At 36.7% G+C, this 144,179-nt stretch overlaps 2 long non-coding RNA genes across 2 annotated transcripts; one reads left to right on the forward strand and one right to left on the reverse strand.

The window, feature by feature from the left end:
- Positions 1–54,905: 54,905 nt before the first annotated feature.
- LOC126955660 (uncharacterized) lies at positions 54,906–75,068 on the reverse strand. Its single transcript, XR_007726025.1, has 5 exons — positions 75,058–75,068; positions 73,142–73,149; positions 56,589–56,599; positions 55,810–55,957; positions 54,906–55,225 (listed from the first exon to the last, which is right to left on the reverse strand). It is a non-coding gene; the product is annotated as an uncharacterized LOC126955660 (long non-coding RNA).
- LOC126955661 (uncharacterized) lies at positions 72,088–89,010 on the forward strand. The gene is made up of 5 exons (XR_007726026.1): positions 72,088–72,268; positions 73,442–73,581; positions 81,883–81,955; positions 84,668–84,942; positions 88,669–89,010. It is a non-coding gene; the product is annotated as an uncharacterized LOC126955661 (long non-coding RNA).
- The last annotated feature ends 55,169 nt before the right edge of the window (positions 89,011–144,179 follow it).

Raw genomic sequence — 144,179 nt, forward strand, 5'->3', positions numbered from 1 at the left:
TAAACAATTTTTTAAATTGTACCTTAGTGCCAACATTGAAGTATTTTTAAATTTCATTTTATTATAATTGTAATTAATAAAGCCTGCTATAATAATATTCTACATGTTTCTGTAGGTAGCTACCTCATGGGGCTTTTATGAAGATTTAATGCAATAACTTATATGAAAATACTTAACTACATACAGAAAGTTTCTAGTTACTATTACTGTAATTATTTTACTAAACATATTCAAGGCATCTTTGAGGTTCAGCACAACCTTAGGGTTAGAATCTGAAACATAAAACAGAAAAAGACTGTTTTATACAAAGGACCCAGATGAACTTCTTGAAATTAGTAAATCCCATGATATTCCTGTTTTAATAAATGTTGTAAACTTAAGAATAAATATATGCAACCACTTTCAGATATGGCATTGTCTTTTTCACATCTTTAGGCTTCCAAATACCTCTGAAGTACATATTTACGCTTTACTTAGCTGAGAAAACTGAGACCAAAGAGAGGAAGCTAATTGTTAAATTTCATTAATAGGTTAGTCTCAAAATGGCAATTAAATTTAAATCTTCCAGTTTCAAGTCTGAGATTTCTTCCATAGTTCATTCATAGTTCCTGGTCTTATAGATTCACGTTAATTATTATTATCAGATTGTTTCCTTAATTTCCAGGTATTTATACCAAGATCCTGCTTTAAATGGAAACTCAGATGGCTGAGGTTTACTGACACATTTACTTTGTCTATAATTTCCTCAAATATATTTATTGAGCAACTACTGTGGGGTCAGACACTATACAAGATGCTAAGAACAAAACAGACAAAAACATCTACCATCTTGGAGTGAACCTGCTGGGGCTGGGGAGTAAAGTGGCAGTGGCAGGGGAGACGAAACAAGATAAATAACTAAAATATACAGTATGACAGAAGGAGCTGAGGAGATAAATAAAACAGGCAAGGGAGCTAAAGACTATCAAGTGTTGGAAGAGCTGCAATTTTAAATAGGGTGTCCCGGCAAGGCCTTGCCAGGAAGGAGCCATTTGAATGAGGACCTGAAGCTGAGGAGTGAGCCTGGGGAAGAGCTGGAAGAAGAGGATGTTAGGTTGCATGGCTGCCAGTTCTGGGAGGAAGAAGCATACAGGACATGTTGGAACCAACAAGCAGCCCCCAGTATGAGTAGAAGTTCAGGTCAAGAAGTAGCAGAGGCCAGACTATGAGCTTTTACTCATAATGAGACGAGAAGTTATTGCAGGACTAAGGGCAGAAAAAAAAGTCAAGGTCAGATGTGTTTTAACATCATCATAGGCAGTTGCAAATAAATTTAGGGAAGCAAGAACAGAAGCAGAAACAACAGTTAGGAGGATATTGCAATGATGAACAATCGGGGCTTCTAGTAGTGTGATGACGGAGGTGATGAGCTGATTAGTAATTACAGACTAGATATATTTTGGAAATACAAACCTGTGGCAGAGATCATAGGCTGTCCTCCATAATCTGTTCACCCCTTCCTCTTGGTCATATGGGTGCCCAGCTAGAGACTACATTTCCAAGCATCCTTTGTAGCAAAGATTGTCCATATGACTAGGGTTTCACCAGTGAGATGTAAGTAGAAGGGATGTGTGCAGACTCCAGGCTATCTTCCTAATGATAATTGCCCTGCATTTGCTTCTCCTTTTTCCTTCTTTCTTTCTAGAAACCAGGGCACTTGGAATGTGGAATGTATTGAGGGAAGCAGATCTGTCCTCCTGTCATGGAGTCCTGACTACCTCTTCCCTGAACTCTTACATGAGAAAGAACAAACTTCTAAGGTTGTTAGCCTCTATTTTGTGGTCTCCTTATTAGAGCAACTGAGCCTATACCCTAACAAATAGACGTTCATAAGATTTGCTGATGGATCAGATGTGAATGGGAGACAAGAAGAAGAGGTAAGGATGGTTCTAAGGCTTTTGGCCTGAGCAAAATGTGTCATTTACTAAGATACAGAAGACTATGGGAAGAACATATTTGGCAAGATAATCAAGAATACAGTCTTGGGCATGGCACATTGGAGATGTCTAGTAGACATATCTTTTCAAAATAATTTTTCACTAGCCTTACTAGTACTTGCTTAAAAAAAAAAAAAACCCCCACTAAGCTCTCTAGGTGCACTAAGCATTGCACAAAACTAAAAGGAGATACTCTCCTATTTTCTAGGGGTTCACAATTTAATGTAAGTCATACAGTTGGCTCAGTGTCAGATCAAAATTATACCCCACATTTAGAAATTTCTACAGAGGAAGCCATTCAAGTTTTAATTAAAATGTCTTTATTACTTAAGCTACTTCATACAAATTATTCTACTAGAATACCTTTATAATTGTAATGATCTCAAAACATAGGTATTTAATATATGCAAATATTATAAGCAATCTCTTCTTTATGCATAAGCAAATTGTATGTGAACATATGATTGCACCTTTTAAAACTGAGCAGAGAGGGTTTTATTAAAAACCATTTTGAACGGTTTCAATCTAGTCCAAAGGAGTGATGCTGCTCTTAGCTACTTTTCCCATTGTTGTCTTCTCTATAATCCACTCTATCCAGTTAATAACAAAGTCAAGGCCAGATATTAAGAGGCAATATAGGGACAGTGAAGGAAAATGTTTCTGACCACTAGAGGATCACTTACTTTATGCATTTATCTATCTTCTTCATGTACGTTCTTTGCATTCCGTCTCTGCACAGAGTTCTCTTAAAGTCCAAGACGGGCAGGGCGCGGTGGCTCAAGCCTGTAATCCCAGCACTTTGAGAGGCCGAGACGGGCGGATCACGAGGTCAGGAGATCCAGACCATCCTGGCTAACACGATGAAACCCCGTCTCTACTAAAAAAAAATACAAAAAACTAGCCGGGCGAGGTGGCGGGTGCCTGTAGTCCCAGCTACTCGGGAGGCTGAGGCAGGAGAATGGCGGGAACTCAGGAGGAGGAGCTTGCAGTGAGCTGAGATCTGGCCACTGCACTCCAGCCTGGGCGACAGAGCGAGACTCCGTCTCAAAAAAAAAAAAAAAAAAAAAAAAAGTCCAAGACTGCCACCCTTTTAATCTCACCATAAATTTTATGTATGAGAGAAGATATTATTTCCATTTTGCTACCGAGGAAACAGACATCAAGAGAATGTTGAGTGATTTGCAAGAAGAAACCAGTGTTAAATGGAGATTTAAGCTAAAGGGAGTTCAAGTTCTTCCCATTTCATCAACACCAACAGGTAGAGGGATGTTATTCTATGGTGTCCCCCAAAACACAGTTAGCAGGTAGAAGCCAGTTCATCTCATCCTTCAAGCAATCTTTTATCATATGCATTTTTTTCAGGTTATGTATTTTATTGGTGGGATTGAAAACTTTTTAGGGACAGGGACCACATATTCTAGCTTTGCATTATTTTGTAATCTTTAAAACAGGGTTAGATACAGTCAATGCTTGGTAAATATGTTGGTGAATATTTGTCAAATGACTATTGAATCTGTAAATACTTTTCCTGAGCTCACCCCCAACTTCTGTTTTTTTAAAATTTCTCCTAATGAGCTGAATGGGAAAAAAGAAATACTTTATGAAATCAGGTAATACACAAAGTAATGTATTTTTTCCTATGTACACAGCATTTAGGGTAAAACCTAAAATAACTGCTAAAATAAAATTAAATGAGCTTGAGACTATGGTCAACCCAGTTAATATCATTTATCCAGGGTGACTATTGGAAACTGAGAACCCTACGGTTATATTCCAGCAACACCCAATTCACCTTTTGAACTGTTTTAATGTTCAGCTTTCCATTGGCACTTTTCTTCCTTGGCTGGTGAATTTTTACAGAATGTAATCTCCATTGCATCGTGGGTACTTTTTTCCTGTGCCTTGATGCAGAGGGATGTTTAATTTGTTATGGGCTGGGAACAAAATTGTTTTGGATCAGAAATCTGCATGGTCTGGAAGCATGGTACGGTTAAACTCAAGTTTAGCCAGGCAGAAGGTTCTCCTTAGGAAGAATTTAATGGGCTCTGCATAATGGTTCTCAATGAAAAGAACACAGTGCCAGCATTCCACTCTATTCTTTCCATAGCCCATTCAGCTGCCTCCTAGGATTTGTTGTCGTTGTTTTTAACACAAGAAGGAGATAAATTTATTTCGCATGGGGAGCTCTTGGTAAAAGTTTCTCTTTCTCCAGTCTATCTTGTTGAACTCAGTGACACTGCCAGAAACATTTTATATCCATTTGTCTAATGACCTTAAAGATGTAAAATATTGCTATTTTCCGTGAACTGCCATTGTGATTTGGCCATACATATGCATTAATGAAAAAGTGTATTATACTTACAATTCTCTGGAAGTTTTTGTTCCCTTCCCTTCCCTTCCCTCCCCTTCCCTTCCCTTCCCTTCCCTCCCCTTCCCTTCCCTTCCCTTCCCTTCCCTTCCCTTCCCTTCCATCTTTCTTTCTTCCTTTCTTTATTCCTTTGATGGAGTTTGTCTCTTGAGCCATCACGCCCAGCCTCTTTCTTTATTATTGCTATACAGTTTACTCAAGTTAACAGAAATAATGTATTCTGAGACAGCAGGAAATACTAAATCTGAGCAAATTTTAAAAAATAAGCTTCACATTTTAGTAAATATTATACTAGAAGGAAAAATCTTGGTGTAAAATAACAGATTGTAAAACCATTATAATAAAATGGGAAACCAGAATTCAAAAGTGAGGTCTCTAGACTGTTGAGTGGGGGAGAAAGATGTGGAATCCATGAAAGCAGCCATGAATACTTTTCTGCTGAATCATTTCATCCCCTACTTCTCTCCCCCTTCTGTTTGTTATCCTCTCTCCAGTCCCTAGGTTCCACACCTGTCTTATGCCCAAAAGTGGTGTGCAAAATGTTGGGAATCGGTCTCACTCCTCCTCACCATTAACATTTCCAGGAGTCTGGTTTAAATAGCCCAAAAGTTTGACAAGTATAATATAAGTAAAGTAAATTATTCTTATTCAGAACGGCTTTGGGTAGTGGGGAGGTACAGTTAACCCTTGAACAATGTGGATCTGAGTTCTCTGGTTCCATTTATATGTGGATTTTATTTTGCCTCTGCCACACTGAAGAAAGCAAGACTAGTCCCTTCTCTTCCTCCTCCACCTCAGCCTTCTCAATGTGAAGATGAAAAGGATGAAGATCTTTATGATGATTCACTTTCACATAATAAACAGTAAATATATTTTCTCTTCCTTATGATTTTCTTAATGACATTTTCTCTTCCAGCTTATTTTATGGTAGGAATACAGTATATAATGCACGTACCATACCAAGTATGTGTTAATCAACTATTTATATTATCAGTGAGACTTCCAGTCAACAGTAGATTCCATTTGTGTTGCTATGAATATGTGAGACTGGGCGATTTATACAGAAAAGAAGTTTATCTGGCTCATGGTTTTGCAGGTTGTACAAGAAGCATGGTACCAGCACCTGCTTCTGGTGAGGCCTCAGGCTGCTATGAAGCAGAGTCAGCATGTGCAGAGATTGCATGGCAAGAGAAGAAGCAAGTAGGTGAGGAGAAGTGCCAGGCTCTTTTTAACAACCAGCTCCTGAGGGAACTGAAGAGTGAGAACTCACTCACCTACACCCCATGGTGTTAATCTATTAATGAGGCATCCATCCCCATGACCCAAATTAGGCCCCACCTCTAACATTGGGAGTCAAATTTTAGCATGAGATTCAGGTGGGTCAAATATCCAAATTATAGCAGAGAGTCAAAAGTTATATGCAAGTTTTCCTTGCATTGTGTGGGGCCTTGGCTTCCCTAACCCCCTTGTGTTCAAGGGTCAAGGGTATTATTACTAAAATGTTTGGGAACATGCTTGTGAAGAGTAGTTTCTTAATGTTTTTTGTCAATAAGATACTCAACACCACAATAGACCAAACACAAGACTAGGCTGATGTGGTAAAATGTACAAATGTATATATAGCATACATGGATGCATATATGTACATTTTCTAACTGCAAGAAAAAAATTATACAATCCACTACCTGAAATCATGGTGTAGTCAAGATAAAATCATGTGAATAAATCACTAAGAATGTATGCAAAAATGGAAATATATGTCAACAAATATTTGATATCTGTATTAAATTCTGAATGTGGTCTGAGAAAACAAAGTGATTGAAGCTGGGTGGAACTACTTGGGGGATATTTTGAATTTTGCAAATGGAAGTTAAGTTTGGAAGAGTCAGTTCAATATGAGTGAGTCCCATTTAGAAAATAATTAAGAGAGCTACAGATATATTTACATAAGATTTTGTAACTATCTTATGCTTAGATAGTGTGGAGTAGTGTTTGCAAACCTGATTGTACTTCAGAATTATCAGGAGAGGTTTAAAAAAATACATTCTCAGTTTTTACGCCCCAAAAGTGTTCAACCGGCAGGTCCAGGAAATACTAATTTCAGTTAGTTTTTATAAAGATTTTCCTAGGTGTTTCTCATGTGTGGCCTGGCCTGGGAATCACTGGTCTGAGGGATACTTTCAGAAGTTATCTTTTTTATTGTTCTCTTAGCACTTTTTAAAAAAGCATTTTCACACTGTGCCTTCTTGTGTAGGGTATTTCTATGGTTTATCTTCTCACTTCTTGTCTGTTCCCTAAGGATGGAGTGACTATTTGCAACTATTGTATCCTGTAGAGTGCCTAGCAATTTTTAGTGTACAAAAATATTTTTTAAATAAGTGGAATTGAATTCCTACCACTATTCATTTTGGTGCATCTTGGTATTCCCTGCTCACTTATCACTCGATCTCAATCCCTAAATTCAGAAGAATATTCAGTTGTTGAAAAGAGACATCAAATCAAGATGAAGTTTAAGAGTAAAGTGAGTTCTCCACACCACTACTTAGAGAACCGATACGGAAGAAACAACAAAGCCTCACTTGAAGATTTTTTTTTTTTTTTTTTTTTTTTGAGACGGAGTCTCGCTCTGTCACCCAGGCTGGAGTGCAGTGGTCTGATCTCAGCTCATTTCAAGCTCCGCCTCCCGGGTTCACGCCATTCTCCTGCCTCAGCCTCCCGAGTAGCTGGTACTACAGGTGCCCGCCACCACGCCCGGCTAATTTTTTGTATTTTTTTTTTTTTAGTAGAGACGGGGTTTCACCGTGTTAGCCAGGAAGGTCTCGATCTCCTGACTTCGTGATCCGCCCGTCTCGGCCTCTCAAAGTGCTGGGATTACAGGCTTGAGCCACCGCGCCCGGCCGAAGATGTTTTAATATGATGATGATTTATTTCCTTTTCTAAACAAAACAAGGTTCGGTAAATTTGAATGTACCTATGGAAATGGAGTACTTGACAATGTGGGTCTTGGAAGGTGTTAGGTATGTGGTTACCAAGCTCAAAGCATGTGAAGGCAAGTTCTTCTTTCTGTCCTGTACACACGCATGCAGAGAGAAAGTCTAAGTCTCAATGATTTTCTGAAATATAATTAGTGCAACCTTTCTTGAACAACGGTTAAAAATCTGTTACTATTTTATGACACAAACGTTCTGTAGCCAAAAGCATTTTGATAATTTTTTATTATCTTCATAAGTCATCTAAATGTAGGAAAGGAATATTATAATTTCAAAATTATTGACAAAGTGTTTTTATTTCAGAGCCTACTGAAGTGCAATTCCATCAATTTTTATGAGTTTTAAAAAATCTCCTAGTTATGATATTAAGAAAAATTATCTATAAATGCACCCTGCTTTTCACATGTAAACTATATCATCCATTACATGTGTAAATATAACCAAATTTGATTAACATCTTTGAGGAAAATGTAAAATATAGTGGAATTACAGTTCCAAATTTATTTCAGTAATTTGTGCAATTTTTGTAAAACAGAAAAATATGAAAAAATAAGCATGTCAAATTAACTGGTGTTTTCAAAGTTTAAATACTTGAATTATATTGCAATGGTACCATGGTCTACTTTAGTGTTACAAAACACAGACTAAAGATATTTGGATTTTCTAATCACTAATCATGATTCAAACAAACATTGCTGGGTTCTTTTTTCAACTTTAAAGCACAATATAAAACTTGTAGGGGAGGGAGGAAAAACAATAATTTTAAACCTGCTTACTTCAACTAAGTCTGCTTTAGAAAATGTAGCATTTCTTAGATTTTTTAATTGTTTCTGCATTACTTGTGAATGTGACCACATGACTATAGTTTATGCTATTATGTTGTCAGGCTTCTGATAATGGGAAGGAATGTTTGTTTAGACTGTGTAGCTCTTCAGTTTAATTCACTCTGGCTCCAGTGTGACATGTTAAAACTGCTATCAATGGAAAATCCAATTTTCCCAGAAACACTTAAAACAACAGCAACCCCTGTGAACCGAAATTATCTCCTGTTGAGGCTAATTACCTTAGTACTCTTAGGAAAAGACTGCTATAGGAAATCTGTTGCCTTGGAGTCTCTTCGCTTTTGTAAAGTACCTTTAGTTGACATGAAGTTGTATATTTGCTGATGACTCTGTTGCATCCTTTCAGTACCAGTACAGGTGTGAGGAGAAACACAAAAACTGAAATGACATATTGAGCCCTAAAGAAACATATTACATAATGTATGTAGCTTTTCTGTGATTATGAAGTCTATGCTTAGAGAATTTATGCCAGTACACTGTGATTTTAAGGCAAAAAAAGAGGAAGACTTCAGATACAAAGAAAAAATTAGAATAACTAAGTTAAAAAACTTATTAATCTGAAAATTTACATATGGCAAATAACTTACATGATGTAACAAATAAACAACTATGTTTCATATTGTGTTTCTACAGTGTTTGGCGTACCACTACTCAATCTTCTAAAGAAGCTAGTTTTATAGGCACATTATTTCCTGTATAAAATGATGGTTATTCTATTAGTCGTTTATAAATGAAAAGAACGGCTATAAAGGGAGATGTAAAGACTCAATATTATTCTACATGTCATTTTAACAAGGTAGTTCTTGATAGCTCTGTTCAACTATATTGTTTACTTGAGGTTGGGGTGAAATTGAGTGTTATTGAAACCAACATTAAATGGATGTCTAAATCAATTATTTCGGTAACCTAAATGGAAATGTTTTCACTCTTCATTTACCACTATCCTTACTGCAAATGAATGTTTGCAAATTAAGCAAACAGGGTCTTCCCTATAAGCCAGTTTATAACTCAAATGTGACACCTAATGCCGCTATATAGGATTATTATTTTTATTTTTAAAGGTTTGACTTGTCTATTTTTCGCTCTATAATTATAATTAATAATAATAATTCTATAAGTATCTAATAATAATTATCCTCCAATTATCTAATCCTCCCATCACATTTCTACATTCAAAATATTGTTATTTTTAAAAATTTATATGGCAAACTGTAACATTATTTGGCTTTCAGTTATTGTCAATGGAACTGTAGACACATGTACAAACATGGGAATTGAACTTGAGTGGCCACACTCAGGTTAACATGGTCAGCTATATGATTCAATGTATGCATATATTAATTTTCTAGATTATCATTGTGATAGAAACACAAAATTAAATTTTCTTTCAGAGAATTAAATGATGCTAGTTTAAAGGAAAAAAATCTAACACAGGAGCTCCAGGAATGGTTGCCATTAAAGTCTTTGGTTTATAATAACTTCTCTTGAAAGTTCTATGATGTGATTTTTAAATTCTTTTATTATTTTTATTACTAGAATTTATATTCTATTCTAATGACATATCAACTGCTATGTGCTTTTGGCACTAAGTTTATCCAATCAAAGTAAAAACTAATTAAAGCAAGTATCTGTTATAGTAAGAGGAAGCAAAATTGTGACAATGTTTCTCAAGCATTTCTAACATTAAACGTTTTGAGTAAATTAATGAAATTAATGAAAATAATATGTCTTTAACTGATACTCTGGTTAGAAATATAAAATATGATTAAAGCAAATACATGAGCAGAAGTCAAAAAGATAATAAGCTTATAATCCAAAGTTCTTGAAATGTCTGCCACACTTCTTACACATTCTTTGCTTGAATATGAAAAAGGAAACTCAACAGAAACTCCATTGCAAAAACTCTCTCTGTCTAAGTGTAGTTTTTATCCAAAGTCATCTTAGACTCATTGCTCTGTCTTATGTTCTATAACCGGTCACTGATGTTTAGGAAGTTGTTCTCGTGCTTCTATAAGAGATTTCTCTTAGAATATACTAGCGAAACTTCATACCTAAGGCCTTTATGAGAGGAGGGCTGACTTATTGCAGCAGTATGAGTAGTGAGACTTTAATGTTCACTGGTCCACATATCTTGACTGTATGGAATGAATACTGTCGAAAGTCATGTAGATGTCTGTCTTGTTTCCCTACATCCTTGGATGAAGGATTAGCTGTCTGAGAAGCAACTCCCTACATCTATTGGTGCAAAAAAGTTAACCCACAACGTAGCAATTTAAAACAATAAACATTTATAATATTACACAGTTTCTGTGGGGTCAGAATTATAGGGATAGCTTAACTAGGTGTCTTGGCTCATATTTTGTTTCAGTGTTTCTCATAAGATTACAGTCAAGGTATCAGCCAGGGCTGCAGTCATCTGAAGGCTTGGCTGGGGCTAGGGAATCTGTTTCGAACTCCTTGGAGTTCACACAGGCTGGTTAAGTTCATAGTTATTGCTGGTGGGGGCCTTCTTGCCATGTCAATTTCTCCTTAGGGCTGAGTGGCCTTGCCAATGGCTGGCTTCCACAAGAGTGATTGATCCAAGAGGGAGAAAAATGGATACTTTAACGTCCATTCTGACTTAGCCAGATTAGAATTTACACAGTTATTTCCATGACATTTTACTGGTTACACAGGTCAGCTCTACTCAGAGAGGAAGAGGGCTAAGCAAGTGTGGATACCATAAAGGAAGGATCACTGGGGACCATCATGGAGGTTACCTACCACACTCCCCTAGATTTGCAATTATTTTTTTTGTTGCAGCTTCAAAAATATAGAACTAGAATAAAGTTATTAAAAATATGATTGTGACACCAGAATAAAGCCAAATTTCCCAATTCCCATATTTTAGTAATTTAGCAAATATTTTGTTCTGAAGCTTGTATCTGTTTCTTAAATAGGTACTCTTAAAGAGGATGGGCATATGAATTAAATTTCACTATCAACCCCCAATCACCTTTAATTTATAACTTGAGTTTGCCTCTGTCTACTCAATTTCTATTCCTATTACCACTCCTCCTATAGCAGGGCTTCATTATCTTTTGGGGAGACTGTGAAAATAGTCACCCCTTAATTAGTTTTATTCCCTCTAATGCCTGATGCCACTGGTCCATTTTCTACATATGCACTGTTTAATAGAACTTCCTACAGTGACAAAAATGCTCTATATCTGCCCTGAGCACTTGAATTGTGGCTACTGCAACTCAAAAACTGAATTTTTGATTTTATTTAAATTTAATTAACTTAAATTTAGGTTTAATTTAGCCACAAGCAGCTCATCACTACCATATTGGAGAGTGCAGTTGATTCTTCCCCAAACACAGATCTCATTATGCCACGACTTTGCTTAAAATACTTCTATTACTTTCCATTGCCCATCGGATAAAAGTCCAAACTCATTATTAACATGGTGTTTAGGATACTTATCAATTGCTTTCAAAGGTTATGACCATTGTTTACTGTAGCCATATCAAAATATGAGACTGCTCATAATTCCTTGAATCCATCATGTATTTCCACACTTTTATTTTATTTTATTTTATTTTTTGCTTATGTTGCTCCCACATTATCTTTCTTCTCAAATTACTATGTGCTTTTTTTTTTTAATACTTTAAATTCTAGGGTACATGTGCATAACGTGCAGGTTTGTTACATATGTATACTTGTGCCATGTTGGCGTGCTGCACCCATCAACTCGTCAGCACCCATCAACTCGTCATTTACATCAGATATAACTCCCAATGCAGCCCCTTCCCCCTCCCCCCTCCCCATGATAGGACCCTGTGTATGATGTTCCCCTTCCCGAGTCCAAGTGATCTCATTGTTCAGTTCCCACCTATGAGTGAGAACATGCGGTGTTTGGTTTTCTGTTCTTGCGATAGTTTGCTAAGAATGATGGTTTCCAGCTGCATCCATGTCCCTACAAAGGACACAAACTCATCCTTTTTTATGGCTGCATAGTATTCCATGGTGTATATGTGCCACATTTTCTTAATCCAGTCTGTCACTGATGGACATTTGGGTTGATTCCAAGTCTTTGCTATTGTGAATAGTGCCACAATAAACATACGCATGCATGTGTTTTTATCGCAGCATGATTTATAATCCTTTGGGTATATCCCCAGTAATGGGATGGCTGGGTCATATGGTACATCTAGTTCTAGATCCTTGAGGAATCACCATACTGTTTTCCATAATGGTTGAACTAGTTTACAATCCCACCAACAGTGTAAAAGTGTTCCTGTTTCTCCACATCCTCTCTAGCACCTGTTGTTTCCTGACTTTTTAATGATTGCCATTCTAACTGGTGTGAGATGGTATCTCATTGTGGTTTTGATTTGCATTTCTCTGATGGCCAGTGATGATGAGCATTTTTTCATGTGTCTGTTGGCTGTATGAATGTCTTCTTTTGAGAAATGTCTGTTCATATCCTTTGCCCACTTTTTGATGGGGTTGTTTGTTTTTTTCTTGTAAATTTGTTTGAGTTCTTTGTAGGTTCTGGATATTAGCCCTTTGTCAGATGAGTAGATTGCAAAAATACTATTGCAATCAATAGAAAAAGAGGGAATCCTCCCTAACTCATTTTATGAGGCCAACATCATCCTGATACCAAAGCCTGGTAGAGACACAACAAAAAAAGAGAATTTTAGACCAATATCCCTGATGAACATCGATGCAAAAATCCTCAGTAAAATACTGGCAAACCGGATCCAGCAGCACATCAAAAAGCTTATCCACCATGGTCAAGTGGGCTTCATCCCTGGGATGCAAGGCTGGTTCAACATACGCAAATCAATAAATGTAATCCAGCATATAAACAGAACCAAAGACAAAAACCACATGATTATCTCAATAGATGCAGAAAAGGCCTTTGACAAAATTCAACAGCCCTTCATGCTAAAAACGCTCAATAAATTCGATATTGATGGAACGTATCTCAAAATAATAAGAGCTATTTATGACAAACCCACAGCCAATATCATACTGAATGGGCAAAAACTGGAAAAATTCCTTTGAAAACTGGCACAAGACAGGGATGCCCTCTCTCACCACTCCTATTCAACATAGTGTTGGAAGTTCTGGCTAGGGCAATCAGGCAACAGAAAGAAATCAAGGGTATTCAGTTAGGAAAAGAAGAAGTCAAATTGTCCCTGTTTGCAGATGATATGATTGTATATTTAGAAAACCCCATTATCTCAGCCCAAAATCTCCTTAAGCTGATAAGAAACTTCAGCAAAGTCTCAGGATACAAAATTAATGTGCAAAAATTACAAGCATTCTTATACACCAGTAACAGACAAACAGAGAGCCAAATCATGAATGAACTTCCATTCACAATTGCTTCAAAGAGAATGAAATACCTAGGAATCCAACTTACAAGGGATGTAAAGGACCTCTTCAAGGAGAACTAAAAACCACTGCTCAGTGAAATAAAAGAGGACACAAACAAATGGAAGAACATACCATGCTCATGGATAGGAAGAATCAGTATCGTGAAAATGGCCATACTGCCCAAGGTAATTTATAGTTTCAATGCCATCCCCATCAAGCTACCAATGAGTTTCTTCACAGAATTGGAAAAAACTGCTTTAAAGTTCATATGGAACCAAAAAAGAGCCCGCATTGGCAAGACAATCCTAAGTCAAAAGAACAAAGCTGGAGGCATCACGCTACCTGACTTCAAACTATACTACAAGGCTACAGTAAGCAAAACAGCATGGTACTGGTACCAAAAAAGAGATATAGACCAATAGAACAGAACAGAGTCCTCAGAAATAATACCACACATCTACAGCCATCTGATCTTTGACAAACCTGAGAGAAACAAGAAATGGGGAAAGGATTCCCTATTTAATAAATGGTGCTGGGAAAATTGGCTAGCCATAAGTAGAGAGCTGAAACTGGATCCTTTCCTTACTCCTTATATGAAAATTAATTCACGATGGATTAGAGACTTAAATTGTAGACCTAATACCATAAAAACCCTAGAAGAAAACCTAGGTAATACCATTCAGGACATAGGCATGAGCAAGGACTTCATGTCTAAAACACCAAAAGCAATGGCAACAGAAGCCAAAATTGACAAATGGGATCTAATTAAACTAAAGAGCTTCTGCACAGCAAAAGAAACTACCACAGAGTGAACAGGCAACCTACTATGTGCTTTTTAAAACCACTCAAATACCACCTTCTCATTTCAGCTTTCTCTGAAACTCCAAATGCCCATGCCTTCAAGTAGAATGGCTTTTCAATGTTCTTGTGCCATGTTTATATTCTTATGTGATATATATTTATGTTTTAATAGTATACTATCATAGGCTGACTTGTATTGGAGTTGTGCAAAGTCTACCTGTGAGCATCTTGAAGGCAGAAACTGAGACTTTTTCAAATTTTTGTTTTCCTCACTGTCTACCACTTAGTAGGTTCTGACTGACTATTGAATCAGAAATAAATTTGGGCCAAATTTTATTACTCCATTCATTACTGTATAAAATAATTCCAGGCTGAAGAATCAGTTTGCACATTCGATGTTACTGGCTTCTGGATCTTGAACATTTCCGTTTAAACATGCAGTTGTGTAATGCCTCCAGGTTGGCTTCCCTCTTCCCAGACTGAGCTCCTGTAAAGGAGGAGGGAGTCGCGGGGTGCTGTCTTTAGGGTCATCTTGGATTTGGAAGCAAAGTAATAACATCCAGGTTTTAAAAGACTCCACGTTTTTGCCTTCATTCCTAGGTCATAGCAAAGATTTTCCCTAGCTGTTGTAGTATGCCTAAGCTGGCTGCTTAACCTTTTCTTGCTCAGTGCATGTGGGCTATCTTTTCCTTCTTGTTTGATTTAGCAATCAAACATGTCATCAGAATGCAAAATAGTGTTAACAAATGTTTTTGGTAAATTTAATATAATATTGATTACCTAAAGTAGTCCTGTCATGATTAGTGATATAGCTGGAGTTTAAACGTTTTACCTCTAAAGATTCCAAATATTGAAGAAAAAAAAAGCATATTAGGATTATTACATATATACCTTTTTAAACGTATTTTTTAAAGTAGTTGTAGCCTATGATACATATAAAGAACCGAGAACTGTCCCAACTTGCACATTATCCGTCAGAACTCCTGATGCCACACCAATCATCCAAAAAGAGCCATTCTGTTTTATCTACATCTTGCCTGGGCTCAGTGACTCGTCTGATTATTTTCCAACTTTCAGACCTTCATTACACATACATCATCATTCATCATGATGGTGTACTGAGAAAAATGAGTTAATATTTTCCAATCTTTTAGAGCAATTCTCTTGTTGGATGCTTGTGGTATTTAAGTTCCTGGATAAATATGTTCGAAATAATGTTTACAAGGGATAGCTCAATTCAAAACCATTTCAAATGGAGTATTACTTCCATTCTGAGCCATTGTTTCCTATTCTGATATTTTAGCAGCAGTCTTTTGTATTACTTACCTTTCTCCTCTCACATTTTATCATAGACAGAGAGGCTGGAAGGCACCTTCACCACACTACCTGGAAATCTCCCTTGATAGATCTAAAAATTCATTGAGAACATTTTCTATCGTCCAAGTTACTGCGGGTGATAGTGCTGCCAAACATTCTGGCACTACCTACATAACTAAGTTCTCCTTTCCTCCAGCATCCAGTGACATTTTTCTTGCTTTCCTGAACACTCTCACTAACAGTTTGCTCAAAGCCCAAATGCTCTCCTTGAAGACGCTGAGCTTCACTAACAGTCCCTGTGATGTCATTTGGCTTCCACCTGCTACTTTGTCCCAAAGGCGATTCTGCTCTAGGATTTTGTGAGACTAGCATCCCTCTCTTCTACCGTATTTTCTGAATCATCTAAACAGCTACATATATAAATTGTGAGATGGTGAGATGTTAATGAATAGATTACTAGAGAATAATTTTTAATAGAAAGTGTAATTTGTTTAAATGTGATTTGTTATTAATTATGAAAGGTCATATTCGTTTCTTCTTTTCTGATTACAATGAAGAAGTAAACAACTTTACTTCTCTCTTCCCTACTTTCATGCTGAAAAATGTGTTTGCATCTATGTTTTCAAGCATTTCTTGGTGCCAAACCCATAAATTCTTACTTCTTTGACTCTACTGTCTTCCAATTAGTATTTAAACCATATAAAAAAGAAAGTGTTAATTTACCTTTCTGACACCTGCCTGCAGAAATATTTTTTCACTTATTTTTTATGAAACAAAGCAAAATAATCAATAAACAGTTAGTCAGAAAATACGTAAGAAAAAAAAATTAATGCTGTTAAATGTTTACAAATTCCTCAGGAAAACATTCACTAAAATTATAGTTTATTTCTCTCAAGAGTATTACCTCTTCTCTCATTTTTAATGGTGAGAGAAGTTAAATCATTTTCCCTATTTTCAGGCATATGATAAGAATAGGAAATAAACTATTTTCACTTGCTTTAAACTGATGATCCACAAGAAATTGTTAGAAAAACTTATACCCAAAAATGTAGTGATTAACTATGTTTCTAAGAAGACAGGAACTCATAAGTAAGATATTAAATGAGCATATCGAATCTATTTGACATCAAGTAAATTGAACAAATTCAAATTTTAAATAATCTCATACTGAGTGATATCAGTAAAATGGTAGACTAGGAGGCCATGATGCCTGTCTCCCTCCCACAAAAAATAAATAAATAAACAACTGTACACCAATGAAAATTTCTCTAAGAAAGTTCTAGATATAAGGAAGGAGCAGTAGAAACTCAGGGGTGCAAAAAAAACTGAGGCCGGCTGCATATTAGAGTCCAGGAAGCACTTTACCTGCATCAGTCCATCCCCTAGCTTGGTGGAGCAGCTCAACAGCAAGAGGGACCCCCCTCAGAGGATTTGCACCTTGTGACAAAAAAGAGGAGCAGAAGGACCTCAGCAATCCACATCACTACCATTGAAACCTGCAACCTTTGCCACTGAGGATTCCCACAGTCTTCACTGAGGCTGAGCCCAGCTCACAGAGCTTCCCAGAGTCTATACTGTATTGCGGTCCCAGAGAAGGAGCCACTGCTGCATCCCTTGCTGCCGCGCTGAGCATTAACTCAGGGGGCCTGAGTCACTAGCTGATATACTTTGCCCTTTGGGATCAAGATAACATAACTCCTTGCCATCTACAGTGTCAGAGCTGCCACCGTTCTGTTCTCTGCCCCCTGGGTCCTAAGTCACTACTTTGACTTGGTGAAACAGGGGCTGTGCTTCTGCTGTTCTGTACCTCAGTCTATGGGGTCTGAGTCTTGGCTGTGACAAAACATTACTCAGGTTGCCCTGCCAACCTGAGTTCTAATTTATGGCTTTGGCTCACCATCACTAGGGCTGCACTGCCACTGCTGTCTGCCCCAAATCCTGGGGCCTGACTTGTGGTGGTAACCTGCCATCTACTTAGCTGTATGGCCACTGTATACTGCCCCTGAGGCCCAGGCTGTGTCCTATCATCACTGGGTTTGTGCTGCTGCTGAGTCCTGACCCCTGGAGCCAAGTCACCCTGTAACTCAAGACCCCAAACCCTAGCTTCATGAATAATCTGCATAGCACTCTACCTCAGACACCAGCATCACCACTGCAGCAAGTGCACCTGCACCCCAGGCCCTAGGTGACACAATAGTTCCTCATGCCTACCTCTGTTGCCACTCTGAGCATCTATACCCTAAACACAGATGCCATTATCACCATGAGTGCCTCTGAGCCTAGGACCTTGGTTATGATGACTACAGCCTACACACACAGGCACTGTTGTTGCCACAGTATGTCTATGCCCTGGATTCTAGCAACACCACAGATGCATGCATATCAGCATGCCAGATCCAACACCAAGAGAGACTCCCTCAGCTAGAATGATTTCCCATAAGTGAGAGGAGAACAGAAAAATCCCAGCAGACTTTGCCAAGGACCACAATAACTCTTGCTGCTGCAACCACCACAGACATCAGCAACCTTGGTTGCCAAGGACCCTCACAGCCTTTGCTGACATTGACATTGATGGAATTGCAAGGCAGCTACACTGCTGTCCCCAACCCAGAAATGGAAGTGGTGCACCTCATTTAGTTGACACTCTTGTGGCCATCCAAAGACGACAGTCTTTTTCCACTGAAGCCAGCCCAAAAGGACTTGAAGAGGGGACTGCTGCCTCAAACGTGAAGATATCAATGCAAAGCCACTAGAAGCATGGAAAAGAATGAAAACATGACATTATCAAAGGAACACAATAATTTTTCAGTAACTGACCCCAAAGAAATGGAGATATATGAAATGTTATTCCTTTATTATTAATTGAAAAATAATTCAAAAGGATTATTTTAACCAAGCTCAGCAAGATAAAAGAGAACACAGACAACTCAATAACCTCAGGGGAAAAAATCTATAGCAGATACACAGAAGATACAGAGAAAGGAATCAAAACATACCACTACAAAAAATAATCGACTCACGAAAGAAGACAGCAAGAGATGAAGAAAGGGACAAAGGAAATACTAAATAATTAGAAAATAATTAACAAAATTGCAGAAATAAGTTCTTACCTATGAATAATTACTTAAAATGTATATGGAATAAATTAATCAAAATACAAGAGTAGCTGAGTGGATTAATAAATAAGACTCAACTATATGCTGCTTACAATCATTTTAGCTTTAAGAATACTGACAGGTTAAAAATGAAGGAATGGAAAAAGATATTCCATGTAAATGGAGACCCAAACAGAGCAGAGCTAACTATGCTTATGGCAGCCCAAATAGACTGTAAGTCAAAAACTGTCACAAGACACAAAAATAGCTCATTATATAATTATAAAGAGGTCAATCCATCAAGAAGATAAAACGATTGTAAATCAGTATATACCCACCATGGAGCTCCTAAATATATAAAGCAAATAATAATAGAAATGAATAGAGAAATAGAAAGCAATACAACTATAACAGGAGACTTCAATACACCACTTTGAACAACGGATAGATTACTCAGACAGAAAGCCAAAAAAAAGAAAAATGAAACATTGAGCTTGAACTACACTTTAGACCAGATGGACCTAACAGACACATACAAAACATATGTAAATATCCAACGGCAGCTGAACAAACATCTCAAGTGAACATGGAACATTCTCTAGGATAAATAAGTTAAGTCACAAAACAAGTCTCAACAAATTTAAGAAGATTAAAATCATATCAAGTATCTTTTATAATCACAGTGGTATGCAGCTAGAAATCAAGAATAGGAAGAAAATTGAAAAATGTACAACTATGTGGAAATTAAACAACAACCTCTTGAACAACTAATGTGTTAAGGAAGACATAAAAAGATAAATTTAAAAATACGTTAAGACAAAAATGGAAACACAACATGCCAAAACGTATGAGAAACAGCATAAGCAGTCCAAGAGGGAAGTCTACAGTGATAAATGTCTACAGAAAGAAAAAGAAAGATCTTAAACAATTATACTTTACACCTCAAGGAACCAGAAGAAGACGATCATACTAAGCCTAAAGTTAACAGAAAGAAGTAAATAATAAAGATTAGAGCAGAAGTAAACGAAATTAAAATTTAAAAAGATAGAAAATATGAATGAATATTGATTGACTTGATTTTAAAAATTGACAAAACTTTAGCTAGACTAACCAAAAATAGAAGATATATGACTTAAAAAATAAATAAATAAAATAATTTGTTTATTTATTTTATTATTATTTTTTGAGACGGAGTCTCATTCTGTCACCCAGGCTGGAGTGCAGTGGTGCGATCTTGGTTCACTGCAACCTCCGCTTCTTGGGTTCAGGTAATTCCCCTGCCTCAGCCTCCCAAGTAGCTAGGACTAAAGGCACATACCACCATGTCTGGCTAATTTTTTGTATTTTTTTTTTAGTAAAGACAGGTTTCACCATGTTGACCAGGGTGGTCTAAAACTCCTGACCTCAAGTGATCTGCCCACCTAAGCCTCCGAAAGTGCTGGGATTACAGGTGTGAGCCACTGTGTCTGACTATAAATGTATAAATAAAAGGAGACATTACAAATGATAACACAGAAATACAAGCAATTATAAGAGACTACTATGATAATTTTTATGCCAAAATATTGTTTACCAAAAAATGGATAAACTTCTAGAAACATACAACTTACCAAGACTGAATCATGAAAAGATGGAAAAATCTGAACAGCCCTATAACAAAGAGACTGAATCAGTAATCAAATATCTCCTAAAAATGAAAAACCCAGGACACAATGGTTTCACTGGGAAATTCTACCAAATATTTAAAAAATTAACACCACATAAAACTTTTTAACAATGGAAGAGAAAGGACCATATCCAAATTCATTTTGTGAGGCCAACCTTATTCTGGTACAAAAACCAAGTAAGAACACTACAAGGAAAAGAAAATTAAAGGCCAATATGTCAGATGAACATAGACGCAAAATTCTCAAGAAAATATTAACAACGGTCAAGTGGAATTTATCCCTGGGATGAAAAGATGATTTAACATATGCAGATCAGTAAAGGTTATGCATGTTGTTAACAGAATAAAGGATACAATCAATCTCAACAGATGCAGAAAAAACTTTAAAACATTTGGCAAAATTCAATATTATTTCCTGAATAAAGACTCTCAACAAATTAAGGATAGAAGGAATGTACTCCAACTCAATAAAGGCCATCTATGACAAGCCTACAACTAATACCATCTTCAATAGTAAAAGCTGAAAGCTTTACTTCTAAGATCAGGAACAAGACAAAGATGTGACTCTTGCCATTTCTATTTAGTATCATGCTGAAAAGTCCAACCAGAGCAATTAGTCAAGAAAAAGAAGAAATAAAAGGCAGCCAAACTGAAAAGTAAAAGTAAAATTGTCTCTGTTTGCAGATGACAATATCTTACATACAGAAAACCCAAAAGATTCTACCAAACTTTTAGAACTACTGAACAAATTCAGTATAGGGACAGGATACAGAATTCAGTAAAGGGACAGGATCCAGAAATCAGTTGCACTAACAACAGACTGTCCAAAAATGAAATTAAGAAAACAATCCCATTTACAATAGACTCAAAAAGAATAAAATAGGTGTAAGTTTAACTAAGGAGTTGAAAGACCTGTACACTGAAAACTAAAACATTGATGAAAAACATTGAAGTAGACACAAATAAAAAGATATTCCATGTCCATGGATTGAAAGAATTAACATTGTCAAAATGTTCATACTGCTCAAACTGCTTTTACAGACTCAGTGTAATCACTATCAAAATACCAATGACGTTTTTCACAGACATAGAGAAAACAATCCTAAAATGTATATGAAGCCACAAAAGAATTAAAATAGCTAAAGTAATCTTGAGACAGAAGAACAAAGCTAGAGGCATCACACTCCTTGATTTTAAACTGCAATTGACACCTCAACAACACAAGGATTAGGGGTGCTGACTCCCCTGCACAGTTGAAAATCCATATATAACTTTTGACTCCTCAAAAATTTAACTACTGATAGCCCACTGTTGACCAGAAGCCTTACTCATAAAAACAACTGCTTAATGCATGTTTTGTATATGTATTTATATACTGTATTCTTACAATAAGTAAACAAGAGAGAAGAAAATTATATTTTAAAAATCATAAGGAAGAGAAAATATATTTGCTATTCATCAAGTGAAAGTGGATCATCAGAATGACCCTCATCTTTGTTGTCTTCATGTCGAGGAGGCTGAGGAGGAGGAAATGTTGTTCTTGCTGTCTCAGGGGTGGCAAGAGGCAGAAGAGGTGGAGGAGACAGGAGAAGCAGTCATGCTTGGTGTAAATTTTATTGAAAAAAACTCACGTATAAGTGGACTTGTGCAACTCAAACGTGTGTTCTTCAAGAGTCAACAGCATATTACAGAGTTACAGTAATCAAAACAGTATGATGCTGGCATAAAAACAGACACATAGTCGAATGGAACAGAACAGAGACCCTCGAAATAAACTCACCTATATTCAGCCAGCTAGTCTTCAACAAGGATGCCAAAAATATACAATGGAAAAGGGATAGCCTCTTCAATAAATGATATTGGGAAAATTGGCTATTCATATACAAAAGAATTAAATTAGAATCTTAAGTCATACACACACACACAAAAAACAACTCAAAATGGACTAAAGACTTAAATGTAGGACCTGAAACTGTAAATCTAAGACAAAAATATAGCAATTAAGCTTCCTGCACAGCAAATAATACAGTCAACAAGATAAAAGAGCAATGGATTGGGAAAAATTTTAGGAAACTGTATATTTGATAAGGAGTTATAGCCAAAATATATAAGGAACTCAGGCAACTTAATAGCAAAAAACCTGAATAGACATTTTCCAAAGATGACATAAAAAATGGCCAACAGTAGGCTTCCATAGTGTAGTTGTTATCACGTTTGCCTGATCAAATGGCTAACAGGTATATGAAAGGGTGCTCGACATCGCTAATCATATAAGAAATACAAATCAAAACTACAAAGACATATTTTCTTACACCTGTTAGTTTGGTCTTTGTCAAAAAGAGAAGCAATAATGTGTTGGTGAGGGGTGGATATAAGAGAACTCTTGCACACTATTGGTGCAAATGTAAATTGGTATAGCCATTATGAAAAATGGCATTTTGAAGTTCCTCAAAAATTACAGCTAGAACTACCATATGATCTAGCAGTCTCACTTATGTATATGTTCAAAGAAAATAAAATCCATATGTTAAAGAGGTATGTGCCTTCCTATGTTCACTGCTGCATTATTCATAGTAGCCAAGATATGGAAACAACCAAAATGTCTATTGACAGATGAATGGATAAAGAATATGCCATGGTTAGCTATACAACGGAGTACTATTTAGCCTTTAAAAATAAGAAAATCCTGCCATTTGCTACAAGGTAGATGAACTCAGAGGAGGTTACGCTAAGGGAAATAAGCCAGACATGGAGAGACAAATATTGTAAGATATAAATTAAGTGGGGTCTAAAAATAGTTGAACTTAGAGAAACAGAATAGAATAGTGGTAGCCAGAGGGTAGGGGTGGTGGAACTGGGAGGTGTTGTTCAAAGTGTAAAAGCTTTCAGTTGCAAGATGAATAAGTTCTAGAGATCTAATTTACATCATAGTAACTACAGTTTAATAATAATACATTGTATACTTGAAGTTTGGTAAAAGAGTACATCTTAAAATAAATAAATAAATAAATTCATACTACATATCAAAGGAGGAGAAAATAGCTCTGAAAAGCCATCAATAGGTAATGCACAGATTATTATCTTCTAATAAATTTCAGTGAGAACAGAAAGAAAGGATGTTCATGGATTTCAATGTCATAAAATTTTGAATATATTTTATTTGTGCTTCTGGAATCATGTGTTAAAGGGATTTTATTTTCTCTAAGGCCTCATAACACAGTCAAGACTTTTCCAACTACTTTCATTTCATCTGGATCACTTACACTCAGGAAGGATTTAACGTTTCAGTAATAATAATTGGAAACAAAAAATGTCACCTAAAATTTGACCTTCTTTTTTCGTTCTATGTTGACTTTATATACTATTCTCTACTCCTTCTCTGATTATCTGTCACTGCGTAACAAACTGCATTCAACATTTGTGAATTTAAAATAGTTTTGTTTACAACCTTGGGTGCCAGAATTTGGGAAGGACTCAGTTGGGCAGCCCATTTCTGCTTCTCATGGAATGAGCTGGTGTAGCACTACAGGTCTGGAGAATTCACTTCCAAGGTGGCTCACTTCCACAGCTGGCAGGTTGGTGCAGGCTGCTAGGTAGGAGCCCTGCTGGGACTATTGACTGGGGCATTGGTTCCTTTCTACATTGGCCTCTCCTATGGCAGCCAGGTGTCTAGAACAAGTGTTTCAAGCAGACAGGCCAGAAACCGTGTGTCCTTTTTGACCTATGATCTATAGTATCAGAAGTCTCAGAATATCACTTATACTGCATTCTGTTGCTCAAGCAAGGCTTACTAAATTCAGCCGAAACTCAGGGAGAGGGGAACAAAACTATATTTCTCAATGGCAGATGCAACAAAGACTTTGCAGACATCTTTAATCTATCACAACTGCAGAACATAAAAGAAAAAATTTTAGATGAGGACTTGAAGGAAATTGTCTTGCTGAGTGGAGGATAAATATTCCTTGAACATATCTTTAACACTCGCCCCTTTTCAACACTTCTACTGCTTTCCATATATGTCCTAATTGTAACTACATGTTTTCACTATTTTAGTTTTCTTGCCTCTATTGTCTTTCCCACCAATACACCCCAGATATTAACCTTTACAAAACACTGCATTCCTCAGGTCTTTTAGAATCTCCAGGGTTTACAGGATAGAAACCAATTTTACTAGCTAAGTCTGGAATATAAAAATTATTATATTATGAAAGTATTTAAAGTCCTCCAAATCTGATAAAACTGGATTTTTCTTTCCATACTTATTTTCCACCATTTCCTTCTTATTCAAGCAAATTAGCTCTTCTTTTTAACTTTTTAAGCAACAACTTCTCAGTCTGGTCTTGGCATCTTTTCTCATTCCACAAACTAAAATGTCCACAGTTTTCCAGATTAAAGCCCACATTGTCCATGACAACTTAAACACTGGACCTACATTATAGTTTTCTCTTCTAAAGTTTCGATATGCCAACCTCTCAACAACTGCACTCAACCTTGCACTATTATAAATAAACGTTGTTCGCAAGAGCATAAGATCGCTTTTACTAAATTGTAAAGTCCTTGATAACGTGAGCCACTTATACTTATTTTTCTATTCTACATTTAGAGTAGTTATCGCTATATGGTAGGGACTTACTAAATATTTATTGAATTGAACGTATACTTCCTTTGTGTTATTTTTCTATATTCATGAAAATATGCCTAACATATTTCAATGTGGAAATCATATTCATAAAAACATTTGTAGTGTTTCTGATTTCTAAATTAAAAATTCCAAATTGTAACTCTTAAAATCAGCCTATGTTTTTGTTGGAAATTAATGTTATTGATACAATAACAAAACTTAGGCACAGACGCCATCTGAACAGATCCATTATGCTAAAATATTTTTATGACTATATAGACATGTTTTCAAAGTTTCTCTCCTACTTGAAATGCATCAAAGGCAATATGAATTCATAGTCTCCATTTTCCATTTGTTAATTTATTAAATTAACAAATTGACTTTCACAATCTACCTTTATACAGGAGCCCAGTGGTCTCATTAATTTGGTAGTGTTATAGAAATATTTTCATAATTCAGTGATTAAGTTGGAAAAACTACAAAGTGTAAAAAAGAAAAGGAGGCAATTTTAAGATAAACCAAAAAGTTAGACAGGAATCTGTTCATTGTAAAATGTCCTTAAAAATAATATTTTAAAATCTGTTTCTTTACTGATTGTTCTTTCTCAGTTGCTTTTCAGTTACAATATAAAATTATTTAGTTTTATAAACCTTTTGCCAGATAATCCTATATCAACATATCTTATATAAGCCATGAAACCATTTCATAAATACTATTGTAAAATTATATTTACGCCCAAGTAACTTAGAATAGATTTTTTTCCTCCTTGGAATTAGCAATGTGCCTTGTTAGCAAAACCTCAAAGAAGGAGCATGATTTTGCATTTGGCACATCATAAATAACCGTGCCAGCTGTCAGGTTTCCCACTGATTGAGTTTATGCTAACTTAGTAATCTGTTTTAGTTAAGTAAACCACAACTCTGAGTCATCATTCCTCTGAGAAACAGAAAGTGTAATGAGGAAATAAATGATGTGCCACCATTTTTATATAATGATGTAATTCATTTTTTAATGTATCAGGATTGTAACTTTGCTTCCTTTGCTGTTAGTACACAAATTGTAATTGAAATGAGATTTTACTTTTGCTAAGGTAGGTAGTTTGAAATTGTAGTCAATGTGAAATCTGAAGAGTGAAAATCAAAAATAGGTATCAAGACATAATCATGGCAGTTACTTCTATAAACATCGGCATCATTTGCGATAATGTTTTATATATGTTTAATTCTAGATTTACATACATATGTGAAAAAGCTAGCAAAGCTAATAACTCTCTTTGATAAGCTCCATAAACCCTAAAATGAAACGTTCATTCATTAAAGATACCTCCCTGATTATGTGGCTTCATTAACTAATGTTATCAGTTGCTACTTTGCATTCATGTTACTGTGCTTGAAATTGTTTTATTTCTAGTATTTTTATCAAAACTATACAAAAAGATGGTAATGCTGTCAAAAATTATTCACTCAGAGTACATTTCTCTAAATAATAATGCTTTTGCTTATATTATACATGCTCTTTTTTGAAGAAAAGTTAAATATTTTTGTACATTTTGTACAAAGATAAATATTATTTAAAAATGTATCTAAATTTCATTTCAAAAAAGCAAAACTATGTTTCTCAGAGATATATATGTATATATGTATATACATACATATGTATGCGTGTGTCTGTTTCTCTGTAAAGGGGTTTCTGCGAGAAACGTTTTGCTTTTTTGCAATGAAATTTAAATAGTTGCATTTCTAAATAATATTCATCGTTGTACAAAATGTAAAAAAAGGTTTAACTTCTTCAAAAAAGAGCATGCATAATATAAGCAAAAGCATTATTAGAGAAATATACTCTGAGTGAATAATTTTTGACAGCATTACCATCTTTTTGTATACTTTTGATAAAATACTAGAAATAAAACTTAATTTCAAGCACCATAACATGAATGCAAAGTAGCATCTGATAACATTAATGAAACCACATAATCAGGGAGGTATCTTTAATGAATGAATATTTCATTTTAGGGTTTATGGAGCTTAGTGAAGAGAACTAGCAGCTTTATTAGGTTTTTCATATATGTATATAAACCTAGAATTAAACATATATAAAACATTATCTCAGATGATGCCGATGTTTATAGAAGTAACTGCCATAATTATGTCTTGATACCTATTTCTGATTTTCACTCTTCAGATTTCACCATAATTACAATTTCACCTAGGCTACAAATTTTATATATATAGAGAGAGAGAGAGAGAGAGAGAGAGAAGTATACATATGTGTGCTTTTGTGTGTGTGTGTGTGTGTATAGAGAGAGAGTCTTGCTCTCTTGCCCAGGCTGGAGTGCAGTAGCATGATCACGGCTCACTGCTTAAAATATTAACAACTCCGGCCAGGTGCCATGGCTCACGCCTGTAATTCCAGCACTTTGGGAGGGCAAGGCGGGTGGGTCACAAGTTCAAGAGATCGAGACCATCCTGGCCAACATGGTGAAACCCCATCTCTACTAAAAATACAAAAATTAACTGGGTGTGGAGGCACATGCCTGTAGTCCCAGCTCCTCGGGAGGCTGAGGCAGGAGGATTGCTTGAACCCGGGAAACAGAGATTGCAGTGAGCTGAGATTGCGCCACTGCACTCCAGCCTGACAACAGAATGAGACTCCATCCCCCACCCCCGCAAAAAAAAAAAAAAAAAAAAAAGATTAACAATTCCTTGTATAATATGCATAACCAGTAGCAGAGAAATGCTCTGAAGGGGAGGGCAGGAATAGGATTCAAATTCTTTTGGACAGTATGTGTGATAATTTAAACATAAGATATCCTATTTCTGGAGAGAGAACATTATTATTTATTAAAAGTTATAAATCTGAAAATAAGAAAACTTATTCAGTCATGGCTAGGAAGGACTCACATATGAATGCCTTCTAACCTCTGACCCAAATTTGTCATGTCTGATAATAGAAACACAGTTCCAACAATGGGGAATATTGATCACACTGCAAGGCACCCAACATGCAGACCTAGCACGTCCCACAGCTATATTCTTACCAACAGCGTGTGCCAGTTCTAGCATGAATTCAACAGGGCAATCATAAAATGCATCTACCTAAAACATTGATTATTACATGCCACAACACATGTGTGTAATTATTCCATCCCTTCTATTTTTCTCCTCAATGAATTGAAAGTAGAGTTAATGACAGGGTCGATGAAGTGAAAAAGGAAGTCAGAGACAGAAAGAGTGAGCCACTGGAAGGCTACAGGAATTGACCTCTTTCATGAATTTCTTTTCGCCTCAACATTGACCCAGATGTGACTCATGGAGAGTCTGAATCATAGTTATTGAAGACATGGTAGGCAGATTATTTGACTGGTAGGTGATAGAGTCAGACTAAATAAAGCTGAAAATGAAAAAGAGCTGTTCCATTCAACTTATGTGTAGAGAAACAACATGCCCGATTACTGTACAAGAATAATGCAATGCATGGTCATGGCTCTCCTCTTACATGAAGCCAACAGTGGAGAGCTGGGCATGCTCCTGATCTCATCGAATACCTGTGATACACATTCCACATATAAAACTAACCAAAATGCAATAAAGAATTATATAAAAACAAAGTTCACACACCTGTGTGTTCTCTTCACTAACATCCCAAATCCCAGACTTCTGCCTGGGCACGTGGTATAGGCACTCAATAAATGTTGAATGATGGAAAGAAAGAATATCCTTGTAAATAATCATGAAAATTAAGTTTGATAAAACATATGAAAAAATTTTAAAGCCACTTTAAAACCAGACAAGTAGGGGACTTGGGCAGTCTTTGTAACTGCCAGGTAAAACTGAATTAGAAACTCTGTGAACTGGTTCTGACGGTCATCACAGTGCAGAGCCTCATTCTGAGACACTTGGGAGTTTAAATTAACCTCATGATTCAGATCATTGAAAGGGTGTAACGTTTTTAAGATGCTCAATTCATGTGTTATTTATTTATTTATTTTAACTTTTACTTTAGGTTCAGGGGTACATGTGCAGGTTTGTTATATAGGAGAACTGTGTCTCATGGGGGTTCAGTGTACAGATCATTTTGTCACTCTGATAGTAAGCACAGTACCCAATAGATATTTTTTCTGATCCTCTCCCTCCTACCATCCTCCACCCTCAAGTAGACTGTAGTTTATTTTTAAAAAGATGAAAAAGGATGAGCTGCATCGGAAGTCTAGAATAATTAGACTTTTGAAAGCAAAGGAGATGCCTCTCTTTGCCACTTATTTACAGGGAAGTTAGAAAGAAATACCTTGAGATTTGCTCATGAAAATGTTTAAAGCCCTAGGCTGTGAATTGATGGGGTGTGGTATTCAGAAGAAAAGACATGTGTGGATAAATTATGAGGCTTTCCCAGCCCAAGTACCACTGATTAAGAGTTTATGATCTGCCCACCAAGCGGCCAGATATAGTCTCTAGGACCTTCACCACACACTTGGTTATTGGCATTTTGACACCTTTTTTGCACAGCTGGGGTCGTTCCTGACACTGTCAATGTAATATCCCTGTTTCAGATCACAAACATTAACCTTAGGGCAGGAATCTAACATAATCAAATATCCTTTTGCCACCTAATTCAAATCAACAGGGGCCTGGAGAGATAAGAAAACATAATGTAAACAATATACAGGGAAATGATCAAGAATTGATCACAGGGCTTCTCTGTTTTCAGAGTCCACAATCTGTCAGTTTCTAGGTATTCATTATTTTGTGAACAATGTGTTAAAACGTGCAAAATCTAGGTGCTGTGATTTAGGGGAATTACAGTCTTTAGCAAAATGGTTTTCCTTGTTTTCTTGTTTGATGGAAAAAATATTCGTGATCTCAAGTATGGCAGAGAAAAGTTTTCAAGAATTACATGTTCTTTTTTATTTATTCTGTCTGACTTCCTATAAGTTACTTCTTACAGTCACTTCAAAACACAATGTTCTTTATTTTGATCACATCATTCTTCTCTCTAAAACCTGTACCTTTGTCTTTGTATATTTCAGTTAGCTAGATTTTGCAATAATTGCCGTAAAAGTTTAGGAGAGGTCACTTCTCCGCCTTTTGGCTAAGATCAAGTGTAAAAGTTTAGGAGAGAGGAGGCCGTTCCCAACCTGTCTAACTTATTGATAACCAGGGCCAGGATCAGGGTGCCTCACTCCACTTTATTCCCCGCCCTGCTCATAACCAGATGCTAATTATGTTCCCAGGCAGGTAAACGGCACATATTTTAAAAAACAAAGTGTGATGAGAATCGCTGATGTTAGATTTTTAAATTTGAAAACACAATTTTATCATTATGTTGTCCCAAATGATGCCTCCTCCCTTTAAATCAGATAACACGAGAAAAGTCGAATTTAACATTTTAGTAAGCTTGTTACCCACAACTTTAATGGAACTTAGCCTAGATGAGAGCTCACACTGGATTCTTAACATAGTTCTTACTCTTTGAATCATGTTTAGAGAACAATTTCTGGATGGGCGTGGTGACTTATGCCTGTAATCCCAGCACTTTGGGAGGCCAAGGCCGGTGGATTTCCTGAGGTCGGGAGTTCGAGACCAGCCTGACCAACAGGGAGAAACCCCGTCTCTACTAAAAAATACAAAATTAGCCAGACGTGGTGGCACATGCCTGTACTCCCAGCTACTTGGGAGACTGAGGCAGGAGAATTGCTTGAACCCGGGAGATGGAGGTTGCCGTGAGTCGAGATGGCGCCATTGCACTCCAGTCTGGACAAGAGTGAAACTCCGTCTCAAACAAAAACAAAAACAAAAACAAAAACAAGCAAACAAAAACTTCCATAATGCAAAAGCTGCTCTTACAGGTAGACAGAAATTACTTTTATATGCAGCGATGATAAAGAGAAAAGATTATGTTATGGCCCCAATACAAGCATAATTTTCTTATCTCAAAATTTTAATTATTAAAGAGATATCTTGCTTTGGGAGCTACTCAGTAATAACGTTTATTATGTTCATTATATGTTATCATAATATGATTGTTTAAATGTTATTAAATCACTCTGAAGGATGATTCAATCTCCTTTCTAGTGAGATATAAAATGCAGCAGGTAATCTCTTCTGTGAGCAAGAAGCAAAAGAGAAAGGAGATGGGAGAGGCTAAGAAAATCTAGGGCAGCACATAAGAAAGCCGCGTCCATTCCTCATTCTCTATCTAGCTCCCTGCTAGGCGTTTCACTCCTGACTCCTTCTTTGGAATCACCTCACTTTTACCTGAGGCAGGTCCAATGACAGGTCCATTCATTGGCAACTCATCCACCTTCCCAGCCCCATCCCTGGGCCTGTGGGAACTTCTTGGTGTTATCCAGACTATTTCTTAGGTGCAATCTACAGCAGCCCAAGAAAGCGTTTCATCAAGACTTTCTTCTGCCTGATTGCAATGAGCCACCAAATTTACTTTGAGCTGGCCATGTTTCAGAGTGGCACGGGGCAGTCTAAAAGGCAATCTTTCCCCAGGAATTTGAATGGGAAACAGGAAAATGTACCTTTCTCTGTGTCTTAATATCCATAAGTGCTCTTGAGAGATCAGTTAGGAGATAAAATAAGTTAACCACATTTTTTTTCTTTATGTCTAAGTTGTAGTGTTGATAAATTTGTGTTATTATAGTGTGAGTAAATTTACTGCAATAGTAATAGAGTTGGTCTTTGGGTCCGAGTGCAGAAACACATTGGAGTTTTCCCCTAAAGGCCATCCTCATTCCCAGATAGATTCCAGGTGGCTCACACATCCTCCTTGGTGGCAATTTACCTCTTTATGCTGCTGCCCATGTCACTTATCTTCACTCAACCACTTGTCAGCCCTGATGGGTAGCTAATGTTACCCATCATCTCATCTAGACCCCCTTGGTGAGTGACACTATCTTCATCTCAATCCCAGGTGTAGGGACTGTGATTAGGAATGTCATGCCAAACCTCAGGGCCAGCCCTATCGCAAGGGTGTGTAGCTAGGGCGGATCTCCAGGCTCCCCTCTGCCCTTACAACTTGTTGTCAAAGTCCCAAAGTGCTTCCCAGTTGACTTCTCCCGCCCTGATTTTCAAGTCTCTTGGAAGAGCTATCTCTTTCTTTTGATTTTCTAATGCCCCTCACTCAAGGAACTTGTCACAAGCTTTCCCAAGGCTGAGTCAGAGGACATTTGAGTGGTACCCAAAAAGCACTCACCTAACAGGGTAGTGCACTCTGCCTTCAACTCAATCAACAGCCTAGGATAAAACTCAGACATCTCATTATTTCTTATTGCTAAATGAACTTCCTGTCTATCTGAGATACTCCTGGAAAGCTCCTTCTGTCATCTTTTCAATCTTAATTCCTGCATTCCAGGGCCTGATCATTCCTTCCAAGATCCTCTTTGATCCTGTTCCCAGTGGGGTCATTTAGTCCTCATGCAAGTTAGACTCCTGTTTCTGCCCCCATGTTTTGAGCACATGCTCTGTGCTAAGCATCATACTAGACATTTAGGATTTCATCTCTAACCTGAAGGACTTCATAGGTCCTAATGGGGGGCAAACACAGAACGTTAAAACTCCTAAAGTAATTTATATTCCCACAGAGTTAATGTAAGAAACATAAATGAAATCTTAATCCAGTGATCATAGAACATCCTCAGTTAAATCTGACTATATTTTCCCTTATAGAAATTGGAATTATTACCCCAAATGTCTCACTGGTTCTGCTCAAAACTGTTAACAATTTATCCAGCTTTTAAAAATTCCGAGCTAAAGTTTAAGTTAGTGGTCTCGAAGCACACCTCAGATGTCTATATTCAGCCCATGTTCAGAACCACTGTGATGTGAAGGAATGATGAAATATGCATGGCATCTCTTGCCTCCTGGATTATCAACTAATGGTAGCATAGTTGACATAACAAAATTAATTTTACTTAAGGAATCAGAGGCAACCAAAACTGAGATCTGAGAGGTGAAAAATGAGTGTTTTATCTTCTACAGTACTCAGCAACAAACTCCCTTGCTTATTAAGTACAGTGTCATCAAAGTAATGAATTGCTATTTTTTGGTGTTACATTGCATGCCTACCCATTCTGTCATAATTAAAAATTCCTGAGCAACCTAAGAGCTGTTTAATGGTCATCCCAATGCTTGTAAAATGAAACATACCCAATAAAGTAGATTCTTAAGAATCTCTCAAAGGACTAAATGTGACATGGATATCACATATATGGGCTTAAAAGATGAAATGGTAGAGGATAATCTTCAATGATTAGTGCACTTGAGTTTTCTTCTGTTGTTTTTGATGTTTAGATAATTTAATCTTTGTTAAATTTGATTATATTTTAAAATCGGGAGCTAAGATAGTCACACTTATATCCTTTACCCTTAAAACATGATTCATTTTGATATGTGATGGCACGATCTGATTACCAGCTGTTGTGTATAATTATTATAATCTATCATTTTAAGACCCTATGCTTGGGGGCTTTTAAATTTATGAGGCCTGAAATGCCCATGTCGAGCAAGAAATTAGCTTAACCAGCCTGTCATTGTAGCTAGAGAGCCAGCACACAACCAAGGCTCGGTCATTCAGACACATCCATGGAAGACATAGATTTAAAAGAGTAAGATGATATAATAAATATAGAAGCATCAAGTCAAAGGCGAAACTGTGGGATATTATGCTTTATGATAGCCTTTGCTTTCGTGGACCTTTAGAGTGACTTTGAGGAAATCCAGTACATGGTAACTTTTTGGTTCCACTTTACTTCTTTAGGAAATTAGAATACCCAGCACCTTTGTGTTTTTGACAGTTGTATAAAAAATTCCTAAAGTAGGCTTTGCAAATTAATATTTTATAATTTTATAAGCACTGAGAAAACATAGTTTTAGAAAAACAAGTAGATGTTCTTTTGGGGTAACCTTTAAAGAATATGGGAAATGAGTACAACTGTGACTTAAATATACTTTTAAAACTTACTACCTTATAATAGCACGTTCTAATTATTTCTTATCTGCTTACTGCCCTGGTTTTGCTGTAAGTTTAAGAATTGTTAGGCTTGTTATTTGTTCTGTTTTAAACTAACAATTCCCTCAGAGAAAATATGAAGTGTTTACATTTTTTAAGTCAAGCTATTCTCTTATAATGGAATGAGAAACACTTCATGTCAAGTTCCATTTTAATGGACACAGTAACTATCGTAAATATCAATTACCTGTAACCTTTAGGAATGCGTTTTCTCTGGAGCAATTCTATTTTGCTGGATTGCTGGATGAACTAGTGCTTCCATTCTATGAATACAATAGAGTGACTGCTGCTTGGAGGCCACTGAGGGTTCCCACCCCACCTACAAGCTTTGGCGCTAGGATCCCATGCACTCCCGTGGTCACTGCTTGAATCATTTTCAAATCAAGAATCAGGTGCATTTTTCTAAACTTATTTATGCTGGTTGTACTTGTTATTATACATATATAATTCAATTAGAAGTTATACAAATCAATGAAATAGCACAAAAAGATTTTTTTTCTATGAAAAGTAAAAGGAGTGTTTTGGAAAGAGTTAGTAAAGCAAGTCACTGAATTGACTGCTGTAGAATGTGATATAGGTAATACATCTTGAGAAGTTGGAAAAAGCAAAATGTAGACATGTTTTTAAAATCGTATTGTTTTGGAATTGTTTTTAAGTTTTGAATTCACTTAAAGAAACACTTGGAATTGTAAATAGGGCTGTACTTGTGTGATTTACACAAAAAATGGATGATTTAGACCCCCCAGTAAACATATTCATGAAAGGAAATCTTGGAATTGGATTAAATATTGGTAAAGGCATGAACATTTATTATTTTCAAAATGACTAAAAATGTTTAAACTACATTTATGTATTATTTTTCTAATAAGTTCCCTTTTTAACTGACTCACTTATACAACCAAACACCAGCATCTATTGTATCAGATAAGATATCTTCTCCTGTGTAATCAAATAAATTGTAAAACTGTTTTTTTCAAATCAAACAATTATCACTGAACTTTTCCACCAGATCTCACAGATCTAATGAGTCCTCAGGTTCTGTTTTTCCCTTTTAAATATGTACTATCATCTTCTTGGACCAGAATTCATCACCTCAAGCCTAACTCATCCTAATTATCCTCTAAACTGTATAGCCATCTATAGTCCTTTGTGGTCCCACAAATATTTTTAAACACTGCCATCCTTACGACTCTTTAGTATTCATAAAACTCTGATATTATCTTCTTTGCTTATGTCACTAAGTCCAGACTCTCCAGCTGGAATTTCAAGCCTAGTCAATCTGGTCATCCCTCTACTTGTCACTATCAGGGCACATTGTTAGTGCTGGGGAGCTTCCCTATCGTCAGCTGAATGCCCAGTACAGAGCTCCAACCCCAAGTTGGTGATAGCTTCTGCCTTCTTCTCATGCATTGCTGCCCATCCTTGGGACCTGGTTTGATTGCCTTTCCTCCAAGAGGTTTTCCATAGATGCATGCTGATCTAGTTTTCTTTACTCCTATTTGCCCTACTTATTTGGGCAAATAACCACATTCTGGTTTATAGAGTGACATGATTATTGAGGGGATGAATTGTGTGTCTTCTTTCTCCAACCAAATTATAAAATCTTTGAAGATGAGAATCCTATTTTTCATTTTTTTAAGTGCATGTCACAAGGCACTGTACACACTAAGCCCCTAATAAATCTAGATTTAAAAAATAATGATACTAAAAATAAGTAGCATGCTTAAAATATTCATAAAGTATTTCTATATTAGAAAAGTGGAATAGTTAGTTGCTTCATTCTAGAAAAAAATCTCATCTCTTACACACATAATGCATGACCTTAGATAATTCCTTTGTTTCCTTTCCTTAACAACTTAGTAACTCACTTACAGGCTTGTTGTAGGATTTAAGTAAAATAATCCAAATAAAGAATAATACTTGATAAGTATTAGGTTATTTAAAAAATTATTTCCACTCTTATCATTTATTCCTATTTACATACTTTGTTAAGTTTGGTTTAAATATATCTGTTTAAACTGTGATTTATTCAAAACTCTAAAACTTTTCCAAAAACAATTTATATCAAATATTTTTTGGGGCAGGGTATCTCAAAGGAAGAAATGGTCAATTGGGTAAATATAAGCATTATCATATTTATCTAAAAACTTCAAGCAGTTCACATTCCTTTAAAACACAGGAAGCGGGTGATGAGTTGCTAACGTGACTAGAGACTTCTAGCTGCGGGAAAACCAGTGCCTCAGCTGCAGGCTCTCCATGGCTCCCTAGGAACAGTGAAGGGGTATGAATTCATGAAACTGCTTCAACAGCAGGTTTTAGAAGAGCGAAGACGTAGAAATAATTTTCTATCTAAGATGTAAAGCTGCAAGGACGTACTTATTAAACTATCATGTAGACCCGAAGTAACCTAGGTCAAAGAGTATTTTTTACAAAAGAAAGTTTCACTCTTGAGTTGATGAAAGATATCTTTTTAAGCCTGCTGGAAATCAAGGTTACAGTGGCCATGATGCCAAATAATTCAGAATTAATAACCAAAAATGTTAATTTGGGAGTTAGTATTTCTTTAAATCTTGCTTACTTATGTTACTCAATTCATGCCTTTCTCTTCTTTTAACACCCCATAAGGCTGATTGTTCAGCCCCAGAATTCCAAATCCAGGCACTATTTATCTCTCTAAAGTGCATCATAATCGTAGAAAAAGAGCCTGCAAGAAAATAAACATTTTAATATAGTTTTTATGAACTCAAAGCAACTCCAATTATAAAACAAAATGATATAGCTATGTAAGAGTTTTTGGTAGGAGGGAAATAGAGCACTAACAAGTATGAAAGGTATGTATATTCTATCACTCAAGAGAATAGATATTAAACATGGAGTCTATATCCTTTCAGGTTTAGTGCCCCACCTATCTCCAAGATTTCGGAGAGGCCAGATACTTGTCTATGATTATACTCTTAGAATAACAGCTTAAAATGAACCTTGAGGCAATTAGAGCCTGTTAGTAGGGCTGCAGGTTCTCATTTCCTGAAGAGTTTGAGCCCAAGATGCTCATGTCTTCTGAAAGAGGCTGGAACACAGACCTGACCCTCTCTGTGGATAAACTAGCAAAGCCTGAAATTTATTAAACTGTACATCTTTGCCATGTGCAGTATTAAGATGATCTGATCTGAATGTTTGTTATTTCACATGAAATAAATTTCATTTACACATAGAAATTGCATTCAAGGCCGTGTTGGAACAGAAATCTTCCATCTGGCTATGCTGAGTTTCATTCCTTAATATTAATAGCAAATAAATACATGCACTTACTATGCACTGAGCACTGTTCTGAATGGCTTATTCCTGATTTGTAAATCGGGAATAATAATAGTATCTATCTCAATCTTGTGAGATAGATTCCCAATTTACAAATGAGGAGACAGAGGCACAAATGCTTAGTAATTTATCCAAGGTCACACAGCTACCGTGTAGTGGAGGTGGGATTTAAACTCAATCTTCTAGTTACAAATTGATGTTGTTGGCCTTTAAGCTAAGAGAAAAAGCTTCCTGTGCTATATGTAAAAGATTTAAAATAAAATGTCTTTCCTGGAGAGCACAGAATCATGCTCAAGTATAGCTGCAGAACTGTCAGTCATACATAACTGCAAAGAGTAAGTGAATTGTGTGTTTAAGCTTCAGGTATATAATGAGTGTCCATGAATATGCATGTGTGTGAGCACAGATGAGTGAGCATCTATTTGAACATATGCATGAGGAATGTGTGACTGTATTCATGTATGCATGTGTGAATGTCTGTGTATGTGAATGCATACATGCATGCTTGAGCTGTACCTATGTGTGAGTAAATGGCAGAGCCAGGATTTGAGACCAGATCTGTCCGATCCAAAGCATGTATGATTATGCTATATTTTCTCAAACAAAAAAAGATAATAGCAACTGATATTTCTGGCTGACTTTAAGATTTGTAGATTTCTTTTGTGTACATTGCTTCAGTTGAAGAAAGAAAATATGCACCACAGAATCTTCCATCCACAATTCCCACAGTTTTCCCAGAAAGTGGAAGTGAAGAGGGTTGGGAATTGCAGTAAGTTTTATGTTTATACCTAGGTCAAGAGGATGAGAAAGGATGGAAAGGAACACATTATAGAATTAATACTTTTATGTATACCTCATCCTTTCATCAAAAAGTTTCAAAGCACATTATGGGTATTTCTATCCAATGTTCTCATGCATCACTGAAGTATGCAGCATTTCACTTATATTTTAAGGGAAATACATTGACATCAAGAGAGCGTATATGATTCTCCAGAACAAACCAGCGGGTGCGGGGGGAATCATGAATAATCAGCCTTGAAGAAAATGGCTACTTCGCTTGCCAGGAGACCCCAAGGCATCCTCTAAATAAGTCAGTGATTTTACCATGTTTGTCTAGAAATGTCGTTGCACATCTGCATGCTTGACTTTTGATGCTAGCTGAGTTTCCTGTTGGTAGCTCATCTTCACCTATTACCAAGCTCCGTAAATAGCTTCAAAAGATTCTCTTGGAAAGAATCAAAGGCAATTCCAGCTGAAGCTTTCCAAAGGAAACTTGAAGCAAACACTCTCGCCTCCTGGTAACTCTGACACATTAATTTCCCTCAGCAACCTCACTTAAAGTAGTAAGTCTGGCACCACTGTGGCGGGGAGTCCTAATCAGATACCAAACCAGCACTGGCTGTGTCAGAAATGATGTCAGATGAACGGCAGCCCCCGGACCACTGCCTCATTTGGAGCGAACACTGAAACACTTGTGTTTTAGGCTACTTTATGACTTGCTTGAAAAATGACTTTGTTCACCATGGAAGGCCACTAATGTATGAGGTGTTACCCCAGGAGTTTAGCACTTCTACTATGTGCACAACATTCTTTTTATATGCAGAGCTACACAAACAGTGGAAGTATCATTGAACTACTTATATTATCAATGCCATATATCAGGGAGAAACTAAATGGCAAAAGGTGTGTTAATACTTTCCTGTATATAAAATCCAGTAAGAAACCATTTTGCCAAAGGTAGAGGGAGAAAATATATTCATTTTATACCATATGGTTTGGCTTATATCGGATTTACACATTTGGAGTTTCTTACTTATTTTTAATGGTGGTCCTTCACCTCAGGTACATAAATGTGGTTTTCACCTCTCTTCTTTGGGGACAGTGGTTCTATCGAACGGGGTCCTGGGAACTTGCTGGTTCATCAGTTGGTGGATCCTCATTGCCTCCTATCTCTTGCCAATAAACCTCTGTCCTCTGAGGAGCAGCCAGGAGCACTGCAATTTATCCTGTGACTAGCGCTGGGGGAGAGTGGCCTTTTTTCCTGACACTACTCGTGTTCTCACAATCAGTCACTAAGAACAGCACTCCTCCTTTCCAAACTCTTTTTCTCCCCTGCACAGCTACTGGAAAATCAGGCTCAAGCCTGGTCTCCTTCTGGAAATTATTTGGTAATAAGAAACAGGCCCAAGGCGGTGTTGTGAGGTGAGGCTGTGACCTTTCACCTTTAGAGACCTGGGTTCCAGGCCCATCCAGAGGCTGGTGGTCTCTGCATAGTGCACAGCAGGTACCTTTTGATGCCACAGAACTGAATGACATTTGGGAGCAATATTACCTTGACCTCAAGAAGGCGCAGGATTATGGGGAACGACTCATCATTTTCCTGCATCACCATGGTTTCAGATCTGTTGACTTTCTATTTTGACTTCAGTGACATTCACTTTTGTAGATAATAATTTGTAGAGGGCCAGGTGCCAGTGGAGATGGTAGATCAGCTTTTCTGTATAGGCCATGGTACTCTTGGATGCATGGTTTTCATTTAGAATATTTTTACATATTAAAATTAATTAGTCCAGATTCTAATTCATACTTCATTGTAATTAGTCCAAATTCTAATTCATACTTTCTAATACGAATATCATTCCTTTGATTCAGGCTTCCAAATCCTTATTTTGTCATTTTTTCAACTTAAATCTCAGAAACTTTAACTGATACAAAATACACTTGCTATGATGATACTATGATATATATTTTTCCACTTTATTTACCTTCAAGGAAACCTACAATATCAATTTTATTTATCAGAGACCTACATATATGTTGCTCGGTTTACTTTAGAAAGGAGTTCAGTCCATTATAGTAACTGAGAATGGCTTTGTACTATCACCACAGTGTCAAAATTAAACTCCAGACAATTGAAAGACAAAGCCCCAGGTCTTTCTGACCCCTCAGGGCATCAGCTCACTGAAGTTAATTATATATCTAACTCACTTTGAGTGGCTCTGAGACTAGTGGGAGCCACATTGCTTGGGTTGAAATCACAGTCCTGCCCCTAATTGTTTGTGTGATGCTGAACCTGTTACTTCACCTCTAGGCATTGCAATTTTCTTATCTGTAAAATGGGACTGATAACAGTATCCTTGTCACAGGGCTATTGTGGAGTGATCTATGCAAAGTGCTTAGGACTGTGTCTGTCACAAAGAATAAGTGTTGTGTAAGGGTTTGTTATTATTTCATAAGACAAAAGTAACAACAAACTTCCTCTAATTTGAAAAGTATTTTCAGAAGGCCACAAGAGACTCTATTTGATAAGGAAAAGTTCTGCACATGAAATGTAAAAATGAAAGACTTATATGAATCTTTTTCAAAGGACAATGAGGCGGGAGCATGCACAGTTAGGTCAATTTCAGGACTACGGGCTTTCATGGACCTGACAGTACCCTAGAGCCAAAATTAAATATAGAGAAGACCGTAGACCACTACCTCTTCTTTCTAAATCAGGTCTCACCCATTGGTATCTTCCAATGCTGATGCTCATTTTTATTCTAAAATAATAGTTCACAGATTCCTAAAGGCTCAAATAGCACACATTCTAGAAATGTATCTACTAAGGCTCAAGTCATCAAAATAAGAAAGGCAGCAACAACAAAAAAAACAGAGTTATGTGGAGACATATACACCTTGGACAGTGAATAGAACTTAGGAATTTCAGAAGATTAGAATTGTAGAGAAGTTTCCAGAGCTTTTGATTAAGGGATTGCACTGTTTTCAAAGACATCCAGAAAGAATAGAAATCTTTGCATGCCAGGCCCAGGGATTTTCTGAAGACAACTGAGCTGAGAAATTCCTTCTTTGGTACAAAAGCCTTATCTTTCTGATCCTAACCGTAGCATAGAACCACAAAGAAGTTCAGGCAGTAGATGAAATAGAATCTTTCCTCTGTGTCCCTCTGTTTTCTGCATCCTATGGGGCCTCTTCCAAGAGAATGAAGAACACACACGTAGCAACAGAGAAGTGGGAGCTGTGCCCCATGTGCTGCATTTCTGATTGTAGGCAATAAATCTAGGTTTCAAACTGTTTTTATACAAATGGATTTGATTTATCCAAATTGTAGCTAAAACCCTACTTCAAACTTACACCTGGGAGCTGAGCACTAAATTTGCCATCATAAAAACACTAGTGTAAGAAGAGCATATTCACAAATGATTTTTATAATTAAAAGTGAAAAAAATAATCATCTAATTAAAAACATCATTCCTTAAACTATATTGCACTTACATTTTGAGACTCGTGGATGAGCACTGGTGTACATGGTTCCTGTTTCAGAAAACTGAAGTATTATTTTTTAAATAAAATTTGTAAAGACATAAGATGAAAACACTTGTGCATGCTATCCACACATTATGTAAAAATTTTAAGTTGTTACAGAGGTAACAGATTGGTTTGCTAAACTTCTGAAGTTCCATTTGAAGGTTCTACAATGTCTAGTATTTTCAAATACTTTGGGAAATTTGAAAAGAAAAAAAAAGAGAGAGAGAATGATACTATGTGCCATGTTTATGCCCATGACTCAAGGGCAATATTTCTTAGAAAGGTCAAAATTTGGTGGTCACATTTCCCACTAATAAGAACCAGGGTTTCTTAGAGAAATGGCTGATAGTAGGTCCAGGAAATGTATACGATGAGGCTGGAAGAAACTAGAAATCTATTAAAAAGAAACTCAGTCATGTCAAACGGACATGGGAGACAACTTAAAGAGGATTCCACTGGCCTAGAATGGGAGAGTTTTAGTATAAAAATAATAACTGCAATGGATTAAAACACATCACATATATAAAACTCTATATACTCATTATGATAACTTTAAAACTCAAAACAAAAAACACTTGCAGCATCTTTAGGATTGGGGTTACTAGGACCATAACGCATTATCTTGAGCATCAATAAACAAATAAAAACAGTTGTGACTGTCTCAGATGATCTGTATTTTAGAGTAACTAAATAATTAATAAGGTAATATTCCTATTATGGAAAATTTCAGAAATGACAGAATTAGGGAATCATTATTTTGCAAATTCTAGTAAAATAATGGATATGTGTAGTCATAGTCAATATATGTTGAAAAAAAAAATTAAGTGAAGGTGTGATGGGGATCATTATAATGGAGAATTGGGCTGACCTCATCTGACCCCACTGATCAATCTTAGCAATACTAAGAATACCAAGTACTCAACACCATGTTTGAATAATTGAAGCTGAATGTAATCAAGCTTCTTGACCTAAGTACCAGTATGTAAGAAAAACTCCAAAACCAAAACCAATGGGAAGCAACTGGCCATACCCAGAACACAGGGAATTCTAATCTCTTTATCAAAACAATGATGCAAAACCAGTACGGTGAAGAAGGACTATAACAAAATAAAAGAAACTTAATTGACTAACAATAAAGCATAATGTATTGATCTTATATGAGCCCTTATTGGAACAAACTAGCTGTAGAAAGACATTTTTAAGACAATCAGGGTAGTCTGAATACAGATTAGAAATATGAATATAGATTATACTTAGCAACTGTTAGTTTTGTTGGCATAGGAGCATGGTGGTTAATAGAAAAAAGTTCATAGCATTTAGAGTGTATCCTGAAAATATTTACAGGTGAAATGACATGTCTGGAATTTTTTTTTAATACTCCTGAAAAAATGTTGTTGGAAGATGTCTAAGGATAAAATGGTTATCACTACTGAAACTCAGTAAGGGGTAAAGAAGTACGTTGTAGGATTGTCTGTATCATTGTTTACACTTGAATTTTTAAAAATTGGTAGACAGGGTCACAGTGATGACCTCGAATGTCTTCATTCTGCATCTCAGAATATGTTTCACACCTCTGGATACCCATAATACTAAAAAGCATGCAAAATGGACCAATGAGTTTTCTAGAAAGATTTCCAGGTTATTTTTTTTACTGCCACAGTGTAATACAATATTGGGTCCTTATTAAGTATTCCTGAGGTTTTATGCACTTTTGGTACTTATTTATTAGGCAATGGTATGACTTAAGCTATACACATTTTAGGTATTTTATCACTAATATCCTTGGCAACAAATGAACACATATTCTGAGCAGTTTCCTTTAAAAATAAAGTTGATGGAAAGAGCATTAAGCTCTTGGTGAGGCATTCTGGGCAGCATATAAATCCACAATAACAAATTTCAAAATCTCTCTCCAAACTTTGGGGTCAGAAGCAGTGACATCCTTAGACAAAACTCAGGAGTGAGGCGGTAAGAACACCACCTCTCACTTCAGATTCACAACTACGGGAGGACGAATTTTTTCTTACATTTTCTACTAAAATGGCAGCTTCTAGAAGCTCTCAGGTTCTCCTGGATGACAGCTGCCCAAACTTTTATCCAAGGAAGGGCTAGCTCCAAGTACTAAACCCATTCTCAGAAAGACACAGTCTGTTAGTGAAACAGTCACAAGCTTGTCAACAGCAGTGACGTCTGGTGTCAGCACGTGGTACAATACTGATATCATTCATCATTTTGACACTTGTATTAGGATATATCTTTACTTGGCTGGTTTATAACTCAAATCCTAAAAGTGAACAAATGTTTCACTGAAATTTCCTGGAGTTTAGTAGTATACACCTGAGACAAACTAAATATATCTCTATCTCACACAAACACAAAGAGAGAGGTGATATCATATAGTCCATTTAACATTATTTTCTATAAAGTCATGGACTCCATTTAGAATCTTGATTATTTGAATTCAGGAATTATACTATTGTTATCCAGCTTTAGTTTATCCAAACAGCTAAAACACAAATCCTGCTTTGTTGTGAAGCACCAAAGCTATTCAAGAATAAGTGGAAACAAATGCATCTTTCACTTTATGCTGGGCTAGCTAACTCTCTTAAAAATATATTGGGTGGACCGGGTGCGGTGGCTCAAGCCTGTAATCCCAGCACTTTGGGAGGCCGAGACGGGCGGATCACGAGGTCAGGAGATCGAGACCATCCTGGCTAACACGGTGAAACCCCGTCTCTACTAAAAAATACAAAAAACTAGCCGGACGAGGTGGCGGGCACCTGTAGTCCCAGCTACTCGGGAGGCTGAGGTAGGAGAATGGCGTGAACCGTGAACCCGGGAGGCGGAGGTTGCAGTGAGCCGAGATCCGTCCACTGCACTGCAGCCTGGGTGACAGAGCGAGACTCCGTCTCAAAAAAAAAAAAAAAAAAAAAAAAAAAAAAAAAAAAAAAAAAAAAAAACCATATATATATATATGGTGATTTTTAACCTCCAGTTCACCCTGTGCCTTTGATAGCCTTTAGTTTGGTCATACACTGTCAGAGAGTGTGCGTTTTTTAAGAGGAGAGAAAGTCTCTGTGTCTGTGATGGGTCACTTTTTCCTTGTATGAGCTGAACCCACTGTTCAAAGTTCAAAGAGGGGCAACAAATAGAGCGAAGGACATCTATCACCCCTCTGAACCCCTAGAGAGTCGGGGGATGTCCACTGGGTGCATGAACGGAGCTTGGATAATCTCTGGACTCCCATGGGGGCTTTTGGCTGCTGGTGACAAAAAGTTCCGGATTTCCTGCTCAGGCTGATCTCTGAGGTTCAATCCAGCTCCCACTTACCTGACACTCCCCCGACTGACTCCCTTCCCAAGTCCAGGAGTCTGACAGTATGAAAAACCCTAACCCTCAAACCCTTGCTCTCCTTCGTGTGGGCCAAGGCTGAGTCTCCTAGTATTCTATATGGAAGCACTGAGTGGCAGCCAAGCCAAGCCAAGCCAAGTGGAGATGAGAACCTCACCATCTATGTACATTGAAGGCAAAGCTTGGGGGACAGTGAAACCATTGTTATAATTATTACCTTAACATTTTATCCTACCATACATTTTATAAAAATAGAATCCTTCCCACTCTAAAGTTTTTGTTGTCACAACTGCACCATGTGAAGTAGATATCTGGTCCTCAGGCCCTCCAGCCATCCCAACTCACCCCCAGTCTTCAATCTTGGAAATCTACTGGGTTTGGTCATCCTGGATATATCCTAACCCATGAGGTTTTCAATCACCTTTCTCCCAGTTCTCCAAGAATGTACCAATCTTGACTCCAGGAAAGTCTTATGAACAGCTGGTGAAATGCAGTACATTACTAATTTCATGAATGTGAATGTGGTAATGCAGAGCAAGAACACTCTGCCACTAAACAAAATCAGTGACTTTGAATAAAGTTACTTTTAAAAGTTTTTTATTTTATTTTATTTTATTTTATTTTTAAGACACCTAAACTCAGAGGGCTATGGAGGTTAAATTTAATGCATGGAACATGATAAGTGTTGCTCATATATAAAGTCAGCACCAAGCCTTTGCCTAATATGGGCAGAAGATACTCAGTAAATGTTTGAAAAAAAAGATACCATTTGGTTGAGCCTGTGTTTGGCCACATTCCACACAAATGAACTTTTGTCTTATTGTACTCAAGGCCCATATATCTTATTTCTCAGCACAATATTTTTAAGACATGGAAAACATTTTCAAAATAATTAACACCCTTTCTGATAAAGCCTCTTAACAGAGTACATGCAAAAATTATAAATCATACAGCGATTTAAGAATATTGATTATTATATGTACTGTTTGTATTGTTATGCATGTTATAACTAACGTAAAGTTAGTCCATGCCAACTGACTTGTGTGTTATTGAGTGTACGTGAATCCAGAAGACAGCATTTATACCTAAGATAATGCCATGGGCATGGGGTATCCTTGAATGAGGGAAAAGGAACTGTGTAACAGGATTATCTAATTATACTAATACAAACGTAAGTAGATATAAAATGAATTTAAAATGAGGATGCTCATCTGAGACAACCTACTTACACAACCACGAAAAAACACAAAAAAGTAAAAAGGAAGAAATACATTGGAAAAGACACAGCAAGATTTAAAGAAAAGGGAAAACGAAAAACAGCAACAAAAACAAAATGATCATCTTATTTCTTAAAAGCACCTATATATGAACTCAAGAAAAATATCTGATTGCTGCATTTCAGTAAATGTTGGATGTCCCTGTCCTCTGATGCCAGCACTGTGCAGAGAATAATATTTTGTACACAGGACTTCCAGTGACGTCTCTTTTCCGTGCTTCGTGCCAGGGATCGTATGCCGGTGTGGCGATGAGAAAACAAGTATAAATATTTTTATGTTGTGCTTTTAGTAGTTTTTTAAAATTGAGGTAAAAAAGTGGGAACATAAATAAAGTGAAAATATTTTTATAGGGAAAATGAACTCTTTTATAGTCAATTGTACAGAAACAGGAATCTTCAGAAGCTGAAGTTCCAGGAGCCCCAATCCAACTCCTGGCCTATTTTTCTCAGCTGCCCAATGTGTAGAGTGAATACACTCTGGAATTTAAGAGCTTACAAGCTGATTTTTATTGAAGTCATCAAAAGTGGAGAAGGCTGATTTAAAATCAACCATGATTTTAAACAGGGGCTGAAAACTGTGGCTTATGAGGCAAGATTGCAAGTTTGTGAAAAGTTTGAGCCAAAGAAAGTATTCTTTATGAAGGCAAGTAATTTGATTTAAAAGGAAAATTTAAATGAAGCATTAAGAACTGAACTGCGAATTCAATTAGGCTGTATATTGGACTTTCAAAAGAAGCAGTGAAAAACTCTATAGCTTTTATTGAGGCAAAGAAAGGACATGCATTAAGGTAGATAATGACCCTCTGATGTAATTGATTTTATATATATATATATAAATAAATAAATATTCAATATTTTCTTCAGCAAATATTTATTGATTGCTGACTGTATTCCAGGCATTAAGATACAAGATACTTCCAATGAATAAAACAAAGACCTTTGCTTTCCTAAAACTTGAGAGCAAATGGAGGACACACAAAAACAACGCACCTACAAATCACCATGCTGTGTGTCAGGAGGTAAGAAGGGAAAAGGAGGGTAGGAATGAGGGTGGGTGTAATTGCAGTTCACGGAGGGTGTACAATGCAGACCTCATTAAGCAGGTGACAATTTGCACAAAAATGGTGAAAGAGTTATGGGCAGAACGCTTTCAGGAGGAGGAGTGATCCAGACAGAAGGACCACAGTGGGAGGAGATGAAGATTTGCATTGCATGTGGAGGAAAGGCAAGGAAATCTGTGTGACTAGATTAGTGGGAGGGAGAGTGGGGAGAAGTAGGAGAAGTGGACTGAAAGGTTAATTAGGGAACAGATTGTCTAGGCCTTTGGGCATGGAGAGAACTTGGCCATTAATTGAATCCATTATATGCTCACCTAGACACAGGGCACACAGACCTGGAAAATAATCCCCACCTGTAAGAGGCTCTCTGCTAGTGGATACAAAAAACTCAAATGCAATGTAGAAAACGCTGAAGGAGTGCAGTGGGTGCTATAAGACCCTGTGAAGATGATATTTTTTCCAGTTCTGCAGATGGGAGGTAGAAGACATCCATAAAGTGACACAATTTTGAAATCGAAGTAAAAATTCGGGCAGGGGAAGAAAGGAGAAGGGTTTTCCAAATTCAGGGAGGAGCATGTGTACATTATTTGGTTAACAAAATATTATTTGATTATTTAGCAAGTTCTAGGAACAGTTTTAAGCTTTGGAAATATAGCAGTGATCAAAACTGATATTTTAAAACTCCTTGCTCTCCTGGACAAGGGTAAAATCAATAAAGTATAAAAGCATCAAATAATCAAGGAATTTCGGGTGCTTTAGTGTGCCTTCTGTGAAAAGTGCCTGTGGGAAAGTGACAATGGAGGAGGCCAGATGAGTAAACAGTGGCCAATCCTAAAGGTCTAGTTTAGGAAGGTTCCAACTTGCTAGGAAGTTTAGATTTTATCCTGAAGGAAGGTGGGTGGAGAGGAGGTCACAGAAGGATATTACTGAGGGGAAATACATAGTCAGTTTCTATGAGTTCATGTCAGATAACAAAAAGATTACATAGTTGAGAATAGAGGAGATAGACTCCCATTGTTTTCAAAAGATAGCTCCAAACGCCTCTCCCTGGCCCCTACTTCTCTTCTTATGGTGTTTGGAAAGAAAACACTACTGGGAGAGAAGATATTAGAACATAACCTTACACATATAAGAAGCTTGGGAGTGTTTACGCTGTTTATGATTCATTGCTATTCCCTTCTCCATGGGAACATTTCACTTGTGAAACACTCACATTCTTCCATTGTAAAATAAAGGCTTAAAAATAATACCCATCCATCCTTGTAAAACGACAAGCCAATTTAAACTTAGGGGGAAACAACTTGAAATAGGTTGGGGACGGGGACCGCGGGCTTTCATTTACTGACTGTGTTAGTTTACTAGATAAGGATACACTCCCTTGCTTTTATGTCAGCTAATCTCCCACTGACCCCCAGAGCTGTCCTGCAGCATCCATCACAGAAAACAGAGTCTTTTTTTTTTTTTTTTTTTTTGCTTTCTAATTGTATCCACTGACACTCTTTTTCTCCCTCAAGACAGATTTTTCTTCTTCATTTCTTTTTATTATCTGAAGTCATTGTTTTATTCAGAAAATTAATTTATAGAAAGTTTTCTTTTTAGATACGTTTGGGTAGGATGATGTATGCAATTTTCATATTAACACATTTTTAGGTATGTAATTTTTAAAACAGAGTCAAGCATCCCTGTCATTATAGGCATCAAGCCTAGCTTTGTGTTTCCAAAAGGGTAGCATAGTTTTATGCAGGTGATGTGAAGAATTAACCATGGAATAGAGCCCACAAGCTGGTTTATAGCCTCACAGTTTACGAAGCCAGATGGGAGTGTTTTAAAGCAGCATCCATCGCTAAGCTAACCTTCTGCAAGAGGTGAAATAAAGTTCTTTTTAAAAGTCGCCAAAGAATCTGCCTCACTTAAGAAACCTGTGGCATCTGAGGTGATAACAGAACCAAGTCATTTCAGGCTGGCTGAAAACTTAGCGACAGATAAAACATAAATCAGAGCCCTTATCATTCCCTTCCCTGCTTGCCAAATGGGGAGTTAGTTTATCAGCGACCTATGGGCTCACTGCCTGCTTTCCCCCTTAGTACTGGGCAGCAGGGTAGAACTGGCTGGAAGCTATATGGCTGTTCTAAAACGTGTTCATGTAAACAAGCTAGGCTAAGACTTCCTTGAACTGCCAGTGAGTGAAGTGTCATCCATCTCACTAAACTGTACATTGGATAGGGGCATATCATCTATATCTTGAAAAGAAAACAAATAAAAAGAAAAAAAAGTTCCCTGGTTTAGGCTGAGAACTGTCATGTTGATAAAAGTCCTAAGAATTAAATTGCCTGGCTCAAACAACGGCTGTTCATTCAAAGGAGGATGGGGGTTGAGATGGGGAAGAAGAATTTTTTTTAGGACACTTGGAAATATCACTGGGGTCCTCCAAAAAAAGCATGTAGTAGTTGCTTTAACTTTTACTAGGTAGTATACTAGTTGGAGTGCTTTCCTAATATTTAAAGGAACAGTTCCAATAACTTGTTGGAAAGACCTTTAAAAATATATTATTTTCCATCTTTTTATAATAGATTGCTTGCAGCATCAATGTGGTTTTCTAGACATGGATGTAAACCTTACAACCCCATCCAACACTGATACTCTGACTAGCAAAGTAATTTGTTGAAACCTGGAAAGAACTGAGAATATTCTGTACAGACACCAGTAGTTTTTTTGTTGTTTTCAAAAAACATTATCAAGAGCCTGAGTGGCTCACTCTGGCCTCATCATCAGTGAGGCTATAAGGCCCTCCCCTCATTTGGAAGAGTACATATGCATGTTTTCTGACATAGCAAGGACAACTCTACTCAGAAGAAAACTATGCAACTTTATAAAAGTCTGAATAGTTATGCGTTGGCACTGAAATTAAAGGAATACATCCAGCCAAAGGTAGAGTCAATGGCTGAAAATTAACTTTTTTTCTCATTTTACAAGTATTTTCAGGTGAAGTTGATAGTTCAGGAAGAAGAAACAAAAGATTCCTTACAGGAAAGCCTCATTAAAATTGCTTTTCCTCAGTAATAGAGTCAGTATAAGTGCAAATACATTCTGATAAGTGATAAACTCTACTCTAAATTCCTTATGTGGCAGAAACTCGACATGCATATGGATGTGCATTATTTTGGCTACACCTGGTTATTATACCAAGGTTTGTGTGAGTATGGCTTCCTCACTCAAGACTGGCTCATAGCCACTGAAAGCTCAGATGTTTCCATTTAAAAATTGATGTGTAGTTATAAATATAGAGAAAATACACCTGTGATCCACCAAAGACCTCAGCATATAAATTGACTAGGCTTTATAAAAATGGAGGCCAGAAACCTTTGTCTAAAAAAGCCCAAAGGCTTCCACTCAAGAAGTTACCTGGGATGTAGATCAGACAAAGCATCATGGGTTATAAACTAGGCTTTTAACTTGATCAGGAACTTATATTTAGGTAGAATTTTTAGAAAGAGATTTGTGGTTCCATTTGATTTTCTCACATTGACCTATGTAGTGACTATTCCTTTAGTTATTAATATAAAGCCATGCTCTCTGAGGAAGTTATCTTGTACGAGATTTTAAAACATTGATATTTTTAGAGAAGTTATTGATAATTTACCAAGGCATAAAATTGTTCTAACACTAAATCTCATTGGTAAAATTTCCAAACTTTATTATACCCATGTGCAGCATTTACTTATTAAAGTTTTGCAATATAAATACACTGGACCAGAACTGGAGAGGTTGGGCTTCCTGCCACACTTCAGCTGCTTTCTCTACCTCAGCTGTGGAAATGGAGACTTTGGTTTGTTTTTTTAATTGTGAATCAACATATATTCACTCATCAAGTGTTTTTGAATGGATACTATATCCTATAGTGCACATACACATTTAGTTATATAACATGTATGATATAGTTACATGCATACAAGGGTATATTATAATAAAAAGGTAATTTTTACTATTATAAATAAAGACACGGTTTTAGCTTGTAAGGTGCTTCCAATCAATTTCCAGGTATAAGATTTTGATAAGCTTTTAAATGCAAATTTTGTAAGAGAGTGTTGAGATATCGTAAAGTTTTAAGTTTAAAAACAAATTTTAAGATGAATTTTATTAACACCTAAGAGAGAAATTAAAGATGACTCCAACTGAGGCTCAGTGTTTGAAAGGGCGGGTAATCTAGTCCTGTCTCATCACCAACTTTCAGAGGCACTCAAAGTATCTGAATAAGTGCTGATACAGCATAGCTATCTTAAATTGTCTTCTCCAATCGTATGCTTATCTAGGACTTCAGAGGAGGCCCTGCCTTATTATCATTGCCCTCCAGGAAAAGAAGAATCACAACCTGTATCAAGTGTTAAACAACGCTGACTCTTAAGAAATCATTTAAGTTAACCTCCAGCCTTCATGCTGCAATCTTAACCTGTCTCATATGTCCCCAGGAGATATTTATTAAATTTCGTCTTGTTATTTTTTCCTTCAATCTGAATAATGCCAGTTCCTGTCTTTCTAAAAGTAATCCTTCATTTTTTCAAGGGTACCATTGAGGTTATTATATTTATTTTCTATTTGATATTGTAACAACACTAGCTCTTTGATTAAGAGCCTGTTTGGCTTAGGGGATTAGAACAGGTCAGAAGTGTTTCTCCTCTGGTTTACCGGATCACATCTGGTCCAGGTCAATGGTGATACCAATGAAAGTGACTCTTCTCATTGGTCTATACCAACACTGTCCAATAGAACTATGACATGAGCTATACATATAATTTTAAATGTCCTAGTAGCCACATTAAAAAGAGTGAAAAGAAACAGATGAAATTAATTTTAATAACATATTTCATTTAACACAGTATACTCCAAAATTGGTATTTCACCATGTAATCAACAAAAAATTATTAATGAGTTTACATTCTTTTTTTATACTCAGTCTTTGAAATCTGGTGTGTATTTCATCTTTGCAGTGCATGTCAATTTATGCTACTCACATTTCATGTGGCTAGTGGACTGCACTGTTCCACATGGGTCTGCAGGAAACTGTTTGAGCGAGCCTTGCTCAAACACTGACATCTTCTCTACCAAGCTTCATAGGCTCAGCGGGTATGAAAACTGAAATTCATTTTTCCTGTAGGAGGTGGTCATTGTTTCCAGTGTCTGTGCTATTTATTTATTTAAGTTTGAAGAGTGGTCATTATAGTGAGTTTTTTTTTAAAAGTATTTATTACTGAGGAGATGCATATATACAATTTACCATCTTTACCATTTTAAGTATACAGTTCATGGTAATAAATATATTAATATTCTTTTTTCCCCTTCAACTTCTTTCCCCCTACACTTCCTGGCCTCTGGTAATCACCACTCTAGTTTCTGTCTTCTAAGATCCGCTTCTTTTGCTCCCACATATGAGTGAGAACATGCAATATTTGTCTCTCTGGGCTTGGCTTGTTTCATTTAACATAATGGCCTCCAATTCCATCCACGTTGCTGAAAAAAAAAAAAAAAATTACCTACTACTCCCTAACAAAGAGAGACCTTAAGTGTGCCTTTTGTCTGCATACACTTTACCACGGCTCTGTTTTCAGAGTCAGTCAGCTAGTGGAACAATATTTCTTAGGTCTGGGCAGGGTTAAAGCATAAGGAATGAGCCATGGGTGACAGAGTCCTGGCCCTCCAGGTGAAATTGTCTCTACTTCTTACAAGTTTTGTCCTGTGAGGGGCTAACAGGGATCTTTCAGACTGGCATAGTACCCCTTGAGTATTAAAATTTTTTTTAAAAGCCTTCAGTCATTTTCTTTTTGTACTATAACATTTGATTTGGCAAGTTTTCTGGGAAATAAAATCTTCCTGGCAAACAAGTGAATCGAATTGCTCCTTTTTATAAATATCTTGTAGTGACTGTGTAAAATGATGCTATTTATTTCATCTTGTCTGCAGTACCATGTCATATCTGATTTCTTTCCTTCTTAAAAGTATTAGGAAAGGGAAAAATGCCAGAAAGCCAAAGAATAATATAAATAAAAATCATGAATCTGTAAAATTTCAGGTATTCTGTGGGCAGGAGTATCCTATTTATAGACAGAAGCCCACTAAGAATGGGCAGAATAGCCTCCTGCTTAACCAAGTGAGGCACATTGTTCTGATCTCAGCTGAAAGTTAAGACTGAATTCTCATAAAATGTTCTACCAGCTTCTAATGAAAAAGAGCGCTCAGAACTTCCCTTGGCACACCATGCTCTTTTCCTCTATCAGCTGACTTTAATGTTCTTTTTTCTTTTAGCCTTCAAGTTTCTGTGACCTTAATATGACATTTTAGTTGAGTGATTAATTGCTATTAAATGGCACTGCGCTGATTAAACGAAGGCCTTGTTGGCATAATAGTCAGTTACAATGCTGCAATTCAGCATGATAAGCTTAAACATACACAATTAGAGGTAGTAATATCTAATTTGTCAAAGCTCTTGTGGCTTAATTTTCTGCCACAAAGCTTGAAAGCAACAATGACTGGACAAAAAGCTCCAGATTTACTGCTTAAGTACCTTCCAGTAAATTGATCTTGTCCATCATGTAATCTCATTTTGAACATTTTGGGAGACAGTGAAGCTCAGCTAGCCTGAAACCTCTTTAAAAATGGGCCTGAGGGTTCCTGATCACAAAACTCGAAAGCTAAGCGACACGATACGAATGTCTCTTCAGAGGCAGACAACAACCAATTTGCCTGGCCAGGGCTTTCCTTTTAGGATAATTAGATAAAATGAATAAATGTCAGTAAGAGGATGAAAGATTCATGTAGAAAAATAAAAATATACACCAGACCCTAAAAACATCATACTGAGACAGGCCACAGCTCTATCCTGTGAAAAGTAAAACTGGAGCAATTGACATTTCTTTTAAACTAGCTGTTACAATAGTAATTCTCTTATCCTAACAATAGTCACTTTTCCTGTCATATGCTTTAAAGACAGTCTATTTAAAAAAGAGAGAGAAGACACTCTTCTAGTGCAATCTGTGAAATAACAATTACCCTTTCATTTGGTAAATAGGAAAGGAGAAAATGTGAGCATTTTCTGCTGACTAAATATGAAAGACGTCTGTTTTAGCTAAATAAATACGGAGTACGGCTTATAGTCAGTGCATATCTCACAAACATTTATGGGATTACTGAGGGTCTATTATGTATAAGACATTGCTCTAGATATCAGGGAGAAAAAAATACTAAGATGATAGTCTCTGTTCTGAAGCACCAGTGGCATCTATCCACATATGCATATAGTTATTACATTAGACAAAAAAGTATGTTCTGTGAAAGAAGCACAAAGGAAGAGATTAATATTGCCTGAAACAGCATAGAAGGCATAGAGTCAGCTCAGGAGGAGAGGCAAAATTGGTAAGAGCTCCTTAAGTAGATAATATTTGAGCAAACCTTGGATGGAAAATATAATTTCTACTCATGGATAAGGGACATTACAGGGAGAGAAAAGGGCATGAATAATACCCGACGTTGTAAAGGTATGAGGTAAAATTATTTCATACCTAAGGTAATGTTTTATTAAACCATTCACACAAATTTCCTTACTTTGATATCCATTTATGATGGCCTATTCATTATGGTATAGACCAAGAGATTATCAAAAGTACAATTGCTTAAACAAGAGGGAGGTTTCCTTCTCTCTCCTGGAGAGGCCCATTGTGAGCTGGCATCCAGGCCAGGTAGGTGTCTATGCTCCACAAGGTTGTTCGGGGACCCAGGCTGCTTCTGTCTTATTGTTCTTCTAACCTCTGGGTTACCCTCATCCATAGGGTTGAAGCTAAGTCACCGGAATCACATCTGCATTCCTGTAACTGTATAAGAAGAAAGAAGGTGGAAGGTAAGAAGTTTTCCTTCTAAGGAAATGTTGCACACATAACCCAACAGCGAGCATCTAGTTAGGGGACTTGTGTCCTGTAGAAAGTTCAAGGAGTTCTATTACTAATAAGAAGGAGAGATTGCATATGTGGGATAATTAAGCAGCTTCTGATATAGTTGGTGCTTAATCAATGTTCATTGCTGAAATAATGAATGAACAATTAAGTGAACAATTAACGATGTTTTTACATTCCATCCAAATACAATCTAATATGGTCATCAGTAACCTCTCAGTTCCTTTTGTGAATCAAAGGAATTGAAGATGATTTGTTACGCCAGATGCCTCAGTGGAGGGTGCCGTGTGTGTGTGTGTGCGTGCGCGCGCGTGTGTGTGTGTGTGTGTTTGGAGGTGGAGGGTGAAGAGAAAGATGAAAAACTGAACTGCCAGAGAAAGACTTGGAAGTCATGGTAATAGCAGCTTCTCTTAGGAAGTATTACGTCTTCTTAATTAGGGAAACAATTTCTCAACTAGAATACAGGAAACAGTTTCTAATATTTGGGACCCTGGAGTGACACTAACTGTACAATTTCTCCCTGGCAGCCATATCTTTTCTTCATCTTCAGGGGCTCCATGTTCATTTCATGCCTTTGATCCAGCTGTTATGTTTGTTCCTTCCTTCGGAGGAAGCACAAAGTGCCACCTGTCTCCAAGTCTCCACATCTTCATTCTTAACTTGTATCGATATCATATTTTCATTAGAAAAAATTGTCTATGGTTTTGGAGGGGGATTTCCAAACTTTCAAACTGGATTCTAATTATATTATTTTATATCTATTTCCAAAAAGAAACCTCATACCAAAAATAAAATACATATATGCATATATAACTTAAAGCTTACAAAATTATAGTAAGTACGAATTCCTTAAATACAAGGTACATCTCATAAGTATTCTGGCATAGAACTCAAAGTAGGTAGAATTGAATAAAAGTGGATTGAATTTAATGGAGCACACAATTTCAATGTCATGGATTTGTGGTCATAAATTACCACATGTGAACTCTTCAAACATCGTGATTAATCAATGAAGAACTATGAGTCAAAGAAAATAGGTAAAGTATACAAGTCTAGAAGTAACCATAGATGTACAGATAATTTTAAAAACAAACTAATGGTGTTGTCTTTTTATAAGTTAAGTCATTTCTTTTTCTTTCCTTTTTTTTAGTGATAGGATCTCATTCTGTCACCCAGGCTGGAGTGCAATGGCATGTCCTTGGCTCACTGCAGCCTCGATCTCCCGGGCTCAATCAGTCCTCTCACCTCAGCCTCCTGAGTAGCTTGAACTATAGGTACACACCACTTTTTCTTTTTCTTTTTTCTTTTTTTCAGAGATAGAGGTCTCACCATTGTTGCCCAGGCTGGTCTTGAAATTCTACACTCAAGCAATCCTTCCGCCTCTGTCTCACAAAGTGCTAGGATTACAGGCATGTGCCATCATGCCCTGCTAATTTTATTTATCTATATTTTTTTAGAAATGGGATCTTGCTATATTGCCCAGGCTGGCCTCAAACTCCTGGCCTCAAACAATCCTTCTGCCTCAGCCTAACAAAGTTCTGAGATTACAGGTGTGAACCATTGCAATTAGCTTTCCTTTTTTAGGTTAAAAAATAAATACAACCAGAAGTTCAAATATTATTGTCCCCAATGGATTGTTTTGTGCATTGCACTTTGGAGACCACAGTAGTAGAGAACTGGAATTAAAACAACTATTCAAAGAAACTTGAGTCATGTTTATTTCAAGGAACCAAGGAATCATGGTGGTAAAGTTTTTTTAATTTTTAAATTTTTAATTGCTGTGGATACATAATAGTTGTACATGTGATATTTTGAAACAAGCATACAACGTGTAAGGGTAATTGGAATATCCATCACCTCAAGCATTTTATCATTTATTTGTGTTAGGAAGAATCCAATTCTACACCCGAAGTTATTTTGAAAAATTCAGGCAGGTCGCGGTCGCTCACGCCTGTAATCCCAGCACTTTGGGAGGTCGAGGCAGGCGGGTAACTTAAGGTCAGGAGTTCGAGACCACCCTGGCCAACATGGTGAAACCCTGTCTCTATTGAAAATACAAAAATTAGCCTGGCGTGGTGGTGCATGCTTGTAATCCCAGCTACTCGGGAGGCTGAGGCAGGAGATCACTTGAACCTGGTAGGCGGAGCTTGCAGTGAGCCGAAATCGTGCCACCGCACTCCAACCTGGATGAGCGAGACTCCCTAAATAAAAAAAAAAAAGAAAGAAAAAGAAAAAAAAAAGAAAAATTTAGCATGTTTTTCCTAATTGTAGTCACCCTTATGGTGCTATTGCACACTACTTCTTATTCCTTCTATCTAACTGTATTTTTGTGCTCATTAACTATGCCTTTTTATCCCTCCTCCCCACTGCCCTTCCCAATTTTCATTGTAATAAGTGCTCCATCTTAGGCCAAGAAACAGTGACCACAGCAGCAAGACATTGGTTTCAGAAAGAGTTTTCATTGGAACCCTTGGTTCAAGTCCTAGAGCTCACAGGTCAGATTATAAACATAAAGCTACTAGAGAAAAATATAAAAGATTAAATAATCCACTAGTGCAAATAATCACAAACTGTGGGTTGTGAATGAAGAGTCAATTTGGAATTAGTGAATGAAAGTTGCCATTTAAAAAGAATATTAACCAGGACCAACAACATTTTGGCTTGGAGAGATACTTCCTTTTGGGAAGTGAAAACAACATACATGTTAATAGAGGGCAAGAACGAAGGATAATAAAGAGAGTATTTTTATTTATGTGATTAATATCTTTCACCTATAGATACAGAATTGAAATGTGAATTGCAAGTGCAACTTGGGGAATGGCCAAAGCTGAGAAAGTCTGATTTAATTGGTGTAGACTGATGAGAAGACTCAGATTAAAAGTATCTCTTTCATCTAATCTTAAATATTGTTTCCTGAGACTTACTTAAATGTTAGACCTAATACCATAAAAATCCTAGAGGAAAACCTAGGTAGTACCATTCAGGACATAGGCATGGGCAAAGACTTCATGTCTAAAACACCAAAAGCAACGGCAGCAAAAGTCAAAATTGACAAATGGGATCTCATTAAATTAAAGAGCTTCTGCACAGCAAAAGAAACTACCATCAGAGTGAACAGGCAACCTACAGAATGGGAGAAAATTTTTGCAATCTACTCATCTGACAAAGGGCTAATATCCAGAACCTACAAAGAACTCAGACAAATTTACAAGAAAAAAACAAACAACCCCATCAAAAAGTGGGCAAAGGATATGAACAGACATTTCTCAAAAGAAGACATTCATACAGCCAACAGACACATGAAAAAATGCTCATCATCACTGGCCATCAGAGAAATGCAAATCAAAACCACACTGAGATACCATCTCACACCAGTTAGAATGGCGATTTAAAAAGTCAGGAAACAACAGGTGCTGGAGAGGATGTGGAGAAATAGGAACACTTTTACACTGTTGGTGGGATTGTAAACTAGTCCAACCATTATGGAAAACAGTATGGCGATTCCTCAAGGATCTAGAACTAGATGTACCATATGACCCAGCCATCCCATTATTGGGTATATACCCAAAGGATTATAAATCATGCTGCTATAAAGACACATGCACACATATGTTTATTGTGGCACTATTCACAATAGCAAAGACTTGGAATCAACCCAAATGTCCAACAGTGACAGACTGGATTAAGAAAATGTGGCACATATACACCATGGAATACTATGCAGCCATAAAAAAGGATGAGTTTGTGTCCTTTGTAGGGACATGGATGCAGCTGGAAACCATCATTCTTAGCAAACTATCACAAGAACAGAAAACCAAACACCGCATGTTCTCACTCATAGGTGGGAACTGAACAATAAGATCACTTGGACTCAGGAAGGGGAACATCACACACCGGGGCCTATCATGGGGAGGGGGGAGGGGGGAGGGATTGCATTGGGAGTTATACCTGATGTAAATGATGAGTTGATGGGTGCAGCACACCAACATGGCACAAGTATACATATGTAACAAACCTGCACGTTATGCACATGTACCCTACAACTTAAAGTATAATAATAATAAATAAATTAAAAAAAGAAAAAAAAATTGTTATATTGGTGACAAATATGGCTTGTGGTAAACAATTTTGTAGATTTTTAAAAAATTCCTTTCCCAGTTCCTAACTTCTTTAAAAAAAACTTCTTTAAAAAAACTTCTTTAAAACTTCTTTAAAAAAACTTCTTTTAAAGATTGTTTTAAAAACTTAATAATTAATATCTATTAGGCATTACATAATTCATTCATTACATAACCACACAATAAGAAAATCCCTATCTCGCAAATGAGAAAATGGAAGCCTGGAAAGATTAAAAGACTTGCTGAGGGCTATAGAAACTGGTGACACCAACGTGGCCTACCTTCAAAGCCCATGATTGTTCCCGTTTTCGGAAGCTGTGAGATCAGGGGAAGGTAATACAGGATGTGATACATTGTCTTCCTTAAAAACAAGAACAGAAACATGAAATAAAGGAAAGCAACAGAAAAATGTTTAAAAGACATGTAATTTGGACTTTTGTAGGCTTTAAAGAGAAAGTATAATTATTCTTACCACAGGTAAGGATGCTATGAAAACCCTTTGGGAAAACAAAGTCACCTTGGGGGCCATTGAGAACTCCTGACGAAGAGGGCTCAGCTCCCAGAACTGTTCAAGAAAGACCTCAGAAATCTCTAGGGGGCTGTCAGAAGAAAAGGGTCTGGAGAGACTGAAATTTGTCTGCCTTGGACTTTTCTTTTGACAATTCACATCCATCTTAAGCAGAATCATTGTTTATTCTTATTATGCCAGGTTTCCTTTTCTGGTCTGCAGGTTCTCCAGGGTTTCATAGGGTAGTAGTTTGAATTTTCAAATTTCAAAAGCATTGGGGATTTTGCAAACACAAAATATAAAGGATACTCAGCAGCACAGTTTACTTAGGAGGTTTTAATCATAATAATCTGCATAATGTATGAGAATTTCTACCTCAGCTGCCTCTTTTCTTTCTCTTTCGTGTCTGGGAAAAAGCCAGGGATTTTTTTCGCTTCCTCTGATTTAAATACCTTATAAAATTTTGGTGGAAGCATTTTGTCCTATTCTGTCTTCCTGATTCATTTTCTGCTGTAACGAGTGAAATTAATTTGCAAGAGCTGCCACTGACACAGTGTAATAAACTGAGTCATAGGTAGAATCAGTGCCACCTTATGACCCTTAGCTGTCATTACTTCAAGGAATTTGGCATGGTCCTCAAAGGCCAGAATGCAATGTGGGTTTGCATCCTATAGCTTTTGAAATCTCAGAGACTTACTGCACCCGTGGCTGGGAATGAACTGCAAATGCTGATACCGGTAACTAGGTGCCAAACTGAGGTGATCAGAATCTAATCTGAGCCAAAACGCATTTCTTTGCAGCAGGCATAAAGCAAGATCAGACTCCCATAACCCACACACAACACAGAAATCATTACTGAAGAGGTTCAACATCATCATGCCAGACACTAAGTGAGTTATTTCTCTCCTTCCCTGTCTCACCACAGTTTCCTCCCACTTGGTCACACATGGTAAGCATTCATCTAACCCCGACCACAGTCCCTTAGTCTTATCAGAGATCTGCACTCCCCACCATTTGAGCATGATGGGGTGCATATTTCCAATGTAAAAAGAATAATATTGTGATTTTCATTAACTAGTTGCCAGCTTGCATTCTCTTTTCTCCCTTTTTTTCTCTCTCAACAGCGCTTCTGTCCTCTGCCCAACCCCAGCCAGAAAAGATGTTGCTACATTCAGTGAAAAATTATTAGTAGTATATACATGAAATTTGATGATAACGTAGATTATTTTGTGTCATCTGCAGGCTGTCGCAAAACACTCAGCATCACTGAAATGTGTTGACCGGAAGGATGATGGTGTTGTCACAAGACTGAGGTCTTTTAAATTACTTTGTGACTTTCATAGCATTTAGAAAACGCAGAACAGGGTATTTTCTTGAACAGTATAGCCAAATGAAAAACTGGTTCCTAATGTACGTTATCTTCACCAATGAAGGCATAAAATAATAAAAGCAAACAAATTAAAAATTGTTAATAAAGTAATTACTAATAAAAATAAATAAAATAAAAATTGTTAGCATGTTTCATCCATGACAGTCATGTATACAATTTTGTGATGTGCAAAATAATTTTGTAGTTAGGTATCAGTGTGTATTTTCACACATACTACCTTTTTTAAAGGACTGTATAAATTGACTAAAATATTTTCAGAGGGTTAATGAAGATGCAATATAGGAACTTGTTATTTCCACAAAGGACCTTTTAAATTTTTCAATGCATTTGTTTTAAAGAGGGCTTTGACCACACACGTACATTTTCTAACTTGGAAAAGTAGCTTCCTGTTATAATCAATACAGATTACTTTTGGACTTAAAAAAAAATCAGACAAATATTCTAAATTGTTGAACTCTCTGGGTACATGTATCTTCTGCTTTGTTAAGTTTATTTACTTTATACAATTCCCCTTCTTTCCTTGCTGTAGAGCCTGTTCAGTATCACTGACTAAATTACAGAAAGAACTCCAAGATCATCTAGCTCACCCACAATCACTGAAGCAAGCAAACGCTTGTTTAAAGAATCAGGGTAGGTGACGATCTCTTCTATTTTTAAATCATTATATGGGTAAAAAATTATAAACATTATTTTTCATTATAAAATGCCTTTGCACACTTTATATATTTACAATTCACCAACAAGTCATTTGAAAACCTCTGCACACTCCAGTACTTATAATTTTAAAAATCAGATTTTATATTTTTATTTTCTTCTCCTTTCCCTGATACAGTTTTAAGTCCCACATTTTACAGTATGCTTTATCCTCCTAAGTTCTGTCTTGTTTTGCACATACATGCAGAATGCTTACTTATAAAGTGATGAGCACATAAATCCAGTAGAGTATATGTGCTCAATTAAGTACTATCCTTCAGGGTAGACATCTTAGAGGGAATGAACTTATTATGGATTTGTCCTAACCTCAGTAACACCCATCCATAAGTGGCCCCCAGGTTGCTGCTTTTTGCAGTAGAACTCAAGTTGAAGAGAGGAGATTCTTCAAGGATAAGATACCTGGTGATCAATAGCATGTCCCAGAAGAAGGCAGAAAGTAGAAGATGAGGGGAGGATGGCTCCAACTCTTGTCGGTCCTAGGGGATATGATGAGATTAGCCCGTGGGCAGTACAGGACACCAGCAGGCTTAGGCAAAACTGTGCATTGTAAAGAAGATAATATGAGACAAGAAACCTGGGATTAAAGTCCCAGTGAGCAAACAAATCACTCTTTTTTCCTTTTGGTTCTTCATAAAATGAGAATGGTTATATTCAGTTGAAAACCTTGGTGCCCCAGATATGAATCGCTATAAGCATCTGCCAATTTTGTAAAGAAAACATATATATGTTCTATTATGGAATTTCCCACATGTTGCCTTCTCGTTCCTAAATTATTTGTGAGACTTTAGAAAGCAAATAACAGAATATTTTCTTGGCTATTCTGGCAAAAGGAAAATCTGATTATCAACTTACGTTACCTTCATCAGTGAGATCCAAAATAAAGAATACCTGGCCATATTGTTAGCTCATTTTATCAATATACAGTTGCACAGAATTTGGTCTCCAAAGAACAAATCATCAAAGAACATAGTTCCCTGGTGAGGGAATTCAAACTCGCTTAGTCATCTGCCTCAAATAACCAGAATATTAAATACTTTAAAATGTGCCAACAGTTCTGGGCTGCTAAAAAGCAAATCCCTAAATCATTTTTGTTGACTATAGATTTTATCTCTGGATTAGAAATGCTGTCTGATTCCTTCCCATATTAGATTGCAAAGTGGAATAACTATGTATTCATTCGATATTCGTTTGTCCTCCACCATGAAACGGGCTAATTTTTAGGCATTGAGGATATAGCAGTGAAGGAGACTCAGTTTCTACTCTTGGAAACTGTGTGATGCAATTGGGATGTGGAGACAGCAGTGGGTATATGTAAGAAGACGACGGCCTAAATACGCACTTCCAAAACAAGGAGATAGATGCTATCATTCAGGGAGACACAGCTCTGCAATTTATAATACCGTTAAGCACTTTAAGAGTGTTTGCTGCCGGGCACTGTGGTGTGCACTTGTAGTCCCAACTACTTGAGAAGCTGAAGAGGGAGGATCTCTTGAGCCTAAGGGTTGGAGGTTGTAGTGAGCCGTGGTCACTCCTGTGAGTAGCCCCACCACTCTAGCCCGGGCAACAGAGCGAGACCCTCTCTCCCTTTAAAAAAAAAAAAAAAGTGTTTGCTGTTTGGCAGGCACAGAGCGAGCATTGTACATGTAACATCTCATTTAAACCTCTTAGCAATCCCTAAGGAGTAGGTCCTTGTTCCCATTTTACCAATGAAAAAACAGACTTAATAGCTTACCCCAAGCTACCTGTTATTTAAAGTGATTGATAGAATCAGAATTTGAACCTAAGTGCTCTGACTCTAGATGTTTTATGTACCTTCGCGAGACTAAACTGAGAACTGAAGAATAAAAAATTACCCCAAGAATGGGGACAGTGGTTATAGCAGGAATATAGAGATTAGTGGGGAAAGAAACAAACAACTCAGAGAAGGAAGATAGCGTGGTATTTTCATGGCACAGGCACCAGCAGAGAATGGCGGAAGCAGAGTTCAGCGAGAGGGAGAAGAAAGGGAAAGTCGATGAGCTGGTGGGCTCACACCGTGCACGGGGCCTGCTTACTAGCTGCTGCTTCACACTCCTCCACTGTAGAAGGGAGCCCTGACGCTGGGTATCACAAAAGACAATTTATGTAAGTTGTAAAGTTCTTTATTTTTGATGAAATAGTAGTTTTTCCCCAAAATTTTTGTTTTAGAGCATAAAAAGACAGTACGACTGGCTTAATTTTTATTTTCTAGATCATAAAGCTAAATTTCAGCATGGGATAGTGACTTCAACATTCTGATTAGAGAGTAAATTGAAGCTAGAACTGATGTCTTTCCTTATCTCCTATTGTCTTTTCACTCTACCATATAACTGTCTTATTATAATACATTCAAGGCTGAATATCTAATTTTTAGAAACACTATGTTTATCACTAAAACTAAAGTGCCTGTTTCCACTCCCAGTCCCGCTCCTTTCTTAGCACAGGTGATGCCAGATTAGCACTCCTAAAGTACAATCCTCTGCACACTGCTTCTTTATTTCTATGTAATCATACAATAGTCAATTACGATCAATTAAAAAAACAAGCTTTTATATTGCAAGAGTATGTTATTTTCATCTCACTTTATTCCACATACTCACTAAATCACTTAGGAGATAATAAATACAAAAGTAGAATATATTTCCTTCCCCACAGAGTTGATAGTATTATATATTTTTTTAGATTTTGGCACTTTGTCACAAATTTGGTTTTATCAGAGAGTTCAAAGAGTGCTTCAGAAAATAAGAAAACAAAGCGATTCCTTCCATCATTCTGTATTTTCCTTCTGATAACCTTCACCTATCAACTTAGTCACCATTTAACTCTTAGTGATAGTTACCTTTCATCTTATCTCTACAAATTTCCTTCACAAAAAAAGGAGTCCATTTGTCTTGTAGATAGAACTAGTTTTGAATGGAAATACAAAAGAAATGTATTGTGTTCTTACATAACATCTACAGATACTGACTATGTCAAAAAAGAGACAGTTTGAAAAAAAAAAAAATGAGCCAGTATATACTTACAAATTTTAAGAATGATTTTATAAAGTCATTTCCATTTAAAATCTGCATTTACAAATTTTACATGTTTGTAAAACATGGTTCATGTTTTTCACAAATGAAATTGGAGAAGTCTTCCTCCCAGGCACTGTGGCCTAAGGAGTGTGTGCACCTTAGCGACTTGTGCTGCTCTCAGTGACAGCCTCTATAGTTTGGGAGGCCTTGTGTCCTGGGAGCCACGGCACAGCCTCTGGGAAACCCCTGTGAGCTCTGACACCCAAAACGGAGGGCACCCATGGATCTATCTGCCTCAGATTCCTCTCAAGGTATGAATGGAGACCCCAGGTGTCAACTGCCCCAAACACTAAGTTCAGAAACTCGATCTCAGTCAGCCTCCAGTGTTTCCTACAGCCTGTACGTGATTTTTTGGTAATCTACTACACTTAAATTTCCTGGACATTTCTGTTTCTGTGCTCCCCCAAGGGTATCACAGTAATGGATCTCTTCTCAGTTTCCATGGAGAGCAAGTAGAAAACGACAGCCTTCCCATTCCACTGGTCATTGCAGGCTATTCTCAAGGGTTGCCATTCACTAATGCATACTTGAAAGAAGCCATTAACAAAATGGCACACTACATTTTAAACATTTAAAAACATTATGCAATTCATCTGTATCAATATTTTATGTGTATCTGAAGTTTATATAACTTGAGATTTGAGAGATAGCTGAGAAAAAAAATCTTACGTTTATTTAGACATGAAACATTATTTTTTTTAATACCAAAGAATGCTGAAAGTCAGAGAGTTGATACTTGAAATAGTTAAACTTGCAAAGAGACTCATTCATTACTTTTCAGAGAAGAAAATCTTCTTAAAGCTAAAACATTCAATTCTTGGTTTAAGTCCAAAGGTTCTGTTCAGTTGTTTTGAAGTTACAGGGAAAAAAATGTACTTTTCCTATCGTACCCATTGACATTTTTAAACAAAAATAATTCAAAGATATTTAAACAGTATGACTTCAAATGTCTGTGGTTAATCCATTGCGGAGAAGTATCTGTAGGAGAAAAAAAAAACTATGAAAAAATAAACTTGGAGTTTGATCATGCTTTCAAACACTGGAATCAAACTAAAATTCTTCTAGGTTTATAATTGTACTATCGAAGTTTGGTTTATTTTTAACTAAAAGAGAATATAGGTTCCTGTATTGTAGTTTTTAAAAGTATTTTAAGGGTAAATTAAAAATAAACTATTTAGACTCACAGAATAAAATAGTCACATAACAATGAGTTCTGTTTCATTAATTCTGTAGAATTAACATGTGATCTTCCCCCATCTATTTTTGAGTTGTAATTTAAACCCAAATTCTATTCTGAAGTAGTCTAACATGCATAATTTAGTTTAAAGGGATGACTATTTGGTACAACAGCCCAGAGGTAAAAGCTAACAGATATGTCAGTGTTATATCGATGTTTATGGTTATTTAGCCTCCTGCATTCAGGGACAATAAAAAATAGGTAGGATTGAATTCTTGGGTAAAATACTTTATGTCTTTCAACTTTCATTTCTTTATCTGTAGAATGGGGGTAATAGTAGGATTATTATGACTGTTAAAAGAGGAGATATATGTAGAACAGCATAGGTAATATCTGAAACACAGTGTATACTTAGGAATTGTTAGTTTCTTTCACCTTTCCCTGAGGCATTCATTAATGGAATTAAAAATTATAAAGTATCAAAGTAAAATGAGACTTAATAGCTGATGTGAAGCAAATTTTTGTAATAAATTCATTTACTCTCATTTGAGTCAATGTCTTTTTCAAGTTGTTCTTTATATACTATTAGTGGGTGTAAAATCAACGTAGTTGATTCTGACCAGAAGGGAAGGGAAGAGAAGGTAAAGTATCAGAGTATATCACACATAGAAGAGTGGTTTCATTCAGTTTTCATTTCAGTTATGCATATGGCCTGTATATGTATTGCAGACTAGGTCACAATGTAAAATGTATTTCCAACTAGGGGTTACCATTTTGTTTTGTTTTTAAAAGAGAAACATTGCATTATCTGTTATTTCTATTCTCACTGACATCTTTTTCTATTTTTGAGTTCACAAAATATATATGGAGATGGCCTTAAACATGCCAATGTTCAAAAATTCACTGATTCATTTTAATCAACTGAGCACATTTTTCAAATGAAAGAAAATATTCTGTCTGATCACATACTATAATTTTTTGAGCCATTACCAATTATGAAGCATTATGCTATCCACACACTCTATTCTTCAAAACTACCTCAAGAAGTATTGCTTATTCTATTTATGTTACAATGAGGAAACTGAGTCTCAGGGAAGTGAACTCAAAGCCAGGGCTAGATTCCAGTTTGGTCTCACTCCATGCCCAGGCTTTTCACCACCAACCCATAAACATGTTCGCAGGTGGAACAAAAATTGTGTGGCCTGGTCAGTGGACAAACGGCTCCCACGGCTCTTGCTGAGTGACAGACATGGGAAGGAATGCACCACACAAAGGAAACGGAGCTGAGATGGTAAAGAATGCTTCTCTCACAGAGCAAGTTGGGTCTATCAGTGACTAGTTTAGTCATAACACAATTTAGCCTTTTAAAGAGGCAGAATTGTCTAAATACAGTACAGGAAGTTCAAAAAGTAATATTTTAGAAACCACATTCTTTTCTCCAGAACAGACAGCACAAAAGGTTCCATTCCCCACATTAAAACACTCTGTCTTCTCCTTGGGACACAGTGAAACGTTTACTAAGAAGTCTGAACAGTCTTAGGAGCATGAACCCTGATTTTTTTCCCACTGTGTTCACAAGAGCAATGGATTCAATGGCAGTCCAGGACTCTGAAACAGTCTGTTCAGATTTCTTTGCTCATGCTCAGCTAATATGAATCACTTTAACTAAGTATTGCCCTGCTTTGCAGAATGGTATTCTGACATTGCTAATAGTTGGCTCAGTTGAGTTGACCACAATAAGAGCTTTTTCCAGACTGAGAGAGAGCCAATCAAGCCCTTGTGAATGTCAGCATTTAGTTTGGAGATGGATTCAGATCCAAATTTTAAAATATAGTAAACACTCTCCAAAGATACATTACAACAGGCCAGCTACTAAAAGCTGTCATAACAGGGCAATTGTGGAACGCTGGATGAAACCTAAACTTTGTATCATACAAGAGCATGCTATAATGGAACTTCTTAAGGGGCTTTTCACAGTTCCTACTAAAGAATGTATTCGTCTATTCCTTTTTCATTGTTTTGCTTCCTTGAAGCTAATAAATTCAAATCTGAATCAACTTATTCTTATATGATATTAGACGGTCTCAAAAATGTCTTCTATTTCAAAATTCCTTCCTTATAAATGGTATGTACTCTGCAATAAAATATTATAAAGAGCTTTTAGAAAGTACTGTGAGAGTCACCAAGAGGCATGCTGCACTTGGGCCCTGTGTAGCACTGCCATTGACAGAAGGAGAGACACTCAGAGTGGCTTGGGAGATTGAATATAAACAACCTCCACGTATCTTGAATTAACATTCTTTCTAACAAATGAAACTATTGCATAGAATTCCAATCAAATTGGCCAAAGCCACTATATTTAGACCAGAAGCAACCCCTTAAATCACTTAATTCATATTCTGCTGAAAAGGGTAATTCTCTATCGAGGAACCTATGATTTGTCTGCTTTGTAGGAATCCAAGAAGAAATAATGATTTACTTTTTAATAACAAAATTTAGACTATTGACAACCTTTCTTGCAACCACCTCCCACTCGCCTTAGCCCAAATTTCATTTATAATTGCATACTTAAGACAATAACACCATTCAGCTCATGCTTTCTCATACTGAGTGTAGAAAAAGAATCCTAACAGTTTTAAAATTATTATATTTTATATAATATTTTGGCAGATGGTCTCAAAATCATTTCTATCAAAGTTCATTTTCTGTTGATTTCTTTAGAAATGATTCATTATTTATGTATTTTTATAGTTCTTTTCTTGGGTATAGTTTCTGACTGTGTAATATAGGCTCAGTACAGGAAAATTAGAGAATCAAGAAAATAGAAATGGAAACAAAAAGTTCCCACAACGTTGCCATGCATAAGAAATCACTGTTAACATTTAGGATTCTATCGTTACAAAATCAGTTTCAATGCATATATGCATGCATTAAGTTTTACAAAATGTGTCATCATATAACATATGCACCCCCTCAAAAACTATCAGTTACAATTAATTGCCTTTGTTATCAAAAGTTGTTCAAAAATATTTTTGACAGTTACAAATTTTGTATTCCTGGAATGTGTAATAATTTATTTTATTATCTTATATATTAGGCATTTAGGTTTCCTCCAGATTTTCACTATTACAGTTTATGCTGCTGGGAATATATTTTATACATGCCTTGTATTCATTATTTCTTTTTTTTCTTTTCTTTTTTTTTTTTTTTTTTTTTTTTTGAGAAGGAGTCTTGCTCTGTCGCCCAGGCTGGAGTGCAGTGGCGCCATCTCAGCTCACTGCAACCTCCAACTCCCGGGTTCACACCATTCTCCTGCCTCAGCCTCCTGAGTAGCTGGGACTACAGGTGCCTGCCACCACACCCGGCTAATTTTTTATATTTTTAGTAGAGACGGGGTTTCAGCATGTTAGCCAGGATGGTCTCAATCTCCTGACCTTGTGATCCACCTGCCTCGGCCTCCCAAAGTGCTGGGATTACTGGCATGAGCCACTGCACCCAGCCTTCATTATTTCTTAGAGGTAGCATTGCTGTGCCACAAGGACCAAGGAGATGTTAAACGTTTTATTTGTGTTGCCAAATTGCCCTCCAGAGAACTAGAAACAATACCTTCTCCCACCTGTTTCATTGCAGTCTGCCACGTTGGAGATTCTTATTGTTAGGCAGCCTTTAAGGTGGTCCCCAGTGATTCTCTCCTCTCCAGTGTGGGCTGCACATAGTAATTTGTGTCTAGTGAGCAGAATATGGCAGAAATAATGGGCTATGGCTTCAGAGATTCAGTAATGAAAAGACTGCTTCTGTCTTGTGTGCTCTCTGTCTCTTTCTCAAATCACTTGAGCTGGGGGAAGCACAGGGCCGTGTTGTTGGCAGCCCACTGAGAAGGTGGACAACTCATCACCAGGAGCTGAAGTCCTCAGACTAACAACCCAGAGGGACTCAAACTTGCCAACAACCATGTACATGAGCTTGAAGACAAACCTACAACTCCAGTCCGACCTTGAGGTGACTGCAACTTCACGAGAAGCCTTGAGCCAGAACCACCCAACTAAGCTGTCCCCAGATTCTTGATGCACATCACCGTCGGAGTTTGTTGTAAGCTGCTAAGAATTGGGGTGAGCTGTTAAACAGAAATAGACAACAACCATTTTTCCCATCCTCACTAATTTTCATTTGAATGCCTTTTACCTAATAGAAAGGCTGAGTGCGGTTTTCATTTGTTCCTTGATCACCTGTAGTTCTTTTGTTGAGAATTATCTGTCATCATATTTTCATTTTCTCTTATTAATTCACAAGAGCTCCTTATGTATGAAAGGTACAATTCTTCATTTTTTGTGTATGTTGCAATTAGTGTTTTCTCAGTTTTCCATTTTGTTTGTATTTCTCTAGACACTGAAGTTGTTTGATATTTTTTAAAAGTTTCAATTTGTTGTAGAAAAATCTATCCATATTTCCTTCCGTGGATTTTTCCTTTGAGATAATACAGAGAAAAATCTTACTCAACCCTAATTAAATACATGTCTACCTATATTTGCTAACAGTATTAGATAATAAAACCATAAACATGTGCTATTTAATCTACTAAAATGTATTTGCATAAAATTACGTACAAATAAAATTTTTTTCTTCCAAATAGATTTACAGTAGTCCTAGAAATATTTATTCAGAAAATTTTTTCAGACAGATTTAAATTCCACCTTTACTGCATAGTAAATTCTTAGAGTAGCAGTTCTCAAAGTGTATTCCATGGACCTTGGGGGTTCCTTAGAAATTTTCATGGGTTCCTCAAGGTCAAAATTATTTTTATGATAATACTAAAGTATTGTTTGACCTTTTCACTGTCTTGACATTTGCACTGATGGGGTCAAACTGTGGATGCCTTAGCACATATCAAGGAGGTTTGACCATCTGAGCTAATGGTCATTATGTTGTTCATTTCCACTCACTTGCACTTTTAAATAAAAAGGTAGTTTCACCTAAGAATGACTTAAGTAAGGCAGTAGAAAGTATTAATTTTATTAAACCTTGAACCTTGAGTACACATCTTTTTGATATGCTGTGTGATATAATAGGAAATATACACAAAACACTTGTACTGCATGGTGGAGAAATATAGTTGTCTTGAGGAAAAAATGTAATTGTTTGAATTGAGAGCTTTTTTATGGAATATTATTGTACGTGAAAAATTGACTTATTCAGGCTTAGGTGTCTGGCAGACATTTTGTTGAAAACGAACTGAGTGAAATTATCACTTCAAGGAAAACAACTGAAACTATTTTTTGCCAATGAGCCAATGATACAATTCAGGCTTTCAAGTGAATATTGGAATTTTGGGCAAGTTGCATCTACCATCATAAACTTGACAACTTCCCAGTACTTAAAGATGTTTCTCACTTTGGGAGTCTGACGTAGGCAGATCACAAGGTCAGTAGTTCGAGACCAGCCTGGCCAACACAGTAAAACCCCGTCTCTACTAAAATTACAAAAATTAGCTGGATGTGGTGGTGTGCACCTCTATTCCTGCTACTCGGGAGGCTGAGGCAGGAGAATCGCTTGAACCCAGGAGGCAGAGGTTGCAGTCAGCTGAGATCATGCCACTGCACTCCAGCCTGGGCAACAGAGTGAGACTCTATCTCAAAAAAAAAAAAGTTTCTGATGAGATCAGTGATAATATTAAGTGTAATTTTTGACATTATATGATAAAATGTTAGCATTTAGAAGATCTACATGACTTGATTCAAAGTACAAGACAGACAAATTGTTTTTAGAATACAAAATGTTCGTTGATATCATTACAGATTCCGCATTGCAGCTAATCTTCATTAAACTACCATGTGGTGAATTTTAATGTAGTATCCAAGAAGCATACTGACACCTTCCCCATTGTCCCACTATGTATCTGTGTGAGGCCAGATTTTCTTCATATGCATTAACCAAAGCAACAAATGGCAACAGACTGAATGCAGAGGCAGGTATGAGAATCCAGCTCTCTTTTATTAAGCACAACATTAAGGAGATTTGAAAATATGTACAACAGTGCCATTCTTATCACTCATTTATTTTTACTTTGGAATATACAGTTTTTTAAAATAAAAATATTTCTGTGTAATGAATTTATTATGGCTAATTTTAAATGAATTGATAAAGTTATTTTAATAATTGTTCAGTTATGATTTCTCATATGGTAAGTATTGATATGTATGTATATAACCCAAATAAAGAAGACCACTTTGGGATTCCACTTTCCTTCTTTCCTTTTCCATGTCATGTCTACAACATTCTTCCTATTTAAATATGTTCAAGGTCTAAACATTTAAATATGTTCAAGGTCTAAAATACTCCTCATCCCATTTCCCCCTGATGCAGCTTGTTATCTCCTCTTCAAACCAAACATTCTCCTTTCTTGTCTTCAGTTAACTCTGATAACTCACTATCCTCTATTCTGTTTTTGAATTGTGAAGCCATGCATGGTCCTGAATTTCAGCCATTCAGGTCCCTTCTTGTCGTCTTATGTCCTTCTTCTGTCAATCAGTTCACCTGCTTTTATGCTTATATAAAAGCTCATCAATATTTATGCCTCTAAAGTATTTCATTTTATGCAGGAACATGATCTTTTTCTCCTCTATTTTTCATGTTGCTATAAACATTTAGTTGAAAGTAACTGCTGAAAAATTAAAATGCTTCATCCATTTTCTTTGAGGCTCTTTAAGCACATTAGATAACATTAGATGGGGATAGTGGTTTAGATCCAAAGTTCTGCCAGTTGTGTTTCATCCTGGCATGTTTGCAATGGCTGATCAAGGGTATATAAAAGAGTTTGGAAAGGGCAGGCCCTTCCAATTTACATAAAAGGCTTAAGCTGCTGCTAGTGGAAACGAACTCTGTAAATGAACCAAAACAGTCTACTATGAAGATCTATACTTCCCTTAGATAAATTTATAAGTTTTCATTATCAGTAGCATAAATCACTCAAACCACATCAACTAAACCAAATTTTGTGTAAATTGTAATAAGGGGCCCAATGGCTGGAATAATTCTAGAGCAATTTAACTCATTAGAGCTGTTTAACTTGTTAGAGCTGTTTATCTTATACCAAAAGTTTTCCTCAATCTTGCTTTTATAAATGATCATTTCCTTGTTGTCAGGTTTCCTGGGGCTCTATTGCATCAAACTCTACTCAGCCATCAATTTTAAAGCATTTCATCAGCTGGACCTACCAAATCTCAAGTCAGGATTTGGCCATCTCTGCTCTTGCCATTCCACCTCTCACGACTCTATCCCCAAAGTAAGGAAAACTTCATTTTCAAATTCCAGCTGCTACAGTTATTCACCTCTTATGTATGTGGACTTCCATTAAAATGATTTAGACTCTTAATGCTTGTTCTTTAAAGAGTAGTTTTCTCTAAGTACTATCTTTTAAAAATATGTAGTTGACACAAATCATCCCAGTATAAGTCTTGACTGCTGAATCTCTGAATATACCAAGCAAGCTCAGAAAAACAATGCCAGTAAATTATTTATTCTCTGTGAGAGTTGCTAAAATACAGGAGTTATAAGGAGCATAATTTTATTTTAAAGGTAGGAGACATGTCTGGGAAACATTTGGCACATGCGCACACACACACACACACACACACACAGAGATCTCAACGCAAGACCCCACTACACCATATATATATGTGTGTGTGTGTGTGTGTGTGTGTACATACATATGTGAATCTCTGTCTCTCTAAATACATATACACACACACATACATACATATATATGGTTTTACGTGTGTGTGTGTGTATATATATATAGTGCTGTTTTTTATATATACATATATAATTATAAGGGAATGGTCTCGCATTGAGACAGGGACTCACTCTGTTGCCCAGGCTGGAATGCAGTGGTGCAATTGTGATTCACTGCAACCTCAAATTTCTGGGCTCAAGCGATCCTTCTGCCTTGGCCTCCCAAAGTGCTAGGATTACAGGTATGAGCCACTGTGCCCAGCCACTTGGTGTATTTCATAAGCTATTTGAAAAGCACAGTGTGAGAAGAAAAAGATGAACACAATTTTTAAAGAGACTTCTAAGTGAAAAAGTGCCTTTGTGCTTTAAAATGCACCATTATATTTTACCTTCTCAGAATTACTGTGAGGTAGGTATCTTTTTGCTCTTTTAGCAAATAAGACAGTGAAACTGAAAGGTTCAGTAACATACCTAATATTACATATTACATTTGAAGTCAATCAGAATGATAATTTTGAATACTTTCCAATGCACTTTTTCTGTCTTTAATGTCACCTGTTCTACTAATAAGGATAAAGCCAAAACTTACTGTCCTAAGAAGGAAAAGGGTTAGCATAGTTCAGATTCTAGAAAAAAAAGAGGTCCTGGTTCAATTGATTTCCAAGGTGACTTTTTTTAAGTCCATGATAAAATAAAAGTTTGCTTATTTTATTTCCCCAATACATTTCTATCCTCCTATATTCTCCATAATTTTCAATGGCATCTGCCTTACGCCATCCAACCTGGACATCTGGTGGTCACCCTCAACACTCTAACCTTTCCCTCACCTTCCAGGTTCAGTGGTTACCAAATCTGTTGATTTCACTTTGAAAAAGTAGTATATATAGACTTTTATTCTTCCTCTGTGTTCCAAGTCTGGCATTCTAAATCAGAGTCTCATGATCTCTAAACTGGCTGCTAACACATTCTCCTATGTTGTCCTTGTCTTCATTGTGTAATGTTCCATGTCCCCGATCATCCTCTTTACCATGCTGAGAATAATCTGAAAAACAAAACTGATGTTGTCCTGCATCCTCTAGTTAAACTTAGTTAATTGTCCAGTTGTCTACAGTATAAGGTCCAGAATGTTTTGGATGGAAATAAAACACCTTTCTGATCTGGCGGCTGCCTCTTTCTCATTGCACTTCTTTCTCCTCCTTCCTGTGCACTGCAAAGTCACACCAAATTATCAAGAGGTACAAGAATTTACCCTAATCTTTCTCAACTACTGCACACATTACTTCTTTTGTTCAGAATGCCTCTAATCATGTGGGAAACTCTAGCTTAAATGTCCTTTACCCTTAGATGTTTCCTGGACTCTACTACTTGCCCTCTCTCCATTTCCCCTTCCAGAATTCAGTCCTTCCTCTTCTATCTCCTATAGAATTATAAATGCCTCTTTTTGTAATGAAGTTCATCTCTTCAAATGTAAGGTAAAAGGCAGATTCTATGCCCTACTTTTGTTTTTAGTTCCACTTAATAGAAACTTGTCATCTGAATGAAGAGAGAAAGGAGAAGAGTGCAGTGGTATAATTTTGAGCCTTTTGCAAACTCATATCTGAATTTGAGGTGTGTATATGATATGAAGGTGGAGATATGCAGCACATCATTGAAGCTTGTTTTCAAGAAACTGATTAATGCTGGAGATAGAGATTTAGGAATCATCCACGGTGATAGATGAGGCCATGAGTGTGGGGAAAATTTTAAGAAAAGGTAGTTAAGAATTGGATGCTAGAGAACATTGGTATAAAAGGATTAGAGAAGTCAGAGAAACTTAGAGAGATGACTTAGGAGTGCTCTGAAAAGTTGGAGAAAATAATATTGAGGAAGTCAAGACAGAATAGAGTTTCCAGAAAGAGGAAGTGTCTAATAAAGATAACTGAAAAATATTCATTAGTGTAGACATTCAGTTTAGTTATAATCTTAGTAAGAATATCACTTTTAAGGGTGGAGACAAAATTTAAGTAGCTGAGGAATAAAGATAAAAATGTTGAAATCATGAATTGTGATTTTTTTTTTTCATCTAGGATTTGTTAGTCTTAGAATTATAGTTTTGGGTGTATGGAGACACAGTGGTGAGAAAAATGTTAACAGTGTCTCTTGTAAGGGGAATGCTACTGGCCGTGGGGACAGGACAGGGTTCAGAGTGAGGGACTGGTGCCCAGCATCTCTGACCTTGTCCATTAGTGGCCCTTGTCATTGTGAATGCCAAAAATTATCCCCATTGTTTCCTAAAGTCTGCACGTGGGAGAGTCCAACTCCTGGTTGAGAAAAGCTAATACCTGGGTTTGCTGTGACAACAGTAGCAGGATGCTACAGAGAGTTTTGGAATTTTCTTGACTGAGAAGTCTTTTAGAGGTGGAGGTTATCAGAAGCCTTTCTTTCCTAATCAAGACATATTATTAGTTTACTGTTAGACTACTGACAGCCTTTATCTTTCAGCCACTGCTCGTATCTCACAAAAAAGTTTTGATACTTCTTGCCTGTTTCCAGCAGCACTTTCACATCTGCTTCCTCATAAATATTTACATGTTTTGTTCTTAATACATCTTTAATGCTACTTTTCCTGTTGAAAGAACACCAATAGCAATTCATTATTTTTAACATAACCTTAATCTGTGTGAACATACAGGTGTTCATAAATGTAACTGTGTGTATATCGTAAAATCTATTTAAGATTTTTCTTGTTTATTCTTGTGTGAAGACATACTGTAAAATGTATGTAATATATTTTATTATGAACACACACTGCTCATTTCTACCTTTATACTTTCCTCATGCTGATGTCCTTCATGGAGTATCATTTACTCTTCTGCTCTATCCAACTTCTTCTGGTACTTAGAAGCCCTGCTCAAATAATTCTTCCAAAAGGCTTGCTGTACTGCCCTAGCACTGCTGTAGGAACTTACTACTTCAGTCATCTTAGGCAAACCCTGACCTCTTTGATCTTTGATTTCTGAAACTTTAAATATTATTATCAGCATGGCCTACATCACCCACATTAACTCTGAGGTTCAAATAAATTATTGTATGTAAAAGCAACTATGCAAATATAAAGCCTACTATACATAGTAAAAGCAAATTCATGAATCTTCTATTATTTCATGTCAACGATTTCAATATATCTTTTTCTATTTAGGAATACATTTCTTTTGGAGGTACACTTTGTCTGAGACACAGTTGTTTTGCCATTACCTTCAAACAGCATGTTATTTACTGAGTTGTCTGACAGGGTAGCAAAAAGCCGCCACAGATTTGACGATCCGTACAATTGCACATGAGAAACTGATAACAGACCACCAACTTACTTCATATTGAGACCAAACAGCTCTCAGATGGAAACAATGACTTTTGGTCATTAACAGCCCGATTAAACAGAAACCATTGACCCGGAGGTGAAAGGCTCCAATCCCCCATTCCCTATTCTTAGATCTGGGTAACCTATCCATGTGCTTTGCTTAATTACTTCACTCATTAATGGAATGCCACACTAAACTGCAGCATGTGTGTGTTCACACACACACGCACATGCACACACAGATGCATGTATCCCACCAGAGCAGAGCTTTGTATTTGTTGTCCAGTTTCTCAGCAATTTTTGGAGATAATCTAGGGAATTTGTGGCTTTGCTTAAGCCACACATATCACACAGAGAAATACCTGGAACACTGAAAGGATGTTTAAAAAGATCAGAGGAGATTATATTATAAAATAATATTTATACTACTCACATATACCAACATAGTCCTAAAATGATTAGCCATGTTTCAGGTTTCAGAGTGAGGCATTTCTGGCAGGAATGAGTTATTGCAGCACTAAGAGCCCCGTGGCTGCTGAAAGACTACCAGCCTGTGATAGGTTTGTGAACTGATAGGGTCTTTTTTTCCCTTTCTCCAGATGAGTGCTATCAAAAACACAGTAAGAACCTTAGTATATTGCTGTATAGCACTACGGGGGATATATTCACATGAAGTGATTATCTCTGATAGTTCTGGACAATCTAAAGATACATTACATTTTCCTAATAATACTTACCTTCTTTTTGATATGATGTTTTAGAAGAACAGCTTGAGCTTATAATCAGTACAATTTATCACCTATCCCCAAAGTGCCCTGCCGTTGAAATGCCTGACATATATATTGGGTGTCATGGATTTAGCAAAAATTGAATTATAAATTGCCCTGCCAGTTTTTGCCTCTGGAAATAATGAAAAAGTAAGCTAAAGAAATGTTCTCCTAAAGGATTTGCTTTTAAAGCGACTACGAAGAAAGAAACAAGCAATATGAATTCCCAAAATATTATCTCTCTGAGCATAGATTATTTAGACAACTGAGAAAATATAACAATAGCATTAAGAAAAAGTGTAAATTCCACTTCCAGGAAACAAAAGCAGTTGTAATATAATATTCATTTGAAACGATGGAAGAATTTGATGTTTAACAATCTCAGGGTCCACTTAAAACCAAATCAAACGTCATGCAAAATTCTTTTTAGAGATTATAATTTATTATTATAAATGAAATGATGTCCTATTGGAGTTAATTACTTACTTTAGTAATTAGCAGTCAAAATAGGTTTATTGCTCAGCATCACTCAATTCATTCAAACGTTATTTAATATTCTTATGAATAATTTTATGTGAGCTTTTTACTGTATGCTTATTGTATAAAACTGGGACATGCAAAAGCTTATAAAGAAAAACTAAATTTTATGTCTCCACTCAAATTTGGGGTAAATTTTTCTAGCATTTTTTCCTCTGCTGTATGATTTCAAACAAAATTATGTGTATACTTTGTATGTACTTTTAGATGTGTTTTTCCTACCCAAATATAAGCCATTATATTATATGATATTAAAAATATGTTATTTAATGCCATATGAAAGTATACTCACTAAAATATTTCCCTATTTTTGAACATTGTGTTTTTCTAACTTTTGACTATGAAAATAATAAAATGTATTTATATTTAATCTATGCTTCAGTTCTGACTATTTGCTTAGAAATAGAATTACTGGCTGAAAAATCTGAAAGTTTTAGAGTTACTTGATAATATTTTCAAATATCTTTTCATAAAGATTACATTGCCTTTCCTCCCAATAGCAGCCAGTATGACTGCCAGTAACAGAAAGCCTTATCAAATTTAAATTTTTTAAGCTTTTGTCATTGTGGTAGGTAAAATATTTTATTTTTTTAATTTGAATGTTTAGATAGCAAAATGGAGGTTCTTTTTTTGTATTTGTTTACTGGCTGTTTGAAGTTTTTCTATGAATTGCCTTCATAGTGATCTTTACTTTTATTGAAATGAGTGATTTCTTTAAATTTACTCTTTGTTGAATCCATGTTTCAATAATTTTTTTCTCTTAGTAATATCTTACAGTAGATATCATAATTGATGATATAGGGTATTTTTCCATTATATATATGTTTATAGTTTTTTAAGAACATGGTTTTAATGTTCTGAAAGAGGCTGCATCCTTATTTAAGTATGCTTATTACATTTTTTTATATTTGTAAAAACGAGCTTGATCTTTCAAAATTTCAGTCATTTTAGGACTTATTTCAGTCCCATTCACTGGGAGAGAAGGAAGATCTCACAATTCACTGATATTTTCCAATTGGTAACATTTTATAAAGTCATTTTATTATTTTCCTCTGACATTAGCCTCACTAATGCACTTAATGTAGGTAGAAGCATTTTCAATAAGGTTATTTTGGAAACTTACAGAAGCACACAACATATATAATATGCTTATTACTAGTATTCTGTATACGTTATAGGCTCAGCTGTTCATAAAGACCTTGGAAGTTTCAAAGAGTCTTTCCCAGTCATGCTAATGTCAAAAAAATTAGAGAGAAGTGAGGGTCCAGTCTGTGTGTGTATTCTCTTGCATCCTAATGCAAAAGGTGGAAATATGAAATTAGAAATGTAATAATAACAGCCCCAAGTAGGAAGAAAAACAAAGTACTGAAAAATAGTTAAAATCTGCATCCCTTTTTTCTTCTCAGATAAATGTAAAATGCATCTACTGGGATTTGACATTATTCTGTACTTACTTGCTGAAGGGCCTTGGGCATATTGTTTCACTTTTCTCTGAAACCCAGTTTTTTCATTTATAATATTGGGCCTTTTAAAAAAATCCACTTTACAAAGTTATTATAACTATTAAAGAAATGTATATAAGGATTCTGACACTTAGAATAGGTTTTACTGTATATTAGATGTTCAAGAAATGATGGCAACTACTGCTGTAACTACTACAATTTCTACTACAACGCTACTACTGCTACTATTTCTATTTGAATTTCTTAATTTATTTGAAATGTTCATTTGGCTATCTCAATAAAAATACTTTAAAATTTATATAAAATCTTCGAGTTTTATAGTTCTTTTCTAAAATATCTCACTTGATCTTTACACGATCCTTGTAGAATAAGCAGGAAAGGGGTTACTATCTCAGTTTTATAGACATGGAAACTAAGTTTCAGAGGCAATCAGTGGCAGGACTAGACCCCAAATTTTTGTAATTTAATTTAGCCCTGCTTCCATCACCACTTCATCATCCATCCATTCCATCACCTCCTGAGGAATTCAAAGGAAGCCAAACAAGGTCAATATTAGAATGCAAGACTTTTCTTTCTGTTCAGTATTCTTCTTTACCTCTTTTGCTACCCCACTCATCAAACAAATGCCATTTGAGTTCTAGGAAAAACATATGTTCTTCTCAAGGTGAACAATGTAAATGAAATGCATGGAGGTACAACAGCCCTTATGAGAAGCGTTAGTCATTAATGCTGAAGGTTAAATAGGGTCAGCTGCTGCCATGAAATCCAGATGCCTTTGGGTGACTAGCTCTTCCCTAAAGCTTATGGCGACATAGCTCTATACATCATTACATTCAGATTTTGTCAATGCAAACCTCATTGGCCTGTCTCTGAATCAAGTAGTCCATGTCTGTACCACGAATTGCCCAAAGGTGGATTTTTCAATACAATGTTAAGTTCAAATTTCAAGTTTTTTAAATCATTGCCTTTATTGGTGATTTTAAGTAGGCAAAATGACGAAGGCGGGATACTTGACTACATTTCTGAGAGTTCAAACTCCTTCCATGGTTGGAGAAATGAGCCTCACAGGGCACAGAAGCTCAACTCTGCTTCTAATGCCATCACGGCCTCTTGATCTTCCAGGAGGTAAGATTTCTCTCCAGAGAATTATGAATCAGATATTCAAAGTAACATCTCAGAGACAGTGCAAACCATAAATCTGCTAACTCATCTCTTCTGGGTTTACGTATGGTATGACAGACAAGGAATTCAGACCTACATAATAAAAGTAGCCAATATATTCTTGCTAATGGTGGACTTGCTGCCACTGGAATTACTGTACTAAATAAATGCTATAAAAAAAGTCTCCTGGACTTCATTTTGTTCTGGCTGACTTCCTGGCTTTCCAAAATAGTGATAGAAGTCAAGACCCAAAAGGGAGACTAGAGCCAAAAAAGAAGGAGGATACATGTCACACAGACATAACACAGATCAGCTAAGCCCACCTTCACTTAACAAACACTAGATAGTGAAGGCAGAAAATAGAACCATCAAACCTTATAGAATAAACTCAGGCAATTTCAAACAAACATGTAGACATGGGAAGTGCAGTGTGTATGTTCATACTATTTAATTCTTTCCTTTAAACTGTAAATCTGCAAACAAATAACTACAGAAATTGCTTTTGATCACAACAAATCTTGTCTGACTTGCACTTGGGGTCTAAGGCTGTGACACCGAATGTAAATGTGTTTTCTCTTCCCTTTCAGACCTGGGCTTTGCTGGGAACAAGAGCTTCAAATCAGACTCTTAGGTTTTCCTAAAAAGACTGCTGCAAATAAGGTAAACCACAACAAAAGTCGAAAAGCAATACTAAACTTCACAGAAAATAATATCTCAACCTACATGCAATCTTCATAACTTCGTCTTACTTGCTGCTTATGATTTGAAATTATCCCTTTCTGACAGTCAAATGCCATGTCAGTAAAACAGTTCTGGTGCCGCTTCCATTTATGAGGCTAGAATTTTTTTTATCTCTAGCCTCTCAAATTGGTTAAAATGTATTTATTTGGCTCACAGGGCATTGTTTACTTAAGGGAGACAATATTTTAAATACAGAAAGAGCAAAAGTAATTCTAACTGTTGAATACCTTATAGTTTGGTAAAATGTATGGCAAACCCTCATGTGTATAAATTCATATGGAATAAAGATACTGATGTCTTCAAAAGTAATACGAAATGTGGGAATATAAAGTTGTTTAGTGAGGCTGACTGTTAAGTCTGTAGCAGAGGGTTTGAGAGCATCAGTTTGTTTTTGTTTTTGTTTTTGTTTTCATGCAAACAGATATCTTACAGAGTGCATCAGTTTTGATTCAGACCCTGCAATTTCTATTGTTCCCCTTCTGCTTTTATCCTCCTTCTTGGTCTCCACACCCCCACCATTCCTCACCCCACACCTTTAAATGCTAGAATTCCTTTAAATTCGGTCTATATTCTAATCTTTCTCAAATCTATCTGATCATACGAAGCAACAAAAGTGCTTATTAAAAACACATTGAGCTGGGCATGGTAATGGGCACCTGTAGTCCCAGATATTTGTGAAGTTGAGGCAGAAAGGTCGCTTGAGCCCAGGAGTCTGAGACTGTAGCACATTATGATCCTGCCTGAATAACCACTGTACGCCAGCCTAAGCAACGTAACGAGATATCGGTCTCTAAACAAAACAATACAGATTGCCACTTCTCCACACTGGAAACTTTTACTCAGTAGGTCTGGGGTAGAGTTTAGGAATGTGTATTTTAAATAATTGCCCAGGGATCCCTATGATCCAAGAAGTTTGGAAGCACTGCACAAGGCCATCTTATTCATCCCTCTGGTTTTAGAAATCATCTACATTCTGGGGATGTCTAAATTTACAGATCCTATCCAGACATCTCTTATATATCTATTTGACAACTTTGCTTAGATGTCCTATATGCATCCTAAATTTAACATGTCTAAAACTTATCTGAGGATTATCTGCCCCATATTTACTCCATTTCAGTCTTTCTTTTCTCTACAAATGACACTAGAATCCACCTGGTTACTAAAAATCTTATAGCAATCATTGACACCTCTTTCATGCTTAACTCCTCCATCTAAACCATCACCAAGATCTGTGAACCACACGTCCAAAACATATGGCACCCATCCACTCTCATCTTTCACATTTTCACTGCCGCTGCCCCTGGAAATAAGTCAACACTTTTCTTGCCTGAAGTACTGTGATAGCCCCTTGATTTTTCTCCCCTATTTTACTCTTGTTGCTGTCCTACTCGTTCTCCATGCAGCAACCAGATGATTTTCTTAAAATGTAACTTGGATCACTCCTTGCTTAAGAATCTTTAATGAAGTTTCTTAGTACTTAGGATATATTCCAGTTCTTATCCCATGTTGGATGAGTTACCCCATTTACCTCTCCAGCCACATCTCGTGCTATGCTTCTACTCACCGCACTCTGGGTTGTTTCTCTCCAACGAATCGTTAGTAAGCACCTAGTCTTAGTCTCACTTAAATGTCATTGCCATAGAGAAGCCTTCCCTGACCACCATTCCCTCAAACTAAATTACCATGTCTCTCAGAATCTCTTGTGCTTTTTTTTTCTTCTTAATGGTTGTATGTTTGTTATTTGTTATTTTGGTAATGTGTTTAATGCCTATTTATCCCACTAAACTAAATACCCTTGAAATCAGGAGTCATTCATATTTTACTAATGACTTACCTACCAGTGTTTGATAGGTTTGGTGCATATTAAGTTCTCAATAAGTGCTTTTTGAATAAATAGTGATTGTTAGGTATTGAAGACACTTAAGGGAATAAAAAATAATAATAATCCCTGCTTATAGGGAGTTAACATTCCATGAGGGAGCTATTATTACCTGGGGTATTAACATTTTTGTGACAAAGAAAAATGGAAGGAATTTTGTGTTTTGTTTTGTTTTGTTTGAGACAGAATTGCAACCTTGTTGCCCAAGCTGGAGTGCAATGGCACAATCTCTGCTCACTGCAGTCTCTGCCTCCCAGGTTCAAGCGATTTTCCTGCTTCAACCTCCCAAGTAGCTGGGATTACAGACACGCGCCACCACGCTCAGCTTATTTTTTGTATTTTTGTATTTTTAGTAGAAATAGTTTTGTCTCAGCAGGTAAGCCAGGTTGGTCTTGAACTCCTGACCTCAGGTGATCTGCCTGCCTCGTCCTCCCAAAGTGCTGGGATTCTAGGCATGATCCACTGCACCCAGCCAAAAATAGACATTTTTAATACAAAAACAAAACAAAACAAAACACTTGAACAACATGAAAACACGTTTTAAAACATTCATTTGTTCTCTGTAATAGTGGTAATTACTGATCGTGTCAGCATCTGTACCATTTTGATTATTTTAAAACTTGTAAATGAATAGAAATTTCTAAATAATTTGTGTGTAGAAACTATTTAGAAGAGATTTTAATTGTATTCCCAACTACTCCAGTTGGATGATTGATCCTAACCTCAAGAGATATTCTTCAATTGTGCAGGGTTGAGCCCTAGCTGAAGGCCTCATGCTTCCATGCCCTTTGTTTGTCCACCCACCAACAAGCCAGAGTGAGGGGAAGCAAAGACAGCAGCATTTACCTACAGAACCCTTTGCTGGCAGGAGCAAAAATTGATAGTGGAACACATGAGGGCAGTTCCACAAGGTCCTTGCATGAAGAGTTGGATTTGTCAAGAAAAATATGATTCTTTAGTGAGCAAGAAAGAAAACAAGACAATTTAAAAATATCTAGATTAAAGATGAGCATGTCAATTTCAGGTGAGTCATGAGCTTATGGAACTAAATTAACAGAATTCTCAAAAAACTTACCACTTACTCATATTTTACTAAAACAACTAAACGTTTTACAAAAATTTTAGAAAAGGGAGAAAGCCTGTATGTACAAACCCTAGAGTGTGTTTAGTGTGAACTCCAGGTCTATAGCAATGTAAATCATACAACTGTAGCCAACTAATACCTCATGGGAGAAAGGAACCCAAAATGTCATTTTAAATCAGAAACCAGAGTCAGGTGTGGTGGCGTGCACCTGTAGTTCCAGCTACTGGGGAGGCTGAGGTGGGAGAATTGCTTGAGCCTGGGAGATTGAGGCTTCAGTGAGCCATGAGTGTGCCAGTGAGCTCCAGCCTGGGCAATAAAGCAAGACCCCTGTCTCAAAAGTAAATAAATAAAATTAAAATAATTAGAAACTAGTAAATATGGTCCATTTGAATCTGAGATTTTCCTTACACTCTAAAGGAAAACATTGTTCAGCTTTTGATTGCCTTGGAAGCACAAGGTCCTGCATAAAAATGTCAGCTGCAGATTTCTAAGCAAATGTTCCTTTTATAATATGGTGCACATCATAATTCCTTTGTCCTGGTCCTCCCTGAAAAAGAGGGGGAGTATAACCCACTAACCAGCAGCTAAGCACTCTTTTATTCAAAATGCAGAAAAAGAAGGAAAGAAAGAAAGAATAACCCACTAACCAGCAGCTAAGCACTCTTTTATTCAAAATGCAGAAAAAGAAGGAAAGAAAGAAAGAAAGAAAGAAAGAAAGAAAGAAAGAAAGAAAGAAAGAAAGAAAGAAAGAAAGAAAGAAAGAAAGAAAGAGAAAGAAAGAAGAGAGAGAGAGAAAGAGAGAGAGAGAGGGAGGGAGGGAGGGAGGGAGGAAGGAAGGAAGAAAGGGAGGAAAGACAACCACAACAAAACAAGGTATTCAGAGCAAAGGTTATGCCCTGAATTGATAATTTCTTTGCATTTCTCTAGTCTTTTAAAATATCTCCAGGTACATCCTTTTTGCAAATAATTAAATGTCAGTTAGTAAAATCACTGTAAAGGCATTTTCCTTCAATAAACTAATGCAATTCAGCCCCTAACGTACAAACACTGGTTAACTTTTACTGTGCACATTATCTCATGATTAGTACAAGCAAGTGTGAAATTCTAATACTTAGTCCTATTTTGTTTTAATAGAGAAATACTCATTGCACAAAGAAAGTTATTTAAAAAGAATTCACTCCTCTAAAAGCCCGTACACGTCTGGTTCTTTCCTTTTCCTCAGAACTTATCTATTCTCACATTAAGGTAAAATTTGCCAATTTCCAGACAAGAGTTAATTTTGCTAAAAATATTACAAGCATTTGAAAAAAAATCTACTGTAAAAATGTTCAGATCCTTAACCAAGCAGCATGAACAACATCACCGCCATAAACAATCATTTAAGGGCTATCTTTTAGTTAACTCCAAAAGCACAGGGAAACTTTCATCTCTATTCTGTTCCTCTGTCCCCATATTGACTGAAAAAGGAAATATATCTTAACATAATATTATTATGCCTTCTACTCATGATAGTGGCAACTTTAAGATAAGTGTGCATAATTATTTTGTCCCAGGGAGGCCTCTCTAATCCAGCAGATCCTACAGAGGGGACATTCTTTCATCAGCTCTTACATTTGCCTCAGCTGTACACTAGGAAATTAGAAAATGTTGCATCAATCATTCCTACCATTCAGCTAGCCAAGAGGAAAATAATCCCAGATAAATAAAAATGCAACTCATGCCTGTGAGTTGCCAAAACACATAAACAACAACAAAGAGTACTCTTCATAATTTGTTATTAATAATATTAGTATTTTTCCTCTTCCTCTAAAGGATTCTTCATAAAACTAATCTTCATGATTTCTCTTATGACCCCACATCTTTCTTCGATGAACCAGAAGCCCAAAAACAAACTAGTTAGATGTGGGCAAGAATACCCTTATGTTTATGAAATTTAAAAATATGTATATTGATACTATTCCCATCCAGAATAAAGAATGAAAATACACTTACCAAAGAACACCTCAGAGGTATGGCTAAACTCCCAAATGATGTTAATAATTAAAGGAAACAAAAAATGTGTGATTCCACTTGAATTCAACTCTGCTGAAGACACAGTTGACATTAAATGTAGCCATTTTAACAGCCAGTTGCCAGGTATATTTGTCCTATGTCCAAGAACAAATATGCTATATATTTTTTTCCAATATCTATAGTACTCTAGTTGTTCTTACCAATGAAGAATGATGATTGGAAGGTGGCATGTGTAGGCAACACTAGACCCACCTAATTTTTCAGATTCTAAGTATTGTCAAACCTGTGAAGCAAACTTTTATAAATGATATCCAGGTAAAAATTTGAAATGCCAATTACATGAGTACAATGAATTGTTCCATTTCAGAAAAGAAAATGTAACATTTGACACCTTAATGGTTAAATAAATTTTAATTCATGAAAGAAAACATCCTCAAGTCCCTCTTTAAATGAAGGAAGGAAGGAATGAGGGTAAGAGGAGAGTACCTGAGATTTCATGACTGAGAAGGGCTTTTATAGTGTGGCTAACACAAAATGGTTATGATATACACCGTTAAATGATATGATCTTAAGGCAAAAAACAAACAAACAAACAAAAAAGCCTAGAATGAAAACTGTACAAAAAAAGTCTTAAATAAAAAACCTAAAGTCAAAACTGTGCATGGAACACGATACTAATGTGTTTACAAATGCACAGTACCCTAGGTAAATGCATCCATGATCAGGATGATTATCTTTAGAACATCACATTATAGTTGTTTTTGTTTCTTTTAACTTTTTTTTTTTACAATGAGCATATTTTATAGTGAGAAAACAAAACAATAAGGCTAATTTTCTAATGGGCATTTTTCTTGTCATCAAGAAATTATTTGTATTGAATACCATAACATGTAATAGCATAATAGTATCATTATAATTGTTACCCTATCATCACTCATGCTCCAGAAATGATATTGAAGTCTTGGGGACCCTAGAAGTGGAAATTATTCATACCAGATGGAATAATAAGGAAATTCTCATATGAGGGAGAATTTAGAATTGGTTCTAAAGAATGAGAAGAGTACTTACTTTCTGTTTGTAGAAAGGGCATGGTGAGAACACCCTGGTCAAGAGATGTGTTTAAGAAGTGTGATTAATTTGACATGCTTGGAGAGGGAAGTCAGATAGTCAAAGGTCTTGTAAGCCACCTTTACATCATAATAGCTGACATTTTAAAAAATTCCAGACTATGTATCGGATGCCATTCTAATACTATAACTTACTTTTCATCTTATCTAATTTTTGACATAACGCTGGGGGGTAGGTACTCATCCACATTTTGTAGATGAGATGCTAAGGCAGATTGAGTAAGTAATTTACCCAGGATAACATTAAACAGTTCCATTAAACGATACCAGTTTAGTGAGAATATTAAGGATCAAATGTATGTACCAGATTCACATTCATTGAACAAGTAGAACTACTTGTTCATTCTTTATTAGGAGTTTCCTATTGTTGTCTCACCCTACACACCATTTTCGAACTCAAAAGCCCAAAGCTGTTATCATTTTTCCATCACTGACTATTCTTTCTCTTTTGCCATCCATACATTATCATTTCACTGAGAGTTTCCTACATTTGTCCTTGTCTTCTCTTTTTCCCATCTCCACTCAGGTGTAAGTGGCCTAGCAGGAATGAAGGACTGTGCTGTGTGTATACAAAGCTGGACCGCTGCACTGTTGCCTCCCTGGAGAACTTTATGCTTTACCCTGGAAGCACCCTATCTTCAAAGCAGGGGTGTTTGAGAATTCATTTCCATAACAGTGTGAAGCACATCGAGAAAGACTGTATTGAAACTTCCAGATAGAACTTAGGAGGACCCAGACCGAGCAGTGGCTGTGAGTATGAAGAGGCAATGGGATGTAGGACCTCAGACAGATCCAAGATATATGCAGCAGTGGGGATCAACAGCATTGTATAGATCCTTGATGTTAGAAGGAAAAGTGAGATGAATGACGATGATATGCACTAAAAAAAAAAAAAAGAAAAGAAAGAGAGAAAAAAAAAGAAAGAACTTTTATTTTAGGAAAACATTTTTCAAACTAAATGGCCTAAAGGACTTCAGAGTGATTACAGATGCTATTAGGGTGACCTCATTTACACCAAGAAAATATCCAGAAAAGACTTTCTTTTTGCACCATCATCCATCAAAATTATCTATATAAAGTACATCCTAGAAAAAAATGTGCAGAATTAAAAAGAAGGCACACATGCTGCCTGACCTCAAAGAGTTTAAAAGCCTGGTTGAGAGAGAGATTATGAACAGAGAAAGCATGAGGTAGAGGAGAAAGAATACAAGGAACAGGAGGCACTTTAAAACAAATGAACGAATGTATGTCCTCCCTTGTACCAGACAGGATTTATGGCGTATCCGTGGTTGCAACCAGGGAGGTATTCCAGGAGCTGCAGCATATATAACTGCTTTTAAAAGCCTGGAGAAAGGAAAAGACAAGGTTTACTTGAGAGATGGTAAGTTTGACTGTAATGGAGATCTCAGGAAAAGAGGTTGGAAGTGAGTCTTGAGAGGAGAAAGCTTGTGAAGGATCTTGAAGGCGGAATTAGGAGTTTGAGATGTGGGCAAAGAAAATTCATTGAGAAAGTTTGATCAAGGCAAAGAATCTCATTGAAGTAGCCCCTTGAAAAGAGGGCCTGTGGGTCTGACGAAGGACTACCCAGAAAAGGCAGAAAGTGGAGGCATGATCCAAGCACAGGAGAATTCACGCCTAGGCTCCATGGTATCATGAAGAGGAAGAATGAGACTAAATTAAGAGGTGTTTCAAAGAAAGAATCAATAGGAAACCAGTTGCATTTAGGGTTAAGAAGAAGAAAGAGTCAAAAAAGAATCCTGGAGCTATGTACAGGTTATAAAATTGGAAATCATATGCTAGAGTCAATCAGTTTTCATGTCCTTTCATTCCTTTCCCCCAATGCAGTACCCTGCTGTCTCTGTGAGGGTAGAGTTTTGGATATTCCTCAGTTAGAACCTGAGTTTACGTTGTAAATTGGTACTATTGACATGGAAATGCATTCACAGTATACAATTATTAGTTTGTTGTTTTTGTTTTTGTAGTGATGGGGTCTCTCTATCTTGCCCAGGCTGGTCTCAAACCTCCTGGGCTCAAGTGATCCTCCCATCTCAGTCTCCCAAATTGCTGGTATTATAGGCATGAGCCACAGCACCTGGCCATAAGTTATTTTTAAAATAGTTAAGTTCAGTTTTTAATCCTTTGAGTCTTATAATGGTGTTTGATCTCAGAACAGTAAAATGGTGATTGGACCAATATCTTTAGCAACAGAAAAGCCAACAGTTGTACAAGCTGTAGATTTCTTACTCTTAAACAACATACTACTTCCTTATGAATCTTAGTATGTTTTTACTGCTATAACAAAATATTGAAGACTGGATATTTCATAAAGAACAGAAATTTATTTCTGACAGTTCTAGAGGCTGGGAAATCCAAGACGAAGGTGCCAGCAGATTCAATGTTTTTTTAGGTTTTTTTGTTTGTTTGTTTGTTTGTTTTGTTTTGTTTTTTGAGACAGAGTCTCATTCTGTCTCCCAGGCTGGAGTGCAGTGGCACGATCTTGGCTCACTGCATCCTTTGCCTCCTGGGTTCAAGCGATTCTCCTGCTTCGGCTTCCCAAATAGCTAGGATTACAGGCGTGTGCCACCACACCCAGCTAATTTTTTGTTATTGTTGTATTTTTTTTAGTAGATATGAGGTTTCACCATGTTGGCCAGGCTGGTCCCGAACCCCTGACCTCAAGTGATCCACCCGCATTGGCCTCCCAAAGTGCTGGGATTACAGGCATGAGCCACCGCTCCTGTCCAGATTCAATGTCTTGTGAGGGCTGATGTCTGCTTCCAAGAGATGCTATGTGAGGTGTCTCACATGGCAGAAGGCAGAAGGCTAAAACACTAGGGTATTCCCTTCAACCTCTTTTATAAAATCACTAATCCATTCCTGAGGACAGAGCCCTTGTGACTTAATCCTTCTTAAAAGTCCCCACCTCTTAACACCATCATCTTGAGATCTAAGTTTTAACATATGAATTTTGGAGGGACACACACATTCAAACCATAGCACCGTGGAAGCAAATGTTGTCCCGAGGTCTTAGAATAGTGATGTTGGGTTGAATTTCTGAACTCACAAAACTGCCATTATAAGTCCATTTTAGTGCCAATCTACATAAAAATAAAAATTTTAATAATTAATTTGCCCTAGTGCCTTTTAATAATCAAAAATTAGGGTAAGATAAATTATCTATTAGAGAGGAATGCATATTCCTAGTTCCTCTTGGTATCATATGAACTTTCCCACAAAAAACTCTGTCCTCTCTTTGTTACCTATAATCCATGAAGAAGACTGCCTTGTCTAATATGCAAGTTTGAAAGAAAGGGATAAGATGCTTTGTCTCAGCTTCTGAGCCTCATTCTCTGATATGAAATCAGCATGACTGCTGGAATCGTGAGTTCTGATCTGCTCTGAGCCATCTGCCTTGCAGAGGACAGTAGTCATCCAGGCAGATACAGACCTGGTCCTATTGGGTACCTATTGGGTATGCCTGGATACACTCTAGACACACCAAAAATATTTTTGCATATACCACCCAAATAAAAGTTTTAAAACAATGTGTGAGACTCTGTGAAATTTTTTAAAATTCTATATATTTTTTTAAATTTCCAGTCATAACCCTCTAGATTGATTTCACAACCCACTAATGGGCCTTGATTCAAAGTCTCAAAGCACATCCCAGGCTCTTCCTGCCTTGCCCCATTATCTAAGGAGAATCTTCCTAATTCAAGTCTCTTCCACCTCACACCCTGATAGTTCCAGAATCTAGGTTTCCTCCCCATCACCACTTCTGGAACATTGGCACATGTTCTAATAATTTCTCATTTCTCACCAAGACTATTGTAATAGTACAAATAGGAGTAATCAAATGCTAATAATAGTAAATCTAGAACCCACATTCATTAAAAGCCTACTACATACCAGAGGCTGTTCTTGGAGCTCTTCATGTAGCAACACTTTATTGAATCCAAACAACAACCTAGGCTATTCTCTCCACACGGGTCCTCTTGCCTCCAGACATGCTGACTCTTTCCTCCATCTGTGCTCCCTCCATACTACTTTCAGTATGATTCTAAAATACAAGCGGAATCACATCATTCTAATTTTTGATATAGCTCAATTTATAGGACAAGCTCCTTAGCAAAACCACCAGTCCCATCAGGACTTGCACCTAGAATTATCTACCGGCATTCCACCAGCAGCTTCTGCTAGGAATGCTCCCCATCCCCTATCTGTACCATGTACTGCTTTGAAGATTTGTGAGCTTCTTACTCCACATTCAGCCATCCTCTGTGCTCGCAGGGGCTCCAGTTCATATCTCTCATCGATCATTTCTTTTGTTGTACTAGGTTATTTATGTGCCTGTCTCTCCCACTGAACTGCAAACCCCTGGAGGGTCAGCACTGCAACGGTTTTATGTTTGCATTACTGTTTTCACCGCTAATATTCCGGTAGCTATCTAACCACATCATGCCAGAACCACTGTGGTGTTAGTCTTCTTCCTGCTCTTCTTGACTCTGTTACTTCAATAATATTTAGCCTGCAATTGCCAAATGTATTGATTACGTTCTACTTCTGCTCAAACAGTAGCTCCCCATTACTTGTCCCATTATATCCAAATTTCCTGGAGTGCATTTTAGAGCCCTTTATAATGGGGTCACTGTGTACAAGTACAACCTTATTCCTCACTTTGGTAGGCCTAAAAATTCTCAGCTTTCACCTTTATGGATTTTACTATATTTGGTGATAGCAATGTTCCACGACATGGGGTCATTTGAAAGTTATTGCGGCAGAATCTTTAAAACAAAGGGGACATTTGAGAACAAAAGGCTTACCCCTGAGTGAACCTAGCCAACTGCCCAACATCCTTGTGACTGACTTTGTTCAATATCATGAAAAAGGTAACTCTAACTCTACCTAGAATCACGAAATCATGAATACAGGAGTGAGATGACTAAATATTTTTAATTATACGTTACTTTACTTTATGGAGTAAACAATATGCTATGATGGTATTCTTAAATTTGAGACTATACAAGATTTGGCATATATCACCCTCTAATGCATTATAAGTGCAGGTGCTCCTCAAGGTCCTCAACTATCTTTTTCTGTTGTTAACATTGCCTAGAGAATTCAGATTCCTTGCATGTAATTTTCCCTCTACATTCTTGTCAAATGAATGGATGAGTCAGTTGATCAGAGGACAAAATGGAACTCAAATAATTTAAACTTAAGACATGATGAATTTAACAGCTGTTTACAAATCAAGTAATGACTGAAACAGTCTATTAGATCCAGAAGACATATATATGTGAGAGAGAAGCAAAAAAAAAAAAAAAAAAAAGATAAGTAATGCCATGAATATGCTAGATTAAGGATTTCTAGGCAGGTGGTGAACGGAAATAACATTAAGGGAAACAAATAGAAATATTTCACTTCAAAGAGGTAAGAAGTGATTCTTTCTTCATTTTATTATTTCTCAAGTAGTATGAAGAGAAATAATTAAATTATTACACAATAAAAACAATTGATGATAAAAAAATTGATGACATAATCTTAACATTTCTTCTCATCCTTGATAATGGCTTTATTTGATATTGAAATCAGACTTGCTGTTTACCACATCAAGTCTAGCCTATTTTGCTTGACTTTCAGGGTCTTCTATAATATGGACCAACCTGATGTTTCCAAGCGTATTCTTTTCCTACTCATCTGAATGCCTGATACTCCAGTCTAGCCAAAGAGTAGCCTCAGTGTCTGCCAAAACTGCCCTATTCGTGAGTGTTCCCTTTGCAAAAGACAAAGGTATGCATTCCATATTATGCCTAGTACAGCACTGGACACATAGCAAGAATTCAACAAATAATTGAAGTTCAGCCAGCAAAATAAGGTGACAAGTACTCAAAAATCTGTACTCTTTATTGAGAACTTGATAGGTAGGGTTGAGCATTCAAATGTAGACTACATAGAATCTGTCCTCAATAAGTGTTATTTGTCTTAAAGCAATAAACAGTAAAATGCAAAACAACACATAAATAAATGCTAGATATCATTATACTTTTTTTTTTTTTTTTTTTTTTTTTGCCATTTCTGTGGTCCTTGGCTTAATATCAGAAGATTATTCCTTCTTCAGGAACCGTGTCACAATTATTTGATGTGCCAATCAGTATTTAGGTCCAGTACCTTACACACATAATTGAATTATGTTGTGCAGATCAATTATGCATTAGGAATTGAAAGAGTGGTGAATTGGGGGTGGGGCCAAGATGGCCGATCCAAGCAGCAGCCGTCAGAGGTTCCCATTGAAAAGATCCAAACAGCATGCGAAATCTGCACTGGCAACTGAAGTATCCACGTTCTGTCAATAGGACTGACTAGGCAGCTAGCGTGACCCACAGAGAGGAAGGAAGAGCAGTGTGGTGTGGCAGCCCACCTGAGTGCCACATGGGGCAGGGGAGCCCCAAACCCCAGCCAAGGGAGGTGGTGAGTGAGGGCGCTACCCAGCCTGGGAAACAGTGCTTTTTCCACAGAATTGTGCAACCTACGGATGGAAAGATCCCGCTTGGGAGCCAGTGCCACCGGGGTCTTGGGCCCCAACCATGGAGTCACGTAGATTCTCAACACCCACTCAATTAGAATCGGCCTAAGCCTACCAAGTTCCCCAGAGGAAGGGCAGCCATAACTACTGCTGCAGCTGCCTGTGGTCTAAGCCATCTGAGCTGCTTGGGGGAGGGGGCGGCAGCCAACACTGAGGCTGCAGGGCTTCCCTGAAGGAACTCCAATTCCAGCTGGAGGCTCAGGGACAGAATTCTGATCTCCTGGGCCTGAGCCCCTAGGGGGACGGCTGGCCATAGTCTCCGTGGACCAACAGACCTCATCTTTCTCTTGCTAGCTCAGAGGAATCAGGACAGCCCAGAGGAATGGGTTTCCCCCCAGCGCAGCACACCCCCTCCACCAAGGGACAGCCAAAGTGCCTCGTTAAATAGGCCCTGCTTGCCATGCCACCCAATTGGGTGAGACCCCCTACAGGGGTTGTCAGACATTCTATACAGGAGCGTTCCTGCCGGCTTCAGCTCAGTACCCCTCGAGGTCAGATATCCCAGAGTGAAAAAACGGGCACCCATCTTTGCTGTAGTTCAACCTCCTCGAGTGACATCTCTAGGCACAGGAGTGAACCAGATCAATAGGGTGTGAAGTGAACCCCCAGCAAACCACAGCTGCACTACAGAAGAGGGAACTGACTATTGAAAGAAAAACAAACAAAGAGAAAGCAACAATAGAATCAACAAAACAGTCCCCACAAAAACCTCATCCAAGTGTCAGCTGCCTCAAAGATCGAAACTAGATGAACTTATGAAGATGAGAAAGAATCAACGAAAAAAATGCTGAAAACCCAAAAGGCCAGAGTGACTCTTCTCCTCCAAACGATCTCAACAACTTTTCAGCAAGAGCACAAAACTGGTGGGAGGATGAGATGGACGAATGAACAGAAGTAGGCTTCAGAAGGTGGGTAATAACAAACTTCACTGAGGTAAAGGAGCACGTTCTAACCCACTACAAAGAAGCTAAGAACCTTGATAAAGTTTACAGGAGCAGTTAACTAGAATGACCAAGTTAGAGAGGAATATAGATGACCTGATGGAGCTGAAAAATGCAGCACAAAACTTCGCAAAGCATACAAGAGTATTAATAGCCAAATGAATCAAGCAGAAAAAAGAATAGCAGAGATGGGAGTTTATCTTTCTGAAATACGACAGGTGGACAAGATTAGAGAAAAAAGAATAAAAAGGAATGAACAAAACCTCTGAGAAATATGGGGCTATGTAAAAAAAAATGAACCTATGATGGATTGGAGTACCTGAAAGAGATGGGAAGAATAGAACCAAGTTGGAAAACACACTTCAGGATATTATTCAGGAGTACTTCCCCAACCTAGAATGAGAAGCCAACATTCAAATTCAGGAAACACAGATAACAACTCTAAGATACTCCACGAGAAGATCAACCCCCAAAAACATAATCATCAGATTCTCCAAGGCCAACATGAAGGAAAAAAATGTTAGAGAGAAAAGCCAGGTCACTTACAAAGAGAAGCCAATCAAACTAACATCATATTTCTCAGCAGAAACTCTACAAGCCAAAAGAGAGTGGGGGGCCAATATTCAACATTCTTAAAGAAAAGAATTTTCAACCCAGAATTTCATATCCAGCCAAACTAAGTTTCATAAGGGAAAGATAAACAAAATCCTTTTCAGACAAGAAAATGCTGAGGGAGTTCATCACCACCAGGCCTGTCTTGCAAGAGCTCCTGACGGAAGCACTAAACATGGAAAGGAAAACTGGTAGCAGCCACTGCAAAACACATGAAAATATAAAGACCAATGATACTATGAAGAAATGGCATCAACTAGTGTACAAAATAACCAGCTGGCATCATGATGACAGGATCAAATTCACACATAACAATATTAACCTTAAATATAAATGAGTTAAATGCCCCGATTAAAAGACAGAGACTGGCAAATTGGATAAGGGAAGTCAAAACTTATCAGAGTGCTGTATTCAAGAGACCAACCTCATGGGCAAAGGCACACATGGGCTCAAAATGAAGGATGGAGGAAAATTTACCAAGTAAATGGAAAGCAGAAAAAAGCTGCGGTTGCAATCCTAGTCTCTGACAAACCAGACTTTAAACCAACAAAGATCCAAAAAGACAAACAAAGAAGGGCATTACCTAATGGTAAAGGGATCAATTAAACAAGAAGAGCTAACTATCCTAAATATATAGGCACCCAATACAGGAGCACTCAGATTCATAAAACAAGTTCTTGGAGACCTACAAAGTGACTTAGACTCCCACACAATAATAGTGGGAGACTTTAACACCCCACTGTTAGTATTAGACAGATCAATGAGACAGAAAATTAGCAAGGATATTCAGGACTTGAACGCAGCTCTGGATCAAGTGGACCTAATAGATATCTACAGAACTCTCCACCACAAAACAGCAGAATATACATTCTTCTCAGTGCCACATGGCACTTGCTGTAATATCAACCACATAATTGGAAGTAAAACACTCCTCAGCAAATGCAAAAGAACTGAAATTATAACAGTCTCTCAGACCACAGTGCAATCAAATTAGAAATCAGGATTAAGAAACTCACCCAAGCCGGGCGCGGTGGCTCAAGCCTGTAATCCCAGCACTTTGGGAGGCCGAGACGGGCGGATCACGAGGTCAGGAGATCGAGACCATCCTGGCTAACACGGTGAAACCCCGTCTCTACTAAAAAAATACAAAAAACTAGCCGGGCGAGGTGGCGGGCGCCTGTAGTCCCAGCTACTCGGGAGGCTGAGGCAGGAGAATGGCGTGAACCGTGAACCTGGGAGGCGGAGCTTGCAGTGAGCTGAGATCCGGCCACTGCACTCCAGCCTGGGTGACAGAGCGAGACTCCGTCTCAAAAAAAAAAAAGAAAAAAAAAGAAACTCACTCAAAACCACACAACTACGTGGGAATTGGACAACCTGTTCCTGACTAACTTCTGGGTAAATAATGAAATTAAGGCAGAAATCATGAAGTTCTTTGAAACCAATGAAACCAATGAGAACAAAGAGACAACATACCAGAATCTCTGGGGCACAGAAAAAGCAGTGTTAAGAGGGAAAGTTATAGTGCTACATGCCCATGTCAGAAAGCTAGAAATATCTCAAATTGACATCCTAACATCACAATTAAAGAACTAGAGAAGCAAGAGCCAACAAATCCAAAAGCTAACAGAAGACAAGAATTAACTAAGATCAGAGTGGAACTGAAGGAGACAGAGACATGAAAAACCCTTCAGAAAATCAATGAATCCAGGAGCTGGTTTTTTGGGAAAAAAAAATTAATAAAGAAGAGACAAGAATCAAATAGACACAATAGAAAATGATGAAGGGGATATCACCCCACAGAAATACAAACTACTATCAGAGAATACTATAAACACCTCTATGCAAATGAACTAGAAAACCTAGAATAAATAGATAAATTCCTGTACACATACACCCACCCATGACTAAACCAGGAAGAAGTTGAATCCCTGAAGAGACCGATAACAAATTCTGAAACTGAGGCAGTAATTAATAGCCTACCCGCCAAAAAACAAGCCCAGGGCCAGATGAATGCACAGCCTAATTCTATCAGAGGTACAAAGAGGAGCTGGTACCATTCTTTCAGAAACTATTGCAAAAAATTGAAAAGGAGGGACTCCTCCCTAACTAATTTTATGAAGCCAGCATCATCCTGATACCCAAATCTGGCAGAGACACAACAAAACTAGAAAATGTCAGGCCAATATCCCTGATGAGCATTGAATCAGAGGCAGTAATTAATAGCCTACCCGCCAAAAAACAAGCCCAGGGCCAGATGAATGCACAGCCTAATTCTATCAGAGGTACAAAGAGGAGCTGGTACCATTCTTTCAGAAACTATTGCAAAAAATTGAAAAGGAGGGACTCCTCCCTAACTAATTTTATGAAGCCAGCATCATCCTGATACCCAAATCTGGCAGAGACACAACAAAACTAGAAAATGTCAGGCCAATATCCCTGATGAGCATTGATGCAAAAAATCCTCAAGAAAATACTGGCAAACCAAATCCAGCAGCACATCAAAAAGGTTATCCACCATGATCAAGTCAGTGTCATCACTGGGATGCCAGGATGGTTCAACATTCACAAATCAATAAACGTAATCCATCACATAAACAGAACCAATGACAAAAACCACATGATTATTTCAGTACATGCAGAAAAGGCCTTTCATAAAATTCAACATCCCTTTATGCTAAAAACTCTCAATAAACTACGTATTAATGGATCATATCTCAAAATAGTAAGAGCTATTTATGACAAACCCAAAGCCATTATCATACTGAATGGGCAAAAGCTGTAAGCATTCCCTTTGAAAACTGACACAAGATAAGGATGCCCTCTCTCACCACTCCTATTCAACATAGTATTGGAAGTTCTGGCCAGGGTAATCAGGCAAGAGAAAGGTATTCATATAGAAAGAGAGGAAGTCAAATTTTCTGTATTTGCAGATTTACATAATCCTATATTTAGAAAACTCCATCGTCTCAGCCCCAAAACTCCTTAAGCTGATAAGCAACTTCAACAAAGTCTCAGGATACAAAGCCAATGTGCAAAAATCACAAGCATTCCTATACACCAATAGACAAGAAGGGAGCCAAATTATGAATGAACTCCCATTCACAATTGCTACAGAATGAATAAAATACCTAGGAATAAAGCTAATAAAAGATATGAAGGACCTCTTTAAGGAGAACTACAAACCTCTTCTCAAGGAAATCAGAGATGACACAAACAAATAGAAAAACATTCCATCCTTATGGATAGGAAGAATCAATATTGTGAAAATGGCCATACTGCCCAAAGTAATTTATAGATTCAATGCTATCCCATCAAACTATCACTGACATTCTTCACAGAGTTAGAAAAAACTTCTTTAAAATTCATATGGAACAACAACAACAAAAAAGCCTGTATAGCCAAGACAATCCTAAGCAAAAGGAACAAAGCTGGAGGCATCACAGTACCTGACTTCAAATTATACTACAAGGCTACAGTAACCAAAACAGCATGGTACTGGTACCAAAACAGACATACAGACCAATGAAACAAAATGGAGACCTCAGAAATAGGACCACCTATCTACAATGATCTCATCTTCAACAAACCTGACAAAAACAAGCAATGGGGAAAGGATTCCCTATTTAATAAATGGTGCTGGGAAAACTGACTAGCCTTATGCAGAAAACTGAAACTGCACCCCTTCCTTATACCTTGTAAAAAAATTCACTCAAGATGGATAAAGACGTAAATGTAAAGCCCAAAACCATAAAAACCCTAGAAGAAAATGTAGGCAATACCATTCAAGGCATATGCATAGGCAAAGGTTTTATGATGAAATCACCAAAAGCAATTGCAACAAAAGCTAAAATTGACAAATGGGATCTAATTAAACTAAAGAACTTCTGCACAGCAAAAGAGACTATCTACAGAGTGAACAGACAGCCTACAGAATGGGAGAAAATTTTTGCACTTTACTCATCAGACAAAGGTCTAATATTCAGAATTTATAAGGAACTTAAACAAATTTACAAGAAAAAAAGCAACATCATCAAAAAGTGGGCCAGGGATATGAACAGATATTTCTCAAAAGAAGACATTTATGCGGCCAACAAACATATGAAAAAAAGCCCAACAGCACTGATTATTAGAGAAATGCAAGTCAAAACCACAATGATATACCATCTCACACCAGTCAGAATGGCAATTTTTAAAAAGTCAAGAAACAACAGATATTGGCGAAGCTGTGGAGAAATAGGAAGACTTTTGCATTATTTGGTGAGTATGTAAATTAGTTCAACCATTGTGGAAGACAGTGTGGCAATTCCCTAAGGATTTAGAACCAGAAATACCATTTGACCCAGCAATCCCATAACTGGGGATATGGCCAAAGGAAAGTAAATCATTCTATTATAAAGATACATGCACATGTATGTTTGTTGCAGCACTATTCACAATAGCAAAGACATGGAACGAACCAAAATGCCCATCAATCATAGACCGAATAAGAAAATTTGAAACATATACACCATGGAATACTATGCAGCCATAAAAAGCAATGATATCATTTTCTTTGCAGGGACATGGATGAAGTTGGAAGTCATCATCCTCAGCAAACTAACACAGGAACAGGAAACCAAACACCACATCTTCTCACTTATAAGTGGAAGTTGAACAATGAGAACACATGGACACAGGGAGGGGAACACACACCAGAGCCTGATGGAAGAAGGGTGAGGGACGGGGGAGAAGCAGAACAAATAGCTAATGCATGAGAGGCTTAAAACCTAGGTGGTGAGTTGATAGGTCCAGCAAACCACCGTAGCACAGCATATACCTATGTAACAAACCTGCACATTCTGCACAGGTATCCTGGAACTTAAAGTTAAAAAATAAATAAATAAAATATAAAAATTTTAAAAATTTAAAATATTTTTTAAAAGACTGGTGAAATCAACTTTGGAAGAGATTTGTCAGCAATTTTTAATAAAGGTTTCAATTTAGCTGAAGCCACATATTAATATACAAATGGAACAGTTCAACATGGTAGAGTAGCAAGGACATTGGCTTTGAAGTCAGAAGATATACACTTAAGAGCTGGTTCTACTAATTGCTGGCTGAGTGACCTTGTTAAGTCACTTATTCTGAGACTCAGCTTCCATACCTATGAAATAGCACTAAAGATAACTTCTCTTCTTGCTGTCTCACAGGGATATCTAATCAGCAAATTAAGTAATACGGGATGGAGAAAAAGTTTTGTAAGCATAATAGTACACTGGCATATGTTATTGTATTATTAGCTATTATTTAAACTCTTTTGCTACTAGATGAGAATACAATCTTGTTAGAAAATATTCAAGAAGAGTCAATTATCAATGATAAAATTTCAGCTTAAAGGACATGAATGCTTTTTCAAAGGAATGATCCTGGGTCAGAAGTATTTAGTAACATCTTTAATGACACAGATGAATTTTAGGGGGAGCTCATTAAGTTACTAGTGGCACCAAGCTGAATTATCTTTTCCAACCTTAGCAACTTAGAAAAGATAATTATACTTTTAAAGGACCTTGAAAATAAACAGAATTAACGGAAATAAAAATTTAATCAGAACAAGTGAAAAAAGGAAAAGCAAACCATACAGAAATGATGTTAAAGTCATGGTCACAGGCAAATACAGCATAAACAAAAGACAGAATTACAGAGGATCATACATGAGTCACCAATGCCATGTTGATGTTTAAAAATGTGTTGATAATGAAGTGAAATAACTAGGATTTTAGCAAGTGGGAGTTACTAGACAGTCTTCCCACCATCCTTAGGATTTTATCATTTTGAAAAAAAAAAAACTTATCAAACACCTACAGCATTCAAGGCGCAGTCATAGAGAAATGTGTCTGATCTGAAGGCTTAGATATGAAGTATGGGCTCCCTGGATGGGATCCCAAGAGAAGAAGCAAAATGATTCATAGTTTGCAAACTAAGGTCTCTGAGTAAAAGTTAAAAGGATTAGGTTTATTTAGAGTGGAGCAAGGGAAAGCAGGGATGTGGAGGTTGGGCGAGATCAGTAAGTATCTAAAATTACAAGAAACAACATATAGATAGAATAAGAGAAAATGCATGCATCTGTCCAGGAAGAGTTTGTCTTGGGCAACACCAAGAAGCTGCTGGCCGGAGCATTGTGAGAGTTGCACCATTTTGCCGAGAGGCTTCTCGTTACCAGCATCCTGGACAATTACAAGTTCAGTAAGTGCCATTTCACGTGGATAGCAATGACGTTTACATTTATTGAAACTTTTTGTTGCACCCAAATTTTTTTCCTAACTCAATTTATGAATGCTTTAGTGCTGTCAATATCTTTATCTCTTCTGATTTTTCCATATTCTATTACATTGTCCAAGACAGAGGCTAGGAGTCATCCTTGATTTCTTCCTCCCACTTTCCTCCAAATGTTCAATTAAGCATGAAGTTTATTCTTGGTTACCTCCTAAATTCCTCTTAAAAGTTTTTGTCTTCTCTCCAGCACTGAGAGAATCTTAATTGTTCTTATTGACTCTTACCTAAACCATTGCAATTGCTTCCTAATTGGTATGTGTGCCTGGAGTTCTGGCCCTCCCAAACTTTTCTTCCATCTATACATCCCAGTGATATATTGAAACTATAAATCTCTACTAAACTGAGTTACTAAACAGTCTTCCCACCATGTTCAGATTGTGTTATTCTGAGAAACATTTATGAAACAACTGGATGCTTGGCACAGGTGTAAAGAAAAACTGTCTAATTTGAGGCCTAAACCCCAGATAAGGCCTTTCTAGGAGGATTCCAAAAGAAGCAAGTCTTCAATAGCTCCCTTTCACCAACAAAATTAAACTCAAGATTCTTGATGTTCAAACCCCTTGATCTGGCCCCTCCCAACACTCTGCTCTCAGCTCTTGCTTCTCTCGTTCTTACACTTACACTCCAGCAACATGTTTTTCCCATCCCCTAATTTTGTTCCTGCAGTCCCTCAGCCTGCAAGACTCTTCTTCTATTCTTTGCTCGGCTTGCTCTTAGGGATCCTTACAGTTTCTGCCTGGAACGTCTTCTCTGGCCCCCTGAATTAAGATACTCTGTCGGGGTTCTACTGCCCATGGGTCTCTGTCTCTTAGTCACCTGTTAGTGTGACCATCTCCCATAGTGAGTGAGTACTTTGAGGACAGGGCCTTGGATGCATTCCTTGGGTCTCCTAAGCCCTTCTCAGAGTACCTGGTAAAGTGCATGCTGGATGAATTTTTAAGAATTTCTAAAAATTGAAGGAATGAAAGAATGAAACTATCATCAGTTATTTTGTAAAACGTTACCAAGTAATTTAAATTCTAGCAGAACCATAGTACCTTCATGTAAGGTATGAAACCTTGATTTAACTGCATATATCTGATAAGTTACAATAAATGTTTTTTTTTTCATTTTCACCAGTCTAAATGGAGTTAGAATAAATGGCTGAGAACACGACAGATATCATTCTTGAATGCAAAAACAAGGCAAAGCACAAAATAAGATGACTACAGTGAGACGCTTTATTCTCCTTAGTTGAAAAGCTTAGAGTTGAAACTGGAGAAATATTAGAAATTGTACAAAATTAAAGTAAGATGGATTATTTTAATAGGATTAAACTTAGTAGAAGCCACTGTTTTTTATTTGCTACAAAATTGGAAGGTCTCACATCACTTGAGCTCTACCAACCTCTTTACTGTTACATTACCTTGCTCCACTTTCCCTGTGGCTGCCATGTACAATGTGAAGGTCATGCATTTGAGCACTCAGCCAAGGAGGTGATGGGGCCAAAGTACAGTCCACATGGATTCAACAATCCATGTGCCCTGGTGCAGTCTGCACCCACTTTGAGAAAAAGGTGCACAGAGACACTGAGTAAGCAAGCTGGGGTCTGACTCACTTCATCTCCTGTCCTGATGCCACATGGACCTTCTCTCAGTCTCACCACAAAGCCTTTCACGTATGCCTGTACCTCTGCCTGGAATTCTCCTTGTTCTCTTTAGCTCATTGTTCATACTTCAATTTGAACCCGCTTTCATCAGGGAAGCCTAACCTCTGTGACTGACTAGGACAGTGCTCCTGTAGTCAGTAAGCTTTCATCAAACCATAAACCTCCCTGTCACATTTCCAGGTTGATGATTGTACAATCACTAGATTGATGGCTCTCCCACTATATTGCAAGCTCTATGAAGACAAGGACGGAATCCATTTTTACTACTATTGTACTCCCCCAGAACACATGGTATATGTTAAATAAATGATTGTGGAATTAACAAATTAATTCACACAGAGCACATGGGGCACATAAATTTTGTTGAATGATTGAACTGCTGTATTTCACTCTCAAGTGATTTAGCTGATATTAAAAATAAAATAATAAAAATCAAGTATAACATTCTAATTCCTCTACACATTTTGGATATTATTGGCTTTTGATTTGGCTTGTTTCATCATTTCATAATGGTCTTCATCTTCATCTTCAGGGTTTAGTGTTAGGGGAATAAGTCAATACTTGATTTTAGCATCTTAAAGGTCAGGAGCACAAAGTTTAGTTATTTAATCATTTGTCAAATCAGCAAAAATTTAATGCTTTCTATACATGCTTTCTATACAATTTGTTGGAATAAAAATGTAATGCTTTATTAAATAGTGAAGATAATATGAACTTTCAATAATGCACACAGGTTGATTATAACTGTAAACCACATGCTTATATACTTTGGACTTTTACAGCTTTTAATTTATCGAAGGAAATAATTAGCACACTTTGTGGCAGCTAGTGATGGAATTTATTCATTTGGAAGGCCATGGGTTTCCTGTCATTAAAACTACATCATGTCCTTCCTTTTCTATTAAACTTCCACTGAGGGCAGTAAGAAGTCACTAAAAGGAAATGAAGAGTTTTTTTGGCAATGTTTTTGTACAATGATTTAATACTCTTAAAAGATAGCAAACCCATAATGTATGCCAACAAGTCTATTATATTAGATCAGGGGCCCAATTACCACATTATTTCCTTTATTTGAAGTTTCATCTGAGACTCAATTAACTGTGATTTGCAAACTCTTCTCAATAAATTTAGTTTCTTTTTACAGGTTAAGGCATTTTTGTTGTTGTTGTTTTCATTAGTATGTTTCACTCTAGCAAAGGAATAGATTGAGATTCCATAACCACTGTATGCAGTTTTATATGTCAAAGGATATTACTTTCCTCTCCACATGATCAATGGCATCTCATTAGCCAGAGAATCATTGTAGTTAAAGCTCATACATATATTTTTTTTTTTCTCACTGAAAAGATTTTCAGTGAGATTAACTACTAATTCTAATTTTCTTCTGCTGGGATAGTACTAAGGTTTGATCTTGACTTTGTTCCAAATATTAGAACCATAGCTGTAAATAAATGCTCCCTAGTTTGGGAAGGTTTAAATGAAATCCTTGTTTTCCTAAGGCTTAAAATGGGCCTGACAGAGAGGCGGAATTAGCCTCTCTCGCCCCCAGAAGTGGGTGGTCCTTTGAAGCTATACTCAAGGTACGCTGTTGGTGGTTTAGTCTCAGTTCTCTGACAAAATCAGTGCAGGTGAAGGGGGCTTCCCATAGTACGTGAAGGGTTGTTTGGCTTGACTATAAACAAACAGTTGGTGAAAATGCTTCAGACAAGTTCATAAAGTCCTTTTGCCTGGCACATGCTAAGAAACAAAAATGCCCTTAGTTCTTAAAATCACCGAAACAGATAAAACCATGACACCCTGAAAACTTTGTTAATTCATAAGCAGAAAAAAAAAAAAACTTCATATTTTCTCCCAGTCTTTAGGCTATCCCATTATAATTTTATCTGGAAAAGAACAATGTAGTTATTAACAGTACATCCATTTATTTTAGACTAGTTGTAGATTTACAGAAATGTTGTAAATAGAGTACATAGAGTTCCTTTCACCAAGTTCCTCCCATTGTTACCATCTTACAGTACATTTGTAAAACTAAGAAATTGACTTTAAGTATCAATTTTAGGAAATAATGAATAAAAAATAAAAATAAATTCGTAATGTTGTAAGTTGCTTTTTAAAAAAAAAAAATGGCTTTGAGTCAGTACAGAGGACATTTTGCTGAATTTCTAAGGATAAGTCAATTTCAACACTGTTTTGTCTGAGCCACTTAAACCAGGTACTGATATTGCTGCCGAGTTTGCAAATTAAGATGTAAGATCAGAGCTTGGTGAGATTGTCATATTGTCTCCTTTAATTTGGGAAAGTAGAACGAGGCTAGAGACAGACTCGTAAAACAGGCTTTACGACTCTCTTCAAGACAGATATAGAAGCCCACACTCCAATCCCTTCTCCCAGCTTCTGCAATCACATTTCCGCAGGAAGAAAGAAAAGGAATTAGAAACAGGATAATGTAGTCTTAAATCACCATTTTTAGCCTTTGCCTTCTTGTGGGAGCTCTGAATTTTTATAACATGGCCCTCATATTGTATAGTGTGACACAACGAAAAACACAACTTGACCCTTCCTCAATAAAAATCATTTTGTCTGACATCCTATAAACCCTGTGCATGAGTCTATCCTAAGCTCCAGTGTCTCCTCCAATTGGCAAAAGAAAACATTGTAAACATGTACAGTAAAGCTAAAGATCTCTTTCAGTGTAGTTTACAAAGAGCTAATCATTGAACATTTCTGGCTGCAATTCCTAATACTGAACCAGTTGAAAATGTGGAACATTGGGACATTAGAGATAGTCTTGAGTCATTTGAGTTGTCTCAGGATTCTTTTTAAGTAGTCTTAAGAATTAGAATATTCAAATTGAAATATTCTTATTAGAATAAGCATGTAATGTGATCAAGTCTTTAGACCAAATCTGAACTGCACTAGTAACAGCCTGCTTCTAACAGAAAGCTGTGTATCTTGACGTCACTAGAAGTGGATGTTGGGTGTAACACATTACAGTGTTTTTCCCCAGAAAGCACAGAATAGCCACAAGCTTTCACCATCAACTCTTATCTTGGGCATCAGCAGTGCCAAGAAAACTAGCCCTGCGTGTCTGAATGCACGTGGGAGGGGATGCACAATCTCTACTCCCACTGACTTTGATAAGACAAGTCCTGATGAGATCAAGAGTTAGGAGGATTCATGACTCACAGCTAGTTTAGCACATATGCAGCTTCTCCAAGTATTTGCACTCTATAATGCCAACAAATGAATACAAAGCTAACATGAACACGAATATATGCTCTGACTCTTCTTAATAAAATATTTCATAGCACTTTGGCACACAATATCCTGAGGTCTGCAAAATTTAATGAAAGTCAAAGATAATAGTCCAAGGTATTTTGCCCTTCGTTTCCAAGTCCTATTTCTAAAGTCAGAAAGAGAGATTTTGCCCTTCAAAATGAAGAGAAATAATGATACGTTCTGTGATGTAATTAAATACTACATCTAATTACCATGTGAATGTCGCTACCTAATGTAACCAACAAAGGCACCAATATGTGTTTTAAATGAAGACTTTAAACATAAGGAAATGCCATAATCTGTACTTTGTTCACAAGTTCAAATTATTAAGTTAATTATAATTAAATAAATATGTAATTATTTTACAATTAAAACAGTGTTAATCAAAGATAGGAAATTTGGGTTTTAACCCTCCTCTGCTATTCTAGATGTGTAGTCTTAGATGCATTCCCAAATGTTCTATGCCTCAGTTTTCTTCTCTGACAGATAGATGAAGAGAGAGGGAGAGACAAACAGAGAGACAGAGATATTAACAACAACTACTTTGAATTGCTGAAATTAAACCTAAATTTCCACCATCTATGTACACTCAAATCAGATACTCTGCAGCAAAATCCTGGGACACAAACAAAAATTTCTTTTTTACTTCTATCAAGGGAAATAAATTAAGAAACCAAATCTAGTTTGATTTACACCGAAGTGTAAGTTAACACAAATGCAGGTTTCCTAAGCATTTTAGTCTTACATAATAATATAATACACTATAAAGCATATATGTTATGTTTACAATAGGTAAGTCTCTAAACTGACAAAAATGGATCAGTCTTTTTCTGAACTATGAAATACTGACATTTGCTATCTCTGAATACTTACGCATAGAACTCAATGTTTTTAAGACTTGTAAAATATTTAAAATATGGAAATTAAAGTTCTTTTCACATAAACTGATGTGATCCACAGTTCCTAAAGCATGCTGTTTATCTGTCTTAAAGGAAAAGAAAACAGTCTTTCATCAATTATGGTTAAGGATCCCCAAACTGAAACACATGTGGCTGAACGCCATTCATGTCACCAGCCCACACCAGTCTGGTGGTGGGGGAGGGAAGGAAAAAGAGGAGATAAATGGCCGACATGATTGATTTCAACTAAGACCCAAATCTTGCAGAACAATTATTGGATTTACCACTGTTTGTTTTTGCAACATTTCGGAAATTGGCAAAAAAAAAAAAAAAAAGTTTACAAAGTCGAAGAGGCGTGTGGCAGCTAAGAAGTTGATTTCTAGGTAAGTGATGTTTTTTTTCAAAAACTTCTTTTCTTAATTTACCTTAACTGGTACTAGGCATTGGAAATCATCCTTGGTGAAATTATCAGTCGTGAAATTAACAATGTGATGGTGCAAAATATTGTGCGAGTTTCCCAAATATATGTGTGTGTGTGTGTGTATACATAAGATATATATTATTTCCAAGCTCTAGTATTATTTAGAAGGTTTTTTAGATTATCTGAGCTTACATGTACCTTTAATTACCAGACTAAAAAAAAAAAACAGAACGAATCCATTTTGTCCAAAGAGAGGGATTATGTCTAATTAATATATCAACATGTCTCTTTCTCCTAAAACTGACAAATGCTAAATGCTTTATCAGTCTGGCACCAAAAACGATGTTGTCTCTGAATTTTCCCAGACTGCCTTGTCCGAAAAGCTACATGAAAAGGTTTAATGATCATATATTAGGTGGGAACTTTAACCTTCTTTGTACCAGGTCAATTGAGTAGGTAATTGGAAAAGTCAGTTCCACTTGTAATGCATTCAGAAGGAAACTTACATTTACACAGAATGTAGTTTTCAGTCATAGAAATAGTGTGAGGCTCTGAAGAAAAACAAAACAAAATACAACACAATAATTTTGCTTATAGCTTTTCATTTATTTAATTGTATTAAGGTTAAAATACTAAAAAAAGAATAAAAGGCACAGAGCAGAAGAAAAACTTTTTATAAATTCTCTGTCTCTTCTTCTGAAAATAGGAAAAATTAAATTTAGTTGAAAATTAATATAAATTTTTATTGAGAGTTGATTTTGTGCGTGGCATTGTGTGAACCTTTTCACAAAAATAATCTCATAAAAATCCAGTAAAGTCTGGGTACGGTGGCTCATGCCTGTAATCCCAGCACTTTGGGAGACTGAGGCAAGGGGATTAAGAGGTCAGGAGTTTGAGACCAGCCTGGCCAACATGGTGAAAAACTCTCTCTCTACTAAAAACACAAAATTAGCCTAGCATGGTGGCACATGCCTGTAACGCCAGCTACTCTGGAGGCTGAGGCAGGAGAATCATTTAAACCTGGAAGGAGGAGGTTGCAGTGAGCTGAGAGTGAGCCACTGTACTCCAGCCTGGGCAACAGGGTGAGACTCCATCTCAAAAAAAAAAAAAAAAAAATCGAGTCAAAGGAAGGGTTCTTTGATCATATGATAGTAATACCTGCACAGCGGAGAAGCTAATAGTGTAGCCTTAGTGCCAGCTACCATGCTTTCAACTACCACTTACTAGCTATTTAGCCTTGGGCAGATTAAATCACCTCTCACTGTGTCAGATTTTTCCATCTCTGAAATGGAAATGATATCAGTGCCTCCCTCGGAGGAATGTTGTGAGGAACAGATACAATTGCTGGCATATGCATGCTCTACAGAAGTATTTTTGTTATTATTTTACAGACAATGAAACAGAGGCTAAAAGAGGCTTTACAACTTGCTCCAAATCACAGAGTTAAATGACAGGACAGAGGTCCGGGCATCTCTGTCCTCCAGGAGCCTATAGATAAGCAGGAAAAGCAGAAAGAGAAAGAGGAGTGCACCGCTCTGACTGTTTTATGAGTGGGACATAGGGGCGTTCCAGTGTGCTGAAGAGTGAAGCAATAGAGGGCTTTTCGATTCAGCAGTGACTGCCTGGAGGGAAGAAGGGGAGTTGTGGATATTTGCCAGACATTTGGGAACTGTAACTGAAGGCAGCAGTCACCGGTAGTACTGACCATGTTTTCTCTGGGGCCATTGGAATGTTGCTGAAGCAAGCGATGGGATCTGAAAAGTGCAATTATCTTCTAAAATTTGTAGCATTTGAAAAACATACACCTATCATTATAGATGAGTTCTTTTACGTGTAATATATATGATAATTTGAAAATATATGAGAACAGAGAAAATCGGGCTTCTTATGCTTTTCTATTTGGTGCTAATAAATACTGTTTAAAGTAGTCCGAAAGGCAAACTATGTGAATAGTAAAAGCATTTAGATTCCACTGTCTTTTATGACAATATTTCACTTGCCTTTATGACAATGTCTTTTACTTTTATTACAATCTGTTTTCAAATATTTAACAATTGAGAAAATTTTCTGGCTTGAAGGGTTCACAACTGTGTAATAGTCCTCACATTCTTTAGTAAATATGACTAAATTAGTAAATATGAATTACGTAATATACCAGACCCAATAACTGGCAACCAGACTGTTGAACTGTTCAAAGAAATAGAGTCTTCTATTGTTTTCACTGCTTTCATTGCTTTCAGGATACAAACAAATTCCAACGTACAGCCAGTAAGGTCTGACATGGCTGGCAATCTCTAGAGCCACATTAAGCACCTTTTCATCCAACTCCCTGCAGCCTCACCATAGCAACCACCATTCCGTTGGAGGCCCTTTCCAACCACAGGGCCTTTGAACATACTATTCCCTCTGTTTGGAGCACTCTTTTCCCCTACCTCCACAATCCCCTGTCAGTCGTTCAGATCTCAGCTCAAGTGTCACTTGTTCAAGAAAGTCTTTTGCAAATCATCAGGAAAAACAAAACAAATAAAAACCTTCTAGGCCAAGTCGTTTTCTTCTGTTCCTTCTCCTGTTCCTCTTCTTTCTTTTTCTTCCTCCTGTTCTTCCTCTTCTTTCTTTTCTAATGTGTTCTAACAAAATCCTATCCTATTCCTTTTTTCATTCAGTAAACATGGACTTATAGCAATTATTTGGCTGCTCAATACCCTCCTACGCACTGAGAATATAACAGTGAAGAAAATAGGAACGCTCCTGATTCAAGGTCTCCTTCAATCATTTGAATCACATCTTCTCCTTGACTAGCTTGTAAGTTCCCTGGCATGCAGCAAGGGACAATGTTGGTGTTATTCTCATCGTTGTTTCCCCAGAATCTTGCAGAATCTGGCTCATAGGCAGTACCAAATAAACATTTATTCAATGCATTTAAAATGAATAAATAAGAATAAAATGTAAAGTTAACCTACATACTCTTAAAAAATGATTTAAGGGAGTATAAAACTACAAATCCAAAAAGCCTTCAAACCTAAGTCAAAGAGGACTGTACACTCACCTGAGGAGGCTCTTCCATATCCAGATCTTACAAGTGTCCAAATCAGGGACACGGTAAACTCTTATTCAACAGAAGCCAGAGGGAAAAATTCTGAGGCCTTAAGGGCACTAGGAAACACTGTTAAACTTTCCAAAAAGAAAGTTTGGAGACAGAGAGAAAGAGACAGATCCTCTAAATAATGTTTTCTGATAAAATATGCAACGATTAATTTATGGATTTTTAAATTCTTTTATTTTAAATTTTTACACATACAATATAATTGTATGTATATATGGGGTACATGTCATACTTTGATACAAACATACAATGTGTAATGATCAAATCAAGGTAATTAGGATATTCATCACCTCAAGCATTTATTATTTCTTTGTATTAGGGACATTCCAATTCCACTGTTGTAGTTATTTGAAAATATACAATAAATTATTCTTAACTATAGTTACCCTATTGTGCTACTGACTACTAGATCTTATTCCTTCTATCTAACTGTACTTTTATATCCATTAACTGTCCCCTCTTTATCCCCTGTTCCCCACTATCCTTCCTAGCCTCTAGTGACTATTGTTCTACTTTCTCTCTCTAGGAGTTCAATTATTTTTAAACTCCCACTTAGGAGGGAGAACCTGTGAAATTTATCTTTCTGCACCTGACTTATTTCATTTAATATAATGTCCTTTACTGCCATCCATGTTGTTGCAAATGACAGAATTTCATTCATTTTGTGGCTGAAGGGTACTCCCTTGTGTGGGTGTGTGTGTTTGTATGTGTTTATACACACATAATTTATCACATCTTCAACATATTTTGAATATATATTTATATATAACATATTTTATTTAGCCATTGATCTGCTGATGGGCACTTAGAGTGATTCTATGTCTTAACTATTGTGAACAGTGTTGCAATAAACATGAGACCACAGATACCTCTTCGATACACTGATTTTCTTCTTTTGGATATATACATAACAGTGGGATTGCTGGATCATATAATAGCTCTAGTTGTAATTTTTTGAGGAACCTCCAAACTGTTCTCCAAAGTAGTTGTACTAATTTACATTCCCACCAACAGTGTACAAGGGTTTCCTTTACTCCACGTCCTTGCCAGCATTTGTTATTCCCTGTCTTTTGGATAAAAACCATTTTAACTGCAGCAGTTTAATTTAATAATTACTTGTTTGTCACCTTTTATGTGTTAGGCACTCTGTTGATGTTTCAGGAGAAACTGTGGTTTCAAGGAATAAAGCAACACTCCCTTACCTCTCTTTCTCTTAATTCTTAGCATGGATCCACCTTTATGGTTTATTACAGTATTGCAAACCTTCGCAGACTCCTGTCACAATGTCTGATACACAATAGATCAATAAAATATTTTGTTGAAAAATACATTGGCAGTCTCCAAATATAATGCTGGAACCTAATTTTGAGAATATTAAGAAGATTAATTCCAGAAATATTGTCAATTCATTTATCATTAAAGTTGTTTTCTCTCTCAGTGAATTTTTCTTCTCTGTTTAGGGATTTAAAGAAAAAATTTTTTTTGTCTCATACTATGAGGTAGCACAAGGGACTCCATGAAAAATCAGATACAGACCTCTTCTTTGATTGTCTTGCACACAGCCAGGCTCCACGGAGACATGAACCCTTTCTGACTGTCTTGACCCTTTGTTTCTTCCTTTATTCCAATCATGGGACTATGCCTGCCCTGGCTCAGGGATCAGTCGCCCAGGAGTCCCAACAATCAGCTCTCTACTACAGAAGGAACACATGTTCTCCACATTTGTGTTCTTTTAGAGTCTTCAAATCTTAGTCATTACCTGTTCCATTTTTACTTTTGATAAAAATGAAACCAATCTGAAAAAGGATGAGAAAGGAATATCAAAGAAAATCTCTAGACTTAAAATATTAAAAACGAATACTGCTTCTTGCTCTATCCCCAACTCATGGTCATATTCTTTTTATAATAAATAGATAAGCTGAGCAAAAAACACATTTCTCATGTGTATGCATATTTTGCTACTTGCATTTGTTACTATATTCAAGAATAATATTTTTGAATTTATTTCTAAATAAAATAAACAAATGAGGACATATGAAAAAATCTAGTACAAAGGAAAATGAAAAATATTAAATTAGATTAATATTCATTAATTAGAATGAAGTTGACATAAAGATCATGAAAAAAGCGAAAACTCAATAATGAGTAAATAGCCCATAGAAAATATTATGAAATATACTTCAAATGAAATTCTGTTATTTGCAACAATAAGGATGGCAGTAAGAATACTTGGTACAACTATATCAAGTGCCAAAGGTCAGAATCAGACAAGAGACTCTCTGAGAAATGACAAGGCCTATTTACTGATGGAAGAGAAATCACAGATATTGTTAAAATTAAATTAATCAAGAAGGACAAAAAGCCAGTGCCAAAAACAGATGTGAGTTTTTAAAACCAGAAAGCAGACATGGAAAGTATGAAAATCAGGATCATAACAAGCATAGTAATGAAGAATACAGAAGCTAAAATGCAAATACCTCCCTCATTCAAATCTAAACATTTCTCTATAATACATAGAGAATAAAATAAAAATAAAGTACCATAGGCAGAAACACAGCTCTAGAAAGAAATTTATTACTCTTTTCTAGAATAAATATGCAAATTTTTGACCACATGGAATGTCACAGAAGTACAGAATTTGATTAGAATCATAACAGCTATTGCAACAGATGTTTTTGTGAACACTGGTAGCATTAGAATAGTGTCTATATTGATAACATTCAGCAGTCTTCTTATAACTGGATTTTGCAACCACAATCTACATCAACGCCTACAGGAGATGAAGAATGAACTCATTTTTGATTTGTGTATGTGTGTATCTGTGTCTGTGAGTGTGTATGTGTGTGTTCAGTTTTTAATTTAAATATATTCACTTGAAAGTTTACTTGATAAGCTAATTTCAAGTTATAAAAAGGTCACTTCTGAAATCATAATAAAAATGTGCCTGATGATTCTCCAAGAATACCACTAAACGTATCTTTTTTTGCACTTTTAAAAATTATTCCCTTGGCAAATTTAGAGATTATCTTTTCCACTTTTCCTTGAAGTTGACTACCTTCTTACTTGGGTAGAAAACCCTCCGTATTATATTTCATGTATTTTCTGAAAAGGGAGGCAGACTTGGAATAGGTTAAATCTATACATGTACTGATTTATAGTAATTGTGATTAAAACTTCTAAAAACTCATGTATTTTGAATAGGATTTTAATGTATATTTTAGAAAGAATCATTCAGTTAGCATGAAACAAAAGAAAGAAATGTATTTAATACAAACGCAAGTTTAAGAAAAAAAGATTGTTTCACAAAATAAATTCTGGAGTATTTAATAATAGAGATAGTATATATTAGATCAGACCACATTGGTCTTGCTGTATTAAAGTAAAAATATCTTCATATTTAAGTAGAGAGGAGTTGACAAGGAAATGAGAGTAGGGACCTAACTTATAAATTTTGTGAGTCTCAGTAAAAAGACCAGAATGTTTTCAAGTTATTGAATGCAACTCATAGACTGAGCCAAAGCTTGTGAAACTTCCATGAAAGTGAAGTTCTCTAAGTCAATTCTTAATAAAACAATAAGCAAAACAGAGAAAGGAGTATTTAACCAATATTAGCATAAAAGCAAATAGACTTTTCTAACTTCAAAAATCACCTTTCCCAGTAGTTTTTACTTAGAACAATTGACATATGGAATGAAAATGACTTTTATCACTTACTACAGGAGAAAGAAAAAAAGATTGAATATACTATCACTTGACTGAGAATTGAAGAGTCAAAGAATTCAAAAATGCCATAATTTTCATTTCTTAACTAATTTCTTTCCATTTGCTCCAGATACTACTGCACGTATGAGAAATTATAGGAGATTCATTCAAATGTTCCTTCATTATTCATCAATGACAGATGAGCTACAGGGACATAACAGAAAGGATGTGGTAAATCTGAGAGAATCATAGATTTGTAGAGGATACAAAAATAGCACACAGCGTTCCAGAAAACACAGACCAGGTCAGGTCTGACTTGGATCCTTTAAGCTGCCCTCAACACGCAAAAAAAGATATACATGTACTTACCACTTACAGTCCTGTTTTGAACCAAATTGGGTTGTGTTTTGCCTTCTGGTCAGTCTCACATTTTTATTGCCATCTCACTATTGCCATCATTTTCTTAGCCATGATCTTGGCTCTGTGGAATATAAATCTGGGCAATATAAATCTGGGCAATTTTACAGCTATGCTTACCTAGATCATGTCTGCAAATAGCCTTTAGATTTGTCTTCGCCTAGGGGACCCTGCCTGTCTAAGAGGGCCCAACAATGGCAGTCCTACCATTTATTTCTTTATCAAATATTTATTGAACATGTATTAGGTGGCAGGCACTCTTCTAGCCACCAAAGAAACAAAAGCACCTAAGTCATATTTAAAACAGACTAACTATAGAATTAGAGCAAGAACTAAAATTAAATATCTATAGATTTCTTGTCAACACTTAGACTTAATTCACTTCTTCTATCCTGTGTGTTCAATAGAAAAGTAATATTTTGAAAGTGGTTTGCTGACCATTTCTCAAGAACACAGATAAATATTGATTGTGAATACTAAAATAATAGTGAGAAGTGTTAACCAATGTGTTCTCTCATCCCCCCACCCCACCCACCTCGCCCCAATCCAGAAGGCTAGATTATTTCACTTTGGTAGCTTAACAGAGAGATCCCAGTAGATAAAAGAAAGTTGATTCTTGACTTTTAAACTTCAAAAGCTGAAGTCTTGTCATGCATACCCACATGTCTGGAAATAAAGATAATATTAATGATATATTTACAAAATGAAAATGTCTTTGGTAATATTATGCATGAGTTGCCCAAGTTTCTAGACCTTATGGATACCTTGGAGACTTAAAAGATTGTTTACTAAGCTGGATGTTTCTCCCTTGCCTTAGGAGAGGTAAAATCCCTGGATGAAAATAATGAGACGTTCAGTTAGAAATAATACAGTAAGATGCTGATGAATGATCTTAAATAAGGTTTGAGATATCTGACACTAGAGGATACCTGTGCTTAACTTTATAGGTGAAGCCAAGAGGGAGGGCATGACTCAAGTTGTCAGGATTTTTGATTCTTTTCTATTATAAGGTAAAAGCAGTGGATTAAAATGGTGGCATGATGTGATTTGGAGTAGAAGACTTGACATTGCTCTATGGATATAAACTTGGAGACCAGGGTAGACTGAACTCAAGACTCTGAATTTACTGAGGGAAGTGCCAGTGAGGGGAGTAAAGTTTACCTTGAGTTGATGATTATTTAATTTCTTCCATGAAGTGAAATAAGTGCAATGTAAAGTTGTATTACAGAAAAATAGGCCAGGCACGGTGGCTCACGCCTGTAATCCCAGCACTTTGGGAGGCCGAGGCAGGTGGATCACGAGGTCAAGAGATCAAGACCATCCTGGCCAACACGGTGAAATCCCGTCTCTACTAAAAATACAAAAGTTAGCTGGGTGTGGTGGTGCACGCCTGTAGTACCAGCTACTTGGGAGGCTGAGGCAGGAGAATCACTTTAATCCGGGAGGCAGAGGTAGCAGCGAGCTGAGATCACACCATTGCACTCCAGCCTGGCAACAGAGACTCCATCTCAAATAAATAAATAAATAAATAAATAAATAAATAAATAAATGAAATAGAAAAAGGAAGTTGTACCTGAGTTTGTGGTCTGAAATAGCATACCTACAACATGCAGTAAGAATCATGTTACACTGCACAAGACATTTACAGCTGAATGAAAAAGAGAATTTACAATAAAATGAAGAATTCATACAAACCTTAAAGAATGAGGCATCTGTAGGTGCTAAAAGACCAAGAGTTAAATTAAAAAATGATAACAATAAAGGCATACTAAAATTAGTGCATATTTTTTGGTGATATAGATACAAACTCCCACAATAATTCGATTTCTAAGAATGTATTATAAATAAATAATAGAAAATACATACAAATCTGTGTGTATGAAAATGTTTATTATGGCATTATTTATAATTACCTAAAAATTGAAGCACTATGGATATCCAGCAACAGGGAGCTCAATTTCTGTTTCTAGTGAGGTATTATATATACAAACGTTAAAAATTATGGGTTTTAAAACTGTGAGATGTCATGGAAAGCTATTTATTAAAGAAAGTAGTTGAAAATAGAATAAAATATATACTACATATATATGAGAGGCAAAATACATATTATATATTTATTATATATATGTGTACATATATATTTACTATGTATGTGTACATATATATTTAAATTACTTTTTTATTATAACCTTATTTCCATCTATTTTTTATTTTTCCGAATTTTAGTACTCTCCCCATACAGACACCATTCCAAGCCTATTACTTTATGTTTTCATCATTAGGCCTTCTCTTGACATTAAGTGACAATACTATAGAAATATTAAAGATGTAGCTAACCCATAATTTTACGTAATTTTTTAACTTCATATTCAGTATCCTCCTTAATCACAAGTGGTACTGGCTACAGGAATGCATTACTGCACCACTTTAGTGACACTCAAATCTATTGCTTCAAACCAGTACCGTAGAATGCTTTTTTACACATAAAATTTAGATTTTTTTAAATCTCCATATGAAACATGCTGAAATTGCCTATGTAAAAACCTTGCTAAGCCTAGGCCTATGCAGTCAACATACAGTTCTAAATATCATAAACACATTCTCCCATTTAAAAAGAGGAGCAAATGCTGTGTTCTTGAAATTAAATAAAAGCCACCGTCAGTATCTTCAATAGGGTAATGAAATAATTTGTTACAAAGTTCTAATAAACCTTTAAAGTGTATTTACAGTTTGAAGATTAGGCAAAATAAAGCCCACAGAAAACAAATGCACAATAATTTGAACCCGGAGTGATGACATTTAATGTCATTCAAGACAGACTAATCTTTGTCAAGAGAAAAAAATTAGTTTTACATAAATCTGAATGTTCTTGAATGAATGCTGGTTCAAAAACTTGATAAAAAATATTCAACCTTATATAAATACAAGAGCTTATTGTTCCTTAAGATCTTATGAAGGAAAAACATGTTTTGAATGATTTAATTGTCAGTACCATGAATTCAGAAGCAACTATACCATTTTTCCTTGGGTTAAAAACATGTTTTTAAACTTAATTTTTAAAAAATCTCAATTTTTGCTGGGCACAGTGGTGCATGTCTTTAGTCACAACTAATCACTAGGCTGACTCAGGAGGAAAACTTGAACCCAGGAGTTCAAATCTAGCCTGGACGACATAACAAGACCCTGTCTCTTAAAAAAAAAAAAAAAAAAAAAAAAAAAAAAAAAAAAAAACTAATTTTTAAAGTACATATTTATGTAAGAAATATTTAAAGATATATAAAAGTAAAACTAAAATAAAAATGATTCATAATACCACAACAAAATAGTTGATGTTAACATATTGCCTTATATTTCTAGAGATTTTTCAAAATTTTCTGAAGTATTAAATTACACTATGCATACAAGTTTATAAACTTTTTAAAGACGTCATAAAAGTATTTTCACATATCACTTATTTTTCAGATTTATTTTTATGACAACATACTTTATCTGATATAAATACCTATATAATTTATTTAATCAATAGGCTACATTGAGACATACAGGATGTTACCAAAATTCATGTTTCAAAAAAATAAACATTTTTATGGTTTGGTTATGGTAATAGTTAATTGAAAATAGAAGGCAATTATTTTCATTTCCTTTATATCATTCAAAATGTCAGACCTTTAGATAAAGCATTATTGAAATGAAATAAATGCCTATAAAACATATTTTGTTAATTATTTTGTCATTCAAGACTCAATAATAAGTGATAGTTATGATGTATTGAGGACCGTTTTTGAGCCATTTATTTGTATACGTGTGACCACTACATTCCCCAAATTGTTGGTCCATAAACAGAAGCCTACCATTATCTTCAGAAAGAACTTTTTTAAGATGAAACTTTATTCTAGCTCTCCAGTGGATTTAAGGTACACAATTAAATGGGTCCCATATAAAATTAAAGTTTTTCCTACAAATTTTACTAATTCCTATGAGGAAGTCCATAAACCAGAAGAGGAAAGTATGGAAGAAAATTGTGATAAAGGGCTAAGTGTTTTCTTTTTAAGATGATTTTTTAAGTAAAGAAAAAAGGGCTAACAAAGATGGCAATTGACTCTTAAACCTCTATGTCTCAACTTTCTTTTCACTTCAGTCTGAAAATTTGACTTTCTACTCAAAATTTTTAAATGATTTTAGTTCCATTTCTATGCCATCACAGTTTTTAGAATATTGGAAATAGTAATGGGCAGGACTGTCCCTAACAGCAGAGTCCAAGTAATTCACATCGTCCATTTTTCCACCAGACTTTCAAGGCAAACCCCAGTCTGGCACCTTTGTCATGTCCAATCTACGGCACCAGCTTCGTCCCTTAGGCACACTTCTTCATTCTCCCCCAAAAGTCTATTTTTTCAAATGCCAAGTAGTGTGAATGTTTGCTATGGCAATAATTAAATACAGATGTTCTGCTTCTCTTTCTCCAGTGTTTCCAAGATAAGTTCAACCCCCTTCTAACTCTTCAGCCTTCACACCCTAGACATACATCTAAGACACCACAAATTTGCAAACTACTAAATTTAATGAAGAAACAGCAGGTAGAAGATGAAAGCTGTTGCTGAGGAAATACAAACCTAAAGACCCCACTTTTCCCCTTCCCAGGAAAGTTATTAGTGTAGACTCAAGGAATTTAAAATAGAAGAGAGTTTAGGAATGACAGTAATTGAAAAGGTAGGAAAGGTGCTATGGTTTGAATGTATCCTCCAAAGTTTATGTGCTGAAAACTTAATCCCCAGTGCAACGGTGTTGAGAGGTGGAGCTTTTAAGACGTGATTAGGTCATGAGAGCTCTGCCCTCATAAATGAATTAATGTAGTTATCACAGGAGTGGGTTTGTTATTTTGAGAGTGGTTTTGTTATTATGGGTTTTTTATAAAAGGAGGTTCAACCCTCTCTTGCTCTCTCTTCGTGTGATGCCTTTTACCATGTTATGATGTAGGAAGAAGGCCCTCACAAGATACCAAATCCTCAATCTTGGATTTCCCAACATCCAGAACCATGAGGCAGATACGCTTCTGTTGTTTATAAATTACCCAGTTTGTTATATTCTGTTGTTACAACACAAAACAAAGACAAAACGATTATATGCATGGCCCCTTCCATCTCTTCAGTAGGTTCCACATGGAAAGGGGATAGCTAAGAGAATCTCACTGGATATTGGGGACTGACACTGAATATAAGAAACTAGTCTCTGCTTCTTGTTTCTTTTGCTCAGCCAACCTTACCCAGCACTGCCAGATTTCATAGAGGTAGCATGTGGCATAGCAAGATGGCAGAGAGTACAGCTCACCCTCGGTTCCCTGGGGTGCCGTGTTTGGTATGGTGGTAATTCCTAGGTCTCTTGTGGGCCTAGAGAAGGCTATAGAAGGTAGTAGAAGGAATAAACTGCCCTGACAGCACCCAACTCCCCAAAAATGCAATACTGCAGGGTAAAGTTACCTCACCAGTATAGTCTGTGGGGTGTAGAATGGATCCCCCCCATTGAACAGTACACCACTGTGCCTATATAGGATCATCCACCACAGAAGCCACAGAGGTGGGATGGTGAGGTGGCGGCCATCTGGGTGCTCTAGGAATATCTCATGTAGCAAATTAAATGAACTCAAATCACACATCATCTACAGTGAAGGAGCCAATTGAATATCAAGAGCTTTCTAGTCGTTTCTCTGACCTGCACCTGGTCTTGTAGGCACATGTTTTGCCCACCTCACCTTCATCCCTGTCTTCTCTCCCTTTCTGGTCACTTTTGGATTATTCCCACATGGACCCTGTCAAATTAGTGATAAGACAGAGAAAAGGTTAAGACCGACTTTGACAACAAGACAAAGCTCAGATAAGGAACTGTGAACAGACAGATATTTTTCTCCTTGGACTGAATGGATGGAAATTAGTCTAATTGGACTGAATAGTTCACCCAAATAATATTGTTTAAATCAGAAGAGATTAAAATACTGCAGATCATCTCTACGATTTCTACTGATGAGCAGAAATGAAGGCTTGTGCTGGACAGTCTTTTAAGTTATCCCTCATGATGCCTGCTTCCTGGTGTTTATGCCTATATGATCCCCTCCTCTTGAGGGTGGGTAACTTGTGACTTGCTTATATCCAAGAGAATATAGCAAAGATGAGGGAGTGTCACATTTATGGTTATGTTACATTATATGACTAACTTGCTAGCAGATATTTTAGAGTATCTCTTTCCCTCCATTTCTGGTTTTGAAAAACCAAGATGCCATGAATCCCATAGCCAGAAGGAATTGAATTCTGCCAATAGCCTCACTGAACTTAGAAGTGAGCTCTTCCCCAGTCGAGCCTCCAGATGAGAAACCAGTCATGGGCTATACCTTGATTGAACCCCATAGAAGACCCAGAAACCTGCTCCCACAGAAATTGTGCAATAATAAATGTGTGTGGTTTCAAGCTGCTAAATTTGTGATTTGTGATATAACATAGACTCCGGACCCACAGAAATTGTGCAATAATAAATGTGTGTAGTTTCAAGCTGCTAAATTTGTGGTTTGTGATATAACATAGAGGAAAACTAATACAAGGCCCATAAACAAAATTTAATGTAAATTATAATAAGAATAAGAAGTTACTTTTTACCTATACCTAACCTATTTTTCCAATTTATTACCACTAAACTATATTTAATTCTGCCCTTAAACCTTTGGTTGAACTCTTCCTGCATTCCTTCTGCCTATGCATACTTCATAGTTCCAAAATACCCTAGCCATCCTCAAATATCCCTAATAACACCTAGTAACACTACCCTTCCCTGAACTCCTGATCCTCCAATATAAAATTGAATAGCAGTTGTGTGAATGGATATACTAAGCTCATTCCTAATGTTAGGGAGAAATTTTTCAATCATATACCATTGAGAAAGATGTTAGCTGTAGATTTTCACAGATGCTTTTTTAAAAAACTCAGATTGCAGAAGTTGTCTTCTTTTCCTAGCTTTTCTAGATTGTTTATTATGAATGGTTATTGAGTTTTCTCAAATGCATTTTCTGCACTTTTAAGGTGATTTTTTGCTTTTGCTTTGTACTCTGTCAATGTGTCCAATTATATAGATATATTTTCAAGTATTGACTCAACCTTGCATTCCTAGGATAAACTTCATTGGCTAGGTTAAATTGATAATATTTTGGAGTATTTTTGGTCTATATTTATGGGCTATATTGGTCTGTAACATCCTTTTTAAAAAATGTATTTGTGTCTGGGTATGGTGGCTCATGCTACCCAATCCCAGCACTTTGGGAGGCCAAGGTGGGTGGATCATGAGGTCAGGAGTTCAAGACCAGCCTGACCAACATGGTGAAACCCCATCTGTACTAAAAATACAAACAAAAAAATAACCTGGCATGGTGGTATGCACCTGTAATCCCAGCTACTCGGGAGGCTGAGGCAGGAGAATCACTTGAACCTGGGAGGCAGAGGTTGCAGTGAATCGAGATGGCATCACTGCACTCCAGCCTCAGTGACAGAGCGAGACTTCATCTCAAAAAAAAAAAAAAAAAGTACTTGTGAGGTATATTACTAGGGTTGTTTTGGTTTTATAGCATGAGTTGGAAGTGACTTACTATTCTATCTTCTGAAAGAGTTTGTATACAATTGGTATTAATTTATTCTTAAATTTTCTATAGAATTCAGTGTTGAAACAATCTGGATACAAAGTTTTCTTTGTGAAATTTTTTTTTTATTGTAAGTCAAATATCTCCAAAACATGCAGAACTACTCACATTTTCTATTTCTTCTTCAGTAAGTTTTGGTTAGTTGAAATTTTAAAGGAATTTATCTATTTAATTTACACTCTCAAATTTGTTGCCATGAGGTTGTTTATAATATTTTAATATTTTTTACACTTATAGGATCTGTGACTATATTCCTTTCATTCCTAATATTGAAAATTTGTGTTTTCTTCCTTTTTCTTGGTTATTCAAGAAAAAATAATGAATGGTGGATAAAGATGAGGTAATGAAAGAAGACAAATTTTAAAGAAGTTTAAAAGTGAGAAGAGAAAAAAATTACAAAGGTTAATTTTTGTTTTTCATTTACTATGTGCCAGGCTATGTACTAAATTCTTACCTTTAATCTCCACACTATAATTATATAAGTGGGTGACATGGTTTTTCTGTGTCCCCACCCAAATCTCATCTTGAATTGTAACTCCTATAATTCCCACATGTCATGGGACGATCCCAGTGGGAGGTGATTGAATTATGGGGGTGGGTCTTTCCCTTACAGTTCTCATGATGGTGAATAAGTCTCACAACATCTGATGGTTTTAAAAAGAGGAGTTCCCATGCACAAGTTATCTCTCTTTGCCTGCTGCCATCCACTTTAGAAATGAATTGCTCCTCCTTGCCTTCTGACATGATTGTGAGGATTCCCCAGCCACATGGAACTGTAAGTCCATTAAACGTCTCTTTCCTTTGTAAATTGCCCAGTCTTGGGTATGACTTTATCAGCAGCATGAAAACGGACTAATACAATGGGTCCTACTAGTTTCACAGATTCATGAATTTAAGATTTACAAAATTAAGTGACTTGCTTTAAATGACACATTGAAGAAGCATTGCAACAAGTAAGAGAAATTAGCGTCCTAAAGAAATGTTTTTAAATAAACAAAGGAGTGATTTAGTTTGAAAAAATGCATGAAAACATTTTAACAGGTAAATACACTCAAATGTTATCAGTGTTTTTCTCTGTATGGAGTAGTTTTTATTTTATTTAAAAAAATGTGTTTTTCCCTTCTACAACGAGCATAATCAAAAAAATGTCTTTTATAAAGTGAAAACTGTTAAGACAGATAAAATTAATTATGTTTTCATACAGGGCAAGAGGAAGCAGGGCATAGTGCTACCATTTGAGGGACTGGGATCAAGAAGCAATAATTCATTCATTCAGCAAATGTTTACTGCATTTCTACTTTGTTCCAAGGAAGAAGAAAAAAAAAGAGCATAAAGAAAAGAAGACAATAATTAAGAAGACAGGAGGAATGAAGTAGAGAGAATTCCCATGAAGTGATCGCATTCTCATTAAAATAGAAAGTGAAATCAGTGGGTAAATGTGAGGGTGGAGGTGAGTCTAGGACCTTGAGTATGTACACAAAAGTGGAAAAGATCACTGTGGTTTGCTTTGAAGCCTAGAAGCAAAAGTAGAAAGGAAAGAAAACAGAGGCTGTCCAGAGATGAAGAGTGTCAAGATGAAAAGGCAAGGGTCAAGAAGATAAATGAATTTTGAAGCCAGATTGACCTCTCATTTTCTTAAAACTCCAATGTGGAAGTTACTATGGATGAGTGGAGATAAAAGAGAAGATCCTGGAGTTAAATTATAGGATGGGAGTGGAAGGCAGAATCCTGGAAAGAAAAAAAAAAAAGAACACTTCGATGCAGGTAGATGGCATGGAGTCCAAAAGAATGCCCTTAAGTGATCATTAATGAGCAACAGTCTGGAAGTTCACCAAAGCTATTTGTGGAAACTGCATTTATTCAATTTATAGACTTCTAACTTAATTGGCGACAACATAATCCATCTTTCTCTGACACTCAGATAAATTAGAAGTGATCATTTCAGGGCATAATCAGAATTTTGAGACAACTTAGAAATTATATCCTGAAGTTTCCAACGTTATTAACATTCTTGAAGAAAGTCTTCCATCTCTAGTGAATACAGTGCATTTTTGTTGTTAGGCAAATGGGTGTGAAGCTCACAGCACTCCTCCTGTGTCTCCCAATCTGCTTTAGTTAGCTCATTCATCAATGAAGAGGACACACTTAAACTGTTCAAAGACAATCCAGAGAAGTCCTTAGCCTAGGACGGTCCAGCCAAACTGATGTGCTGCTGTTCCAACTACAGCCCTTACTCAGACGGAATTCACTCAGTGCCGGAGGTAGAGAGACACTGCCTTATTTGTTTTGGCAATAATTGTCTCCCTGCCCTGAAAGAGGCCCTAAAATTGCTTCTATGTTTAGAAACAAGATTACTCTGCTGAGGCTGCTGGTCAGAGAGTCTCACCTCCTTATAGAAGTCTGTTATTCCTAGGGCTCTATTTCCTAATTTCAGCCTTGGTGGTGCTTGGTTGATGAAGAGGCATTTGTTCCACACAGACAAGGACACAGGAAGCCTTATTAGCATGTGTGCTGGAGGAGGTCACTATGACGACTTCCTATGGGAACATTAATTGTGGGGGCTTTATTACCTCCCAACTACTCTGACTAAACATTATGACAGATTCAAGTTTCTGGTGGCTTTGATTGAATAAGGAGGACAATTTCGTTGTTAAAGAAAGTGGACTTCAAGCCAATAGATTAAAAAGGAAATCCAAATTCAATAATTTCCAGTTACTCACATGAAGAGGAAAAGATAAGCATTGATGCTTAGTGAGCATCTCTCTGCAGGGGAAGCAGGGATTTCTTGGTCATCCATGCATGATCTCTTCTCTATGTGTCACAGGAAAACCATCAAAATATTCCAAGCCACCGCAGCAGCCAGGACCTCTCTCAGTACGCTTCTAAGCCACTCTTCAATCCCTGATCTAAATCATCCACAAGTTAGTACTTGGGTCCTCAGTAAACACTTCCCATTAATTAAATCTAAGCCCAGAATTTTAAAATCCCAGATAGCTCATTCAGTATTTACATTAACCATATGCTCCCTGACTTTACACCACGAAATCACCCTTGTTATTTAAGGAGGTGAGGCAGTTGTATACACAGACTGACTGTAGAGATTTTATATTTTATCATGACCAATTTCAATTTATTGTCCCTCTAAGTTATGATGAATAAAAGTCATACTCATTGCCTTAAAGAGAAGATTTGTCTTCCAAAAGAAAATCTCAGCAGATTAATGTAAGACTCCATGCCAAAATTAAAGCCAGCTAGATTTGTTTAAATTTTAAAATGAAAAATGCATTGGCTCTTTTTCCTTGCTGCCCCCACTCAGCATGAAAGCTTCTCCTCAAACAATGTTCCTCCATCTCAGTTAATAGCAATTCTACCGTACCGAATAGCCCCAAGGATATGGAATCATCATTGACGTCCTTCTCCAGTGCAGAAGTCAACACTGATGGCATTACTTTCAGAATGTGTCCACAACCTGATGACTTCTCATCACCTCTGCTGGTCCTACCTCAACCTATGCCACCACTCTCTGTGATACACTGGATTCTTCTCAGCATTCTCCAATCTGGTCTTCCTGCTTCCACTTCTTTTCTCTCCATTCCCCTGTTGAGCAGGTCATGTCACTCCTCCACCATTCGAAGGGAAAAAGTCTTTCACCAGGGCTCCATCTGTTCACTGATTTCTGCCACTTGCTCTCTGACTCATTCCCCTCTACTCTCATGGCTGTTCCTCAATCACATCAAGTGTTCTTCCCCAGGGCCTTTGCACATGCTGTTCTCTCAGCCTGGAATGTTCTTCCTCCAGTTGACCACATTGCTTAATTCCTCTCCTCCTTCTGGTTTCTTCCCAAATGCTAACTCAACAGAAGAAGTCAAATCTCACATCTCCCCCCCGATATAAAGCAGTTAGAGTTGCCTACTACCTTGCACCCTCTGACCTTGCCCTGCTTTATTTTCCCTTTATAGCAATTATCACCCTCTTGACTTACGATGTATTTATTTGGTTATTGTATGTCTCCTCCAATACCTGGCCCACAGAAGGCACTCAATAAACATTTTTGAGTAAACAGTTCTGATAATCATAATAAAGACCTGTTTGGTCCCTGGATTTCCTACAGAGCGGTAGTAAGAGAGACAGCAAATGCGAACGTAGCATCTCCAACATAACAACCATGGCTGATCACTCAACAGTAACCAAGGACCTCTGTGGAAGCATAAAACAAAAACTAAAATGAGCTACACTAGCTTAATAAACTTTAAGCTTAAAGGGATATAATTATTTCAAAACTTGGTGAATTGATTCAAACCTGAAATAAATCTAAATAAATAAATTAAATAATAAATAAATCTATCTCCTACTACAAATTTCGAACATCAGTGCAAACCTGAACCAAGCTGATGCTTGTCTCACCTCTCGAGTAAAATGCTGCAGAGCCTTTGAAAAGACATTCATGGCTCCATTGAAGCAACAAGCATTATACTCGTTCTTTTTAGGCATAACCTCTTATGTCAGTTACTACAATATTTCTCTGTGCCTATTGATATTTCTCTGCTAGAGTAGACTGTTTGTGTTTTCTTTCTATTTTTTTCTCCTTTTACTCCTGGCCACAATCCAGACCAAGCAAATAGATTATTTGGGGCTTCTCAGTCAAGGGGTTGGTTTTAGCTATGACCTGAGAGACAACAGCACTGGCTAGGGATGAGGGCATAGTACAAGGTCTCTGAGAGGTGCTGAGATTTTAACTAAGAGTTGCCAAAAGCCATATCCAGGGAGAAAGCAAAAATCAGAAACATTGCTAAGTTCCTGCAAGGTATCAAATGATAAGAATATGGGGAAAGTAAACTCTTTCAGTTATTCACAAAATACTTGCTAGGGTTGGAGTTAAAAGGAGGAACAAAATCCCCTACCTTCAAGTTGCCCTCAGTTTGGAAAAAAGCAGACAAGTACATAGGTGAATATTATATAGAGTAGTAAATGCTAGGCTTTATGGGTAAATATAGGAGGGAATGTCATTCAAACAAGTCTTTGATAGAATAGACTTGGGTCCTAAAGCCAATTCCCCATTTCCTAACTGACATTTTGGGAAAATTACATAAATCCCCCAACTTTGGTTTCCTTCAGGGGATAGGAGAGGGCTACAGTAAAAACGATTTTTAAAGCAGCTAAAATTTGTATTATGTGCTGGGCACATTTGTCTCCTTCTGGTATGTGAAGATTAAGTTAAAAGTTGTTATCAATATTCCATTTCTTAACTTTATGAGGTACATATCGAAGATGATATCAAGGAGTTTCCTGATGGGAGCCCATGAAGGGGGAAGTGGGGCCAGGATTAGGGGAACAGTCAGGAGATGTGAGGGTGAGAAATGTGTGATCAAATCCTTTGCCAAGTTCTTCTTTTGCCACTCTGTATTAATCTGGCCACTCCCCGTGCATCTAGAGTCCTAAGGGGAATCTGGAAAATAAAAGAACTAGTGAATGTGAGATAGGACAGAATTTTTTTAAGCCACCAAAAATAAGATACTGAGGTTAAATCCCTTCTTGTCAATGTCTTGAGTCCCCTCAAACTGAAATAAAAGCCATACATGCAACCTCAATAGACACCCATGCATAAAGCTGGGAAATAATTCTTCTGGGTCAACAAATGAGAACTTAGCCATACTCTTCTCAGGAAGACCCAGAAACTCGGGTATCTTGAACTGAAGAAGGAAATATGGGTACTTCAGGTTGTTTCCTAAGGGAACTCTCTCTAACACTGATTTTGTCCATGATAACAGTGTTCCTCAACCCTCTACACTACTGCTATGGTAACAGTAGGGTTACTATAACAATAGTTACCTTCTACTGAAATAGCTATTATCTGCTCAACATGGTGCATATTATTTTATGTGCATATTACATTTAGTTCTTGTAATGACGTTATGAAGTAAACTTTATTTTCTCCATGTTGTAAGTGAGGATATTCAGCCCTAAAGAAATTAAATAACTTGCCCACAGTCACACTCTTATTAGGTTGAGCAATATGAAATGGCTGACATTCCACAATTTTTTGGCCAACACACATGGCGGTTTCACACAGTCAAACCCTGGTGAGTGGCTGAGCCTATCCAAGCTGGGCCTGATCTGTGTGGTCAGTCACTATGTCAGACACTATGAAACAGAGACAACAGAACACCTGGCACGGGCATGCATAATGCTACACTTTAATAAAGACCTCTACGTCTTCCTACTACCTTCTGTTACAAAGATATTTGAAACTAATTTATTTTATAAACCATGAATTTAGAATTTAGCCTGCATTTTTATGTAATCACCTCTCTTTGCCCTTACGGGAAATTTAGGTTAAGAAAAATTTCTTGGTAGTGTTTGACAGACTATAAACATTATTCACCCACATGACATCTATTTATTCTGAGTAATACCATTAAGAATCTCTTACAAAATTCTGTCCCTAAAAGGAAAGTTATGTTCTGTAACAATAGCAAAGAATGCATATAAGATAAGCTGACTGAAGAAATATCTGCAGATTCATGCCATCGCAACAACTGACAGGATTTAATTTAATCACTCAGGCATTTCTATTAAGCTGGTATAGGCTGAAAGAATAACTTCTAAAGAAACATATAAAGTATTTCTGATTTGGAATGGACTTAATTGGCTTCACCATGAAGCATTTTTCTAGTATCCAATATTTTGAAAGATTCTAATGTTCATTGAATACCAAAGCTTGATGTGTATCTTAATGTATCTACTTAATAGCATCTGATGATAAGAAACATCTGCCAATAAAAACTGGAAAACTTTACAGGAAAAAAAAAAAAAAAAAAAAAAAAAAAAAACCTATTCTTGAAGTGGCCCAGAACCTGTTAAAAAGATTACCACGTGAGTCTGCCTGTTATTTTTCTTTCAAAAAACGATTTGCAAATTAGAGTATACAAAATTCTTTTTATATAAAGAATTTTACAAAGCAGCTAACATTTGCTCATTTGTATATGTACATAAGAACTGTTATAAGAATTTTAATTCAGTTTCCTTTATTTTTATAACAAATCTGAGCAAAACCACCAAGTGCTTTATTGCAGTTGCAGTGGTTTCTATCCTATGGTTGTTCACATCAATGGGTGCAAGTGGAGTGGGCACAGTGAACAAAAACCTATTGCTTCCTGACTAAATATTCTCTGGGATTAAAAATCTGACCTTCCTGATAGATTGTTCAGTCCTTCTGCCTGAGAGGTGTTAACTCCTAGAGAGAGGTCTCTTTACTCTAGTTTCCCTGAGAATCCAGTGGACTGCATAACAAACATTATTTCCTGACATAAAATAGGCCTAATTCATCATTTTGAGTTTTTACATGTGAATTTAGGGTCATTTACTGCTAATTTAATAAAATACTAAAATATGAATGCTTAATCATTAGCTAACTGAATTCTAAACACCATCTTAAATGAATAGCTTCTAAGTAGAAGTCCAGTATGGGATAAAATATTATAATTATAGGTGCGCAAATCTAATGTAATCAATTTGAATATTGAATCACAGAAAAAGGCAAGAAATTACATCCAAAATTTGGACAAATATGTATTTTCTCAGTATGGACCTCCTTAGTATAACCCAACGTATTGAAAGTGTTTCAAATTCAATTTTTGTACATTTACAGCATCAACTTCAAGTCCAAGTCTGACCGATTTTACAAAGAATATGTTTTATCCTGCATTTGATCATTAAAATGAAGCTTCAAAGAGTAATTGAAAGAAAACTACATGATAACATAAGGGACATTTTAAGCTAAAGTTTGCAAAATATAATTTAACATTGTATTATACTAACATTTTCAGTTCTCTTTCTACTGCTATTGGCTGTATCCTAAATAAGCTACAACAGAGCTAACTTATGTTATGACCTAATCTCTAGGCAGAGTAGTACAATAAACTTAGATGAACTTGTTTCAGAAGCAGAAATGATTACTGCCAAAAAGTAAAAAGGGAAAAAAATGAAGCCCTCTTAAAAATCTTCTTGTTTTGAATGTTGGCACAGTTACCAAAGAGAAATTTGTATTTTGAAGACTTTTTCTTAGATGTTGAATACTGTGACCAATTGTGGTGGTGGCTGAAAGAAGAATAAGATTCATGAGGAATTTCTCTTACAAACATCTTTTCAAAATCCATCCGTGTTATTATTTCCCTTCCACCTATATTAAACTTAAAATTGGCTGTATGCATAAGTTTTTTTTATCACTTAAGCTAATTTTAATCATAAAGCTTCATATATAGCTATAGGTTGGATTTAATTTCTGAATGTTCAGCCAAAGTCTAAATTTAAATCCATATTTTAAATATATCATATGGTCAAAGTACATACAATAAATTGCTGAATAATCCTGAGAGTATAAATAGTAGAGAGAATTGTGTTTAATTAACTTAGTACTAGAATAGCATTCTTATTCCTGGTATCTTCAGAATATTATGCTAGAAAGAGTTTTTGGTTGAACACTAACAATTCTAGAATATTTCAGAAAGGGGCAATTAGAAATCATTTAGTCCAACAGTCTGTTTTTAAAAATGAGAAAATTGACTTCCAGAGATTTTGAGTGCAGTGTCTAAGGTCATATGGCTGTTCAGTTAAGTATAGCCTAAAGATTCCTCCTTACGTATTTTAAGTTAGGCCTAAAAGCTTCTCCATACATAGCGAACTGTCACCTAATTGGAAGCGTGAAGAGACTGCCCCTGCTCTTATGACAAGTAGCAGAGTCTCAGCCAATCACAGCAGCCGAATTTTGGCCAATCACAGGCAGCCAACTGTTTAAACCATGTTCAAATAAGGCAAACACTGAGCTGTAACCAACCCAGCACTTTCTTTACCTCGCTTTCATTTTCCATATGTCACTTTCTTTTTTCTGTCCATAAATGTTTTCTGATCATGTGGCAGTTCCCGAGTCACATCTATCCTGGTTCTGGAGCATCCCGATTTGTGAATCATTCTTTGCTCAATTAAACTCCATGAAATGTAATTTGTCTAAAGTTTTTTTTTATTTTAACATAGCTAATTAATAGCAGAGTTGAGACTATCATCCAGGTCACCCAACTAAAATTCCATTGCACATTTGGTGGCATCAGGCTTATGTCAAAAGATTATGAAAATAAATTCATCCCATTAAAGAAGTTTGCAAAGTGTATTCTTTGGAGTTCTACTGCTCCTTGGAGTGATGTCAAGAATCACAGACGAAAAGGAAGATGTGCCACTGTATATTCACTTTAACCTAAGCATTTCCTCTGTTTCCCTGTTTTATATAGTGTTCTTTTGAATAGTATTATGTTTTAGAAGATTCTCCTACCATAAAAAAAGAAGGTTTGAAAATTAGTTCCCAATCCCTGGTTCCAGACAGTGAAACTAAAACTCTTCTGCTGCCAATACCTAAAAGTGACTGAGCAAAATAAAATAAGCATTCTTTTAAGGGCTTATGTAACGTTGTAAAAATACCCTATGTCCAAAACATGGAGAGCCTGAAATAAAAGGAATCTCTTGGAAATGATTGTCCTTTCCTTAGGTGTATAGATGGCATACCAGAAAAAGAGAACAGATGAGATAGGAAATAGCAATATTTGAGGAATAATGACTGAGAATTTTTCAGCATAGAAAGTTAGAAAGCACAACGAGTTTTTAGGCAGAATTAAAACAAAACATCAAACCTCAATATATTAGATAAAAACTTCATAACACCAAAGATAAGGAGAAATTAAGTGTGAGAAAAGATATATTGCCTCTAATAGCAGACTTCTTTTCTTTTTTTTTTAAGACAAGGTCTCACTCTTTCACCCATGCTGGAGTGCAGTGGTACAATCATGACTTGCTGCACTCTCCACCTACCAGGTTCAAGAGATTCTCCTGCCTTGGGCTCCCGAGTAGCTAGGACTACAGGCATGTGCCACCATGCCCAGCTAATTTTTGTAATTTTTGTAGAGGCTGAATTTCTCCATGTTGCCCCAGCTGGTCTCGAACTCCTGGACTCAAGTGATCCACCTGCCTCGGCCTCCCAAAGTGCTGGGATTATAGGCAAGGAGTCACCATGCCCAGTCAATAGCAGACTTTCAACAGCAACAATAAGGCCATAAAACAATGAAGCAATTTTCAAAGTCCTGATAAAATAACCGATATCTGAGAATATTCACAAGAGTAAAGATAAAATAACTTTATTCTCTACCCAATGCAAACTCAACTTATTTCTTACAAACCCTCACTGAAAGAAAGGTCATACTTGTTGAAGGAGGAAATTGAATCTCGAAGAAGGAAATTGAACTCCAAAGAAGTGTAGGCAGAAGTTATTAAACATATGGCTAAATATAAGTATGGTGTCAATCTGTTCAGGCTGTTTTTAACAGAATACCATAAACAGGATGGATTGTAAGCAACAGAAATTGATTTCTCATTGTTCCGAAAGCTGGGAAGTGCAAGGTCAAGGTGATGGCAGATTAGGTATCTGCTGAGGATTTGCTTCAGATTCATAGAAAGCATCTTCTCACTGCATCCACACATGGCAGGAGGGGGCAAGGGACCTCTCGGGTCTCTTCTGTCAGGGCACAAATCCCATTCCTGGGGACTCCACCCTTATGACCTAATAATATCCCAAAGGCCTCTCCTCCTGACACCATCACATTGGGAATTAGAATTTCAACATATGAATTTTTGGAGACACAAACATTCTGTCTATAGTTTATGAACTTTATAAAATAATAAATATAATGATTCATATAATGTTATAAAAATAATGTGAAATTAAAATGCTGTGAAGCAGCAAAACAGTAGTCAGTTTGGCTTTCTTCAGATTCTACCTATGACCAATTGAGGTCAGAAAATATGAAGTGGGAAATTTCAGAAATAGACAATTCATAGGTTTAAGTTGTGTGCCATTCTGATGAAGTCTTGTGCTGTCCTGCTCCATCCCACCCAGGACAGGAATCATCCCTCTGTTCAGGTATCCACACTGCCCTTTAATCACTTAGTAACTGTCTTGATTATTACCTCAACTCTCTTGGTATCACCATGCTTGTGTTCAAGTGACTCTTATTTTAATTAATAATGGTCTCAAACTGCAAGAGTAGTGATACCGGCATATTGTTATAATTGTTCTAATTTACTATGGTTGTTGTTAATATCTTGCTGTGCCTCATTTATAAATTAAACTTTATCATAGTATGTATAGGAAAAAACATAGAATATATAGTATTTGGTACTATCCAGGGAGGCTTCAGGCATCGCTTGGGAGTCTTGAAGTATTCCCTGTAAATAAGGTGGGACTACCATACATAAAATGAGAGGCAGGTGATCAGAATTCAAACATTATAAGAATCTTGTATATTTTTAAACAAGATACAAGTAGCAATTAACATTAGGCTTTTATAAGCCAAACATTCACATCAAACATGTAAGGTGTAACCACTGAAATAATAAAAATAAAGTACATCAGCTTCAACCTGGTAAACAGGGCAAAGTAAAATAAAGAAATGTGAGTAAACTAATTGAATAAAAGTAAAGGAAAAAATAAAGCAAATACAAAAGGTAAAGAATCAAACAAATATTTTAGCAGTTATAATAAGTAATCAGACTATATACTAGTTAAAAGATTTTTTTTTTTTTTTTTTTTTTTTTTTTGAGATGGAGTCTCCCTCTGTCGCCCAGGCTGGAGTGCAGTGGACGGATCTCAGCTCACTGCAAGCTCCGCCTCCCGGGTTCACGCCATTCTCCGGCCTCAGCCTCCCAAGTAGCTGGGACTACAGGCGCCCGCCACCTCGCCCGGCTAGTTTTTTGTATTTAATAGAGACGGGGTTTCACCGTGTTTGCCAGGATGGTCTCGATCTCCTGACCTCGTGATCCGCCCGACTCGGCCTCCCAAAGTGCTGGGATTACAGGCTTGAGCCACAAAAATATCTAGCCAATGTGATGTTCAGAAGAGACATACCATAAAGAAACAAAATAGCTGAAACTAAAGAAATGAAAAAGATAAATCAAAAGAACTCTAACAAAAATAGTGATGCCCCTGTCCAAAAACATAAACTTTAATAAAAATATATATTGCTAAAGGAAAAGGTAAACTCTGCTGTGATGGTTGATAATGAGTGTCAACTTGATTGGATTCAAGGATGCAAAGTATTGTTGCTAGGGGTGTCCGTGAGGGTGCTGCCAAAGGAGATCAACATTTGAGTCAGTCGACTGCGAGAGGCAGACCCTCAATCTGGGTGGGCACCATGTAATCAGCTACCAGCACAGCTAGAATAAAGCAGGCAGAAGAAAGTGGAATGAGGTGACTTGCTGAGTCTTCTGGCCTTTATCTTTCTTCTCTGCTGGATGCTTCCTGCCTTCAAACATCAGATTCCAAGCTCTTCAGCTTTTGGACTCTTAGACCAACACCCGTGATTTGTCAGGCAGGGGCTCTGGGCCTTCACCGCATACTGAAGGCGGCACTGTTGGCTTCCCTACTTTTAAGGTTTTGGAACTCAGACTGGTTTCCTCGCTCCTCAGCTTGCAGAGGGTCTATTGTGGGACTTCACCTTGTGATTGTGTGAGTCAATACTCCTTAATAAACATCCTTTCATATATTCATCCATCCTATTAGTCCTGTCCTTTAAGAGAACCCTCACTAATACATCTGCTAACGTTTTTAAAAGGAAATATTGGCAAGGCGCGGTGGCTCACGCCTGTAATCCCAACATTTTGGGAGGCAGAGGCAAGTGGATCACGAGGTCAGTAGATCAAGACCATCCTGGCTAACACGGTGAAACCCCATCTCTACTAAAAAAATACAAAAGAAAATTAGCCAGACATGGTGGCGGGCGCCTGTAGTCCCAGCTACTTGGGAGGCTGAGGCAGGAGAATCCCGGGAGGCAGAGTTTGCAGTGAGCTGAGATCCCGCCACTGCACTCCGGCCTGGGCGACAGAGTGAGACTCCATCTCAAAAAAAAAAAAAAAAAAAAAGGAAAAAAAAAAAAAGGAAATATTTACCATGGTATTATAAAAGTTACTGTATGCAGGTAATAACATAGCCTCGAAGTGTATAAACAAAAAATGATAGAATTATATAGAGATATGCACAAATTCATATGGCTAGAGATTTCAATGCAACTTTTCCATGAATATCTTCATAAGGTGAAAAAATTAATAAGGACAAAAATATTTTAACACAATTAGCAAGACCGATTGATACAATATAGATAAGCCAGGCACAGTGGCTCATGCCTGTAATCCCAGCACTTCTGGAGGCTGGGGTAGGAGGATTACTTGAGCCCCGAAGTTCAAGACCAAGCTGGGCAACATAGAGAGACTCGGTGTCTATTAAAATTTTAAAACAAAAAGTGGATAAATTGGTTCGGCATGGTGGCAGCTACTCGGGAGGCTTAGGTGAAAGGATCACTTGAGCACAGGAGGTCAATGCTGCAGTGAGCTATGATTCCACCACTGCACTCCAGCCTGGGTGACAGAGCAAGACCTTGTCTCTAATAGTAATAATAATAATACTCATAAATAGATCTCTCCACATAAGAAATTTAGATGCAAACCTTTTTTCAAAATCTGTGGATGTTATCGGTTGAATTTGTGTCCCCTCCAAAATTCATATGCTGAATTCCTAACCTCCAGTACCTTACCATGTGACTGTATTTGGAGACAGAGTCTTTAAAGAGGTAATTGTGGTTAAATTAGATCATTAGGGTGGACCCTAGTCTAATATGACTGGTATCTTTCTAGGAAGAGGAGATCAAGACACAGACAAGATGAGGTTCAGACCATGTGAAGACAGAGAAGACTGTAATCCACATGCCAAGGAGATAAGACTCAGAATAGCTAACCTGACTAACAACTTTATATCAGACTTCCGGCATCCATTATTATTGAAAAACAGATTTCAGTTGTTTAAGCCACCAGCCTGTGGCATTTTGTGTCATGGCATTTCTAGCAAAATACAGTGAATAATTTACAACAATTAACCAGGTATTAGGCTAAAATGCAAATTTTCAAATAGAAATAAATACTAATAATAGATTTTTTTCTGACCAAAATAGAATTTATAGCAATTTTGTAATACAGTGAGAAAGAAAAAAATATGTTTAAAAGTAAAATTTTAAATTTAAAACATTATTAAAAGACATGCACTGAGATTTTTGTGGTTCAGAAAATACATCACTTTGAACATTAGAATATATTAAAATATAATAATAATGAAATCATTATAAATCACACTTTGTGGTAAGCAGCTAAAGCATTACTTAGAGAAAGATGCATATAAGTTTAGTGTTCAAGTCAATAAGGTGAAGAAACAATGAAGTAATAATATGAACAGAAATTCATGATACAGAAGACAAAGGAGCCAACACATGCTTCACCGGTGAGTTCTTATATTTGTGAAGAAAATTGCCTTTCAAGTTTTGAAATAAAATAAGAGAAAGAAAAGAACAGGGATCGGGAAGAGAAGAAAACAGGGAAATAGTAAGGTCTCACACTCTTTCTAGAATGTTCTATCACACATCCATATACATCTGTTAATGTCTGCCTTAAGAAATCAAAGTTAGGGCCAGGCATGGTGGCTCACATCTGTAATCCCAGCACTTTGGGAGGCCAAGGGGGGTGGATCATCTGAGGTCAGGAGTTCAAGACCAGCCTGGCCAACATGGTGAAGCCCTGTCTCTACTAAAAAAAGTACAAAATTATCTGGGCATGGTGGCATATGCCTGTAATCCCAGCTACTTGGGAGACTGAGGCAGGAGAATCGCTTGAACCCAGGAGGCGGAGGTTACAGTGAGGTGAGATGGCGCCACTGCACTCCAGCCTGGGCGACAGAGTGAGAGTCTGTCAAAAAGAAAGAAAGAGAGAAAGAGAGAAAGAGAGAGAGAGAGAAAGAAAAGGAAGGAGAGAGAAAGCAGGCTAAGTTAGTAATATCTCTTCTGTTAAGTTTCTCTGAACTTTTCAAATAGTTACCCACTCTCTATGCCACCATTTTATCTTATAAATACTTTAAATATCCTGTCCAGAAAACTGTATTATAATGATTTGTTTTCATGGCTGTCATATCTCCCAAGGTGGCACTCATAGAAAATAATGCCTTATTTCCCAGTGTTTAAAGAAGTGTTTGACTTTCAACACATGGTTGAAGATAAACAAATCAATTAATAAATAAATATTGAAGACTTTGAGGAAATTTACAATGTGGCCAAATACATACCCCAATACTTTTTTTCTTCATGTTAAAACTCCAAATTCCTTCAAACATTATTCATAAGACACAATTGATAGAGGCTTCAGTATTCTAGTTTCCCTCCTTTGATGACTCTTCTGCTGTATATTACTGATTTTAAAACTATCTCCAAAATATTGTGGCTTAAAACAGCAATAATTTTTTTTTTTTTGATAGTCTCTTTCATGGTTCCTGTTAGAAATTCAGAAAAGGGTCCTCTGGGTAATTCTGGCACAAGGTCTGTTTTATTAGGTTGCTGTCAGATGGTGGATAGAGCTGGAGAAGCTAGGAACCGAACAGGCACCCTCTTTTTCTTTTCCTTTTTCTATTTCTCTCTTTCTACCCCACCTTCCATGTGAAATCATGTTGTCTCTCCATAGGGACCAGCAGCATAGCAGCCCAGGACACTGAAAATGCTTACAGACTTGGTAAGGACTCCAACATGAATTTTCCAGGAAAGTTGTTTTTTCTTTTCTGATCTACCCTCAGAAGACAGGAATTGTCACCTCCAGCATAATATATTGGTTATAAGGGAGTCAATAATTTGCCTGAATTCAGGGGAAGGAAAATTAGACTCTATATCTTAGGAAGATTGTCACAATGTTCTAGAAGAACACATGAGGCAGGAGATACTGTTGCAGTCAGCTTTGGAATATACAGTCTGACACAGTCTGTTTTCCAACCACAAAAAAATCACATCCTTCTCACATACAAAATTCACTCAACCCCACCTGAAACCCACAAATTCTCATCCCACTATACTCAAGCTTGTAGGAGACCTTGTCATCTAATCAGATTGTACACTCGAGGCTGTTCAGGTGAAGTTCCTCAGGTACAGCAAGTTGCATATTATTATTCTCAATCTAAAGACCAGTGAACTACAAAGACAAGTCATCTGCCCTCTACACACTCAGCATACAATGGTGAGATGGGTATAGGATAACGATTAATAGACAGGCCCATTCTAAAAGTGGGAGAGAATGTACTGAGCATGAGACAATTCTGCAATCCAACTGGACACATCTTGCCAGTTCCTTGACAGGGGCTCAGTTCTAATCTCTGGGAATTGTTCTCCATGGTTCCTGGCTCTTCCTTGTGAATTATTCTTTCTTTTTTATACAAAGGGGCCTGATTTGTACCTGAGATTTCTTCTTCCTGTCCTTCATAGTTGGAGTCCAGATGCCTCCTTTAGGTCAAACTTCTGGTGTTTCCCTTAGAAAAATTACTTTTAAATATTTGTTGGATTTTTAAAAATAAATCATATTGGGTGTCACTCTATTACATATAAGCACAATCTTTTTGAGCTAAGACTTTATGACTCTTAGAAGCTGTATTATTTGTGGAAGTCATGGTATTTGAAAGGCATTCCCTTGGGATCCTTAGAGGTACTTTTGTCTGTCTGTAAGGTTTTATAAAGTACCACTTTAGATCTTTTAAAGATCTTAACAAAAACTCCAAATTTTACCTATTCTTTGTTCTGAGGCCCTTTCTGTGAGAACATTTTGCTGGGGAAAAAAAGACTGTTCTTCACCCTTTACATTGTATGTCATCTAAATTCTACTCGAAAGCTGAACAGTATGCCCTTTAGTTCATCTCACGCTTCTCCACAGGCACTCTCAACACTGCCTGGAAATCTTAGCTATCATTGAGATCATTAGGTTGATTTCCTCTTTTCCATGTTACTGCAAAGAGCAATTCTGCTAAACTTCCCACCCAATAAGAGGACTCTTACTTCCCCCAGCTTCCAATAGCATTTCCTTCATTTTCTTCCATGCCCTTATTGACAGCTCCTAAGGGCATTAGGATTCTAACACTTTTCTGGAGGCCTTTCCAATTTTTCGTAAAATGCTCTTCGAGATCAAGCTCCTATCTTCCACCCAGTACCAAAACCATGCAACATGTTTTAGATTTTTGTTACAGCAGCACCTCACATTCAGGTGTCAAATTTTGTCCCAGAATATTAGTCTGTTCTCACACTGCTGATAAAGAGATACCTGAGACTGGGCAATTTACAAAAGAAAGAGGTTTAATGAACTTACCGTTCCACATGGCTGGAGAGGCCTCACAATTATGGTTGAAGGCAAGGTGTAGCTGGCCACGTCTTACCTGGATGGCAGCAGGCAAAAAGAGAGAGCTTGGGTAGGGAAACTGCTGTTTTTAAAACCATCAGATCTCATGAGACTTATTCACTGTCATAAGAACTGCACAGGAAAGACCTGCCCCTATGATTCAATTACTTCCCACCGGGTCCCTCCCACATGTGGGAATTCAAAATGAGATTTGTGTCCCCACAACCAAACCATATCATTCCACCCTTGGCCCCTCCCAAATCTCATGTCCTCACGTTTCAAAACCAATCACGCCTGCACAATCGTCCCCAAAAGTCTTAACTCATTTCAGCATTAACTTGAAAGTCAAGAGTTTAAAGTCTCATCCTCCAGAGTCAAGCCATTGTAAAATTAGGACACAATTAATAAAAATAATACTCCCAAGTATTATTTTATGACATGGGCTCATATCAGTTTAAATCAATTTTACCCTTTCAGTTTTACAGGCTACAAAATTTGGATTCATCCTTGACTCCTCTTTTTCTTTCTGATTCCACACCTTATCTGTTATCCCAAATCTGATATTCCTTCAAAACAGAGTGGGTCTGACCACTTTTTACCATTTCCTCTGCTACCACCGTAATCCAAGCCATTTTGATCCCTCCTGGATTATAGCACTGGCCTCCTAGCTGGTCTCCCTGCTTCTGTTCTTTCTCCCTTTTCTCTAAACAGTAGTCAGGAACTGGTACAGTTACAGTGATCAGTAACTGTTAAAACCTAAAACCACTCATGTCCTTCCACTGCCACAATATCCAGTGTCTCCCCATCTCAAGCAAAGTTAGAGCTGAAGAACTTGGAAGACCCTCCCTGTGTCCCCTATCACTCCTTTGATATTATATCAAAACACCTGCCAGATGCAATCCAGTACTTTGAGGACTTTCCAGAGAAAACCCCACTCTACGCCAAATACATAATTTGCTATGCGTGAGGCCATATTACTCTGTGAGTAGGTACCTGCTTTCTCTTGTTTTCATGAAATAGCAGTGGGAAGATATTTACTCAATTCCTTATTTTTCATATCAACAAAGAGGACAGTGGCAGAGAGCAATCCAGAATTATTTATTTTTATATTGAAAGTTGTACACATGGTTTTGTATTTACATATGAACAAATGCCTGGAGGTCTGTCTGAAAAGTAGCAATATTCAAAACTGAATATTGCATCCATACCACGAAGACTTTAGTCAGAAGGTAGAACATTAAATAGCATTTCTGTACTTGCTAGGATAAGATTACATCACTTCTCAACTGATGCAAAGTATGAGACTAAGAGTGAAACTTTAAAAATATCAATTATATATCTTTATTATATGTGTGCCCTATGCATGGAAACATTGTTTAGGTTTTAGCAATTTCTCATCTTCTAGCTCTACTACCAAATTAAACACTGCACATAAAATTAACAATAAGCAAAAAGATACATTTTTAGTGATTATAGTTATTATTATAATTATGCAAGATGTAATAAAGCATAACAGATATTTATGTTATACTGCATTTAAAGTTATACTGAAATAAAGATGATCAGGAACCAACTGACATGTCACCAGGGTAATCTGTGACATCTGATTTCCACCACATTGCTTTCTCAATGAAGTCGTTATTCTAAGCTTTGTAGCTTACACAGAGAGAGGAATAATAAGTCTCTATCGAGACAGCAGTTTGGCTAATTATTTTGCCTAATGATTTCTTAGATCTCACATCATATGAGAAATGGTTGATATTAATTTCAATATGTTCTCCAAAGGCCAGGCAAGTTTCATAATGTTTTGAGTTTTGCTACTAATAGGTGCACTAAAAATGCATAGTAAAGACTTATTTAGTGGACAGAACAACAGTTACCAAGAAGGTCTTTAGCCTGGGATCCCAGATATTTTTAATTCGATGTCAGCATGGAGCCCCCATTTGATATCTTAAAGCCACTCTGAGGCCCATTGAACACTGGAAAATTTTCCCAGTGGATCAGCCCGTTTGCAGAACCAGGTGTTTCTGTAATTGTGATGCTGTGAAAAACATTCACAGTGCTCTAAGGTCCTTTAAACTCTCCTTCCACCTGTGCTTTTTGGTTGAGTTCAGTGGCTGCTTGTGCTTTTCAGGGATCTACTTGTTTATGTAGGTGCATTTCTTTGTTTCTAAATTTATTTTGCTACATTTTAAAGAGGAAAATTTATAGGAAAAGATTTAACAAGCTGGTGTTGGGAGTCACTCACATTTCAACCAGGTGCACTCCTAATGTGCAGGTGTAAACCAATGAACAGGTAAGGAAAGCATGATGTGAGCAGCAGGTTCTGAAGGATTAATTGTGTATGTCCATAATGAATGTATCCCAAGGTGCATTTTAAACATCTGTTATAAATTGAGGCATTTTCCTCCTTTCTCCCCACTAACTCTTTCCAGTTTCCCTGTCACTTACATATATACAGTAAGCATAGCCTATATTTGTATATCATGGGAATAAATGTCTCTTTTTATTACTATAAAATTTAATTTCATAGGAATTTAATTTGGGGGTAAAAAAACATTTTTACTATTCTAAATAACTGATTATATATTTGCAAATAGTTCATTTCTCTTAAAGAATACTACATTAGGACACATTTTCATTTCTTAATCTTCATTTTTTTCTGACATTAGATTGTAATATAATACCTTCATTCAGGTCTGTACCTTAAAATTTTTTCCAAATGGGACAATTTTTCATCTGTATTACTCACTTTTCTTATTCTGAAAGAAATTGAAAATTTTCATTATTAAAATTCAATTTCTAATCAAAATAACATTTTCTTGTGATTGATTCCAAATAGCATATTTTGTTTTCTGCATTGCATACTTAAGAGCATGTTAGCTACTTACTTTTTCATATAATTTGTAATAAAGTAGTATTTTGATTATTTTTAATACTGTATAGTCATGCTGATAGGATGTTTTAGGTGTCTCTATTTAATTATCTTTTTATTCTTATAATGCAATGTTCCAGTTTTGTTTTAGCTTTTTTGAAATGCCACTTTCAAAACTAAGTTTAAATTGTATAATTAGAAAACAGGATTGGAAAAAGTAAAAATTAAATTGGGTTGGGTGAAATTAAATATAGTACTAAGTCTAAATAGCAACCTTCTCATACTTTAAA

This window comes from Macaca thibetana, chromosome 5 (assembly GCF_024542745.1).
Source record: "Macaca thibetana thibetana isolate TM-01 chromosome 5, ASM2454274v1, whole genome shotgun sequence".
NCBI lineage: Eukaryota > Metazoa > Chordata > Mammalia > Primates > Cercopithecidae > Macaca > Macaca thibetana.